Source organism: Anomalospiza imberbis, chromosome 1 (genome assembly GCF_031753505.1).
Source record: "Anomalospiza imberbis isolate Cuckoo-Finch-1a 21T00152 chromosome 1, ASM3175350v1, whole genome shotgun sequence".
Taxonomy (NCBI): domain Eukaryota; kingdom Metazoa; phylum Chordata; class Aves; order Passeriformes; family Viduidae; genus Anomalospiza; species Anomalospiza imberbis.
Genome location: NC_089681.1, coordinates 81,783,701 through 81,927,879, shown reverse-complemented (window position 1 = coordinate 81,927,879; position 144,179 = coordinate 81,783,701). Strand labels below are relative to the sequence as shown.

At 38.2% G+C, this 144,179-nt stretch overlaps 2 protein-coding genes across 6 annotated transcripts; one reads left to right on the top strand and one right to left on the bottom strand.

The window, feature by feature from the left end:
- Positions 1-44,435: 44,435 nt before the first annotated feature.
- On the bottom strand, positions 44,436-57,415 carry C1H5orf22 (chromosome 1 C5orf22 homolog). 2 transcript variants are annotated; one of them, XM_068197473.1, is made up of 9 exons: positions 57,260-57,415; positions 54,666-54,811; positions 52,820-52,969; positions 50,364-50,832; positions 49,704-49,766; positions 48,578-48,699; positions 47,595-47,661; positions 46,909-47,048; positions 44,436-45,714 (listed from the first exon to the last, which is right to left on the bottom strand). In XM_068197473.1, the coding sequence occupies exons 1-9, from the start codon at positions 57,362-57,364 to the stop codon at positions 45,585-45,587; spliced, it is 1,392 nt and encodes a 463-aa protein (XP_068053574.1). In that variant the 5' UTR covers positions 57,365-57,415; the 3' UTR covers positions 44,436-45,584. The 2 variants fall into 2 exon arrangements, with proteins under 2 accessions (XP_068053574.1, XP_068053584.1); XM_068197483.1 differs by lacking the exon at positions 57,260-57,415 and adding an exon at positions 56,946-57,040.
- Positions 57,396-130,745, top strand: DROSHA (drosha ribonuclease III). 4 transcript variants are annotated; one of them, XM_068197438.1, is made up of 33 exons: positions 57,396-57,480; positions 59,039-59,158; positions 60,288-61,145; positions 63,549-63,641; positions 64,551-64,782; positions 65,324-65,465; positions 67,870-68,024; positions 71,022-71,102; positions 72,810-72,896; positions 73,004-73,090; positions 75,986-76,057; positions 77,601-77,682; positions 78,863-78,937; positions 82,210-82,379; positions 86,948-87,072; positions 90,418-90,517; positions 93,439-93,546; positions 97,925-98,032; positions 100,407-100,545; positions 101,221-101,281; positions 103,143-103,202; positions 105,147-105,246; positions 107,553-107,655; positions 110,657-110,727; positions 111,799-111,843; positions 114,616-114,773; positions 116,354-116,459; positions 120,135-120,276; positions 121,245-121,327; positions 121,441-121,544; positions 123,557-123,649; positions 124,438-124,484; positions 127,445-130,745. In XM_068197438.1, the coding sequence occupies exons 3-33, from the start codon at positions 60,295-60,297 to the stop codon at positions 127,573-127,575; spliced, it is 4,011 nt and encodes a 1,336-aa protein (XP_068053539.1). In that variant the 5' UTR covers positions 57,396-57,480; positions 59,039-59,158; positions 60,288-60,294; the 3' UTR covers positions 127,576-130,745. The 4 variants fall into 4 exon arrangements, with proteins under 4 accessions (XP_068053539.1, XP_068053561.1, XP_068053546.1 ...); XM_068197445.1 differs by having other exon boundaries at positions 57,433-57,480; positions 59,092-59,158; XM_068197460.1 differs by lacking the exon at positions 59,039-59,158 and having other exon boundaries at positions 57,424-57,480.
- The last annotated feature ends 13,434 nt before the right edge of the window (positions 130,746-144,179 follow it).

Genomic DNA, 144,179 nt, shown 5'->3' with positions numbered 1-144,179 from the left:
TATGTTTATAGCATTGTTAATTCTAGTTTTTCACCTCTTCCAGTGCATTGAAGAAGATTCACCTAACACAAGCAAATTTACATTAAATTCATATGAGAAACCATTCAACACACATCAGAAACAACACAGTAAGAATAACATTTAGTAGTTTTCCAACAGGACCTGAATAAAGTACATTTTATTTTTAAGCTGGAAATTTGGATATGTTTAGGGTTTTCAATGATCTTAACATTTTCAGGTTTTAGCTCTTCTACTCAGCTCATGAAGCACACAGTATTGCAGCATTGGGCAGTAAACACAACCATTCAAAGTCACAGACTACTGCAGTGAAAAAGAAATTAACTGTTTCTTAGAAAATAGATTTGCTACAAAATTCAGAGAAATTAATTTATAGTTTCAGAAAAAGGTATGAATTTTCATAAGCATACTAGGATCTTACAAAAATCCATGCAATCAATCTGAGGTAGCTACTGACCCTCATTTCTACTCCTTTTAAATCTTTCCTAGTTTCTTCACTGGAAATGGTTATGCTATTATTTGTCATTTCATGTTGTAGCCTATGTCCAAGCATACCTTATTTTTTTATGTCCAAGCATAACCAAATTTTGTTGCTCCTGTCTTACTGAAAAAAAAATGTTGGTGAGCTATGGCTATTTCCACTAGTTTATAAGTAGGGATGCCAGACTATATTACATCAGGCAAGATGAGAAAGAAGAGCACTGAGCACAAGAGTGGGTGTGCTGAATTAATAACAAGCTGGTAACTCCAGAATTCAGAAGTGAAACGCACACATGAAAAGACACAAAAAACTAACAAGAAAGTGAAAGGTCAGAAGATGGCGATTCAGGAAGTTCAAGGGATTGGTTTGCTCACAGGAACAAAGGCTGGCACACCTTCATCTACTTGGGCATAGCTTGGAGAGCAGATATGAGGGAAGGCAAGCATACAGATGTCTGGCCTTGAGGCATGCTGCTCTCAACACACTAGAGAGTCAGCCAAGAAAGTTGTTGGATACTAATAAGTCATGGGTATAATTCTGTTTTGAAGTCTGCACACACAGTAAACAGACGCCCAAGCAAAAGTGACTCAGAAATCTGAAGATTTATAATACTATTTGTAAACAATAATAATTTGCCTCTTGTCTACATACAAAATCCCAAACCTGGAGTGATGTACAGCAATCCAAATAGAAAGTCATGCCAAAGGAAAAAAAAAAAAACCCAAGGCCAAAATAAGCACCTGCACCAATGCCTTAAGCACAATTAGAGCACAATCAAATATAGCAGAACATTTCCAATGAATTCATAGGCCCTAATACTTTTCAAGGCTTTACTAAAGTCAAGGAAGAAAATTTATTTTCCCTTATCCATTAAGCCATTCATACACATCTGCCATACCATTCCAAATTAAATGAGAGCTTTGAAGAGAATCCTTGCTGACATCTTGTGTAGATATCCTCCTTCCTAGCTCTTAACACTTTTACCTCAGCTGTGGAGTGCCATGGAGGCTTAGTGGGATGACATTTCAGAAGAAAACTGAGGGCAAAGAAAGTTCTCATAGCACTTCAGAACTACAAGGGAAATATTAGAAATGGAAGAAAAAGATGGAACTTATTGAGGCTTGATGCAGATAATTTATGAGGAGTGAGAGAACAGTTAGATGAGACATTCCTCTATCATTGGAATTCAAAATGGAGACTTTTTTGCAAAGTAATAAGAAGGGATTTAATTATAGTACTTAGGATAAGAAGTAATAAAGGTGTGAATAAGGGATAGGCATAATTCACGTGCAAACTGATTCTTGTGTGCACTGCTATAAAAACACGAACAGCGAGTGATACAGAAAATGTGTAGTGGAAGAAGCTTGTAGCTGAATCCTAATGCTTGTCTTAGTGATAACCATGGACATGGTTATCTTTTTCTTCTAAGACTGCACAAAGAAACTTTTCATCTTCATTTCCGTTTGTAATGAAAAGAGGCAGTTCTTTGCCATTGTTAGGCATCTATACACTTAAAAGGGAAATGTAGCTGAATCAGTTAAGTTTTTTAATATTACCTGGACCACCTAGGAGACTCAAGTCACTGATTCGGTGATTCCTGTCTTTGGGGGTTACAAATAGATACAGGGATCTTTTAAGAAACAACATCAAACATGATAAATAACAGCTTAGAAAAGTACAAAAGAATATGCAACAATGCCAGAAAAAAAATAGCATTTAAAAAATTCAGTTATGTGAACTGAAACTTGCACCTGTTTCGAGCTGCTCTTGAGGTTTCATTGTAAATAGCTGGCCTGGTACTATTTTGTAAAGTACCTTGTATTTGTTATGAACCTAGGCATTAATCTATCCATCTCTTGAGGACCTAATCTGCATGATTGTTCTTTAATTTGAGTGCAGCTGTGACTAGATTAGGAATGATTATTCTTTTTTTTACCTCCGCTGTTTAGTTCACTGCTTCTAGTTTACAAATACAGGTAGAAATTGTTTCATTATAAAGTAGGAAATGAAGGTGGGGGTGGGAAAACTGGAATAGATACTAGTTTTTTTACTCCTTACAGAGCTAGACTGCACCTAGCTGGTTTACTGAAGACTCAGGTAGTGTCCTTGCATTCATTTCACTAAATATAGTAGCTAATCAGAAGCACATTATGCCACTGACATAATTTTCCCCTAGAGAGGCATCCTTTACATGGTAGCTTGCAGTAATTTCATGAGGGAACAACTGAGAAAAATCTTTAATTTAAAGTCTGATTTGATTTAAATATGGATTTCTTAGTATTTGTTTTCTCTCCTTAACTAGAGCTAGTACACTGCTTTTTCTTGATGCCAGACAATAAGCAGTATTCCAGCTCTGGTGAACATGGTACCGAATAGGGACATGAGACAGGCATAGGAGATTTTGCCGTGTCAGAAATTGTGTTCAGCTGAGGGAAGAAGACTCAATGTCCCAACTGCAGTTCCTGAAAAGATTTTAGTCACTAAACTAGAAGGACTGTGGTGAGCTGAGAAGAAGGATCTTCTTGATCTGTGGATTTCTCCATTGCTTGGTAGGCAGTTTGTTGGAGTCTGGGAAACATGCTGGTTTCCATCATAGACCATTATCTGTTGCTCTTCTCCTTATTTCTTGTTCAGAATTCATAGATTTGTAGTTCCTGAAAAGTTTTGGAGGGTTTGTGTTTTGTTTTTTTTGGGGTTTTTTTTGTTTGTTTTTTTAGTGGGAAATATGGGTGGGATTTTTTTCTGTTTTTTTTTTTTTTTTTTTTTTTTTTCCCAGTTAATATTTCTGATGCAATAATTGCTTTTCTTGGCTCTTTCTGTGCTAGCTGCTAGTGGTCTATGCATGGCTGATTAAATGCTTTTTGTTTCTGCTTTTTCTTTCCAGTTCCAGAAAAAGTATATTTCTGATATATTTCAGTTTGTCTTAAAGTGGACTAGGTGAACTAGCATGTTTACCACTGTGGTTTATGAATATCTAAAGAACTCCAGGACCCTTTGTGCTAGGTTCTGCCAGACACTGAATATGATTGCAAAGAGAAAGGAGGGAATCTGCCTGGAGAACAAAATGTGAAGTATCTGTAGGGCCATATGTGGATTCACCTAGCAACCCACACAAAAGCTAAGGCACTTTAACACACGTCTATATAGATGTATATCTAAACATTTTCAGTTAGAGTCTTCTCTTCACATGGCTTAAATATGGGCTCTAGGCAATGGTATTTGACCAAGGTATGATCACTGGCAACATATCTTTTGTAACAAGAAGATACATCGTCTTTTGGAAAGGCAAATAATAGCTCTTTGAATGAGAAGAAATCAATTCCTTATTGTAAGGAGCTGACTTTTAATGGCCCAAACATGCCCACAAGACAATGGAGTTGATTGCTCTTCACAACTTCGAATTCTGTGCCACTCACGAAGTCTAAGAGCATTTTCAGTCACTATTCTACCTGAAATGTTGTGTTTAAAAATAATTTTCCCTCTTTTCCATCTCCTTCCTCCAACTACTGCAGTACTTTTTTTATTAGTTTTTCTTTGGCTAGAAGGCAGCCTTTTGGACGGGTAACTGAAATTGTGTACTTGCTACAATTTAGTTGTATTAATGCTAAACCATAAAATTTTGCAGCCTCAAAATAAAAAAAAACCCACAAAATAAAAAAACACAAAAACAAAAACAAACAAAAAACAAACAAACAAAAAACCCACAAAAAAAAAACAACCCTGCTGCCTTTCATCTCAGAGGAGACACCTCAATAGTGTAACTGCTAATGGATTGGATAGGTTCCTGCCAAATCATAATTTAAGTAGCTATACTTTAATCAGTCACTCATCTAATGTTATTTACCCAATACCACAGATTTAACACCACATATTTGGGATTTTTATTACTTCCAGTATCTGTATCTTAGAACTCTGAAATGATTCCCCTCAAATTAGACTGTATTGCAAGAGTTTCAGTTTCAATGATTCACATGAAAATAGTTTTAATTTGAATTTATGAAACACCCCAAACACAATAAGCCACAAATAAAACCAATTCAAAACACCCTTTCCCACAAGATTATGCAAGACAAGATGTTGACTCTTCTAGATCAGTGATTTCACTGGCTCATGATTCAGCCTTGCTGGTTTGCTGGTGCTGCTGCACAAAGTCTAAAGAAAACTCCTAAGTACATGCTCTGCCAGAGCATACAAACAGGCTTTAACTGTAGTGTATAGGATTCTGGTTAATAAGATGACTGTGGCTTAACTCCAGCCAGCTGGTAAGTACCACACAGCCACTCATTCACTTCCCCACCAGTGGGATGGGGGACAAAATTGGAAAAGAGAGAAAATTCATGGGTTGAGATTAAGACAGCTTAATGGGGAAAGCAAAAGCAAACACAAAACATAAAAAGGAATTCATTCATCATTCTCCATGGGCAGGCAGGTGTTCATCTCCGGGAAAACAGGGATCCATCATGTATAACGGTGACTTGGGAAGACAAATGCCATTACGCAGAACTCCCTTCTTAGAACTCTCTTCCTCCTTCTTCCCCCATCTTTATCTGTTGAGCATGACACCATATGGAATGAAATATCCCTTTCATCAGCTGTGGTCAGGTATCCCAGTCATGTCGCCTCTCAAACACTTGTGCATCCCCAGTCTCCTCGCTGTAGGAGCAGGGAGAAGCAGAAAGGGCCTTAAATCTGCCCAGCAGTAACAAAACCATCTCTGTGTTATTGATACTGTGTTCAGCACAGATCCAAACCACAGCCCTGTACCAACACTGCGAACAAAATGAACTCTACCCCAGTCAAAACCAGCTCAAGAGACCAGTGAATAGGACACAAATCTGGGAGCAGATTGTCACAGCTGGATTATCTTCAATTTGTTTTCCTTGTGTAGTAAATTTCTTTATCTTTCAATAAAAACTTACATTACAGAATCAGGATGGCAATTGTATTTTCTTTTTTTTTTTTTTTGAGAAAGAGGAAGAACTCTGTCCTATACCTCAAGAGCAATGAATGCATTCAGCCCTATAATTCTTTTTATTCCTTTGTACAATATTTCCAAGTGTTATTGGTGAGAAATCAAAAAGAAATGCAATTTCAGGGGAAATTTCTTTCCATTTGATGCAAAGGTATAATCATACAATAGGAAACAAATATCAAAAGCATAGGTTTCCTTCTTTCTCCTACCCCATTTAATTTTGACCTGAAAATATAATTAAATATTTATTGACTGGTCTAAATCACCGATTGTAAAATGCAGACAATTATCTCACAGTTCACTGATTTCTGTAACTGCAGTTTATCTTGCTGTCAGATTTTCCTCAGTCATTCTCTCTAAGTAGGTGGAGAAAGAGACATGTTTAAGCAAAGCACATAAAACATATAAATCCCCTCCAAATGCTACAATATTAATCAGTCTGGTCAAAGAGCCTTTGGTGGAAGAAAATCTGTGAAGGGGAAGACACCAAGGAGTGGGAGGTACAGAAGGCATATTCAGCATTCATGTTTTTCTGTGGCTCATCTTTAGTGAGTCAGAGGTTAAAAGTGCTGAATCAAATGGCCAATTCTAATTGGGCAAGTAACTACAACCAATGAAATTGGTGATTGTGAAGTTGTTTTTCTTCCCTGTTACAGTTTGGAGATTTTTGAACCAGACCTTTTGGGTAGGGGTCTGTGTCACAGAAATTAAGGGGGAACAGAGGAAAATAAAACACTTGGTCTTGAAAACAGAATTCATTATATCAGACATTGAGAGAATGCCTGGGCTCCTGACAGGACTGGGGCATGTACCAGATTTGCTATTTTCTCTCCATAAAATCAATTTTGCACATTTTAATAGGTATTCTCAGCCTTTTGTTTAAATTGGTTATATTTGAAGTTTTGTAGCATGTAGAGTTTTTCCTTAGGTTTTGGCACAGACCTTTAATTCATATCACCACAGACCCCTCATATGTGTCAAAGAGTAATTACTTTGTTATCAATACAGAGCTAGCCCAGATCACAATTACTGACCTAAAGTTCAAAGGCCTAGTAACTCATCTACAACTTCTTGAATTCCATCTTTAGCCGCCCTTCAGTTGTTTAGTCCTCTTTCTCCACTAGCATTTTCTTATTTTCCATAATAGTGAATATATTTCTTAACAGAAGACTTGTCTCCCAAGCTCAGATACTGAGTAAAATCTGATGCCTTTTCCTCCATATCAGTTTCTTTGAATAAATGCCATGAAATATGCTTTGAGCGTAAAATTACTATTTCAGAATATTAAATATTAGTATTGCATCTCTCTCTCTTCCTTCATTTGACGATATACAATGAGTTGGAGTCCTTTTTTGCCTCTCCAAGGTTGTAGTATTTGCTTTTTTTCTTTGGAAAAGTTTGGTTTTTGAAAGTCTACCATGTGCAATAGTTATATCCAAATTTGGTCATTGTGTAATAAACATATACTGGTAACCAGGGTGACCACCAAACCACAGCTGAAATGGAAACAGTAGATTTGTTTGATTATCTTGCTAACAATGATGGGCAACCCAGAGATTTTCCATCTCACAGAGTGTCATGCCCAATATTTAAATGGAGAGAAGTTGTACAGGAGTGGCTATCACAGCATGGGGAGGGCTGGCCATCAGTCAGTGTGTGACAATTGTATTGACCATCACTTGTTTTTCCTGGGTTTCAATACTTTCTCTCTCTTTATCTCCCTTTAAATAGAAGTAGTAGTAGTAGTAGTAGTAGTAGTAGTAGTAGTAAAAATACCAAAAATATTTTACTTTATTTCAGTTTTTAAACTGCTCTTATCTTAACCCATGAATTTTACACTTTTCTGATTCTCCTACCCATCCCACAGCAGGGGAGCGTAGCAGTCAGCTGCATGGTACTTACCTGCTGGCTGGGGATAAACAGTATATCGTTTCTTCCTTACACCCTACTGCAGATCCAAAAAACAGTCACACTGACAATATATAGATTATCTCAACCTGTGTGTTAATCTAATAAAACTCACTCTTTGGAAGCTGTAAATTAAAAATAGAATTTCTCCCTCCTCTCTACAAAAAGTGCTTGTCTAGGCTACGAGGAAAGTGTATAGCATTTATATTACAAAGAGTTACTGAAAGAAATAAAATACTGAAGTCCAGCTTTTTTTTTCTCCTCAACAAGAGCTTCATTACAGTTCTTTTGAACCTAGAATAAAACTGCAGTGTTTCAGTGAAAAAGAGGAGAATTAAATAAATGCCAAGGGGATAACATGAGTTAAGGACATTAGACAAAGTAGTAAACATGTCCTTATGTCAATCATTCCAGAAGCAGAGGTGTTCATTTTCAGATCTTTTTTCTAACATGGATTAAAGACTGAACAAGCAAGGCAACTCTTTTCAGTACCGTGAGTTGGCTGGTGATAACAACAGGAAGCCTCCTTATTCCCACGTGTGTTCAAAACCCTTCTTAATACATAAACTTAGCCCTTAATACATAAACTGCTAATTAATCCTAAGGAGATGTTTCTAATTTTGCTTTAAACTAACATTGACTGGAGCTTCAGTGAAAGGATAAAGTATTTGTTATCAGATATACCTGATGAAGAACATGCTGGAAAGTGGGAAATATAATTCTAGTGTATTCATGTCATGGAAATGAGGGAAAGCATTATGGATAGAAAATAACCCTTATTTCCTGACTATCTGTTTCAGTTTTTTTTTTTCATTTATATCTTTAATAGATTTATTTGGAGATATTTTATCATGCATTAAAAGTCATTTGACTTGCTGCTTATACTGCAAGGCTTTCCAGAGGCATCTAACTTTCCACATGCTTTGCTCCAAGTGATGAGTGTAGGCATCAAGTAACACAGGGATTTAGAGACTGAGCTTTTAAACTGAATTCAGTAGGAACCTACTGTCTGGACTGCAGAATAGGTATGAAGAATACTCTGCCAATAAACTCTTCAAAATGAGGTGCCCTCATTCAGTTTTTCTCCAGAATTGTATGTTTTAGAGATTTTGAACTGCTAAAATAAAACACTTATTTTTCCCATTCTCCAAAAAAGGTACCTCTAACGAAGCACTTTCTGATCTCTTCCTTTATCACAGCATCACTGAACATGCTGATAATATTTCTTATCTCTCTGCTGGTGGAAGAACCCTGACACAGGTTAAAGCACCAATTTCTCCACCAGTGTGAGAACTACTATTATTTCAGAAGAATGTAAGAGAAACCACAGAAAGCTCAGATCTAACACACTGCTCATTTGGTCTAAACATTAGGCAACTAACAGAACAGGAAATAGATTCTGGGCCTGATGTCCCCTGAAGTACAGAGCCTCTTATTTTGAAATTGAATATCTCACTCCTACTGTCAGTCTCCTTGCAAATCAACTGCAGACACTACAACATGCTTGCAACTGTTCATTTAACTCTTAGCAGTCTTGTACTTCACAGTTTCCTACTCTCCAAGGATTAGTCAAACATGGATTTCTGTTCTCCTTGCCACTGTCATGCTTTTGGAGTCAGTGCTTTTATACTCAATTGAAACTGGAATATATGTCTTTAAAAACCTGATGTACAGGTTTAAATCCAATTCATCCAGTACTTTTAAAGAAGCTCTTGCATGGAGTTCTAAATTATCTTTTCTTCAATGAGGATGGAAAGAGAGGAAATTTCTGGTCCAACTGTTGCAGCATTTTTGATTTATATTTCACCTTGAAGTTGTGGATAGTAGAAGAGGATAACTTCAGCTAGCAAAGGCATCTGCAAAGTCAAGATTTGTTCAAGAACCTGGCATCTGTGTTCCTGACAAAGAGCAGAGATATGACACAAATCAATCAGAAGTATTGATTTTTAAATATTAATTCTGAGCTTAGCAGTGTCATTTCTTTCCAGGTTATCAATCTTGTCCCCTCTCTTTTCCTTTCTAAACTAGGTGCCTTCTTGCCACTATCTTGCTCATGGGTATTTTAAAAAGAAGTGAGGAAGAAGATATGACTGATTAATCAGCAGATGCTTGTGTTTTCCAATTGCTTCTCATTTTGATGGAGATCTCCAAATATCACAATAAGGGTATATGCTAGACTGAGAAAATTGTCTGGAGGAGTCTAGTCAAACCACCTCAAGTATTTAATTTTCCTGGTGAACCAAGCAGATGAGCTTGCTAGAGAGGAGAGGACAACACAGCACAGCAGAACATTTCATCACAAAGGCTTCTGGGGCATGCTCATAAGCAAGAGGGAGAACTGTGCTAGGCCAGGGGAAAAGGTGTATTTGCAACAATACTGTTGCATAAATAACTCTATGACCCAGAGCTGCCCCATCATCCTGGGCAGTGCCAATGTGAAAGCTACATCCTTTCCTTCAGGGCTGCAAATTTTCATCTATTCATGCATTTACCAAATACAGACTTTAACAAACCTTGGATTTCTCTTGGGTTAGGCATTGGTCCAGCAGTCTCAGGGCTCTTGATTGCTTTTCAGGTGTCTTAGTTTGAAGCCTGGTAGCACTAATATGCACAAGCCTGTGTTGGATCATATCAAAGGGGCTAATAACCTGCTGCTGAGCAAAACCAATAAAATCCATCTCCTTCCTGTCCAAAACACTGAGTAATTTAAGAGATGCCAGTGGGAGGAACTAATGAATTCTTAATTTCGAGTTGTTGCTATAGCAATACACTCAACATTTACACCAATGAGCTGAAAGAGAACTAGTTTTTTTATTCCCTGTACATTGGCCAGTTATTACACAGCAATAGCTCATCCACTGGAGTGTAAACAAAATAATCTTGTTGGCTACCTGAAGAGTTAAGGTCACTTTATAAAAAGCTGAAGAAGGCTAATATGTTTGTAGGTGTTCTTTTGTACAAAACAGCAGGAAACAGTGCATTATGAATATTGACAACAAATAATTTGTTTGCACTTCAGTTATGTAAATTGTATGCCAAAGAATGGAGGACAGTGGGTGCTAATAATGTGGAAACTTCCAAGTATGTATGCACAAAGGTTCCACAAATGTGACTGACTTTGGTTCAGTAGATCTTTGTTGTGTTTTATCTTCACTGACATAGCTCTATTGATACTTCCTTTGTTACTGGTGTGACAGCTGAAAAAACTGCTTATAATTCTGTGCAGTTGGAAATTATCATTAATGGAAATGACATTATTCCCTTTAAACTTCTTATCTTACTGAACAACATCTAAACACAGTAGTTATACATATGACAGAATACAGTACTGGTGCAATAGAGCAGACTTGCTTTCAATTCCTATTTATCTGGAGAAATATTTCATTGTGACTTGAAGTTTATTATGAAACTTGGCCAAAACGTCAGTGGCAGAATTCAAAACAGTAAAAATTATTTGACAGATATTAAAATGGAATAAGGTGGGAAATGACCGTTTTTATTAGATATTCAAAATAAAGTAGCATATGAGTCTCACCCCTGAATAAAATAAAATTTCCCAGCATGTTTCTTTCAGATCACACACTGGAGCACTCTTACATCTCTATTGTGAAAAGAAGCCTATTGTTTGTGATGAGTTTGTGATGTATCATCTACTGGGGTAAATAGTTATTTTTGCTGTATCCCAGTAGATGATACATCACAAACTCTGTTTCAAGATGTTTGTAGAGAAGTTCACTTCCCACACATTCCTTTGGGGATAGAGACCCAATTCTCACACTTCACAGCATTTTTGCATCACCAAGAATAAGCACTCTGCCCATTCCTGTTTGAGACACCAGGAAAGAGAGCCTACTTTCAGATTTGCCAGAACAAATCTTATTTGGTGTAGTAAGATGGTAGAAAAGGAAAAAAACACCATTGTTTTTATACTGAAAGGCAATTAATAGAAAGTGACACAGTTGCATACCCTTTGAATACCACTTTTTGGACAGTCAGGAATAAAACATTCTCACTGGAGGGAATATAGGCAAGTTTCAACCTCATGACCTAATGCTGTAGTGTTATGCTTAAAGAAGGTGCCTGTGGTTTGAAAAAGTCACAGCTCCCTTTGATGAGCTGTGTGTTATAGTTGATATCTCAGACATAGTAAAAATAATATCCAGACAAGGACCCAGAGGGGAGATAACTGAGGAACACCTAGGACCTATACTAGGACCTTTAGCTCTAGGTCTAAACACTGTGAGAGCATCACCATGCTAGGTCTAAATACAAGATCATCCAGTGGCTCTCAGTAGAGCAGCTCTGGACATGCTTACAGGGACTTTGGTACTTGGAGAACACATCCACCCACCCAGCTGACTTTGAGTGCCCTGGGTTAGGGAGCAGTTGAGAAACCACCTTCTGCCAGGAAAGAAGGGCATGAATACATCTTCTTGGCATGGATGTGCCAGTGAAGATATCTTCATCTCAAATGTACCACCAGCTGCTCACCAACTTTCCTCATCCAAGGGAACATTGCTCTCCATAGGATGAGCTCACTGTTCCCCTAAACTAGACCAGTCAGGAAGAACCATATCACCAGGGACTTCCCATTTGAAACAATTCCTCTGTTTTTTGCTTAGGTTGGTTAAGACAGGCTCACACAAATATCTCTGCTAGCAGGTGGGTGTCAGAGTTAAGTGCAAGCCATGGGGCGCAGGCCAGCTGTGACAGCAGATGCCAACAATAGCAGGACCATACCTTCCTCTCACCTCTCCCATGAGGCACAGCCCCATCATGCCCCAGTAAGCCAAGGTTAAGGAGGTCTGGTACTATGGCTGGGGCCCAGAGCTGGTTGCAGTCCAGCAATTGCCAGGTTAAGCTGCAGCCATGAGTTCTAAAGACAAAAAACAAAGAGTGAAAAACAAAGTCGGGGTCAGCAATGCAAAGGCAGGGCACAGGCATTCCTGCAAGAAAGCATGGGTAAGGGAGGCTGACAGGCAGCAGAGAGAGTAACAAAACTGTCTATGGTCAAATCTCAGGTCTTGAACTAATCTGACCTTCCTTCCCAAACAGATACAGCCTGAGGGAGACACATCTTTTTTTTGTTAGAGCAGTGTGATAAATAAGCAGAAGGCCAAAGGACCCTGCTGTGCAGTAGGATCCCATACAGAGTGGATTTGATTTACTCAACTATGCTCCTTCCCTGTAAATTTTCTCCCAGCTTGCAGTTTCAAGAAGCAAGGTGAGAAACTGTTGTGGTTTAACTCCAGTCGGCAATAAGCACCACAGCCTCTCACTCATTCAAACACCCCCCACCACACTCATGGTGGGGAGTAGAATAGGAAAGAAAAGGGAAAATTTTGTGTGTTAAGATAAGAATGCTTTAAAATAAAGTACTATTATTGCTACTGCTACAAATTATACCAATAATTTTAATGAAAAGGAGAGAAAAATAAAGCTCAAGAAAAACAAGTGATGCACAACACAATTGTTTGCCACCTGCTGACCAATACCCAGCCTGCTCCTGAGCATCAATCAGACCCCTGTCTGGATAATTCCCTCAGTTTATACACAATACATGGCATTCTGTGGTATGGAATATTCCTTTGGCCAGTTGGGATCAGCAGCTCTGGCGATGCTCCTTCCTAGCTTCTTGTGCAGCTCCTCACTGGCAGATCATGGGAAACTGAAAAAACTTTGACTTAGGGTAAGCTTTACTAAGCAACAGCCAAAGCATCAGTATGTTATCAAAGCTACTGTCATCCTCTGCCCAAACTACAGCACTATACCAGCTACTAAGAGGAAAATTAGCTCTATCCCAGTTGAAACCAGGACAGAAACTTGCAGTGTTCCTTATCATAGTGAAGAATGAAGGGTTTAACTTCCACCTTGATGAACCATGTAGAGAAGCATTTTCACATATGGAAAACTGTTCTCAAAGTGAGAAGAGTTTCAAAGATTAATAGTCAAATTTTGTTGATCACCTGTTCCACTAGACAGACTCCTGATCTCCCATTTAAGAACACATTATGTTCTGCTTTATCAGATTTCTTCTCACGCAATGAATTCTCATCAGCTCATAGAAGCAATATGTTCCTCATCAAGTCTGTTCATTTTAATGATTTTTAATAGGCTTTGCTTCTTTGCTCAAGTCTCATCCCTAGTGCCTCTTCAGCAAGCTGTATCAAGGTAAAAAGGTGTTTCCCTTTCAAATTAATTCAGCTAGCACAATCTCCTGAAATCTGGAAGTACCAAATCAATTTGGACTCTTTACAACATTTGCAGTATTAGATACGGTGTGTGGTTTGTGAGCCGTACTCAGACAAGTTCTTCCATGACTCTGCATGCAGAATGTAATATTTGTGAAAGTACAGATGAGCTTTTGCCCTGGTACACTGCCATCCATATAAGCAACGGGAAAAGAAGACAATACGAGACTGTAAAGGACTGTGCTGTTTCAGTTGCAGAATGTTTCTGCTGAACTACAACTCATTACAACATGCTCTCAGACTGTGCCATTTACATGAAACCCACATCCTGCTTCTCTTTTAGGTATTCATTGTTAGTCTTACTCTTTCTTCATTTACTGTAATGATACATTTCTACCCACTTGTGTTTTTCTTCTTTTGAAAGAGAACTATTGAACTTTATATGATCGGATTCATATATACTTCATATAACAGTGCAGAGAAACAGGCTAACTTAAGTGGATAAGATGTTATACAGAGAAATATTGAAAATCACACAGTCTTCTGTACTACCAGGAAGGTTATTATTAGCAAATTTTATTCATTTTCAATCTTCTGTCTCTGCACTGGCACCATGGAGTGGAAGGAGCCCTCTAAGGCTCTAGTTCCATTTCACTGGCCTCACTCAAATCCTGCCTCATAGTTCTCCTTGGAATCAATGGCCCTTCCATACACAAGTGGAAATGGAGCTGTTGTCTTGTCTCACTTCTCCTGAGTAATCTCTTTCAAAGTGTTTATTTGTTGTCTTGTCTTAGTCTCTACACATGAACTTTCAACTACCTTTTCTTTATTCAGATGGTATTTTGCATCAAGAGGCAAGAAGACTTAGATAGTAGCAAAAGATAAAAGTCTTGACAAAAATAAGCAAAATAATAGCATCTCTACCTGACTGGCTTCAGCTGTTGTCAGTATCAAACAACAAACAACTCTTAGCTCCAAAGCATGAGATTCGGTAGAAAAATCAAGCTTTTTGATTCACATTTTGTAAACATGAATTAATAATCTCAGTGCTACAGTCACCATTAGCTGCAACTCTTGACTAAATGTGAATGAAGATTAATCATGCTCTGTCTACCCAGCTCAATTAGCTCAACACTGAATTTGTCAAGCAAAAGCATTTGATTAATATTCAAGAGGCATCATGTGGGTGAAAAAAACTAGTACAACAACAACAACAACAAAGCAAAAATACAAATGTTTTGTGTTAACAAGTCCCTCTCTGGTTCCACATTCAGTGGGATCAGGCTACTTATGGTGTCATTGACTACTTATTTGAATATTTTTACTCCTGTGGGGTAACTAGTTATGTAAATATGTCTCTGTTAAGAGAGTAGAGATGCATGGTGAACTATGACCCAGAAAACACCTTCTACACTTTTCTGGTAGAGGAACCCTCAACCCTTCAGTGGAGTTAAACAGAAAACATGAAACTTACCAATACCTCTGTTATCCATGGTCTTGAGTGGATTTCTGCTCAAGACAAACCTTAGGCATAACACTAAACAGGAGCTATTGATAAAAAAAATCATCCCACATTCACACTTCAAGGGTTCAAACTTTTCTCCCTTTCCTTTTCCAGACTTTTATTTAATCTGCACATTGCTCATTTTGTCTTTGGGTCGGTAGAAATGGAAAAGAGAGTGGGAGCAGATATTTTAATACACTTCGTTAATTTTACATTGCAATGGGATGCATGGCATGCATGGTTTTGATAGTGAGGGGATGCTGAGACTACAGGGCTGGATTCTGTAAGGAGCTGCCAGAAGCTTTCCCTATTTCTGATAGAGTCAATGCCTGCTGGCTCCAAGGAAGAGCCACTTGGCCAAGGCCAAGGTCAAGCCCTGACCATGGCTGGGCATCAGGATAATGTATTCAAGGAGAAAACTAACACACAGTAGCTGCAGCCAGAGAAAAGAGTGAGAATATGTGACAGAAACAGCTCTGCAGACACCCCGGTGAATGTAGAAGGAGGGGGAGGAAGGGGTACTGCTGGTGCCAGAGCTGAGATTCCCCTGCCGTCCCTGGTACAGACCGTGGTGAGGCAGCTGTGCCCCTGCAGCCCATGGAAGTCCATGGTGGGTCAGATATCCACACTAGCCCAATGAGGACCCCACCCTGGAACAGGGAAATACTGTGAGGAAACCTCCCCCTAAGGAGGAAAGAGCAGTAGAGACAACATGTGATGAACTAATCAGAGCCCCCATTCCCTGTGCTCCTCTCCCACTGAGGAGGAGGAGGAGACAGAAAATTCTGAATGCCATTGAGTTCAGGAAGAAAGGGAAAGTTGGTAGAGAAGTTGTTTTAAGATTTAATTTCTCACTATCCTACACTGAATTGATTTGTAATAAATTAAATTAATTTCCCTGAAGTTGAGTCTGTTTTGCTGCTGATGGTAATTGGTGAGTTTTCTCTTTGTCCTTATTCCAACCACTTCACAAGAGGATGCAGGAATAGAAGGCATCAAAATGGAGCCCAACCTAAAATCAACATAATCATGTAGTTAGTGACCTTACAGAAGGGCAAAGTATTAAAGACATTTATTTCAATGGTCTGTCTCCAGGTTTAAATAAAGCTGAACCTCCTGTACTGATAATGCTTTGACTAATCTAGTTTGTTTTGTTTACACTTTCATGATTTGAACAGGAGTCACTCAAATTAAACAGCTGCCTCTTGTAAATTTTTATCAAAAGAGCTCTAATAAAATATCTGTGTATTCCTCAGTCTCTTCACTTCTGTTTCATACCTTCCCTGCCACTTTCCAGCACAGATGCCACTGTTACTCCATCTAGCTGAAACTCCTGCCAAACTCATCTCTTGTCCTTGAACTGCTATCCCAGTTATTTTTCACACAGCTGCTTACAGTTCTTTTCATAATATCCACACTGAATTTCTTCTGAATCTATTCAGCTTATTATGTATTAGATTAAGCTCAGTGCAAATTATATAAACCAAACTCTGGGCTCTATTAGGAGAAAGACCACCAGGATTAGGAAAGCTTTTATCCCCTGCTCAGCGCTGGTGAGGCTGCCCAGGCAGACTGCAAACCAGTCATGTACCTGCCTCCTCAAAAGGGATATGGAGAAATAGGGAAAAGTCCTGCAGGGAACAGGAATGATGGACTGTGGGCAGGTGTCCAGTAGGGACAGGTGGAGAGACCTGAATTGGTTAAACTTGTTGAGAGGGAGCTAAGGGACATGTTGTTCTATTTATAGAGCCGGACCAGGATTATTGGGCCAAATGCTTCCTGGCAGCACCAAATGATCCACCAGGAAGCAGCAGTCACAAACTGTTACTTCACAGGCTCAGATTTGAAAAATCTTTTCAGTGACAGAGTAGTGCAACACAAAAAGAAGTTATGCAGAGACTGTAGCATCTCCTGTGTCCAAGCTTTGGAACACCTGGTTAGACATAGCCACAGCTGGTCCAGACTCAGCTGCAGTCCTGGCTTTGAGCAGGAGGTTGATCTAGATGACCCCCAGTACTCAGTTTGTGACCTGAGATTTGATTAAGCTATGCCAGCATCAGCCACTAGCTAGAAAGTTCATTTTCAATTCCTAGGGAGCAGATAATGCTGTGAGCCACAAGGACCCCTAACTCAGCTTCAGTGATAGACTCAGAATTAATGGAATGAAACCTCAGAACAGAGACAATAAGTAAGGTAGAAAGATATTTTGAGTTATCAGACACCTCAAAACTTCATCACCTATTCACTCTTATGTTTATTATAGGTAGGGAGAGAAATGTGTAATTTTCTTTTCATTATTTTTTATTTCAGTTCTTTTAAGTTTTGGCTTGTTATTTGTTTGTCTTTGCTAATGGGCTGCCTATGTTGTTTCCTCTTGATGAAGCTATAAAGGTGATTAAGTAATTCTTCGTAGTCATTTAGGTTCTGTCTTGTTTTCAGACCAGACAAACAAACACGTTGTAATAAAAGATATAGACAGGAGAAAATTTTTTTTTTTTAATTAGGATGAGTGATTAGATTTACTGAGGAACATAGATCAGTGTCTGCTAGTGCAGGCTGATACTACATATATGCTGGATTAATTGATGGAAATTAAGCATTACACTTCTGTCCTTTCCCAGAAATTCTTCAGCTTTTAGTTAGATTTCAGCCCTGACATACTGTTGTCACTTTCATCTCACTGATAACATACACAGTGAATTAAAAATGGACTTATTTTGCAACTTCCAAACAACAGGATTATATTGGAAAAGACTTTTTAAGAGTAAATAGTTTCCAATAAGATAGGGTCATTTTCAAACCCCTTGACTAAATGCTCAGATAATGGATTATATGATGAAAGATTACCAGTGGTAAGGTTTACAAGATAAAATAGCCATGCTGAAGAAAATATACTCAGCACCTCCCAAGGATAAGTGAGTATTTAGTATATATTGTAAATGACACATGAAAAATGCAATACACCAGCAAAAATCAAAACTGAAACTTTCAGCAACATTTTTATGGAGCAATAATTCAAGTGTTTTTTAACTTTTTTCAATAAGTTAAACCATTGGACTGGCAGTGGAGTCATTTCAAAGCACGTAGAAGCCTAAGTGTTACTGTATTTTTGAAGAAAATATGCAAAGTGTATTTCTGCACATTTAGCTATATAATACCCTCTTAATTGTCAGGTTAAATTTAATTTATCTCAAGTATGAGGTATGAGGTCCCCAGAACATTAAGCCACTACTTATATATATATATATATATATATATATATATATATCTGTCTCTGTGTGTGTATGTGTCTATATATATATGTGTATGTGCCTATATATATATATATATATATATATATATATATAAACTTTCATATATATGAAATTTTCCAAGATCAAAGCTAACTGAAACTATGAGGAGACAGAATCAAATGATAAAAGCACCTTTTGCTCCTTTCTTGTACAGATGTTGTCCACCCACCTCTGCCCAGAATACCTCACCAATTAAATGGTCATTTCATGTTGTTTTCTCGCTGTGATTTGGCATTGCACTTTTCTGCTAGAGTGGTTTTTCCTATTTGGCCCAAATGTGAGCCCTTTGTCTGAGATCCATTTTATAGAATGATCTCAATTCTACAGACAGCTGGCTGATTATTGCCCTCATGAGGGGGGCTAATCATGATGTGCTTATTGGTCTGGATTTATTGTCTTGCAAAGAGATTTATAGAGGAAGGAGATAAGCATTGTAACAGTTATTTTCAGCTGTGTTGAGAGAGCTAGTTCCCTCTCCCCAGCTGCCTTTTCCCTCCCAAATATGCTTCCATGGTAACATACACAGAGCTGCTGCAACAGTGAAATTAATCTCAGAAGTTTGGCTTTCTCAGTTGCTAATATTCTGAACTGAACCTTGCTTTAAATCCTAGTAGCACATAGAAAAAATAATATTTGGCAATCTTCGTGTTACTTTTGCTTACTGATCTATTTCCAATTATCTTCTATTTCAGGTACTATTTTAAAAAGGACTGATGTACAAAAGAGACTAGTATTAAAAAAATGTTATAATTAATATAAACTTAAAGGTAATACTCTAAGTGAAATTAGGATAATTCATACTTTACAGCTGATGCACCATAGAAATGTAATAAGTATTTTGGGGGAGGGGTGGCAGTTGAGTCGGTGAATTGTATATTGTACAGAGAAGCTCTTGGTATCCTTGGTGCTGGGCACAATCAGATTTTAAAGCACCTTCTGATAACACTTGTGGACAATGTCAGCCAACATATGCTGTTCATATCAGGGTTGTTCCTTTTTACTGGGAGGATAGCCACAAGTTCTTTGTTGAATAGATTTGATAAGTGAGCTATATGATTTTGCTATTGAGAATAGAATTTTCTGTGTAATATGTCCTCAATCACCCATCAGTATTGATGCAGAACATCCAGAAATAACTGACTAGAGTAATAAGTATTAAAAGTATTGTACATCTTTTATCCCTGTCAGTGCAAAATCTAATTTGTTACACTATTTACACATTTTATTTACTTAACAAGACTTGAAGGTGAAGTCTATGAACAATTGCAACTCTCTTCCAACTAAGGAAATATACTTCTGGTACTGTTATAAGCACTTTGTGTTATGCAAAATATGTTTTGGGTTTGCTCAGTCTTCTTAATTCTAGAGAATCTCAGGTTAGCATCAATGTATCTGGATCAGTTTAATAGTATAGAATACAGGGAATATGCTATTAGTGAATATGCACAAAAATACTTATACTTGAAGAAATTTCCCAACACCTTATAGAAACTCTGCTGCAAAATGAGGATCTTCAGAGGGGCATTTAGTAGCCTCTTTAACAAAAATCTTTTTCCTTATTGTCTTACTGTGGATGGATTCCAAAACAAGCATCAAATAGGAACTGGATCCAACAGATTTTTTCACTGTAACTCCCTTTTTAAGCCAGTGGCCCTGCTGAAGGTAGGATATGATCAGTTTGTGTAAGAATTATAAATAAAGATTAAGGAATTGCATAAGCAATCTGATTTTTGTTACTCTCAATTTAAAATTGCCTCATGTTATATAAATCTTGTCCCTTCCTAATATGCATGTATGAGAGAGAAAACTGCTTGTCTGTTTTGGTTGCGAAGACTACCTTTCCAAACATGAACAGTTGCTAGTTTTTCCTGGCCTGAGCTTTGGGCTGCATGAACTTTTTCCATTACATCAGCACGACGTTAACCTGCAAGAAAAGTTATAGCTAAGGGTCACATCTGCAAACAGATTAGGCACACACATAAATGGCCATTTCTGTTTGCAGCCAAACTGAATGTCAATTAGGCAGTTGCATGTGTAGCAAGGAAAGTGAGCAAATGATAGAAATTTTCCAGCACATTTTCCCTCCCCAGAGAGAAACTCTGAATGAAACACTAGATATACTAACAGATGAAAATTGCTAATGCTTTATCATGTCCATCTTTCCATTGGCAGTGAATGGAATCAGCTGGGAATTAAGTTATTGCCATTCATACTGCTGCTCATGTGCTTTGTTCTCTGCCAATACCTTAAGGGAGTCAGACTCTCTGCTTCTGTGGTTAGCAAAGTGGAATTTTGGAGCATGTTGAGTTTTGCTTGTAGCAAAATACTGACATATTCAGCCTAAAGTCATTCTTCACCACTATGTTTGCTACTAAGGTGCTCTGTAAACAGTTTAAACTGGTGTGACAGCCTTCTGTACTATACAGAAATGTATTAAAAAACATTTTATTGAGTGAAAATAATAGAAGGAATCATAATGAAGACTAAGACTTATAGTAACATGTAGGGTCAGTTTAGTTTTAGGCAGTAAAAGAATGGCATAAAAAGAAAATATTATTCCTGACCTAGCATATAAGAACAAATGAGGGTTTTTACTGAGCTATCTTCAGTTTAAAACTGTTAGAAATGGATATATGCAATCCTTTAAAATTTATATGGTAGCTTATTCCTTTCTTTTTAAAATGCAGCTGAAGAAGGACAGAAGGTAGGGAAGATTATGAAAGACTTCAGGATGGTTGACAGAAGCACCTGCATTTTTTAAAAATCTGTTATATCTGATGCAGTACAGATCAAATGATGGTAATAAAGGATATGGGACATTGCTTTCCCAACGTTTCAGTAAATCGGACCTATATTTTTATCAGCAAGTGATCTTTCTCTTGATTTCCATCTTTCGGCAACACTGAAAAAAGGCTGTAGAATAACTACACATTAGCTGTACACAAAACAGTAACTTTCTGTGAATAGTAGTAACTATATAATCTTAACTGAGGCTATACAGTCAATGGTTTCTCTACATGTAGCCTTATAAAGTACTTGTAAAGGCTGAAGTTCAATTATTCAAAGAATCAATCTCCTCACCATATATTCCTTCAATTCACCATATATTGCCTTCTTGATAGCCTGAGATCAAGCTTTACAATTATAAAGGCAACTAATTTCAAACATATTTAAGGGCTGAGCAGAAAATAAATTTTTTGTCTCTTGGTACATGATACTATTAGCTGATTTTAATGTTCTTTGGTAGAAGAAATTGAATTTCCCAGTACAATGTAGAATTATAATAACTATATCAAACAATAACTGTCTAAAAATGAACAAATATGCATCACACAAATGCTCATTTCATTTTGACAGCTTTGATTAATTCTTGTCCCTGTTATTCCACTTATTTGTCACATAAAATTGTATGCTTATGATAAAAAAGGATATATCCATTTACTTGGTAAAACTGTGTCAACTATATAAAACTGCATAATAAATAAAAGCAAAATTATCGTTGTAAAGTCATTATGAATTACAGTAAGGACAAAAGTATATTTTAAATATATATAATTCATTTAATTTCTCCCCTTTCGCTTCCTTCTTTCCTCCTTTTCAACCTTTGCTCTAGCAGCAGAACTAAAAAATACATTTCAGGCCCAAGAGCGGACATTGTCGCTTCCAGAACTATTTGATGTAATACACCAATATGGATGAAATAAAAAGAGAAACATGCAATTTAACACATTTCTGCCCAGCAAGGTGCAACAGAAGAAGCTTGGAGGCTTATCAGCAATGGGAGTTGGATTTTCTGTAATTGTCTCATAGACAATATCATTTTGCTAGTACAATGATCCATGTACAATCATGTCCAAAGTTTTAAAAGCAAAAGGAATGTATCAACAAAATTGTACTTTGAGTCCATAAATGACAAAAAAATCCCCCAAACTTTTGTGAACTCTTGTAATCATTTTGCAATGGTTCACTTTGTTCAGCCAGACTGAAGTATTACAAGCATACATTAATGCTATTTATAAAGACAATTTTTAATATACAATACTCCTTTAAGGAGCAGCTCTAACAGATCTCTCCAAGTGGCTTTTTTACCAAAAATTTCAGGAGAATTGGGAAAAAGTCCATGAAGTTTACTCACTGGAAGAATACTTAGTGGAAAATGAAAGATGGCAATTAATCAGTTTTCTACTTTTTTCCTATGAGAAGTGATGCTTGACTTTCTGATCACTAGACTTGAAAAATCAGTCCTATTAAGAGAGCCTAAAACCTTTTTGGAGGAACACAACAAGGAAGATGGTCAATCAGGCATATTTTTCTCATAGTGGAACAAAAAATTGATAGAATCTCACCTCAGAGTATTTCTTAATATCTCTCTGCAAAATAGTGGCTGTTTAACACCCGTCCTCTGGTTTTTTTTCTTAGTTGAGCTACCTGATGGTCCTAAATACTAGAAGAAAACAGAAGTTTTAGTAGAGTGGTTTTGAGACAGTTCAAAAGCAAAGTATTTCTTTTTCAGCAGTTCGGGCACTCTGGAATGCAGGCTCAGAATATCAAAGAGTCAATCATATCTGGAAATTTGAGCCTGAGGATTTTGGAAGAGCTGCAAAGCTGTAACTTGGGCTGACAGCACTTCCTCTAGGAAGTGTAATTACTGGCCTTTTTCCTTCACTGCAGTAAAACTGTCTGTTTTGTTCAGCTTGCATCAGCATGCACCAAGCACAGTATTTGATCTCAGAATAATCGAGGATTATTGTCTAATATAATAATCCTTCGGCCAGTAGTTGATTTTTTTTTTTTAAGATGTATAGTTGTGTGTGTGTGTTTTCAGGGACTGCAATTCATTTGAAAAGGCAACCCATGTGGAAGGCAACAAACAGTCATTGAAACAATTGATAAGGAAATACAACAGCAGCCAGTTTCCTCATTCTGATTTTAAAATCATAGGCATAACTTTGTGCATCAAACTTCTCTTGTGGATCAAACAACTCATGAGTTTCCCACACGAGGATTTAGAGCAGCAGACCAGATGTGTTAAAGCCAAGATCCTCCCACTCCCCAGGCTGGCATGGAAAGGTGTTAGGATGGCATTTTCCCCCTGATTCTGGCTGTTTTCCCTCTGAATTATAAGGAGAAAGCATGTTCATTCCCACTGAGAAAGCAGGGGAACAAAGCAGCCAACCACAGCCATGTGAGTGTATTTTCCAATGGAATGATGAGTTGCATATTACGGTCCATGTGAGTATTATCCAGGCAGGAAAAAGGAAAAGATGGTGAGCTAGGATAGCTGACTTGTTTAGGAAGATTTAACAAAACTGATTTATCTGCTGAGAGTGGAAGGTGTCAGAAAAAAAGGATGTGTTCTTTCTCCTGAAAATTCTTTTCAGTGGGATTTTCAGCACCTTTTCCCCTATAGCTATCACATTGGCCTTTCCTATATGCAGGCTCCCAATGTCCTGGTGAGATGATGGCGTGGTGGGTGCCAGGCCAGGCTTGGCAGTCAGGGAGGCCAGTGGCTGGGACAGGAGCAGGGCTTGAGCCTCTAAGGCAGCTCCCGAGCATGAAGTGCCTTCCCTGCCTCAGGAAGTCCAGCCAATGGTGCAGTCACCTCTGTCTTGCTGCTGGTTCCTACAGGATAAGTGCCTGCAGGAGTTCCCAGTGTGCAGCTCAGTGAGGGAAAAGAAATGTGATTATACTGCGTACAGTTCTGTGTACTTCATAAAACCATGCCTTGTGTCTAGCTAGAGCTAGAGCATTAAACAACAACTGCTCCAAGGGACTGAGACAAAGGAAGAACAGTTTTCTACTAAGAAAACTGTTTCTACTTAGTTTTTAACTAAGAACCTGAAGAAAGCAGACTTGGAAAAGCTGTTTTGCAGGGTTTTGCAGTGTGTCGGCCAGACCCGCACTCACCACTCGGGCACAAGGCAAGGGTGCACATCCAGAATGATGCCAGGTGGAAGCAAATGGGTCCTCTCCTGCTGTGGATGTCTTGCCATCTCCTGGGATGTGCTGTAGCAGTGAGGAGAAATGCCAGCTGGAAATACTGGGGTGCATCAGCTATGAACTCACAACTCACAGGTAGGGCTGTGGCCAGCAGTGCATCTCAACATAAAACACAAAGCTTGTATTCTTTTCAAAACAAGGTTTGTTAACTTTAGTTGCCACAAAAACAAACAAACAAACAAACAAACAAACAAACGCCACGAAGCCACAACAAAAAGGCACAAGAGCCCCAAAAAACATAAGAAACCAAAACAAGTAAAAACAAAACCAATCAAAAATACCCCAAAAAAAAAAAAAAAAAAACCAAAAAAACAGAACCCCCACACCAAAACAAAACAAAAAATCAAACAACCAACCAAACAAAAAAGCCCACAAAAAGCACACCACAAAATCTCCATATAAAACACAGCCATCCACCCCACAATATCTCTATATCTTTCTGTTTGCTTAGATAACTGATAATTTTAAGGTAGACAGTTTAGGAAATGTGTGCACTTCAGCTTCTAACCTTGTTTACCAGCTTGGTGCCACAAAATCCACTGGAGATTTTGTGTAGCCTTCACTAAGCCTCAGCAACCACTCAGCAAGAGACTTGTGTGACGATCTCAAAACTCCAGTGGTGCCTTTGGGATAGGAAGAACATGCAAAGTCTCACAACAAGATTAATATTTCATAGATTTAGTTGCAGCTTCTGGGTAACACTTCAGAAGAACTTGTCAATTCAGTTGCTAATGTATTCATTTTAATCCCTCCTCCTGCTCTTCAGCCTATGTGATAAGGAGTAAATCACCCATAGCCCTGCATGACTATTGACATCTCACTGAACCTGCAATAATTAGCTTTTGTGAACTGACCTATGTTGCCATGTGAACAGGTATATAGATTCTAAGTAAAATGCAGGCAAGAGAATTTAGCTTGTAGAACTTTGACTGCCAGAAATAAAAGAAGTAGTTGGAATCGCCCATGCTGCAGTGCAATGAAGATGCACAGTAACAAAGCTTTTGTAACAAAGGCAGCTTTTGTTCCTAGATCTTCATGTTTACTGAAAGGTCATTGTGATGCACACAAGAAATAACTCATTTTGGAGAGACTGAAAAGTGAGCTATTGGTGGCGTCTCCATTTCTCTGTTTAATCTATAATGTGAATTTCTAAGGTTCACTTGGAACATCTATTCCAGGTAAATATGTAGAACTAGCTTGGAGAACCAACACAATTTTTTACCTTTGAACTTACCAGACTTTAAAGTTAAGTCCATCTTACTTGCATATCATTTCTTTCCCCTGCAACGCAGCCTTTCTGGTTTTATACTTTCCTAGACACAGCTTCACTTCCATGACTGCTCTGTGACAATTGATTTTCATTTTTGTTCATTGTGAGAGAAGCTTTGTGCTTGCCTGATATGTCAAAATCTTCTTCAGAGGCTTGAAGAATTACCAAGTACTCCTTATCTATTCTGAGAGTAATGGTTTACATGGTATCTGAGTTGAGCATGTTTAAGCCACAGATAGGCAATTCTTTTGAATCTATTAGATAAATGGCTAACCCAAATTCTGTAGATATTTGAATAAAATTCTCATAGTTTTGCATTCAGAGTGGTGCTTGAAGTTTGAATATAAAGTACTTTCCTCACCCCTGTGTTTCTTTTCATCAAGCTCTACAAGTAACAAGAGACAGGAAAGAATAATAATGAAAATTCAGTTTCCTATAGATTTGATATAAAGCTTTTCTTGAACAATGTCAGGTCTTTTGAAATGAAGATAAAATTTAAAAAACCGAACTAACCACAAATGACAAAAAAAAAAAAAACCAACTACCTGGTGTTTCTAGCTGTGTCAGACAGACATAAGGTACATTTACTTACATATATAGAAGTTTTAGATCAACAAAGCAACAGTGGCCAGAGGCAGTGATGTATAGGCTAGCCAGAGTAAATTCACATCTTTCTGAAGTTACAAAGCAACTAAAATGTTACCTGTTGGCTATGATTATGTGATTCAGAGGGTCAAAGGACTATGACTGGAAGACTTCAAGTTATTTTAACTCAAGTGATTTTCAGCTATCAAACTGTCGCTTTGCTACAGCATATTTTTGTGATGTGCCTTTGGATGTGCCATGTGTCTGTGCCTTTGGAAGCTGAGCAGACAGAGAGAAGCTAATAATGACAAAGAACACAGTTTTCTGTTTATTAATATCTGTGTGTTTGTAATACAAGTTGCCTGGATTAATCTGAGACATGTTCATTTGGTGAAATAACTCAGAGTAAGCATATACACAGTGGGTGTTTATGCTGGGTTTGGCTGTGATGGAGTTAATTTTGCCCACAGTAGACGGTATGAAGCTATGTTTTGGATTGGTGCTAAAAACAGTGTTGCTAATCTAGATGTGTTTTTGTTCTTGCTGAGCAGGGCTTACACAGAGCCAAGGCCTTTTCTGCTTTTCATCCCACCCTACCAGTGAAGAGGCTGAGGGTAGAAAAGGGTTGGAAAGGGACACAGCTGGGACAGCTCACTCTAATGATCAAAGGGATATTCTAGACCATATGTCTTCATGCTTAAAATATAAAGCTGGGGAAAAAGAGGGAAGGAGGGAGTATTTGAAGTTATGGTGTTTTTTTCCGAAGTCACTGCTTACCAGTGATGAACCCCTGCTTTCCTGGAGATGGCTGAACACCTGCCTGTCCAAGGGAACAGTTGAATGAACTCATTGTTTTGCTTTGTTTGCATATGTGGCTTTTGCTTTGCCTATTAAACTGTCTTTATCTCAACCTGCACGTTTTCTCACTTTTATCCCACCAGTTCTCTCCGCCATTCCACTGGTGGGACTGTGAGAAAGTAACTGTATGGTGCTGAGTTGCTGGTTGGGTTTGAGCCATAACACTGTTGACACAAACACAGCCCATGGCAGAGTCCTGAAAGTCACTGGCTCCGTTGTTACCATGTGACTGAGCGCTTTTATCCTTGAGAAATTGTATTTAATGGAAACCATAAATCTCCAGTACAGCTGAATCTAGTTTGCACCGTACACCATTGCTCACAATCTTTTCCCAGGTCTTGTCTTCTGTGTTATTACCCTCACCTGAGCATTTAAACAGAGTGGTAGTTAGTATTAAACTAGAGGGTTTGACACTTTTCATATCCCTCAGCATTAAAACTCATGTTTGCACTACAATTAACACCTGTTATTAGGTTTGCTAGGTCACTAATATAATAGTTTTACATAGTCTTTTCAATGTGGATTATTTTGGTGTATTAAAACAAACTCTTTTTGAACTGAAGACATAAGAATCCACATTTGTAGGACATTAACTGTCTAGCATTTACTGATTTTTTAGATCATTATAAACTCATTCATTACAGTAAAGTAATTTTGGTAGAGGTTTTTAAATCTACCTATCACACACATATAAAGATAACACTGTACAGAAAAGTTAAACATGACAACCTGATTTTAATGCTACTAAAACCAAGAAAACAGATTCTTACAGCTGTACAGGAAGTGTATTCAAATGTATGAGCACACAAGTTTAGCTGAATTTGAAGCCATTGTGATAATTTGTGGTTAAGAAATATTGTACACTGTAATTGAGATGGGTCTTAACAGTAAAGAGAAATCTTAACAGAAGTTATTTCTTGTGGTAAACTGACAGCTCTATATCCAGCTCCACTAGACTTCTAACTTACTGTACAGAGGTATGACATTTAAACAATTCTTAAGAGCTTGTTACATTTCACTGAGGCACTCTGAACTGTCAAGAAAGTCCTACAAAGATATCTAGATTTTCAGACTAGAGCTGCCAAAAACCTCTTGGCTAGTAGAATTTGCAGTAGCACAATGCATCTCTGTTAAGCCCAATCAACTGATTCTTAAGCAACCATTATTGGGAAGTAGAGAGTCTGTTCATTAGTGGAACCGAGTGAGGTGCTAACAGAGAGCACTTTACCGCCAATTTTCAGACCTGCAAGAGGAATATGCAGAAGGAAATTGAGCCTTCAGAATCTCAGTTCCTCATCATTACAGCTACACCCTCAGAAATGCAAAGAAAACAGAGGACCAGTTTTGATGACTTGCCAAATGTTGCCTTTTGCAGCCATTCATGCCTCAGATGGTTTAATCATATCATGTGCTTTTCTTCAGATGTCAGTTTGGCAAAAGTCTAGTCACTAGGCTCTTATACCTCTATTTAGCTTTGATTTATCAGTAGTTTCTGCTGGGAAAAATCCCAGACTTTTCAAAAATGCAGAACTATGAACACACTCACAGCACTGCTCTCTTCTGGTGGTGAGAGGTACATGTCCTTTCACAGCCCTACACAGAAATGGACTCAACACCACTTGTGAAGGGCTGTCAGGGTATATGAGAAGCAACTATATTCTGCTTTCATCTCTTCAAAGGTTATGTCTTCTGATGCAGTTATAAAACCTCCTTCCTGACTTCAAAGTCCCATTGCAATCAGATTTTGACCCTGAACCTTCAGAAGTATGGTACAGACAACTAGAGTTTAAGAGAAGAACTCTTTACCAAAGACAGTAACAGTAAAATTCAATTTTAAAATGTCAATATTAGTTCTTAAAGACTTTATTTTGAAGTTGTTGATATTGCTTCTTTTCTACCACCTCTGCTCAGAAACCTGAGAATACAAAGGGCAGGATGATGGAACTTTCCATGTTTAACGAATAATAGGGTCAATTGTCAGTCATGATCTTCTCCAGCCTTGGCAAGGAGCTTCAGCTCAGGCAAAAGAATATCTAGATCTAAGCTGTTTGGCAAGGAGACATCAACACAGGATTTTTCTCATTTCCATAAAGCTCTAGAAATTCCTAGTGCTTTTGAATGTTACAATGACATGAACCAAGCTGCAGCATTAGTTTGCTCTTTTGAGAGAGTGACACATACATCAAGAGTTCAGACAGGAAGTTAGAAACAAAAATTACGATACACTGTCTCAGTACATTTAAGATATTTCATGAACAGACTTTTGGATGAGCCTTTTTCCCTTGCTTGCCACAACATGCCATGTGAATACATTTAGAAAAGGTTGCAACAACATTTTTATGTTGAAAATTTTAGTACTGACCTGTTCTCAGTCCAAACATACTTCAACTTTTCAAAGTCAGATCACCTTGCACTTATGGATGATAAATTTTAAGCTCCTTTGTGACATTTTTACAATCATGATAATTGCTTGAGGTTACATCTTCCAGTCAATATATCATGATATTTGCAGAATTTACACTACTGCCACATGACATGTAGCACACATTTCATTAATATTTCAGATTTTCAGAGACCAGCAAGAGATACTATTAAGTCCAAAGGCCACAGGATGTGGAAAAGAAGCTCTAATATATCCATTATCTCTGTCAATCTGCATTTTAGATATAATTTATTATTTCTGCTATATTTTGACTCTGGTCATAGTTTTGGTTTGTATTTGTTTCATGCTGCAGTTTTCTATGCTTTTATGCCAAGTAGTATTATGTTTAAATTGATCTACAGTTTATTATTTAAGCAATCTTGGAAAGACGAGTATTTTTTTTTAAGTTCAGCAACATATCACACACTCTCCTTGTGTCCCTGAAAAAGACTGAAATGTGAGAACTTGGTGAGAACTGAATACTTTCTTCCCTTTTCTTTTAATAATACTTTTCAGTACATACCCAGAGGTAGCTGTAAAATTAGATTACAAGGGGATGCAAGTGTGTTTAGAGTAATTTGTTTTCCCAGAAATTGGACATGCTCAATGCATTGTAATATCACAATTTCCTTTTCAATGCAGATTGCATGCAATGGTGAAATACATACATTATATCTGATAATCTCAAAAGTGTTAAGCAATTGTCATGGCACTGACAAATCACCACATAGCAGAACATCAAATACAACTGCTAGGGGCCTGTATTTTCCTGTAGAAATAATAAATAGGTTTCAGACTCATCTATTCAACAAGCCTCAGGTTCTCATTCCTGAGTAGTTTATTTCAGTAAGAAGTCAGCTCATCCATTGCTGAAGTAGATTGACCTAAATTTATTTCTTCTCCATTAGAAAAGCAAATCAATGGAATGACCTGTCTCAGTCTGTTCACATCGAAGTACTGTAATGTAGAGTCTTACTCCTGAATAAATAAATTGTACTAAGTAGATTAGAACCTCTTGCTTCAGGCTTCTGACATCTGACCCAGTAAAGACAACACAACTCTTTCTGTCAAGGATGATGGGTGAAAAATTATGTTCCATTATGCATAAATACCAAAATCAATTTATTATGTTCTAGAAATAGGCTCTTGAACCCATGACATCATCTTCTCACAAAAAAAAAATTACAAGTTCATACTCAGCTGCCTTTGAGGATTACTGCTAATTTTGTTTCTCATGAGTGTCTCTGCTATAAAGCAAATGACAGCACAGTTGAGAATTGAAGGATGACCTGTACATTTCAAGGGAATGTGCTGGTTATAAAATGATGCCACTACTTCTGCCAAGGTTTGAAGTGACACTTGATTAAATTAGCTTCAGGTAGGAGTTCTAGTCCCTCCAAAGCAACTAATGATGCTAAATCCACAACTGAATAGCTACAAGCAAAGCATTACAAAGCACAGTAATTTTAAAGGGAATGCATATCTTGCAAAACAAATGGCTTGTAACTTCATGATCTTGTTTACTGAAGTTAGATATCTAACCTTCTGCATTTTAATGTAAGCTGAAGAATCCATACTCCAGCCCATCAAAATCATATCCATGTTTGCTGCTCAAAGACCTCCCTCCACATTAGGACAGATAATGCAGTGAAAAGAAGGGGATTAAGCAGTCTCTTCACTGCATGTATCAACTGATTTAGGAAGGTTATAAATGTTATCAGGGCCATGAATGGACACACGGTGTTACTGTGTTGATGACAGAAACAGCAAAGGCATGGGGTATGCTTTTACTCAATGTGTTCTTATGATTTTCTTTGGAAAGTCCATAGTATTTCTGGACTTATTTGGCTTGGGGGTTCTACTCAAGAGAGTAACACAGCCACTCCTCCTTAATGTACACTGTGAATAACACTTTTCTTTAAAAGAACATGTAGGCATAAAGCAAGATACAGAAACTTAAAGATTCAGCTATTTCTGCTGTAAGCACACATGTTGAATCACAATGTGAATATTTAAACAAAGCCACACATTTATTCTGTGATTAAATAAATGCCTTGATGATACTGAGAAAGTCTGCCCTAAAGTTTCTAGTTATGAAGCACAATTCCCAAATTTAGATGAATTAGAGTTCTGACAACTTTGATTATTTCGTTAGTTATGCCACCACTTTTTATCAAGAGCCAAAAATGTGAAATAAGTTTCAATTACAGGTGTCTGTCCTAGCCAAGAAGAATTTTGAGGTGTGTTTGTAAATAATGGTTTTTGTAATAAATAATGATGTATGAAAAGAACTGGATGACAGCTGGCAAAAATCAATTCTTCTCAACAGCACTTCACATATATTTTAGCTACCTTCAGATTTAAACCCTGATAGAACATTTGCAAAGTTAAGACAATGAAAAAAGAAACTTTGCAGACATTTTTATTTTACAAGACAAACAGAAGCAAAGACATATTTTAGAATTATAACTGAAATACACTTAAATACAACCAAAATACAATTTCCCCCTTGCCCTTCCAACCTAATAACAACTGCAGCATCCCAGAGATATGTTTTCTGTTGCAAGAAGACCCCTATTCAGATGGATTCGTTAGAGAATAAATAACCTTTTTCAAACTGGGGTGTTTGTCTCTCACATAAGACCATAAGACCTGTCCCTGCCCATAGGCAATAATCTGCCCTTAGTGTCTGCTTTATAGTTGTGTCAGGGCTTGCAGCTTGGTTTTGTTCAGTCTTTGAAGAATCTTCTGCAAGAGGTGATTTATTTCCCCCCGATTCAGATGTCACTATTTAAAATGCATTCTGGTGAACTTTAAATGAGAGCACAACAAATTAAACAAGAGTAGGCCCTAGGCATTTATAATATTAACAGCTGGAGAACTAACTAATATTTTTCTAATTAAAACAACTCTAGCTCATTAAGTGTGAGGGAAAATTCATTTCAGATCTTCAAATACAACAGGCTACTAAACAGTCAATTAACTTTTGAGTCATGTCTTGTCCTCCAAACTCAATGTTAATACCACTCTATAACTTGAACATTATACCTAAGAAAGAACAATCCATTTCATACCTAGTAATTTTTTAATGAAACCACTTACAGGCCACATATATTACATTACTATGTTCAGTGCACCTACTGCCTGCACCATTGACTTTGACATTTAAATTCTGTGCAACCACCAAAAAAATGATTATGCTGCAATAATGAGAGTGATGGTTACAGATGGCAAAAGTTTCATTCCCTTTCACTCTCATATAAGCAAATTTACCATTTTACCACTTTTATCCATCACTTACTGCTTTCAGTCCTGCATACTGCAGTTGGTAGGCTTCTTAACATGCACAGAGTACACATCTTAAAAAAATGCACTTAGGGATAAGAAATGCAAATTGAGATGCAGCTTGAAGTGCAGAATGGTTTTTATTCAGCTTAACCATATGATTTACTGCAAGGAGTAGAATTAGAAATAGCTGAAAATTTTTCTAAAATTTACTCAGAAAAAAAAAATCCCAGAAGTAGCAGTAAGGAGATGATAATCTGCAAAGAAGCTTTTAAACAGAAAGGTGCCATGGGTAGAGTTTCAGCTCAGATAAACTACTATGAAGTAGAGAGTAGGTCCTTGTGGACAGAGAATAAAATTAGATGAAGAAATGTGACGCTGTATCTGTGACTGTAGACTAGAGACCTGCACAGCCAAACCCAGAGTTTGTGGAGACAGTTTTCTGAACTCCATAATTTCTTCTTACTTATGAAAGAATCATAGAACATCCTGAATTGGAATGGACCCAAAAGGATTTAAAAAAAGGATGAAAAAGGAATATTAACTAAAGAGGGAAACTTCATATATTTGAGAGAGGGAGATATTTACAGTAATGAAAGGGCATGCACAGAAATGTTGAGATACCAAATATATATACCATGTTATCTTCAAGAGCAACAGATACTGCTTAACTGTTAAAGTAAGATAACGTTTATCACACATGTTTCATGGATATGCAACAGCAGACAGATATATTTTGAAGAACAACTTTTTAAGCAGAAAGTAATGAAGAAAACTCTGTTCACCAAAGATAACTGCAGCCAGTTATCATAGCCCTCCTGACAGGTTGGATACTGGGAGATCTGAGCCTGAACAGGGATTTTTTTGAACAACTTTTCTGCAGGCATAGTAAGACAAAAACAACTTCAAAAGATTTTGGTTTAACCCTCCTTCATTTCATTTTTTGTTTCATGAAATAAGAATTGCCAGGTCAGAAATCGTTAATCTCAATCAAGGTTGCAAGGATAGAGATCAGGACCATCCTGAGGGTTTAACACTGTAGCATGGCACTTGGGAACTGCCTCTAGCCTGGGAAATAGCCTTCGGCTCCAGGATTTCTGAATGTTTTTCCTTTGGAGCTAGAGTTAACTTCTATTCACATGGCAGTGAATTCTGATTTAGACAACATGGCTCCTACTTGCTGCTCTGCTCCAAAACTCAGAAAGCATATCACATTTTGAGACAGCATGTACAACCATACAAAGAACAAAATCCATAAAGTTGTTTTGTCCAGGGCAAGAACTATGATAATTTATACCTTGGAGAAATCAAAGTTCGCTGTTGAATTTAATGCCAATTAAATAGACAATTCACATGCAGCAGCAGCTTTTACAAAAAGAAGAGTGAAAGTAGCCCATTTTTAGTTTTTTTTCTGCAGTACACTATTCTTTCTCTATTTCTACAGCCCAAAAGCACATCTTTAAAATGTTATTCCCTTCCATATATTTCTGGAAAGAAAACCCACCTCTATTATTATTCTTATATTTGGTTGCTATAGCCGTTTGCTGGATGTTATACCTCTTCAAACAAGCAACACAGATCTGAATTTCTCTTTCTCTTGTGAAAATCTAATCCTACTCTTATCAAATGTATAGGTTCCAGTAACATTTTCATACTTGTTCTGTACCAAAATATAACGGTAGTTTTGAATTGCTTTAACTTGAAATTGAGCAACAATTAGTAAGCATTAAAGGCACTTTTCATCTTGAAGACTAATTTATCTTGGAGAAGAGAGTAAGTTCGTACAGTAACTGTAGAATTGAGAAATGCCAGCTTCATTCAACCTGTCTCCACAGGAGAGATTCAGTACAGATGGATTTGAAAATAACAATGAAAATTAAATGAATGTTACAGAGCAATTCACTTTTTGCATGCAATCTCAAGCTACTCTACACTCTTAATTTTCCTATTTGAATGTAATTTGCTGCAGTAATTCTAGTATAATTTTATTCTTATATGATTCAGATTATAAGCTCTTGAGTAGTGAACAAAGCGAACAAGAACTGTTTAACCTGGAATATTAAAATTGTGTCTGAAGACATTACTTCCTGTGGGGACAACTGCCTCAATAAGTGGGTACCAGGAGAAATATTTCCTAGCAAAATGTTTTTACATCATGACCGTTTTTCCCAATTCTTGAGCCATTTCAGCTAAACACAGTCTGAACAAGTACTTACACATATTTTAAAAAATAAGAAAGCTACCATATTTCCTGGTGAGTTTCCTTGTCTGTTTTGGTTGGTTCAAAACTCTCAGTTTCACCATTTTACACAGATGCACCAGGATGGATTAATACAATACAAAATTTCTTGGGACAGTGAGGCAACTCCTGGGATCTTTCAAAAAATTGTGGTATACTTAATAAGAGGTAATGGTTTCTAAAAACATCCTGAAATTTCACTCAGAATAATCTCCCTTGAATGTATTTCACTGACATTTACATCCAGAGGGAAACGAGCAATGAGAGGAAACAGGATGAATATACATTTTCTCAAGGTAAGCATCCTAATTTTCAAGAAATTAAAGAAATTCCATGTCCCCTAGAAAAGTCTGTAACACCTAGTAAGTAAAGATTTCAGAGTGCCATATATTTTTGCAAATCTGTGGAGGTTTCTGTCTGATCTGAAATAGATGTTCTTACCCTCACCCTTATTACTTCACTGGCATTTCAATTCATAGCTTAGGACCACCTCCTGGACAGCTGTCAGCAGAGGGAAGTAAGATGTGAGACTTATATGGGATATTCCCTTGAACTTCAAGTCCACAAACACCCTGTATTCCTTTCCCTCATGGCTGCTCTCAATCCGTTCTCCACCCAGCCTACATCTTTTCTTGGCATTGCCCCAACCACGTGTAGGACCTTGCACTTGGTCCTGTTGAACCAACTCTTGTTACTAGTTACCCAAGAAACTTTGGGTTAGAGGACCTAACAGTTCTTCCTCAACTCTTTTGGGGGTCAGTGAAAAAACTTGATTCTCTCTGCTCAGTGTTTGGGACCTCTTTGTTCCTGAAAGCTCCTGCAGGGAGAGTCTGGAGTCAGACTGGGCTTCCAGGCTGTGTTACCCTGCTATAAACTGTACTCTAAAGTGCTTCTGCCTGAGAAGACAGACATTAAGTACCATTTTACGTCATCAAGAATCAGAATATTTCATATACAAAGTCTCTGCATGATTGAAGTTCTCTTACTTCAGAAATAGTGGCTAATCCTCCTAACTAGTGAGCAGTAGAAGTGAAGAATATATGTCATTGTTCAAGGACATGAAAAGCAGGCAGAGCAATTTATGACCAACAGTAATGAAGTACAGGAAATAAAACCTCACTTAGATATAATTAATACGAGAAAGATCTCAGTGACAAGGGCACAATGCACACATTTTCCAAACAATAGCTCATTTTTCCCTTCTACAAGGAATTTAGTGGTACATGACATCAAGTATCTTAACTATCAAATACAGTAAAAAACTTTTCTGAAAAGTCTCATGTTAATTTCCCTCATGGAATAGAATGATAAAATACTTTGAGCTAGGAAGAGCCTTTAAAAGCCTTCTAGTTCAACATCCCTGGGAAGACCAGGACACCTTCAACTTGTTCAGGTTGCTCAGAGCCACATCCAGTCTGACCTTGAATTTTTCATGGTAGGGGACACCTAAGCAGTACTTACACAGTGTCAGGGTCTTTTCTGCCCCTCACTGCACTCAACCAGAGAGGAGGCCGACTTTCAAACAGTTCCTGAAACCCACACCACAGCTTCTTCACCCTCTTCTGCTTTTCCCTTCTAACTGTGTCACACATCCTCTTCATCATCTACCGCTTGCTACAGTCACTAAAAACCACTTCTGCCTCATGTAACTCCCAATTCACCCGCTGAACTCCCTGGGCCCTCAATTATATGATTTACCCAGCAGAAGCAGAGCTTGGAGCATCTACTTTGAAAGGTCTGTCACCATTCTTAATATGCTATTTCCTTTTTATCAGAGAAATGTTAAAGTATATACACATTTAATGAAGTGTAAAAAAACTCAAAAGAGAGCTATAGCTAGTTACACTGAACTGGGGAAACAGAAAGAAAAGAATTTATACTCCCTGGGTGAAGCAGCTGTTGCCCTTACAGCAGGTGCTTTAATGATTGCAATTACTTAGTACCTAGATATTGCTAAATGGCACACTGAGCACTGCAAGTAAAAGTAAATTAAGCATTAAGCTAGCCATTGAAGAGCCTTTCATTTTCTCAAGTCAGCAAATAGGTATAAGATTGCATAAGACCAAAGAATGTAATTTTATTTACAGATCTAGAAACTTACAGATGACTGAAAAAGGAAAGCCTAACATAAACTAGTGCAACAATTCAATACTCCAGGAGAATAAAAAAAAATATTTTTTTTGTGATCTCTTCCCAAGTTTTGTGTCTCAGTGTGCAATTAAAAACTAGTGGAAATGAAATTTGCTGTACATACATATTACTGATTACTTAATTTTGTAGGAGGTAATGTCCAGCCCTTTTAAATTTCTTGAAGTCCCAGGTTTCACTTTGCAAGGTAAATTGGTGAGATAACCTTTAGCAACTGTTTTATTTTCCAGTAAAATAGTCTTCTAAAGTAAAAAAATGGCTCAATTTGCAAAGCGGTCATGCTGGTCATGACCTTCATTTAACCCACAGAAAATAACTCATCTTCAGTAAAGGGCTGATTCAGATGGTTTTGCCTTTGCTGCTGCTAAGATGCCCAAGATTTTTCTCAGACTGTCAGACAATTTATTCTCAATCTCCAGAAATGTGAAACTCATCAATTTTATATTATATGGAAAACACTGTGTAAGAACCCACATTTTTTTCTATCATCTCTCTATCCAATTGCTAGGAAAATCTCCAAACCTAGTAAAAGTATATTCACAGATAAGCGTCATCAAACACAGGCTCAGTGTTGCAGGGAAATGTCTCATCTTGGGCAACCTGTGTTTCAGAGAACAGCTGTGTCCATTGCATGTGTTGGTGATCTTGCCCTTAACTGTGTTTTCCTGCTGCAGATGTTCTGGACTTGTCTTTGGTTCCAAAAACCTCTGGTTTGCTGATCCAAGAATTTCCCTCTCACCTCTGCTAATCCACCCCAGAATTTACTGGAAGAAGATCAATAGAGCCAGCCAGCACTCATGTGGGGAAAGGGAATATGGAGAACAATAGTCACACTCAGTCCCACAATATGGTGGTGACAGATATCTCATTTCTTTAGAAGGCTGCACATTTTTGAGAACTTCTCTAGCTTTGCTCCAGACCAAATTGTTTCTCCTGGTCTTCCATCTATGGATGAACAGGGTTTAAAGTGTAAATTCACATCCTTTCACATGATGGTTTATTACACATGGCAGGTAAGTAGGTCTGTCATTGTCTTTTCCTTCCAGGACTGGAGAATCATCACTAATATCCTTTGTTGTCCTGAAATCTTCCTCAGTTTATGATGTAGTTAAAGCTTCCAGACTAAAGCTGGGATTATTTTTCTGCTCTATCAAATACCAATGTGACTTGTGTGTGTGACTATACAGAATTCTTGCTCCTGGGAAAATATAGAAAATTGTTTTGTCCTGAAATTTCTTCTCAGGCTTATGCTTTGCAAATGGAAAATCAGTTTTCCCAATGTGCCAAATGCAAACAACACATTGTTTTCCTTTCGTGTTTCATTGTACATTATTATCATCTAAAGAAAACAAATATGTTTTCCCTCTCTATAGCTATCATTGTTTAAAAACAAATATATATACAACTTGACCTTTACCAGCAGACTGATTGCATCTAATCTTATTCCAGCCTCAGGAAATACATAACTCTGAAAATCAGAATTGTACCATCAAAGCATAGACACATTGGTCCTACTGGCCATGGGGAGAGCTCTAAGAGCACAAACAATTTTGAGATAATGTCAAAGGTACTTAGTCATCATCTTTCATAAACAACTTACTAGATCCTGTGTTTTCACTGCTAAATCACAAATACACAAAGAATCACAGACACAAAAATTTTGCAGTAACAAACATGACAAATAAATGAATTACATTTCCCTCTTCCTCTTCTCCTTTACTCAGTGGAACACTCACTCTGATTGTGAAGGTTCAATGAAGTATAGGTTGATGAAGTTTGATGTATGTCTAAAATTAGTCCTAATAAAAGATGCACTGCTGTGCACTGTATCATTACAGATTGTGAGTACAGTCGCAGGTGCACACTGATGTACTCATCAAGGGATTGCATTGTACAGATTCCAGCTATGGAATTTATCTACAGGTTCTTCTAGGACTAGAGACCAATAAGTTGTTGATAACTCTTTAAAATGCTTTCTATGAGCAAATATATAAAGATATTGATGACACACTTGTCGTATCTACCCTATATTTACAAGTTAAATTGCATATTTACTTATCGTAATTGATTAGGAATATGTCATACGATGCAATGATAATTTTCTCTATATACCTAGGTATAAAAAGTGCTGCCACTTGCCCATGACAGGATAGGAAGGGGAATCTGGAAAAAAAAAATTAAAATCCTGTGTTGAGATAAAACCAGTTTAATAATTATAACAAAGGAAAATATAATGACGATAATAATAATAGTAATAATAATAATGAAAACAACAATAATACAAAAGGAGAGGAGGAGAGAGAGCTAAAACCCAATTGAAACAAATTATATACAATCCAATTGCTCAGCACCTGCTTGCTGATACCCAGCCTGTCTCTGAACATCAATCAAACTCTTTTCTGTGTAACTCCTCCAGTTTATGTCCTAGGCATGACATTCAGTGTCATGGAATAGCCATTATGGCCAATGGCCAGTTCAGGTCAGCTGTCCCAGGCATACTCTTGTTCTTAGCTACTGTTAGGAATTTTTTTTTTTTAATATATTTTTCTTCTGAAGTCTGCAAGTTGCCTGTGAAAGAAGAGGTGAATTTTTCTAGTTACCTAAACAATAATTACCAATTATTAATTATAAAATTAGGCACCAAAAATAATACAGTGAACTACAAAGGGGAGAAATGGAAATTTGTGGAAGTATCTTTGGCAGGTTGGGAAAAGATGTAAGACACAAAAGAAAGGGGTTATAGATAATATTTATATTTGGAATTTTCTCCTAAAAATCTTTAAGTAAGCAGACTCTCTTCTGTTGCCAGTCACTTTTCAAACATTTATTGACCTGTGCCAGGCATTTATTAGGATTTCCTCAGAAACCTGGTGAATCACAGGCAGCAGCAAAAATAAACATACTAGTGGGAATTTATCCCCAAATAGCATTCAGTGCTTCAAAAGTGTTTCTTCTCCATGAGGCCAGTCCCAGGTATTTTGTTCACTGCATGGTCCTTCGCTTCAGCTGTTGGACCTAATTATGAGGATATTTTGGCAACAGGCTTAAGCAACATGACTGTATAAATAGTTTCTTAGTAAGAATTCTTGTTTGATAATTTTAGTGTCACATGCTCTACATTGTGCACAAGGTCGATTTAAAAATGGTATGTAACACTGGCACTAGAGGTGGCTAAAGTAGAATGTTGAATACTATGGAATTCAGGGCGTAGAGGTGTTTTGTGCCTTATGAGTTTTTAAAGTTTAGTATTGATCTACTGTACAGAGTGAGAAAATATCAAAAGAAGTAAAGGCTTAGAAGAAAAAAGGAGACAACCAAGACAAGGAAGTAGATTTTAAAAATCTAAGAATGAGTAGCTGGGAGGGGAGGGAACAGAGTTTTGTTACTAGAATTGCTAGCCTCCTTGAAATCTGAGAAACAGGGAGAAAAGGGAACTACTACTATATTCCTGCACTGTTCAATGATACATGGAGAGACTTGTTAGAAAAGAAGCAGCATTCATAACCTCATCAAAGGCAGAACTTTTAATCTGCAGATTTCATTCTGTCAAATTTTCTATAAAAACCAGACTACCATAAGTACTTTACAAATGTATTTCACAAATGTATTTCTATTACTGCAACTTATAAACAAGGAAACTAAAAGTCTTATCAGTGAAGTATTTCTGTCTGACATGATATTGTTATGTTCACTGACACTTTTGGACTATCTGGGAAATGGAAGTCACAAATGCATCAGCTTTTGACTTGTACTTCTAAGGAACTTTTATGAGCTAGCTTTGAGCAGTGCCATATTAATTGAAATAAAATAGCACCTAGAGGTATGGACACAAAATGTATCCATATTCTGATTTCAGTTACAGACATTTCTAAAATGCCACTTTAAAAAAATCAGGATTTACTGAGGAAGACCAGCCAGGTGTCATTTTAATGACTGGCCTAGAGCTAAGGTAGGGAGTAACTCAGAGAAGCTAGTGGTCTTACTGGAACAAGGGACATCTGAGTCTGGGCAAATGGAATTACACAAATGATATCAGACATTCAGTGTTAGTAGGAATTTGGTAGCTGGTGACTTGTACTTAGACTGAGAAAATAAATAAAGTTGAAGTAAAGAGAAGAAAGTCCCAAGGCAGGCTTTGATACATTAAAGTCAGGAATTTGAGTCAGCTTGGCCATTATTATTCAGAGCTAAGCAAAATCAAGTAAAGGGGAAGGACCACCTGGTGCAGGGCACAGTGTTCCAGAAGGCTTTTGTACACCTTAGAGTCTTATTAAATTTGTGTTGTCCAAAACTTGTTTAGAAGCAATTACAAGAAAGAATGGAAGAGATGTTGGGTAGCAAGCAGAGTACAAAGGACACAAACACTAGAAAATAATGTAGTACAATGATATTCAGTATAATATTCAGCTCCATACTAGTAACTCTGCTGGGAGATATTTCTTGACTGTACATTGTGATACCATATATTAAATAAATTTAAGATTTAGTATTGCCTACGGCAGGCAACAGATGGACATATTTCAGACTTGTTTTGGGGCACCTAGCCCTAAGTTTGCAATGGACCTACTTCTGTAAAGCAGTGAAAGACGAACACAAAGTAGTAGTTATTTGTTTTGTCAAGGACTTTGAGAAAAATGGTATTCTAACAATTCTGCTAAAGGCATGAAATCCCTAAGAATGCAGACCAGCAGACAGTGCAATCCCCTGTGGCAGAAGATATGCAAAACCATCAGGACATTCATGGAAGCTGCTGAAAATACGTAACTAGCATTTAGCAAGGGAAGGCTGGAATGATTTTTCTCTCTCCAGTGAGATGGCTCCCTCCTTGAGCGGTTGAGTATCCCTGTTTGAAATTATTTAGGCTCAAAGGAAACTGCAATAAAACTGTAAAAATAATACCCAACCACTACACAAAACCAGTCAAAAATTCAGACCTGAGCCACTTGAATGCTTCGGACTTTGGTGAGTAAAGCTTTCCTTTGGAGATGAGAGCTCCCTTATCTGAGAGAGGGGGGAATTGGGAGTCCCTTTAAGTCTGCAGGGACGTGAGCACCAGTGAAGAGACCCAGCACCTTCCAGAGCTGTGCTTTTGACAGAGAAGCAGGACATACAGTAGTCCACATCCTCAAAGGCAAGTAAGGAATAAAAATAACTTTGGGGGGCTGATAGGATTATCCCTTGGAGTCATTGTAGACCTAAGCCAGACTGCCTCTGTCCCAGGACTGGTCTATGGCTGAACCTGATGACAGTGAGGGAATTTGTGCCAAAGCAGGAGCTGGGACTGGGTTTGCTAGGTCCCTGACTATCTACATTGTGGGGTGGGAGCTGCACCTCTGCTGTGATGACAGTGAATTTCCTCTTGCAAGAGACATTGAAAGCTGAAGTCAGAAAATTAATGTCTTTCATCCTTCCTCCTGAGAGTGGTTGGGACTTACAAAGGGTTTGTGGCACTGATGGGGACAACAGGGGCCATCAGAAAGGACAGGAGGGGACCTTCCAGTGCTGTTCCTTAGATGTTCCTTGGATAAGAAGAAAGGACCCATATTCTGGGTTTCCTAGAAATACTTATAGAACTGTTTAGATTGGAAAATATCTCTAAGATCATTGAATCAAATCATTAACCCTGCACTGCCAAGTTCACCACTAAACTATAGCCCTAAATGGCACATATGCAAATCTTTTAGATACTTCCAGGAAAGAGTCTCTTCCCCCTAGACTGATCTTGCTGGAGAATTTTCTTCTTCTTCCTCAGTAGCAGCAGAAAGAACATATTTATGGAGTTGACTCTTCAGCCCTCACAGTCCAGCTCTGACCAAGTCTAAGATGACTGACTCACAGCATCATTACCAACGGACAGGAAGAGACAGAGCTGCCACAGACACTGAGACAGAAGCCTCAAGGAGGGGAAGAAATGGTAACAGAGAACACAGTAACCTCCACCATCTGACTCATGTTCATTCTTCTTGGAAAAGCTCATTTTTTTCCACAGTGACAAGCTGGGAATCCACAGTGCGGCTCGGGTGCAGAGCTGATGATGCACAGGGAAGGCAGAGGCAGCTCAGCATATCTGGTTTAAGGACCTATTTCATTCTGCACACAAATGTGTGGTTGCTCAGGTTGATGGTCCATCTTGGAAGCTGAGCCACAATTACAACAGAACTATCTCTACCACTGAGGAATATCTGCAAATGCCCTCCAAAGTGGGCATCCTTACTCCCCTGTGCTGCCAAAAGGAGTAGCAGAGCAGGCAGAGGCATCTAGACACAGGAGACAATATGAAGCCGCTGACTTAGACAGTGCTGCTATGCTAATATCCTCAGGTGGGTTATTTCTAATGGGCCTTCATGTCCCATCCTTGCAGTGCTGATTAGAGGAGTTATGCATTGCAATTTCACTGTCTTGTTCTGCATAATACATACTGAAATAAGCTGAGAGGAAAATGAAGCAGACACAGGGAATTGAGGATTTGTGCATCTGGTTAATAAATAAGCCATATAGGGCAAAAGTGAGAAATAAGACACCTGTTTCTGGCTTGGCTTGATTACTTTTCACCAAAGTAAAAAACAACCTTGCAAATGTCCTTAATGTAGAAATTAATGTATTTTTTATTATGCGAGACTGGCATTTTCTGGCATATACACAGACTGTGCTAGTCAGAGATTTCAGATTATAACAATTAGACATTCATAAACAAAAACTATGCCTGAAAGGAAGATTTGTTAATTAACTTGGATAACAATAGACAATTCAGGATGTTACTTTGATTCAGCAAAGCCGTGGTGAACACGTGTGCATGAACCAGCATAGGCAGGCACAGGAACAACCACAAAACCACAGAGAAAATGCAAAGAAGTTTAATTTTGTTACCTCACCAAACAAGGCATCCCAGAGCAGCATCCAGGCAGAGATGCAGGCACTGTTGGGGTTCTCCCACTTAGATCCCTCAGCCCTGGCTGTCAGGCAGCGTTTTGCCCTCCCTTGCCCAGGCTTTCCCCAAGGAAAATGGGCTCTCACCTGCCCACCCAGGAGGGGCTCAGCCATGCCCCACCATGGGTTTCTTGTTTTCTACAATCTTATGAAAAGTCCAGCATGAAGGATCTTTAACTTAAAAAAACCCCAATCTTTACATAAGCAGCACATAATCTGACTGCACTTCATTGCTGTATGCAATGTATGGCTGTTTATAATTTATGAGGTATTAATGATATTGTCTCCAAGGCTCCTTGTGACAGACATGTCACAAAGCCACAAATAAAATGGATCCATGGTCATGGATTTTATTCTACTACAACAAATATTTTAAAGCAATGATATATTTACATTCTGTACTATAGTCATTTATACCAACAGCAGAAGTAGTAAAAAACTCTAAAAGTACACAAAGTCTCTGTAAAGCAAAGATAAAGTTAGCAAACAAACTCCGTTATTTCCGAAGAAATTACAAACAAAATTGATTTGTAATAAAAGACAATATTCTAGGTAGCATTTTCTTTCTTGTTTTGTTCTCATTCCAAATAAATCCTGTGGGATTTTTTCCTCTGTAAAGTGCCAGTTTTCTGATTTTATATTGATTTCTAAAATAAGTGGTTGTAAAGCTGTTATTTCCTAAATAGCAACACCAAAATGAGTGAAAACCTGGTACAGAATGTTTTGCTGCTGACTTCAGTAAAGAAAAATCTTTGTTTATGAAGAAGCTATCAATTCCTTACAGAATTTAAAACATAAAAGCATGCACATGCACACATACTTTTTATCCTCAAAATAATGTAAAAGTGAAAATACCAAGCCCAATGTCTGTACATTAGGGATATTATCTAAGCCACCAATAAAATACTCTAAGGAAAATAAGACCTTAGTGAAACAGAAAATAAACATAAATTATATTCTGTGGATGGGGTAGAAGCCATGAGCTGCTCAAGAGAAATGAGAGAGTCATCTCAGCACAAGAGATAGGAAAGATCACTACACAGACCAACAGTTTTAAGGGCATTTTGAAGACCAGTTTTTAAAAGACATAATACAACTCAGGAGCAAATCTGTTACCAAAATACAAAAAACATACATAATAGAAAACCATTTTAAGAATTTATTTTTTTTTTACAGACACAAATGGGACAAAACCCCTCAATTTATAGACAAAAAGACGTTTCTCTTGGACCAATTTTAAGAAACAAGACAGTAAAAATAAGAATTACTAATCTGAATCATTAATCTGAACAAAGCCAAACAGGTAACAGTCAGCTGAGATGCAGCTGATGTGGAGAAAGCAATGCAACTCAAACCCTAGCCGGGTCAGCTTGGCTTCTAGTGCCACCTGCTGAAATAACAGCAGTCTTCCCCTTGCAATCACAGCTAATGAACAATTTAAACTAATCCTCAGCATTAGACAGCAACACACAAAGGAAGGTCACTAAGAAGATGAAGTGCTTGAGTAATCTAAGTGCACATCCAGTGAGCCATACACTGAACATAGTAAATCAAGAACCTTCTCTTGAATGATGTCAACCTGCTCTGAAGGGCAGTAGTCATCCAAACTTGATCTGTTAAAAAAAAAAATAAAGGAAGCATGAGAATACAGATATCACAACCATAACCATACTGTGTATACCTGCAATGCTCGGTGGCTAGGCTGAAGCTTCTTTCAAACTGTGGCAAGTTTTGCCCCCCAGTATCTTTTTCAAGCATAGTGCTGTGCTTCTTATCACTACATTTTAAGTTTAATAGAAAGTCTGCAGCAGATCAGGAACACGATCTAATCTTTCCTGTTCTACTCCCTTCCTGAATCTGGCACAGAACACACTGGCAGTCAAAGTTCAAGCAAAGGATCTAATTAAAGGACACATGGAAAATTTAGATTGAAAAATTGAAATGCTACTGGTAAAGCAAGCAGGAAAACTTGAAAAACATCTTCACAATACCTGGCATATAACATTTTTTACAGTATCTATTAATGAACCTCAAACAGTGAAAACTGACTTCCTGAATTTTTTATCTGTTAAGATCTACAGAGATGATTCTGGTTTCTCCATAGCAGTGGATAATAACCCTGCAATTGGCTGAGGGAATAGAGTTTTCTTTTATTGCAGGCATTAGCCATACTAGTTCTTGTTGCCAAAACCAGTTTCATATCAGCTTCTGCTATTGTTGCTGGCGCTTTAAGAGCACAATTAGTATTTCTGACTGATTAAATTGCAATAATTTGTCAAGAGGCACACTGTGATCTTCACATTAAATTTTTTCTGGCCAGTTCTTTGGTTCCTACAGTTCCCTGGCCTCAAACTCCATTCTGTTATTCTAAATAAAACCCTTACAGTCCTGGAAGCCTAATTTTTACCCCATAATAATGTTTTACTAGAACTTTGAAGAATATAAATGCCTTTCAGTCTACTAGATGAAAACGTGTTCCAGCAAAAGTTTCACTGAAAAAAAGAAATCCTATCTGTAGTACAGTAAACCCTAGAGCAAGAGAGTAAGGAAGGTGGGATTTCAGCCCAAGGTAGCTTTGCTCTAATTAGCTCAAGTAACACAAGTAGAGATGTATGAACTCCAGTGACAGCTATCAATTCCAACATACACAAGGTCTCATCACAGCCTTTATAAAACCTGTGCTGAAGCACTGTAAGGCTTCCACTTCAACAGAGTTTAAGACAGAACTAGTGCTATACTGGCAGGATCATTTAGCTTCATAAGCATAGTCTGGACATTTTAAAGTGAAAGGATCTGCAGAGTCTTACCGAGCAACTGTCACCAGCGTGGGCTTCGGCAGATCTGTCAGTAGAACTCTAATGGATTGTATGAGGCCTTCGATTTCGTCTTCAGTACTAACATGGTGAGGAAGCTCCACATAATCACAAGTCAGACCAGCCTGATGGACCTGTGGGTAAATTAAAGAGAGATTTCATTTCTGTTGATGAATTATAGATACAGCTTATGCATGTAGAAAGTCTTTAGGATGCCATCCCTAGTCCATCAGGTAACTTGCACCTCTTCAGACAAGGGGTTTTTTCCCCCAGCTTGTTCTTTAAACAAGTAAAATTCTGGAGGTTATATGCATTATTTTGTAATCTCCAGTACCCTGTACCTCTTCTTATGAATTCAGAGTATGCTGCAGTCCTTGAAGATGATATAGCTCTGATATGTTATAAATAGGTACGTTATTTTAAGTTCTAAAAGGAGATCAACAAACTGGTGAAATTTAGCCTCCATTCACAGGATGCAGCCCAAGACATTATAGTCCTAGAAGATCACACTAAAGTTGCCTAAATATAGACAGACAAGTAGACTAGAATTTTAGCAGCTTTGAAAGGAAAAGCTGGTCTAAGTAATAAGACATAAAACCTGAGGAAAATTACCAAAACCACACAAAGTCCTGAATCAATGCCTCTGACATCTGTCTGCTTTCCTCCTCTTTGTCACCTACCATTTCGTAGTCTGGGCTTTCCATCCTGGTTTTCAAACTGTGAACTAGTTGAACAAGTGGCTTCATTCTGGAGTTAAAACAAAACCAAAATTTGTTACAAACAGTTAGAAACATTTATATACCTTAAATAGTGAGGAAAAAAAATGGTGAGGAAAAAGGAGGGAAGTAGAAATTACGGCCTAGGATTTGAAAAGGAAATTTGCTCTTCTGTGTCATCTTTCATCTGCAGAAATGGAAATTATCAGTATTATTGTACTGTTTCACCAGATCTTTCTTATAAAGTCCCTATATTCATACCTGCCTCTGGCAAGTCCTCCTTGTGCTAATTTTACGGTAGATTTGCAGAGAAGATGTTATAGCTCAAAAGTCATATGAACTTTACAGGAAATTCTTCTTGTCACTGCTAACTGCTAACACAGTAACTGCTGCATTTGATGTGGAAAATGAATGATTTTCCTATCAAGGAAAAGTTCAGACTTTCCCTGTCTCTTTTAATCTGAAAACTCTTCATGTGAAAACATCTAGTTTAAAACAGAGTGACACAGTTCAGATGTTTAGTGGAGACTGTTGCTCAGATACAGTTCCATTAACTTCCATTTTTCCAAAGAAAGCAGAACCTTTGGGAGCACCAAAGAACTGCTTCTCCATGTCCTCCTTGGATTGTTGCCTTTTCTGAGAGCTGTGCTATGCACTGATGACCAAGGTTTTAGTCACCAAATATGCCTCCATCCACAGACAACAAAACTTGCATGAAGCTGTACAAGACTGCTTTTCCAAAGCTTACAGTAGTGCTGAAGACATTAGACTGTCTTTCCTTCTGTTTTGTCTCTTTTTCCTCTAGAACTAAAGAAAAAAGTGCGTACTTGCACAGATCCTATCCTCTTCTGTTATCAAAATGCTGGACTAATCAGTCTCAGACTTCTATCTCTAATTTAGGCAATCTAGTACAAATCAGTAAATTTGTAATTTTAGGTATCTCCTACCCAGGATACGAAGCCCATTTCTGTAGGGTTTCTTCATCATCACTGTCACACAAATCCGCAAATGCTGCTTCCAGATCTTCCAGCTGATGAACACGGTTTTCAACACAATCCAACAAGTCTTCCTTTGAATAAGCATATACAAAAATATGTTAAGAAAAAAAGGTAAGAACATCATGACTTATCCTATGATTTAAATTTCATAATGATTGATCTACTGGAAGTGGGGAATCAGAAACAACCGATTTATTCCTACAGCACATCTTTTCAAGAGGGTCTTAATAAATGCCTGCAGAAACTGTTATACCTTCAGAATAAATTACCCCACTTTGTTCTGATTTTCCCACTACCAATTTAAAAAGCCACCTTTTAAATATGTACCTGTTTTCATTCCTGATTAACTAAGAAATATAAAAATCAATCTGCCAATAGTCAACATATCTTTATTTCTTTATTCACATATATTAATTAGGTTTCATTTATTTGTGATAATTGTGTTGAATCTCTCTGTATTAGTGTTCAGATGAAATTATGAAAGCCTGTATTTCCATGTTTCAGAAGCACACAGCACATAAAATGAGAAGTACATTATAGTACTTCTTTGCAGTAGTTAAAGTATGGCATATCATATTAAAATACCATCCTTTCCACATCTGAACAAAAAGGTAAAATACCAATTACAAATTCATCACAGCTCTGACTATCAAAAAAGAGCAATAAGGGAAGGAACAGGAGAGCCTGGAGGGAAGAATAAAAAAAATAAAAAAGAATCAGCCACTAAAAAACCAAAAAAGAAACACCCCACCAAACCTAAGCCCTGTTAAGCCAAAAAAGAACAAGTTTGCTGGTGACTTACTAGGTTTTCATTCCTTCCATGCCAATTACTACTTTGTTTACAGAAACAAATTTTCACACTCATACTAAATATTTATGCAACTCACGTTTAATCAAAACATTTAATAGAAAAAAAGATTCTAAGATGCTGCTGATTAGCATTTGGCTGCATAGCTTAATGTGAGACCACTTCATTAAGCACCTTTGATAGGTTCCTTCCTGTTGTCGTAACTCATTTTCATTGGGTAAATAAAAAGAATCATTCCTTCATACGTTCCACAAGGAAGCATCATACCTCTGTTGCATTTTTATGTGGCTTCTTGAAATTGTACAACTCTTGCAAAAGCTCATATTCTGTCTTTGAGAAAGAAAAAAAAAAGAGGAAGAAAATAACTCTTCAAATGAGAAACCCAATCCTCAAAGCCTTCAAAAAAAGATCATTTCCCTATGCTAGTATGGCAGACAATAATGAGCATAACAGCCTCTCATCAGGACAAGCTACCACTCTGGTTAATCAACACTACTGTGCCTTTTGATAGGAAGTCTCCTGATACCATCATGGCTTTCTAGGCAGAGGTTATAGAGGGTAAAAAATGATAAAGGCTCTCATATCTTCCTGTAGATATTTGGAAGGTAACCTCTTGAAACCCAAGCACAGCTTTTATGTCCCAAACAACAAGCAGAAGTTGAGTATACCCCTGAGTTTGAATGTACACTCAATATTGATACCAAGTGTAAGAAACTCCCCGTTTGGTGGTTGTAATTCTTTACCACATACACTCCCTTAGAAATATTTCTTTAAAATGGAAATATCTCTTTAAAATATTACCATTAATCATTAACCATGGTCAGCTAATCTGCTAATTTAACTTAGATGAGAGTTTCTCCGTAGACATAAATACTAAGGCTGGACTCTCTTGTTAGTGGTATGAGGCTACTCAATTTCCATACTTACCTGTGTGTAGATTTCTTTAAATGGATTTTTAACTGAAAAAAAATCTAAGTCGATGTCCAAAACATATGCATCCCCTTTCTGCAGTACTTGGCAGACATCTTTAGCAATGTCCCTTATTAGGCATTCACTGTTTTTGAGACAGCTTGAAGCTGAGCCCTCTGCCAACGTTTCTGCCCCATTTAGGGCACCTGCATTTTGTATTTCCTTTTCCTTCACACTCGGGATGTTGTCACCAAAGTGATCAAAGTCACCAGGAGCCACTGAAGAGGCAGAAGTGGCACTTGCTGTGTCATCTGTATTTAGCTTCAGTCTTTTAGCAGATCTTACTTCGCCATTTCCTTCACGGCTGTTTGATGACTGAGTAGGATTGATGAGAATGACATGCAAATTTAAAGGCTTCTGGTTTTCTAGCTGATCAGCAGGAACATAAAGACCATCACTTAAGAAGTAATTATCTGTGCCTGTAACCCTACAATTGACAATAACTCCCAGTTAGTACACATCTTGGCAAAGAGCTTAGGAAAAGGCATTTTATACTTTAGAGATCCAGAGAAGAATGAATAAATGTTTGATGGTTAATGAAAGCAATAAAATTGTGTAGAAAAAATTATTTCTTTTAATTCTCAGGTTTAAATTATATTAAAGTTTTTTCTACTTCTTTATTGGGGAATATATTACAATTCACTCTATATTCTTTATGATAACCCTACAATGATAACCCTACAAGGTTTTAATGGATAAGAAAAAGTTAATGCATTATGTCCAATAAGATTAATTTGAAACTGAATTGCATTTTAAAGACAACATCCAGAATTGACAAGCTATTATCAATACTATGGCACATAAGATTGCAAATCTATGAATATTTTGCCTTGGCTTTATAATTTTCTAGGAAAATTATTATAGATGGGTTTGCAAAGCACCCTGAAATGCATAAATATTGACTTAGTGAAAGTACAATATTATGAATTCATAAGTAAAATTTAACTTTTTTTTACTCCCAACAGACTCCCTAAGTGATAAACATGGTAACAAGAGGATAAATAGCTAACTATCAATTGAAGCCACTTAAAAAAACCCACAAAACAACTAACCAACCAAAAGCAACACAAACTTCTGCTTACAGTGAAAATTTAAAGAACAGAATTTTCAACCTGTATTGCAGTACTTTAAGCCTTAAGAATCATAAACTCAAATAACAAGTAAGATTAAGAAATGTGAACTTCTGCTCACTTGGGGTAAGGCCTCATTTGAATACAGGGTATCACCATCAATCAACCACAAAGACAAATCATCTCCTAAGCAGAAGCAATTTGAAGTTCAGTTCCCCAGTGTCTTGTGGCTGGATTAGCCTCAGTTTGTCGAGGGGAGAGGCTGGATTACAACCCCATCTTGTTCACAAGGCAATCACAGCACATCTTCCAGGAAATTCTGCAGGGATCACCATGAGCTCATAGTACCTCAGTGTCCACTAATGAAGAGGCTTTATCTATTGCCAATCAATGTCTTGTCATCAAAACTTTTAGGATATTTGTATTTATGAGGACTCTTTCCCTTTCTCCCTTCATGGTTTTGGTAAGGCTAGAACCTGAAGAAAATATATCCAACTGTCTTCAAAAGGAAGTCTGAAATGCTGTTTTCATGCCTGCTAAGGCCACCAGTGAGAGAGCTATTCAACCATCGTGAATTATTCCTATATATTGGCTAAATGATTAAATGTAACAGAAAGCACTAGCTTTTAAAAAAAAATCATTTAGGTTCCCTTTAGGCTTCAGATTCAGAATTGTAGAGCTTTAAATATTTTATTTAAGGTGGTAAAACAAAGCATTTCTCTGCTGTTTTCTGTTGAAACTTGCTTCAAAAGATTTATTTTGCTATGCTTACAAGAGACATAATTTGCAACTATCCCCTAAAGCTGCACAAAATCACAACACTGTGAATATGGTGAATGCAAAATTATTACGGACTGCATCCTGCAGAATGATGAGGGGTTCTGATTCGAACTTGAATCACAGAATAATTAAGATTCAAAGAGACAACTGGAAGTCTCTAGTCAATCGTCTGATCAAAGCAGAACTGACTTCAAAGCTAGATGAGGCTGCTCAGGTGAATTGTCCTTTATCAAATGATGGAGAAGTCACTACCTGAGTGCCTGTTTCAGTACTTAACTAAAATAACTTCAAAAAACAAACAAACAAACAAACAAACAACAAAAAAAACTCCAAACAAACAAAAATACCCACCCCACACTAGAAAAACAGTCATGGCTGATACCAAATAACAATTTTACTAGTTAGAACAAAGACTAAATTGATACAAGTGTAACTGCATTAGGTTCTAAGGATATTATAAATACAAATTAAATGTTCATCTTTATCCAAGAAAACAAAAAAAATCCAATGAAAAGCTATAGAGATGGCTTTTATATTACTATTTAATGTCAGCAGACAATTTACCTGATCGTTGTGGTTGATACATCTTTCCCAATTAGAAAACTGTGTTTCCCTTCCGAGATCTGCTGAGCCCAGTGTGGGTGAAGCCACACTACTTGAGAAATATGGCCAGCATAAACAGCAGGCATAATCCAGTTTTCAATACTTAATTCACTGTAATCAGTAGAGAAAGACACAAGATAGCAATGTTACTTTCCCTATAAATAAAAATGGTCAAGAACACCACAAACACCTTCCACAACTTGAAGGTCCCCATGCCAATAATCTAAAACTAGTACTTCATGTAAGGGGAACATCAACAAAGAAAGAAAAAGAGGGAAATCTTTATTCATAAGAAAACCAATAAGGTCTGTAGTAGGTATAAAAAAGTTTGGATATAGAGTGGAATTGGCTTCACTCTTAGCGTGGCACTTTAATTATAAACTCCTTAGGGGTGGACTTGGCAGTGTTAGGTTAACGGTTGGACTCAATAATCTCAGAGGCCTTTTCAACCTTATTGACTCTATGATTCTATGCCCCTTATCTCTTGATACATCAGATAGAGTAAAGTGAGAGGAACACCATCAACATTGTTGTAAATAAATTCAAACTGACCTCATGAGAGTGTTTTATTGTAAACTGCTCCAAGTGTATTTTAAATGTCATCCCAGTAATTAAAGTGAGTCAATCCACATGCACAGGATTAGGATCTTTCCTCATTATCAAGACCCTATTTTTTTTAGGTGTATGATGCCAACTGCATCCTGGGGTGCAGCAAAAGAAGCGTGATGAGCAGGTCACAGGAGGGGATTCTGCCTCCCTGCTCTGCTCCTGTGAAACCACACACCTGGAATGTGAAACCACACACCTGGAGAGCATCCAGCTCTGGGCCCCCCACATAACAATTACATGGGCCTTTTCAAGCAGGTCCAGAGAAGGCCACAAAGATGATCAGAGGGCTGGAATACCTTTCCTATGAGGACAGGTTGAGAGAGCTGGGGTTGCTCAGCCTGGAGGCTGCACAGAGACCTTGTAGTACCTTCCAATACCTCAAAAGGGACTACAAGAAAGCTGGAATAGGGACTTTTTACAAGGGTATGCAGTGATAGGACAAGGGTTTAAACTGAAAGAATGTGTGTTTAGATTAGATATTAGGAAGAAATTCTTCACTGTGAGTGTGGTGGGACACACCACATGGGCTGTTCAAGCAGTTGTAGGTGACCCATGGCCAGAAGTGTTCAAGGCCAGGGGGGATGGGGACCTGAGCAACCTTGTCTAGTGGAAAGTGTCCTGCCCATGAAGGGGAGTTGGAACTAGATGATCTTTAAAGCTCCTTCCTAAAACATGAAGAGCAAGACAATAGCAGAGATCATAGTGGCTTTTTACCTACCTACCTTAGATGGTGGGGAAAATAGTGGTCTTTATGATTGTAATTGGATCATCTTGTTCTACTTTACATATTCAGCATGCTAACAAAGGATGTGCTATTTCAACCTCATAGTCAGTTTTTCAGTGTGAAGAGAGAAAGACTGTTCTATAACTACAGCTTTTCAGACAAAGCATCCATGCAGAGTGCTTTCCTGTTACCCAGAGGAATCCCACTTGGGAAAATACCATGATACACTGCTGAGCCAATACACAAAGCAAACTCATACAAAGCATACTCATCTTAAATTGCTTGATATGCAATATAACTTTCGCCATTAAAAAATAAAGTTTCAGCAAAAGTGAAAAGACAGAAGACGCAACTTGAATCTGACTTATATCTCTTTTGTTCATCCTTCTTAGGCAGTCGTAGCAATATTCACTGTGACTCAAAGGTAGCAAGAATTAGACTTAAATGTACTTTGATGCAGTTCCCAGGATTTACCTAAAAAGAGCTTCTTTGTCATATACAGTGTCCGCAGGCATATTCACAGGAATGAGAAGGTCTGGATGGGAATCAAGATGAACAAAACTGATTTTACTGGCAGGAAGATGCTTTGAACCAATGGCACGATAGATGAAAGGCAGCACCTAAAGCAACATGAATAAAAACATTTTAATGATAGCCAGTGGGCTGAAAAATGCAACAGCTTTAGCAGCAAAACCACCAGTAACACTTTTATTCCTTTAGAATTTGGATTAGAGGGAGGATGAGACAGAAAACAATACAAAGGGGAAATAACTCCAGTGGCAAAACAACTCACGAACAGTAATCATTATAAGCCCAAGCATTCCAGATGAGAAACTGCTGAAGAGTCACAGCCTTACACTGTTTTCCTTCTTTATAGGAAGTCTTGTTGAGCAGTAGCTCTTCTCACTAGCCATTCAACTCAATTCCTAGATGTTTGAGGTTTTTTTCCATTTACAACTAAGACTCAGGAATGCCTTTCCTCTTCTGCAGATCATTGTCCTTGTACTTTATTCCCCATTTTATAAAGCTTTCTCACCATGCACTGGTGCTATGGAGATAAAAACAGTTTACTCTTTATGTTTTATAAGTTAACTGATATAGATTGAAAACTGACCCCACCATGATTTAAACTTTAGCTGACCATTAAACCTATTCCTCTTGAAGAATTAATTCCTAATCCCTCCATGACTGTTTGCAATAGAGACTACCTTTCTTAACTGCCCAACTTTATTCTCTGCTAAAGTTCTTCACTCAGAAGTGTGAAAAACAGGAGACGAGGCAACTCCCCAATTTACAAGATAGCAAACCACTGAACTGCAATAATATGGGGTGGTAAAAATGAGAAAAGTGATGGCTGATTCCTCTTGGAGCTGCAGTACACAGAGTCTCTTCCACAGTTAGAGGGCATCAACTGCCTTGGCTACCAGAGCAAATCCAACAAGGATTGTGAATCACAGCCCTCTTATACAGGGAATGTGAAGACTGTAAGAAGCAACAAAAATTATGTGTGACCTCTGCATTACAACAGCAACTGAGCTATTTTTTTGGCATAAAACTGATTAAGATGACAAACCCTGCATACTACATAGGCATAACCGTAAAACATATGTATATTATTGCAATAATAGATAAAACAAGATTAAAAACAACATGGGTTTCCTGATCCATGGCTTTCACTTCTTTGTAAAAAAGAAGCAAGCTGGCCTACTAAACAACCTACAGTATTTTCAAGTAAAATTGAAGCTTCACCTCAGGTAAGTGCAACTACCAGTTGCAAGAGACAAGAGAGACTAAGCTCTCTAACCTTGCAAGTTCTCCTGATTTGGGTTAAGAACAAAATTTCCTTCATGACAGCTGTTATTACTAATCAGTGCATGATGCAGCTACTGACAACTTGTTCTGGAGGAACATCACTATCAGCAAGGCTAATATCAAAATTTCTGTGACGTTCTTATGCTTTAGGACAAAAAACCATTTATGTTTTATGCAAGATAGACCATTCATCCACACTCCTATACTGAAAACATTTTAAATTAAATATCTAGTATTAATAGAACTTTAAGCTGATTGAAAACAGAAATATAGAGACTAAACCAAAGAAGGCTCATTAAGAGGCATTATCTCAGAACTCCTACCACACTGACACTCTTAAGTCCTTGGCTACCACAAAAAATCAGCTGTCACAGCATCACATATTCAGTGAGTCTTAGCAAAAATGAACATCATTAAACTACTTACAGATTTGTAACATTATTGTCTTTAGTAAACTTTACTACATTAATATTTTTTCTTTGCAAATAACCAAGTAAAGAATATGTTATTTTAGGATTAAAGCCTCAGTTTATGCTATTATAAAAAACCCCATGAGAAACCAGAAACAGCAGTTCTAAAGCAATTCCTTCTTCACTCCGTTTTTCAATGATTCCACAAAAAAAGGGCAAAGCTCCAGATTTTTAACATTCCTCATCAAGTGGGAGTCAATATACCAGTTGGGATGGGATTATATTTACTTATACTCTGCTGACATTTCATACACGGGTAGGGTTGAGTTTCCAAGCACCCCACTAATAGCCAGCAAATTACAACAGCAGTGTAATGCAGGTATTATCTCCTTTAAACCACAGCAACTGGTGTGGTTCAATCACAAAAGAAAAAGAAAAAAACAGTCAGCAATGATTGCTTAAAAAAAAAGCCAAAATGCGATCATGGCAATGAGTAGCTCGGTCGCTGAACCGGGAACGAAAATCAGGTCACCTGGGCGCTGAAGTTCGTTGATGTTTCAGAGCGGAAGGGAAGGCAGCTTTAGGGTTTGTGTGTGGCTGAGGAGGGGAGGGCCGTTCCCAAGGAAGGCCCGGAGAACCCGCACACATGACGGGAAAGCGCATCTCCCGGGGAGGCCGCCGCTGACCGCACCGGGCACCTCTCTTCGCTTCCACCTGCCCCACTGAGCGTCCGCGCCGCGGAGAAACACGCCAAGAAACTCACAACAACAGCAACAAACGAAACCCCTCCCAATGCCCCACCCGCGGGAGTCCCCACGCCCCGGCAGCCCAGCGCGGAGCACTCACGTCCTGGTGGTCCTCCACCACCCACACGGGCAGGGCCGGGTAATGCCGCCGGGAGGCCCCGCGGGGCCGGGAGGCATCGCCGGGCCCGGGCTCCGCTCCGCTCATGCCGTCGCTCCCCTCCGGCGGGCGGTGCTTCCGCCCGCAGCGCCTCCCACCGCTTTCCTGTTCCGGAGCCGGGGCGCTGCGGGCGGCGCTGGCCTCGGCGGCGGCGAGGGCGCCAGGTGGGCTCGGCGTGCCAGGCCGCCCGCGGAGGGGCGGCGGGGCCGCCTTTGGGCCGCTCCGCGCTGCCCGTGGTGCTCGGCAGGGGTTGCGGCCGGGCCGGGGCGCGGCGGGGGCGCAGGTCCCGGGGTCGGGAGCTCGGCGGCTCCGCGGGGCTTGCGGGGCCGGGCTGCCGGGGCCGTGCGGCCGAGCAGAGCGAGAGCGGGAGCGGGAGCGGGGGGGCCCGGCCGGGGCGGCTCAGCGGCTCCGTGCCCCCGTCCCCCGGGCCGTCGGGGGGCGGCGGTGGAGTGAGGCCGGGTGGCACTGGACGGGTCAGATCAGAAGGGAACACAGTGGGTCCTCTGGTCCAGTGTCCCTGCTCCCGCAGGGTCATCCCAGAGCACATGGCACAAGATTGTGTCCGGACAGTTCTTGAATATCTCCGGTAAGGGAGACTCTGCAGCCTCTCAGTGGAATCCGTTCAGTGCGCAGGCATCCGCACAGTTGAAGTTCTTCCTCATGTTCAGGTGGAACTTCCTGTGCATCAGTTTCTGCCCATTCACTCTTGTGCCTGCTGCACGGCACTGCCGGGAAGAGCCTGCATCCATCCTCTTTGATACCCTCTCTTAGACACTTACAGACAGTGCTGGTATCCCCTCTCCGTGCTCTCTTCTCGATGTGTCAGTGCCCTGTTACTCTCAGCAGTGCATCTGCAGGGAGAGATGAGTTTATTCAGTGTTTTGTAGGGGACCAGTGCTGCTTTAGAATGCAATGGCTCCCATCAGTGCAATATAAGTCCTCATTAGGTGACAGGGGAAGGGGAGTTCGCCCTTTTCTGTGTTTTTGAAGTTTAATTTGACTTGGGTTTGCAGCAGAGGGAGCTTTAAAATAATTCAGGCATGTAAAATAGTTTCCTGTCTTTTTGAATCTTTTTTTCAGTTGTGATTCTGTGCATCCTGAAGGACTGCAATTAAAGTAGTAGATCAAGAGCAGTTCTCTGGCATCAGTGAGATCTGAGAGCTGATAAACAAGACTGTTTGTTTGAATGCTGTGACATGTTAGAAAGAAACATACCTAAAGACAAGGCACTGTGATACTGTTTAAATAAAATGTGTATGTGAACGTTAGCAAAGTCTAAAACAGTCGTCTATTGCAAGCCTGAGTTGTGTAAGAGCACAGCAGGAGAACCAAAACAAAATTAATTCAGCATCTGATGGATTATAATTAGTAATATCAAAAGGGCATCCTATTGCCAGACAAAATGGATGTTGAATTTCTTTTTTTCTCCCCTGGTTGTGACTTTTTTTTTTTTTTTTTTTTGAGAGCGCTTACAGTATTGGTGAGTACTGAGCAGGTACAGGCTGACTGGAAGGAACACATGGCTTTATACCATCATGGCTGCTATCTCCTCAAAGTATGGGATTCTCACTCACATTGGCCCTTGGTTGTTCTGGAGAGGGAATGACTACCACCAATTCCAGTGGCTTCCACTAAGCCTTGCATGTGTAACGAGGGTTCTCTTGATTCCTCATCTTGATATCAGTCCTTTGCCCGTGTGTTTCTTTTCCTTTCTCCCTCCAGTTCACCAGAGTCTGTCTACTTTCTCTCAGCAAGTGCTACATCTTTGACTGCAGTGTCACCAGAATTTGGCTGAGAGTAGTGCTCTGAGCAGTCCAGGTTGGCCATGTTGCACTATAGCAGGTGGGAGAATATTCTGTGCATGTGTATTCAGCGTCAGCAAAGCCACAGTGAAAGGGAGGCTTTGTTTCTTTTTTCTGGTGATCTTTCCAATTGTGTGTGTGTGTGTCTCCCCTTTCTTTCTCACTTCCCCTTACAGAAAACAGGATTTGACTTCTGGAGGTGCTTAGATCATTTTTTTTTCACCTCTCCTTCCATTCTAGCCATAAATTTTCTTAAGTTTTTTCCCCTTTTTTCAGGTTTTGAAACTTAACATTGTAATTAAAAAATCAGTTTAAACTTAATTGAAGCACAGTGCTTTCATTTATAAACGTTAATTCCTTAAATACGTGCCTAGTTTTGAGCAACACTTCAGCCTACTTTAAGCAGTGGTAGTTTCTCAAGGGTAACAGTGCCAAGAAGGCAGTTGAGCGATTTCTTGGGAATCATTTATTTCAATGAAAATTAAGGAATAGCACAGTCTGCATGATTTTTTTTTTCATAACCTGTAAGATGTGTAACCTGTTTTTCCACAAAAATATACCTACCTCACTTAAAACAGTTTGAAGGGTCTGTTGAATTCAGTCTTTAGTACACTGTGGACTCAATAGTGAGCTAGTATTTAATTTAAAATTTACATGATTTGTTGGGCCAGCTGACATCCAATGAGGTGTTAGTCAAGTCATTCTGCCCAAAGTTTAGAATTGTGTTCTAGAGAGAACTCCTTGTTATACAACTTTGGATGACCACTGCAGTTATTAATAATGAGTGATTTATTTGGTGTGGGGTATCCAAAGGTTTTATATCAAAGTGTCGAAGTACTAGTGGAGGTGCTTGTATCCTTGACCTGTCATCATAACAATAATTTGTTGAAATTACATTGCCCTAACTTGTAAAGCATGATCCAGCTTGCATTCTGGCTTAAAGGCAGTAAGTGCTTTCATGGATTAGAGGCTTGAAGGAATCAAAAGGGGCATAAATGGCCTGCACTAAAGGTCTGAGGAGCACAAAGCTCCCAGTGAAAGTGGATATCATTTACTGCTTCTGTTAAAGGAAACTGCAGTTTCAAGCACTTCAGGAGTAGCTCCTGCGGATGCATTGAAGACATATTAAAAAACTGTGTGACACTGGATTTTTATTTTCCTCAATAAAGGTGAGCCATGTCTTTCCATTCTGGGCGAGGATGTCCCCGTGGACAGGGGGGACCAGGAGCAAGAACTTCAACACAGACCTACCGCCCTCAGAACCTCCGGCAGCTTCACCCACAGCAGCCCTCTGTGCAGTACCAGTATGAGCAGCAGACTGCCCCTCCAACAACCTACTCCAGCCCTCCAACCACGGGTTACATGCCTCCCAGGCCAGACTTTGTGCCCTATCCTCCTCCAGTGCCCCCTTCCACACAAAATCCCATCAGCCAGTGTCCCATGAGGCCACCATTTCCAAACCACCAGATGAGGCAGAGCTTCCCAGTGCCTCCTTGTTTCCCTCCCACTCCTCCACCAGTGCCAAACCCTAGCAACACTCCCGTTCCAGGAACACCTGCTGGACAAAGCACCTTTCCTTACATGATGCCTCCCCCCACAGTACCACACCCTCCCCCCCCGCCAGTCATGCCACAGCAAGTCAGCTACCAGCCCGTGTACTCGGCAGGCTACTCGCAGCAGTCGTTCCCGCCGCCCAGCTTCAACAGCTACCAGCACAGCTCCGGCTCCTTCCCGAGCAGCACTGCCAGCAGCAGCGCCAGCAGCAGCCACTTCCGGCACACGGGGCAGTACCAGGGAGAGAAGTCCCAAAGCGACCGGCGCTCCCCAGACAGGAGCAAGCACTACGACGAGCACCGGCACCGCGAGCACGGTCACATTCACGGCGACAGGCATCGCTCCGTTAACCACGGGGATCGTCGGGATCGGGTCCGCAGTCCGGACAGGAGGAGGCAGGAAAGCAGTCGGCACCGGACGGATTATGACAGAGGAAGGATATCGCCTCATCACAGAAGTTATGAGCGAAACAGGTAACAGTTATCTGCCTGCACGGGGAGAGATGTCATCATCGGCCCGTAGTGTGTGTTTGTATCAGTGTACTTCCCGTACCCTTGTTTGTCCCTCTAGCTCGGGAAGTAGCCACTAGTCAGGTCTCATGGAAAAAGTTACTATTTAGACACCTTTCAGGTACACTGCTTTGCCTCACGGTTTTAAACTGGCTGACTTGTTGCTCTTGCCCACAGAGATTGTTTTTCAAGCAACAGTTTCTTTGCATCCCACTGAGTGGATTGTTGAGTAGTGCTCAACATAGTTGCCTTAGAAATTTACGCACATGTGGCAGGAAAATAGAGTTGGCACTCTAACACTGTAGAAAGTTGAGTCTTACAAACAAGCCCCAGCACTTCAAGATTTAGGTACCAGAGTTAGGGTACCAGGTGTTACTTTCTTTCAGTAAGCCTTGTATTTGCAGAAAATACTGACTTGATGAGGTTTACAGTCTGATAGGAGCCCATAGCTAATACTTGCAGTAAGGTGTTTTAGTGAAGAGCACGTTGTGTTCAGGGTGAAGACCTCAGAAAGCCAACCTCCAGAGAGGACTGAGGTGAAAATGAGTGTGGGTCAGTTGTAGGCTTCACTGATGTCATTCAGATGTCATTCAGAGTGTGCACTACTTCTTTTGGAATTTGCCATGAAACGTCTGTCCCGCTTCTTCATGGACACAAATAGCTTGGAAATTATGGGCCGGCCTGATGTAATTTGCTGTGGCATGTTTTAGAGCAAGCCATCATCAGTTAAATCTTTCTCACGTCTTAGATTTGTTCTGTTTGTGTATGTGTCTAATGAACTTTGCCAAAATATTCAAAGAGCTACTGGAAAGTTAAGTATTTATCAGAGTTCCTGGATCACATGCTCTTAATTTTAAAAGCTCTGAATTTTTTCATACCATATGTGGAACATGAATTTACACATAAAGCCTGTGCAAATGAAGCCCCTTTGATTTAGATATGCAGAGACTTAATTAAAGAATCTTAGACACCTTCATTCAAAAAAACAACCTGAACCTCACACTAAGAAGGTTTACTTTGATTTTCAAAAAAGGATTTTCTTAAAACTGAATGCAAATGGCATTAAGGCAGTGGCCTTTGCTGTTTAACGTGCTTGTGGAGTTTTCTTCTTTTTTCTGCATAATTTCAAGCTTCAGTTTTAAGTTTTGAAAATGCATGTTTTCAGTAGCTTCTTTCTCAAACACTTTTGGATTGCTGCTTTAGGCCAACAGCTTCCAGATCTACTTGATAATGTATCTACTTATTTTGATTTAGAACTGTTTGCCAGACTTGGGGTTGATTTTTTTTTTTTTGTGCAGCATCTGTCTCCCAAGCATATCAGATGTCATGAAGTATGCTCTCTCTGAAGACTGAAATCCATGAACAAGGCATCAACAAACAAGGATAAATTGGGCTGGGAAAAAATAGATAATTTATCCGAACATTTTGCTTTGTAAATTTGCATTATTTTGTATTATAAGTATGGAAACAAACATATATATATGTTCATAAATAATTTTGACTCATTCTGTTATCCCACCAAGCCACTTGAGGTAGCTGTTTATAATTTCTCATGTATCAGCAGACGAGAAGTTTTAACAGATGCAGAATGACTTACCAGCTGTTAGCAGAGTATGAAAGCTGTCTGTGTGATCTCTCCTGCCTAATAAATACAGTAATTTCATAGAATCATTTAGGTTGGAAAACATCCTTAAGATCATCAAGTCCAACCTGTAACCTAATGCTGCTAACTCCTCCACTTAATTGTGTCCCTAAGTGCCACATCTACATCTCTTTAAAGTGCCTTCAGGGATGATGATACCACCACTTTCCTGGGCAGCCTATTCCATTGCTCGATAACCCTTTGGGTGGAGAAATTTTTCCTGCTGTCCAAATAAAATCTCCCCTAGTGCAACTTGAGGCTGTTTCCTTTCATTCTGTCGCTTGTTACCTGGCAGAAGAGGCTGATCCCCACCTGGCTACACACCCCTTTCAGGCAGTTGTAGAGAGCAACAAGATCTTCCCTGAGCCTTCTTTTCTCCAGAGGATACAACCCCAGCTCCCTCAGCTGCTTTGCCATTCATAACAGAAGGAGAGGAAAAATGGTAATAAGTCCTGTGGGGAATTCATAGATGTTACCTCTGCATGGTGTGAATTACCCCTAGTGTTGAGATAGATGGCTTTGTGACAAAGGTGGAGGACATGGACACTTGACTGCCTTTTACAATATTCTTGAAGGTCAGTGTTAAGAACATCTGGGTTTTTAGCAGTCAGCATGTGGATGTCATTTTGCATAACATGATCTTAGGCTGCTTTTGTGTTCCTTTCAGTTGTAGAATGTATGAAATGCCAGATTTCTCATTTAACTTATTTTTTGAACTTTTCAAGAGAACGGGAGAGGGAGAGGCATCGGCACCGTGACAGCAGAAGATCACCATCACCAGACAGATCCTACAAAAAGGATTACAAGAGAGCAGGAAGGTGAGGAAGGCTGCGTATGATCTCATGAGCATTTGAGGCTCTGCATCCACTCACATGAGGTTTTGTGTATGCATGTGAAACCCAGAAAAAATTAGTGTCTTAAATTTATAATCATTTACTGATACATGCAAATACCAGTTATCTCAAGACCTTGTAGAGTTAGAAACAGGAATAATCTCTGGAGAGAGAGTTTCACTGCTGTGTCCTAAAGACTTTCTCTTAAGTCTTCTAGTCTGTAAAGTACCAAAATTATTTAAAGTCACTCTATCTTTAGATTATCTTTTAGAGACTTTTCTTACATTGCTGTTCCTTTCTGAACACTGGATAGTTGAAAATATTGCAACATTATTGGTTTTGGAGGCAGAGATGAAAAAAAAGTAAGTAGTTTCCTTACTCCTCTTTCAAAAGCATTACTCTTGTGATGCACCTTGTGTTGTTCAAAGGTGTGTTAGGGTAACAGAAGTGTTGGTTCTGTATAATCCTTTTAATAAAACTCAAGTTCTTTTGTCATACCAATAGTTTGTGGGCTGTGCTCTGAAACTTCTTATTGTAACTTGTAGTTTTGACTGATGTGACTTAGTTTTTACCAATGAGTTCCTAACTTAAAAGAAATTCACTTAGAATGCAAGTAAGAATTTTAATTTAAAATGGCATGTATTTTAAATTTTAATTATTGAATATGGCTTAAAATAAAAAGCACATAGAATTTTAAGTGATTTTTATAGTAGTTCTAAACTACAAATTACTCTTGTACTCTTTATGGTGCAAGAGTAAAAAATTTTAAAAGCTGGAAAGGCAACTGGATTTTACTGCAATTTATATGATAGAATGACTTACTGATCTGAAGAAAACTGTTTTTCATTTTAAAATAATAAAGACAATTGCTTTTGTTTACTTTCTCCCACTAAGCCGGTCTCCAAGCAGAGAGAGAAAGAGAACCCGGTGGGAGGAGGACAGAGAAAGATGGTCTGAAAACCAGAGCTCCAGTAAAGAGAAAAATTATACAGCTGTCAAAGACAAAGAATCAGAAGAGAATGCATCTGAAAAAAATGAAGAGGAAGATGAGGAATTGCTTAAGCCAGTCTGGGTTCGCTGTACCCATTCTGAAAGCTATTATTCCAATGACCCTATGGATCAAGTGGTATGTCAGTGAGAACTCTAAAATGACTGCAGATAGTCCTTTATAATATGAACCCTTCAGCAGGATCATAATTTTGTGTCATTTAATTCTTCTCTCTTTCCAGTCATCTCAGTCTTTTAACCCTGTTAGGGGCTTCATTTGTTGTTATTCTCTGTTTTCATCAGTTCCTTCTGTCTGTTAGCATTCAGATAAGTGGTACATGGAAGAGGCGTACTTTCTTTCTCCAGGAGGAAAAGATCTATTTTTTCTCTGTTATACACTGTGTTTAACCTGTGAGCAAAGATGCCTCAAGCACCGTATATTCCTGCAAACTTGGAGACGTGCTATACCAGCAAATGAAATAATTTCTCTGCTAGTTCACCTGGTGAAGGAATGTAATAATATGCTAAAGCTTTATTAGGTATTCCCATGTTTCACTGAAAGATCTGTCTTTCCCACCTTTTTGGTTTTTTTCATGAAATGCTGGTAGATACTGACTTCTTTGCTATTTTAACACTGTCCTTTTTTTGTTCTGTTGTTGTTTTAATTTGTTTATTAACAGGGGGACTCTACTGTGGTAGGAACAAGCAAGCTCCGGGATCTGTATGAAAAGTTTGATGAGGAGTTAGGAAAGCGACAGGCAAAGGCCAAAGCAGCCAGGCCACCATGGGAGCCACCAAAAACCAAGCTGGATGAAGATTTAGGTAGGCTGAAATGATGACAAAGCTCTGAAATGGAATAATCTGTAGTTAACCTGTTTTGGCAGTTGTTTGTATTTAATAATGTTGGTAAGTCTTTTTTTAAATCCCTCCTTTGTATTTCATATCCATGGGAGTTTTTACTGTAGCTTTTGATTGAAGTAGGGCTAGATTCTTTACCCAGAAAGCCTGGGGGGAAATAAAGAGCATCAAGCGCTACCAAATACTAGTTTCTCCCATGGGATAAAACACCCTGAGCATGATCAAATAGTCCAGAGAATGGCACATGAGAGGCTTTGAGGAGCTCCTGGTCTTATATTTCTAAAGAGCAAGCAAGAGTAGTGGTCATAGACTCAGTGCAGTAAAAACAAACATCTGAGTTTTTCTTCAGTATTGTATTTTTCTTGTGCAGCTCTGCTTAGTATGATCAGACGTCTGCAAAAGTATCAGTTTTCATAACATAGATTATCTGCATTATCTTGTCCCACCTATATGGATCTTCTGACAGTTAAATATATCCAGCAGCATCAAGTACTGAGGAAATACTGGTTGAATTAACAGGGCAGAGGTTTTTATAGGAATTTGTCTACTCAGAAGTCAGTGAAGACTGTTTTTCTTTGTTTTGTGAAAACTGTTGTTCTTTCCATACTTCCAGGATTTCAGTGTTTTATAGTGTGTTTTTTAGTCAGTTGCTTTAGTTCCAGAAATTTGTAGGCATATCACAGTAATTTAGATACTCTAAATTGGGCTGGCTTTTTAACTATTGCTTCATGTTGGCCAGGTAAGCAGCTTCAAACTCTCAGGTCTCATCTTAGTAACTCATGAAGAAGTCGCATATCAAAAATTCCAAAGCTGAAATACAGGCATAATTACATGGTTACACGCTGATGGTATAAAAGGATGCAATGAAGAGGAAAGAAAAAAACTAAATACTGATGAAATAAAATGTGAACTCACTTTTATAAAGGAGTTCTTCACATTTTTTTCAACAGTAAATTTGCATATATTTAAATTCCTTCAAGAATCTAGCAAATTTAACCATAGGGTTTTTTAGGCAGTGTTTTTTCATGTGGCTGAATCAAGGACATCACTGCTGCACTCAACATACCTGTGTAAAGCCCTCATTCCTTAGATCTCTGAGGAAGAAAGCCTGCTGCTCCAGGCTAAAACATGATAGAGCCAAGGGCAACTTCTCCATTTTCTTTTTCCACTCTTTCTGGGGAACCCTTAGGCTCCATGTCTTCACTGTTCCCCTGGGCTGACTCAGTGTCTGTGCCAGCTTCTCCTACAGCCATGTAGTGTCTAGTAGTTTTTCTTATTTTGTACTTCAGTAAAGGCTGTCTCTGTTCTGGCTTGTGTTAGCAGCAATTGTGTGTTGCAGTGGGATAGCAGTGCACTCCAGGAGCACTTTTAGATCATGAAAGGCTGATGATGGAAGAAATTCTTTACTGTGAGGGTGGTGAGGCACTGGAACAGGTTGCCCAGAGAAGTTATGGATGTCCTATCCCTGGCAATGTTCAAAGCCAGCCTGGATGGGGCACTGAACAGCCTGGTCTAGTGGGGGGTATCCCTCTCCATGGCAAAGGGACTGGAGTTAGACAGTCTTTAATGCTCCTCCCAACCCAACCCATTCTATGATTCTATGATTTCAGTACATTACATCAAAAATTTCTGTGTTAGTCTTTTGAAACTCCAGCTTACTCTCACAAGTTCCATGCGTATTTTGCACCTGAAAATAGACTTCGGTATTAATCAGATATATATCAGAGAACTTTTGAAACCTAAGTTATTTGTAGGAATACACATGCACACTTTGTGAGGAAACTACTTCAGCTGAACATAGATGACCTGTGTAAACCATGCGTTCCAAGGATTTATTTTAATAACACCTTATGCCAAATTATGAACTGTGTAAAAATACATCTTGATTAAAAAAAAAAAGGGAAACATTTTCCTAGTGGTGTTCTCTCATTTTCTCTCTCTCCTTTTTCTTTCAACTAAGGAGAGTCTTGTATTCAGTAAAAATGTGTACTTTGAAACCATAGTTTCACAGTATTTGAATATATTTGCTCTTATGTTAAAACTTTAAAAATTGAAGAAACATTACATTTTATTCCAAGAATAAAATAAGCTTTACTTTCATACTGGTAAGTGTCTTGGCTATGAAGGCATTTATTTAAATTGGAGCTGAGGATATCTGTGGAAATGAGTGACTAGAATACATGCATAAGAAAGGGAGTCACTCCACAGTACCACAGGAGATTAGATATATTGAGATCAAGGTTTTTGTGTGTGTTTTTTTTTTTTAATATTAACTCCAGATATTAATTCATGATAGAGAGTGCATTACTATGGAAGAGAGCATGTGGAAGTGTTTTTCAGCCATCTTTATTTCTTCTGTGTGAATCAGAGAGCTCCAGTGAGTCAGAGTGTGACTCGGAAGATGACAGCAGCTGCTCCAGCAGTTCAGATTCGGATGTTATTGACGTCATTGCAGAAATTAAGCGTAAAAAAGCACACCCTGATCGTCTCCATGAGGAATTGTGGTACAATGATCCAGGACAGGTAGCGTATGAGGGAAAAGTACTGGGTATCCAAAGGTCATTCTCTAAATAAATTAAAAATTTTGCCTTGTTGTCAAACATGCAGAGTGACTTCTATTTCAAAATGCTTTCTTTACCCCTGTATTCCCTTTTCTCTCTCATCATCTTCAAAGCACTTCACTTTTGATTTCAAGAGTGTGGTTCCAGCTAATTAATCCTGGGTATTATTCAGTTGGAATCATGTCTGACAGTGTTAATAAAAGCTGAATGCTAACAATGTGCTAATGCTGTCCTTTTAGTCTTGAGATAAAGGTACCCAACTGGAGAAAAGGCAATATGTTTACATCCTTTAAAAAATTTTCACCTTAAGCTCTCAGCTCATAATGATAAATAATGTTTTAAATATGCAGTTAATGCTTCTAATTTGTTGTCAAATGGTTCTTTTGTAATTGCATGGAGATTGTAGTTCTCATTAAATGTAATTGCTGAGCTCATGAAGTGCTATTTTGAATATACACATTGTACAGAAGACTCATTTTTGTTTGCAAATCCACTATCTTCATCTTTCTTACTTAAATATTTTATAATCTATTCTCTCATTTCATGTGGCACCTCAGTAAATTTCTTTTTCTGTCACTTTGTGTGATGTATGAATGTAGCATGCAACAAATCATAATGTGAAGAGATACTGGAATGCATATTGCCACTGTGGTAATTCAAAAGTCTGTTGAATATTCTATTACAGATTCATATTTATGCTTCTAGTTAAAAAAAATGAGCATAGCTAGCTGTTTTTATTTGTATGGAAAACAAAATTAGCAAACTGTTTAGATATTTAGCAGAAAACAATGTGTAGCTCTTGGGCACACTTCAAAGTAATGTTCTATGAAGAATATTAACAGGAAAAAAAGTGAAATAACTGTAGAATGAATAGATCCAGGAATGTTTGGTATATGAGTTTCCTGCTGAAAAACGTTCTTTACCAAAAACTTTATTGAGACTGACTCTTCATCTTTCTTGAAAAGGCTAAAATCAATCATTTTGAGCCCATCAGTACTGTACTACTTCTGTGTAGATATTATTTGAAAACATTTGAAGTTTTCATAGGTATTTATCTGATGTGTCAAAGTGCTTTCTGTCAATAAACAAACCAGGAATGATTGCCATGCACTCTTGACATGTACCGGTACACCATCTGACATGGAACTAGATTTGTGGGATGGATCTTCTCAACCCTTCAATCTGAGAAGCTTGTTTGTTAATTTGGATAATCTCCAGCAGTGCTGACTGGTGCCAAAAAATAAATTGTTAAATTCAATGCCACCACAGTGGCTTTTGCCTTACAAATGTGATCTGCTTGCTTATGCTGCTCTGTTGGTCAGAGAAGGCATTGCCTGTGTAAATTTGTGATCTCTCACCATCATTTTACCATCAATTCATGATTGCTCCCTGCAATCTCTGCATTTTTTTTTCTATGAACAGTGTTGTTAGGGACAAGATAGATATGTATCTGATTGCTTCTCAAGTCTTGGGCTTCACATCTCTCAGTTTTGGCCTGTGTGTTTAAAATAACAGAGGCCGTATTCATGCTGAACAGTGCTAAGAATTAAGGATGAGATTTTCAGAAATATATGATGATTATTTAAATAGCCTCAGTAGACTCTTAGTTTTGGAGCACTGATGAGCAATTAGCTGTTGACTGCTTCTTAAACTCTCTTCTGTCTTGTTGCTGTACAAGCTAATGAGAAAGTATGTTTCTGTCTATGAGCATGATTCTATTTCTTTGAACCTGTTCTTTCCTCGAGGGTCTCAGAGTATGGGGAAAACTGTGTGAACACAAGCTGTCACATCACTTCATTGTTAAGATTGTGTGACTGAGTTTCCAAAGGAGTAGGGAAGTGTCCTGTTTCTTGTGTTCCTTTGCACATATGCGTTATGCCAATCTGAAGAAACTGAGGTTAACATCAAAACTTAAAGGTTGCATCCCTATCCCAGCTGCCTAAAGCTAACAGTAACAGTGGTTTAGTGATTCTTGCTTCCCGTGGTGTCTTCACATTATATCTAACATGTGATGATGCCATTTATCCCCACCGTGGATGCTGTTTATGTTTTCAGACTGCTTGTAATAGCATGGAAAATTCTGCTGTTTTTTCTATTGCATTGCGAGTTTATTGTTTGTTTGGTTGTGTTTTTTTTCCAAAGGCTAAAAGAAGTTTAACTTCTTGGATTCAAATTTTGATTAGAAACTGGGGTTGGGAACTTAATTTATTTTTCTGGTTTGTTTCTGGGCTTCTTGTGTTGGATTTCTGCAATGAGCATAATGTAAGACCAGAAAGCTTAAGGCTATTGCAGTAGGTGATAGTCTGCATTGATCTTGGTTGTAAAAGTGAAAAGAAAGACACCAGCTTTATGATAGATTGCATTGGCCCTTTTTGGTATAGGCATTCGATGCACCCATACAGAATACTCAAGCCAGTATTTTTTCCTCTTTTATCTTTTTACTGATCTATTCACAGTATGCATTTGAAGTTCCCATCGGTTCTTTAAAGTACCAAATCTTTGAATGGCCTGCATTTTAGAGGATAGCCTTGTTCCATGGCAGAGGGCTTATTTGAGGATGGGTTTTCAGTCAGAGAACTCAGTGGAACTGTTTGAATATGGAGAATTCAGCATGTAAATGTTGACATATGCATGTTTAGGACCTGAATTTTGTTTTAGGCAGTCAGCATGCTGTTTGTATGTATAAGCAGTGGAAAAGAGGTATATTATAGTAGGGTGGTAGAACTCTGCTGAGAATGTTTTTCCATCTTGTGCTTCTGAAACAGTGATGAAGTTCTAATGCTGGTGTGCAGTTTTCTTACATTAGTCTACAGTGTTTTCGGTTTTATTGGCTTAAGAACATCCAATTAATCTAAGTATGACAGGCTTTTAGAAGCATCAGCACTCAGGGCATTAAAACCAACATACTTTTCCAAAACCACTTTTCAATAAAACCAGAATCCTATTTTGTTTTTGACAGATGAATGATGGACCTTTGTGCAAATGCAGTGCTAAAGCCCGGCGAACAGGAATAAGACATGGCATTTATCCTGGCGAAGAGGTATTAGTAATTCTAAGGATTACAATTATGAATATAAACTTGCAGCTGTAAACTCTTACTTGGGTTGATTAGAGGGGGTTTTCCCATGATTTATGGGCTGAGTGAAAAAAACCTCTTGTGCAACTTTAAATCACTTAGTTACCTAACCTCATACTTAAAATGCAATACTGGTAATGAAATCCACCTGAAAACTGTAGAAAACTTTTGCCTGTGTTTGTTTAGTTTTAGGTTTGTTTGGGTTTGTTTTTTTTTTTAAGTTTCGGAAACATGATTGTGTTAATAGAAAAGAACTTATGATCAAAGATCTGCTATCTTGAATGTGTTGTGAAGCAATCACTTAGTGAAGTGATTGCTTTAAAAGAAAAGTAAATAGTAATTCTGCTGCTGAAAGAAGCAGAAGGCTTGTCAGGAGGCATTCTTGCCTTAGCTTGTAGGCTTTACCAGTTATCTTCATACTTTTTCTTGAAAAAATTTATTTTTCAGTTGTCCTTCTTACATATATTTACAGAAACAATTATTTATTTCTGTGAAGTTAAGGAGTGATGAACATTTCTGTGAATTATTTGAATTCAGAAAATTCGCTTTGGTCTGAAGCTTACTATAAATTTCTCCGGTTCAGGATCTATTCCTCCCCATGTTGCATCTAGGGTTCTTCTTGCAGAAAAGGAAGAAAATTTAGGAGGAGAAAACTACTATATATAAAACTTGCTGCATGAAGGCAGCTGCTCCCTGGAACAGTGCCATCTGGGAATCCCAGGTTCCACAAAACATCCTTGGATATAATACTTTTCACAGTGTCCTGTAGGTGAAACTGTCTAGTTTTGAGCTAGCTTGTTTGCAGCTGTGTTGTTGCAGCTGTGAGAAGCTTATTTTGGGGCGGAAGAGCCAATGAAATCACCTTCCTTACTGCCAGAGCAGCGTAGTGGTGTAGCTCTTGCCATTGCCACAGGCCAGCTTTTGTTCTGCAGTTCAGAATAGTGCCCTGCTCACTGCAGTGGTTTTATTCTTTGCCCAGTGTATTCCAAACAGGCTGGTGGCAGCCTCCGAACTGCAGCAAGTTGTATGTAGGGCATATGAAAAACTGGTTTTGTCTGACTGTTGCAAGGTTTAGGTCTTTACACAGGACTGCTTCAGTACAAGCTGGAAGGAAACCTGAAATTGCAGGTGTCTGGCTGCCTTTGGACCTCAGACTCAAGCATTATAACCTGGGAGATAGAATGGTGTTACCAGACCCACCTCTGCAGTGACAGACTAATCCCTTCTCTTCAAGCCTCAGATTTCCCCCAAGCAAATGAGCTGATACCTGTCTGTCCTGATGATGTACCTTGAGATCTTCTCATGTGATGTCCAGGCTCCTCTTTGAAAGCTTTTAAAAAGTGTTTCCTGAAACAGATTTATATAGGAGAGGAAATCAGTCTGGAATGTAAACAGCTAACTGTTGTGTGTAAGAGAGATGCAGAGTTAAATGCAAAATGAAAAAAACAAAAGCACCTTTTTTGGTTTTGAATAGCTTTAAAAATATTTCTTAAAGTGAAAATGTAGATAAGGCCACACTTTCCTCCATCCCAGTATGCTTAATTATGACTACCTGCTTTTATTTAATTTTTCCTAATGCATATTTCATGGCTATTAGAAATGCTTTATTCTCTCTTTTAAACTAAATTTGCCTTGACTCTACACATAATTCTACTTATCTCTTTCTTTAAGCCCATTAAACCATGTCGTCCCATGACCAACAATGCTGGAAGACTATACCACTACCGAATTACTGTGTCACCTCCCACAAATTTCTTAGTAAGTATTTTATAAATAGTTGGAACTAGGACACTGATTTTGTTTTCGGTGACAAAAGTCGTACTGCTTCTTGCTTACTCCCTGGTGGTTTTGTTTGCTTTTTTAAGACAGACAGACCTACTGTTATTGAGTATGATGACCATGAATATATCTTTGAAGGGTTCTCCATGTTTGCACATGCCCCACTGACAAACGTAAGTATGGTCATTGCTATGTACTTTAGGTTTCATACAGGGGATTTCTTTAGAAGGTTTTCATTCTGCCCTGAAGCAAAACATCTCTAAAACAACAATACATATATGCTGCAAACATCTTACCAGCACTGGGAACAGGGGAAAGACATTTGTGCTAATGAATCTCAGGTTTTGTCTTGACTGATTGTGGTAGGCAGCGTCTTTGAACTGTGACTGAAGCTGTGATGTGCATCGAAGTAACGTTTTTATGTGTTTCACAGTTTTGAAGTGAATTAAACCATGGAACAACTTTTTGAGACTGCTAATTGGATTTAAATTGGCTGAGTGGGTTTATTTAGTTGGCAAAATTTAAAAAAATAGCAGTATCAACCAAAAAAAAGTTTTCCTTTTAAATGAGAAATGAATTTTTTCAGAGATCCACTTTAAAGGGTTTTCTCTTTTCTTAAAACTTACCTCAATGTATTCAATATTTTGTAACAGCTGTTCAGCTTCTTCAGGATCTAGCAAGTTACAATTTTTACTAAAAACTGTAGATATGTACTGGTGTTTAATTTTGTGTTTTGAAAGCAAATGTAACAAGAAAAGGACATGATTGGTTCCTGACTGCCTTGCTTTTCCAATGTAAGCTGAGTTAGCCAAACATTAATGGAAAATATGCAGATTATTAATTTTTGTACACTTGAAAATTTTTTATTATCTTGGTTATTTCAAGGTTTTCTCAAAAAATTCAGTGTGTATTAGTTTCTATGGTTTTTATACCTATTACTAGCTACATCACCAATGCCACAAGTCAGTGTAACAATGGTTATGAACACAGGACTTGGATGTAAGGATACTGGAACTGAGAGGCACTGAAAAGAAATTACTTTGGCCCTGATAGTTTGCTTATATAATGGATATGATAACACTTCACTTCTGGTGGTCAGAGGAAGGGAGTCTTGTTGAGAAGTCAGTGAGGGAATGGAGTTCAGCCTCTGGCATGGCAAGGGAAGCACTGCTGCCCAGTAGCATTAACTCAGCCTTGGGGTTCAAGGCAAATTTATCTCAAGGCTTTATGTTTTCACTTTGCAAATGAGCAAAAAGAACAGTTTTGTTTTATTTACATTAAATAATAAAGAGACCCCCTTATCTTTACAATTTTTGTGTCTACTGTATGACAGGAAGGCAGAGAGTTAGGGAAATCTTCAATATACAGACAACAAGGAAAGCTCTTCTTTGATATGAGTAGTTGGCAAAGCTATAAAGCTTACTGTAAAATGCATGTTTACATGCACTTCCAGATAGGGGAAGTGATCAGCTACAAATGATTCTTTTTGACAGAGTTGAATACAAAGCCACACTGTGGTGCCAGTTCCTGTTAATAACAGATATAAAGCCCTTTGGAAGGAGTCTCTTGATGTCATGAGATGATTTTGGCATACAACATAGAACCTGCTCTTAGAGGGACACTTCGGAACATACTTGGTAAAATGGAGGTAGCAAAAGGTAGTAAAAATAAAGATCTGAACAACAACATCTTTGCATTAATCAAGTTTCTGTAGTATGAAGTCTTAAGTTTGCACAGTTAGGGTTATTATTGAGTTACTACTGTTATTACTGAGTAATAACTGAGCAGCTCAAGTATTAAGGAAAATGGTTAGTAGAGTTACAGAAAAATTTGTTTTCATATTATAAATACCAAACCAATTTTACAGTACCAACTATGTGCTCCTTTAATGCGTATTTGCTTGTGTACATGGAACTCCGGTTCAAGGAGATCTTGGTTGTGGTCACTTCTCTAAAGTATTCAACTTCTAGTTTAAATTATGTGTTAGGAAGTAAGTAAACAATTCCTGTGCTTTTAAAAAAGTCTCACTGATTTAAGTGTGACAGGTTTTCATCTGCTCAGATTCTAAATGGTATATTTAGCTTCCAAGGTTTTGGGAGGGTTTTGTATTCACATTTAATACTGTATCAAATTGTAAGAAATGCAGTTTTGTTTGGTGCAGCTTTGTAATTTATCATGCAGGTATCAATAGATTTTTATAGTCAAAATAGTCAAATGTTTGACAGTGGGCTGTAAGAAGATGCAATCAGAATATTGCACTTAAGCTATGTACATTGATTTCATTGCAACCCCAGCACCGTTCAGATATTTATTGGTGTGCTTATAAATGTAAAATAACCTTGGGTTGCTTCACTTTCACAGATCATGGAATTGTTCTAACATATTTTCATACCTTTGAGGCCAGTGAGTAGTAACATTTGGTAAGAGCTGTAGATGTGTAATGGAAATTAGGCATTTTTGTAGTCTTTTAGGAATTTAGGTTTTTTTCTCAGAAAATCCCATTAAAAAAATGAAACACCTTCAGCAAATTATAGATTGTAAAAATGTGAAAAAAAGGAATTAAATGTTTTTCTTGCTAGCTAATCAGACGAAATTGAGAACATTTATGGCATGAAATTAGTATAAAACTGCAATTTATCCCTAAGCTATACAATTTGACTTAAAGCTGCATTTTAAGACTGTACAGCTGTCTTAAATCGGCAGTGTGCTAAAAACACCATGCTTTCAGATCACTCTATCAATCTGATATGCTGTGTCACAAACAAATGGACTTGCAAATATCCAAGTGAGAGAGGATAGAGGTTTATTGAGGTTTACAGGTGTAAAGAAAATTTCATCTCCAGTAGATGGCATTATTTAACCTTCCTTCACCATCCCTCCTGTCAGCACAGTGTTTTATTAGTGAGGGGAAGGCTGGAGCTGGTATTCCCTTTGCACATGCTTGTGTTCTTGTCTTTGCATGATCCCAGCTGTTTTAGTAAGGGCCCTTTTCAGCATACAAAATTGTATTAACTATACATTTGATGCTGTATAGTTTTTAATGCTGAAAAATTTCTCTTTTCTTCCAGATTCCTCTATGCAAAGTTATCAGGTTTAACATTGACTATACAATTCATTTCATTGAGGAGATGATGCCTGAGGTAAGATGGAAAATTAGTCTAAAAGTCAGAGTGGGTCACAAGTTGTTGGTATGTTTAATGGATTAAACTCTTTAGTGTCTCACCTTGTGAGGTCTTAAGAGACTGGCTTTGTTCTGAACAAGTGGCTGAAACAGAACTTGAACTTATAGGTACTGACATAAATCTATCTACCTAGGCTATCATATATTAAAATCAAACAATAAGAAGTGCTTATATCATAGGTTCCTTTAATTTTAAATTATATTCAATATCTGTAAATTGAAGTAAGCATTACCCTTCTCTTACATCTGACAAAAATAAGGCATGTGGAGGTACTCCTTTGCCAGGACCGCGTAAGTTAATGGCAGAGCTGAAACTTAATCAGAAGTTTGAAGCTCTGAAGATTGCTTATCAGTACTTAATGTAAGCTGTTGCCAAAACAAATTTCCTGTGGATACAAACAAAGCACATTCAGTTCATAATCTGTTTGTGGTGGGGTTTTTTATTAGTAATTAATGCCTGGTGGAGCAAGTTTGCGAAGTAAATTGCTGCAGTGGAACAGTGTGTATAGGTACAGAAGCACCCCTGCATATTAACTACGAAGATTGGATCAGTATTTAATTTAGTCATATATATTTACATTTTTCTTTCTAGTTATCTCCTTTTTTTGTTGCTCAGCAGCATCTACATTTATGCAACAGCCCTGAAATGCCTCAGAAAGAATAATGTGATCGAAACAATTAATTTCTTGTTAGTGAATGTACTATGTTGTCTGTACATCTTGAACTGAAACAACAAATGGCCACCAAGTAAAACAGGGAAGTCAGCATTTGGGAGGGCTTCTGGGTAAATGGCAACAGCTTTATTAGTAGACCGTCTTTTCTAATGATTTTTGAAAGAGATTTTGGTGTTGAGTTTGGAATTTATGGCTGATATCATACATGGACAATTTATATTAATCTGGCCTGAGTTTGTTCAGGAAAGTTTATATGTTCGTTCACTGAAGGACCCACTTCCTCACTTGATGAAAAGAATGTGTTTGCTTTGTTTTTTTCCATTTCATCTTTTTTCTTTTTCTTCTGTTGGCTATTTAGGTTATAATCCTCAAAATGTGTTGTAATCATATTTGCTGTTGAAGTGATTGTGATACTACAGATCGTGATTTATAAACATTTATTATGAGCATGTGGGGAAAAGTGAACTATGATAAAGATATTTCTCAGAAATGCGTCATCTGCTTAGCTTGCTCAGGTGGAAGGGGTTTTATTGCTTAGCAGATTATTGCAGATTTATAATTTTTGCCTATACTGTTGATTTGGACACTGAGTGAAGAGAGTTCAATACCATTCTTTCTTGACAAATCTTTCTGAAGAGACCACTGTGCTATGTTAGAGTAGATGATCACAAATATGTCAATACTGTTTCCAGAAACCAGTATCTAGTGGTTAGCAGATATGAAGACACAAGTTTTATAATTGTGTTTTATTTAACTATATATGAATGGCATTATTTGTATTGCAGTATTATATATTTATAATTTAGGTCTATTTTTTTGTTTCCCCAGAATTTTTGTGTGAGAGGCCTTGAACTGTTCTCTTCATATCTATTCAAAGATATTTTGGAGTTGTATGACTGGAATCTTAAAGGTAGTGTTCTCTTTGAGACGGTCCTCAAAATAGCAATATAACTGCTGTTTTCCATGAGAGGGACAAACTTCATATATTCTTCAGTAAGATGAAATTAGAGTTCAATAGTGTGTGCTGTAGCAATTAAAATGCACAAACCTGGCACTGTATTCTCACAAATAAACTGAATTTCTGTCTTAATCCAGAACTTATATTAAGTCAAACAGTAAATATTACTGTGTGTTTAATATTACAGAGAATCATGTGCATGGTATTTTGAAAGTCAATGTGTCAGGTAGAGTATTCTCTTGTTTTACAAGCTAACAACAAGTTGCTCATACAGTATGTCTCTGCAGTCAACTCAGAAAGCAGTGTCATAGAGACAGTTGTGGAGAGTTAATGTTATCATTATAGATGAAAGTTTTTGTCTTTTGACAAGATGAAAATGCTTGTTTCTGTGAAGACAAAGGAGAATGCTTCCTATAGTCTAGAAGAGAAATGAGAGTATCTGCAGGGTGTCTTGACTGTCTGGAGTTGCACTCTGCACTTAATGCAGTTAAACAGAGGAGCACACAGGTTTCATACATTTTGTGTACCCTTTGGTTTGATACTAAATATATTCTAATATCAGTGTTGTCTCTCCTGTCACTGCTTCTGATTGTTCTTTCTTTTTTTTAACACCAGGTACTTAGTGGTTTAGTTTTTATTTTCTTGCAAAGCTTTATAGGATGAATAGAAAAAAAAAAACCACAAAACAGTACTGTGGAAATTTCCATGTTCTCTTTGTTATGCTGAACAAAATCACCCCACTAACTGGGAGGAGATAAACTTGTGCTTGTATCTGTAAGGCTTAAGTGTAATAATTAATTGATTATATAAACTAATCTCTTTCTATTACTGTTTCATTTAAAAGTATGGGGGTTTTGTTAGGTTCTTAATATTTTTAAATTATTTTAGATTTCTTTTAAATTGTCTGTGTGAAAGCTTGCATTACAAGTTGTTTCTCTGTTCTGGTTGTTTTTTTTTTGTTTTTTTTTTTTTTTTTTTTTTTGTTTGTTGCTCTTGTTCTTTTTGGATTGAAACTTAAGCCCTATCAAATGTAATCACATTCATTGATTTTATCTGCAGCAAAGTTGCCTCTCTTCGCCTTTTGCAAATATGTTGCTGTTCATAAATTTTCTGTATATTTTTTGTATCTAAGGTCCTTCACTTGAAAATGATTCTATTTCCTGTCCCAGATACCACTTCATGCCACGGTTTGTGAGATTTCTTCCAGGTAATGTTTGTATTATATAGCTTTATACAAATTAGATCTAAAAATCTTTAAAAAAAAACCAAAAACAAAACAGAAAACGACCCTATCCCCCAGAATAAAAACCTCCACAAAAAAACCTTTACTGCAAGTCAAATAGCTCAGTCAGTGCAGAGATCAGGTACTTTTACCTGAAGTCTTTAGTGCTTGCTGGCAGTGTGGATGGTTTACTCAGAACTGGAATTCAGATGGGCAGACTAGGTCTTGCTGCTAGCTTTTGTTTATTATAGCGTAGTCATTTCAGGCAGTGCTGGGTCCTCCTTGGTGTGCTCTGTGATGGAGGTGTGGCATTTGAGGAGTGCTGTTATCTAATCTTGCACATTTCATGTGCTCTCTGCTCTTCAGGGTACCATGTGGTTAGATCACAATTGTTGATTTGCAAGGGTCAGCAGCACATGTTTTTCTGATAGTTTCTTTATCCTAATGCAAGCTTAGACTTTGTAGCAAATATTGCAAGACAAAAGCCATCATTCCAATGCAGTTCAACCCTGGCCTGCCAGCCAAGGACAAGATTCCACATGGAGCATTGCGCTCATTTTGAGCGAACAGCTTACGTAGGCATTTAACGCATCCTAAGACACCAGGACAGACTTTCAGTTGATGTAATTGTCATGGCTCCATTGAAAATGTGTCCTGCTGAGATCCTGCCAGTGATTGCTCCAGGAGGGTTGTGTGGACAGAAGGATGTGTTTCAGCTGTGGAATTTAGGGTACAGATGAAACATAGAACAACCTTCATCAAGAGGGCTGTGACCTGGATGTGCTTTCTGATCTGGGCTTTGAAATTTTATTGGGATATTAATTGTAGCTGGTGCAAAATGAGTTTTGGCTTGTTACTGTGGACAGTACTGATGGCAAGATGACTGTATTTCTGATTGTTGTTCCTTCCTGGATACACAGTACTCAATTAGAAGCAGAGCTCTGAGGCTTGCTAGCAAACATTTATTTGGTTTTGCTGAAGCAATTGCAAAATAAGCCATCAAGCCACATGTGGCTGATTAACTTGACCTCATCACAAAATGAGAACAAGTTTGTCCTGCCTAGTTTGTGTAGCTTGAGGGTACTTTCCTGCTCAGGGTTTTTATATTCTGATTTTTTTTTTTAATTTTAGATTAGAAGTCAGCTCTTTCTGTGCTGTTGGGTTGTTTACTGATAGGGAGAGATAAGTCTCTATAATATGTATTCCTGTGTGCTGTTTCTTCTTTAAGGTCCCCAGCCTTCTAACTCTTTTGTAAAAATGTCTTTTTCCTGATATTTCTGCATATGTAGTTGCCTTTTAGCATCTTTTTGACAGTTTTTTTTTAATCAAGCTTTCATTTTTTATTGATTATTTCTTGAAATATCCTTAAAGATTTTTAATTTTCAGAGAGTGGAAATCTATTTCCTTCAGGTATGTTTGCAGAACACTTTCAAGTCTAATCAAAGAAGATGTTGGTGCATCAGATCTTCACACATCTGTCAGCTCTCTCTTTAAAGATAGGAATCAATTGCTGATTTCCCATCCCTTCTACTTTTTCTTTCTTTCTTTCCTAACATTGTCTAAAGGTAATGAGGTTTGGGATGTCAGGTTTTCTATGTGGATTTACTTAGAGACAGGCCTTGGGAGTAGCTCTGACCTAGTCATATCTGGTTTACTGAGATGCATAGCATGCAGAACAGTTCCTGTATTGTATTAATTTTCATAGGTTTTTATGATGATAAATATATTCAGAGAGTAAAAGCCTAGAAAAGGCACATTTGAGGTCCCAAGTACTGCATATTCTGATTTAGAAAGGGTCTCTGACCTTCATTTAGCTCAGCTCTCTATAGCAACCTGTACATAACCTTCTGTGGGTACCGATACACTTATATTTTAGTGTTTGGTGGGTGGGGGCTACCTCTTGCATAAGAGTATAATCCAGTTGTTGACAGGAAGACTTTGCACATTTAAAAATGTGTCCCTGTAGCTATTTAGAAGTATTTTCTGTTTCCAGTGTGGTTTGGGGTGTATTTTCCCCACTTAAGATTCCCTCTTGGAGTCTGAGTGAGTTAGCTGTCCTGAGAGGCCAAGTTACACCATTGCCTGTCATAATTTCTGTGCAGTAGTGCTGTAAGCCCAGCAGGAGTAAGAGAAGGGCTTGGTTCCTCACATCCCTTGTATAGGACATCATCTTACACAGTGCTGCTGTTGTGCAGCAGCTCTGCAAGGCTTTTCCATCGTGCCTGGGATCACACTCCTTGTGCTGTGGTGTCATCCCCCATATTGCTCTAAGGTTTTACTTCTGGTTTGTCACCGTTTCTCTTTTGTGGGTGTGGTGATAGAGAGAACATGCTCAGGAGATTGTTTCTGCTCCCTGAGGGAGGGAAATCAGTGTGTGTGATCTGTGGAGCTGAAACTTGAAGATGCCTCCATACCTGCAAATTAGCACTATTATTAAAGGAGGGAATTAGAGAGATTTGTGTCAAAATTAAAGCATTGTGGGAACATGCAGTGACTTTTTACTGACATGAGCAGACTTCCTGGATTTGAATAGTCAGTGATCTGAGTGATCACTGAGTGGTGATCTGTCAGGACCATCACTTACCTTCCCTGTTTGCATATTCACATCTGTACCTCGCTACCTGAAGCCAGTCAGATTATAGTGTTTTCTTTTGTTACAAGCAGCCTTTGCTGTGCATTTTTCCTGGGGTCTCGGAGGTGTTTAGTAATTTTCACATGCCCTTGATTGATTTAGTGACGGAAGACAGCATGAGGCTCTTTAGTCTTCATTACTGCAGTTATGGCATGTAAGCACTACAGATGAGTTTAAAGTGCAGGGATAGCTTACTACATTCATTCAGAAGTATCCTGTCAAATTTTGAATGTACTTTAAAAAAGCTGCATAACACCTAAAGGCTTTTTAACTGGTGTTGTGAAAATAATGATAACATTTTGAAAAGGAACATTTAACTGGACAACATAACTGATTGTTTTGCTTACTCATTTTAAAGTTTATTCAGGCAAGTTAGAAACTTCAAGCTTACAGTACAATGGAACTGTTACCCTTGCCACCATTACTATTACTGCCATAGTTAGCAAAGTGTTTATGCCTGAGCAGTATTCATCAGTAAAACATTTGCCTTCATATTTGTCAAATCATATAAGCATTTTGCATTTTATTTTGCTCATACAAATGCTTTGTGTTCTGCATATTTTCTCTTATGCTCATGCTTTAGGAATGAATCTTGAAATGTGTTTTTTTTATTTATGGTTTTAAGATGGAGGAAAAGAAGTACTCTCAATGCATCAGATTCTTCTGTACTTGTTACGATGCAGTAAAGCTCTTGTGCCTGAAGAGGAGATTGCCAACATGCTTCAGTGGGAAGAACTGGAATGGCAGAAATATGCAGAAGAATGCAAAGGGATGATCGTTACCAGCCCTGGCATGGTAGAACAAATAAATTTTTTTTTTGTTTTTTGAATAATCCAGTTACACGTACATGTCTTCTTTCAGAGAGTTTGTTACAGGCTAAATTAGAACAGGAAAAGGTGACCAGTGGAAGTTGCAGATTCCCATAGGAACGGTTTATTGACTGGTTCCAACCCTGAATTGTACCCTCTGCTGCTGTACTAAAGGGTGTATTTTTAAATAGGCTCTGTTTCAATGTGCATGTTAAAAGGAAGAGCTATATTTTATGTATATAAAACTTTCCTACTTTCTTGGACAGTCTTTATGTGCATGATCTCATTCTCTTTTCCCAGACACAGCACCAGAGAAATAATAACTATTTGGTATTTACTTTCCTCTTCCTCATTTGACCCCCTATTGACAGCTGTATTTAATGTGTGCTGTCTTAACACTGGCTTGAATATGGAAAAGGTGTTTTCTGCCTATGTAGTTTTTTCCACGTTTTTTCTGTTTTGCTCTTACACTGAGGAATTTTGTGTACATTAATTAATGCATGTAATAATTTTCAGTGCCTTGTTTGAAACCTCTGTGGCCTTATTATTTTTGGAACAATTGGTATTTTAAAGCACATATTCTCTGAACACATCTCCTTTCAACTCTGGTGTGTATGTGAATAAGGCCATTATTCTGACTTTCTCCTTTAAGAAATGTGGGTCACAAGAATAGATGAATGCCCACTAAAAACTGCAGGAGTGTATTTGTATAGTTTGGCCAGTATCGCAAAGGGCTATCTAAGAGTCATATTTTGGACCTAATATTTGAGACTGATATGCACCTTTCTCAGTAGTAATACCTTCCTTTTTCTGACTTCATTTTCCTCCTTTGCTTATAGCTCAAATTCTTAGTTTCTGAAGAAAAAGTGTAACTTGGTGCCATGCCTAAGAAGGAATCTAGTTTTTCAACTGAAAAACCTGTCCCCAAACTGCAGCCATGGTGACATGCTAAATACATTTTTCCAGTTTATATTTTTAAGTATGGCAACATTTCATTAGTAAACTACTTAATAAGCTAATAATAACTTGGGTCAGATAATTTTCCCCTTGATTTCATTCTGAGTGAAGTAAAACTTTTGAAACAACAAGAAAATTAGGCTGTTTCTGGAAACGTGAAATACAGAAATACATGTGAACTCTCACTGTGGAAAATTCTACCTCAGCTGCTTTAAATGATGGCTAAACCAGAATCCTATAATAGAAATTGTTAGAAAACCTGAACAGCCTTAACTTGCCTTTGGTTTCCGTGATACAAGGTACATGCCTGTCCACAAGTTGTCAGCGTCTGAATGCTATGCACTGATGTAACTTCAGTTATTTTGCTGAAGATATGCTGATTTCAGCTAGCTGAAAATTCGCTTTTTTGTTTAGCGTGGAGGAATGCATATGTGTTCCTTCCTTGTGTCACGGAACTATAAATGTCTGTATGTACAAAGCAGTGTGATTTGTGAGCCTTAGCATTAATTCTGAGATCTTGTGTGTTTTTTTACTGGCAAACTTTGCATTGTACAAGGCAGCGTTTTTAGAGACGTGTGGACATCAAAATATATAAGCATAAAAGAAATCTGTAGCGCTTTGAAATGTCATGTTATAATGGCATCATTCAAACGTGTTTTTTCTCTCGAGATTTCAATGACATTCTTCTTAGTTTGTGGATTTTTCTTGTACATTGCAGCATACTGGACTGATTATGAATGTAAGTGCAAAACAGAGTATAAAACTATTACCTATGCATTTTACAACATTAGAAGATAAAACAGTTCTGTTGGAGAGACAATATGAAACTGCTTTAGAAAATGACAGTTCTTCAATTCAGTTATATCCACTTGAGACAACAAAGTAAAAACACTGAATTTTGTTTTGTTGCACAGCATCTCTTCAGAAACAATAATTCCTCTTGTGATCAAATCTGGGTTTTGTGTGTGTGTTTTATTTTTTTTTTCATTGTGAGTTATATATAAGTGCAATATGGAGAAGGGAAAAAACTTATAATAAGATATAAATCCCACGTAAACAACTAACAGTATTTCAGCATTATTTAAAATTATTTTGCTTATTCATAGTGTTTCATTAGTTCAATGAAACTTTGTGTTGGAATAAATTTAGAAGTTCACACATTTTAGTCATCTTTCATAATTCACTCTTTCTAAAATATTGATGGTTTTCTCACTACTACATAGATATATGTATATATTAATACACTTCTCTACTGCGTCTGCATGCTATTTCATATTGTGTTCTAATGTCAGCAGAGCCTTGATTGATGAGATTTGGAGTAGGAAACAAAAATAACAAGCCTCTATTCTGTTAGAAATTCTTTGATTTTGACATGACTTTAAAGGCAAGGTTGTGATTATTGGATAGTCTATCAAAGCACTTTTAAAAGAGCACAGGGATAAAGCTCTGGAAGAATAACATCTAATTTGCTTGCATCCTGTCTGCAGGTGTGCAATTTTTTACGTGATGCTTCTGTATGTTGCTGTTTGTTCATTTAACCTTCAGAAAGGGCACCGGAGAGGAGGCTGGTGTTCACAATGAAATAAAAAATCATAACCCAGCTACACCCCTCTCATGACTGTCAGTGAGGGAACAGTTGTGATTACATCTTGGAGAAGTTCTTTTGTCCTGGTTGCTGTCTGTGAAGAGCTGTGTAACTGATTGACAACTGCAAGGCAGTGTCATGGAAATGGAATCTGGTTTTGACTAGTCCTGAGGTCACACATTTAGCACAGACCCTGCTATATGCATAGTGAAAGATGTCCTTTTTGCACTTAGGAGTATTTCATTGCCTCTGTTGACGTATCTAAATTGTGTCTGTAGTTTTTTAATAGTATTGATTATTATTGGTATATTGAGAGCAATTATTGTTTAATATTCTGTTTATTATAGTTTGCTGACCTGGTTCTCAGAGGAGTGGTATATCAAGGCTGCTAGGGGTACACAGATGGGAGAAGTTCCTCAATTTAATATTAAGAGTGGGGAGAACCAACAAACAACTTATGAGAAAACAAATATTTCTCAAGCTGGTTTTGTGCAATCTCCCAAAAAACGAAAACCAACCCTCTAGAAAATAAACTTAACTTAATCCTTAAAAATCAGGACTTTTAAGCTCTTGTTTAGGCAACAACTTTCTGTCTGGTAAAATCTTGCCCATTATTTTCTTTAGGGCTTTTTTTGTTCTAATCCTTTTTTATAAGAAGTGCTGTGGGGTGACCTTTTTTCTCTTTTTGTTGTGTGAAACCATCAGCTTTAACTAACTAATTTTAAAAATTCAACTAATTTAAGTAGGTTAACTATTAACTAACATAAATATTTTTTTCATCTTTTTTTTGGCTGAGGAGATATAACTTTATGTTCAGGCATCTTGTCTAAAGGGAAGCTGATAAGCATTTTTCCCTTGGAAAATATTTCTGTATCTGAAAGTCAAGCATTTAACTAAGTTTTCTTTTTAGAATAGATCGAAACTGTGGCCATATATAGAATTGGCTTTGCTTTTCTGTGCAGAAAATTATTCCTGTGAACAGTTCTACCAAGGTGGTTTGGAGGGTAAAAGCTTTGCTCTTGACACAGTTTTTATTGTTTTGTGAGGAGAATGGTGGGAGCTGTTTCTGTAACACTGAAATTCATCTTTGAGTGCATCTTTACAGTGCTAAATGAGAAGTTCTGAGATGCAGGTAACTAGAAGTAATGCCCTTTTTCTGAAACCTAATACAAGCAAAATGTATTGGCCTCATCCAGCTGATTGCAAAGGGGGGAGAAAGCAGGCACGTTACAAAGCAGCTTGACAGGTAATGGAGAAGTTGTTTACTTGGAGACAAACTGTGCACCTTCAGCTGAGTTTTTAAATATGCTGGGTAAGTGATCAAAAGCTCTGTGAGCAGCATGTCTGCCGCAGTGATGTGCAATTACTTACTCTCTGCATTCATGGAGCTGAAGCAAAAGTTGCCTTCTTTTGCGCTGTCCTTTTTAACAATGAAAAGAACTTCTGTTTTGAACTGTTAAAAGGGCAAAAGTCTCCTCATTATACAAGACTGTCTTCCTCCTTGTACACATCAGCCTAGCAGCCTTTTCTGAGAGTAGCGTGACAGATATTTTTTTTAATGCTGTTTAGTCAGTGTGATTGAATGGCTCTAATAATGCCTTCATTTGCTTTGGGAAATCATGAACTAAAATTAGAGAGGTAACCTGATCTTAGCAAACTGCTCAGGCATGTGGGTTCTTGGATGCCAGAATGCTAATCCTAATTTTTTTTTCTGGTGTGGTATTTGACCAGAGAAAGTTGTTTTAAGTTCTTGGTAATAGTAAAAGTAAATTTCCAGATGTTTAAAATTAAAAGGCCTTTTTGTTTTTTTCTTTGAGTCTTAGGTCAATTAACTTTGTTCCAGTTATTGTTGTTGCCAAATATTTTTAATAGTATTAATGATTAGTTTAATGTGCATCTTACTAAGTTTGGAATGTTGTTGCTTCATGTTTCCTGGATAGTGTGGGTTTGAGGCAGTAAATTTTCCATGAAGCTGATGTCAATTTAGTTGTATTTTTTTTTTCTTCTCCTAGAAGCCCAGCTCAGTTCGTATTGATCAACTAGACCGCGAACAATTCAATCCTGATGTAATTACTTTCCCTATTATTGTGCACTTTGGGATACGACCTGCTCAACTCAGTTACGCTGGAGATCCTCAGTAAGATGCTTTTTTCTCTTTTTGTTCAGGAACTTATTGCTGTTGTCATTTGTGCCTTAAGTAGGGCTTGGTTATGTGCTTAGTTGAGTCCAGTATAAAGCTTAGTGCTTATGATATCGGACACAAGCTCCTGCAAGTTAGAAAATACGAGGAGTAACTTTTTCTCTGGAATAATTCAGGATCTGCTGATGTAAACATGCATGCATGTGTGGTATGAAACTTCTTAACCTGACAACAGCTATTCTGGGTCCAGCAAAAGGTGGTTCCTCAAGCTCCATGTTACTTCTCTGAGAGGCCGGTGATGGGTTTTCTGGGAGAGAATAGCATAACAGGAAGGCAGAGAAGGAGAAGTAGTTTCCCAAGCTTCCTAATGTCTGTAGCATACAGACTTCTGAGCTACAGGATGTATTTAGGTCATTTTGTTAAACAGCTCCAAATGGATGTTTTTAAATTTCTCAAATCACTGTTTGAGTCTTCTTATGCTACTGACATGGAGAATATTTCAGGTAATCACTTCACCAGTACTACTGTGCATCATATGCAAAAGTAATGATTTTTATTTCAGAGCTGGTGCTTTATTGTTTAATTAGATGTTCTCAAGTCTAGGAAGGAATAATATAGCCATTTTCTATTTGATTACTTTATGATGCTTGTTTCTTGCATACTTCTATATCCTACTTAATCATCTCTTTCTGTGCTTTGAAGGATCATGTCTACATAGTGTTTCCTAGCTTGGAAGCTCTTGGAAGCTCTTTTCTGTGCTTTTTATATCCTGATAGAGTTTGGGAGGAATGTAGAGGAGTGGAGAGGGAATCAGGACTTCAGGCAGACCAAGAAATACTGTTTCACTGTGGTTTGATGAAGGGACGCAAACGTGATGATTGGATTTTGTTCCCAGTTCTTTTCTTATCTCTGATTATTTCAGGGAATTCTTTCGGTGATTTGGACATCTGCTTTCTGCATGATGACAGTATAAAGCCTGTCTCTGGTGCATGTGTGGTTAAGGTTCTCTTTTTCCTCAATGCAGTGGTTTAGGAGTGATATTCCCCAATTTAGTACTCCCACTAATAAGAGAACCACAAGCCACTCCCTTCTCCTTCCACTGAGAGACACAAAAAGGCAGAGATCACAGGTTGAGAGAAAAATTATTTACTGGAAACAGCAATGAGACAAGAAAACAAACAGTAACAGCAACAATACTAAAACCAAAAGTGTATAAAGAGAGGATGATTTATGTGCAAAATGCTCAACAGATCTGCTGTTTTGAGGCCCAAACACCCATGTGCATGTAGGACAGTTGGATTCTTTTGCAACTGCTTGCTGAGATTTTTAAATCCAGCATGGCAGGAAGTAGGAATATTGAGTGCTAATCCAGATAATAAAATGGGGTTTTTTGGCTTTGATCATGAGTTTTATCTTTAAAACCTATCTCTTTATATTTTAATTTTCTTGTCTGTAAAAAAGAAATGGACCCAAAAATATAAGAATTATTTCTACATTGATGCTGAATTTATTAGTATTTGTGAAGTTCTAGTATTTTCATTGAAAATAGTATAAAGAGACAAAAATTATTCTTCCCACACATTTTTTTTCTTTAAAATTTACTTGTGGCTTTGTTTTTTGTTTTGGGTTTTAACCTCGGAGCTGCTTACAGAACATAGGTATGTTTTATTTTATCAAAGTAACAAAGCATTTTTTGTGAAAGGCCTCTGTGGTGCTGTCATAAATGTCAGGCTTAACTCTGATGTATGTGCACCCAGAAGAGATTTTCCTCTAATGTGTCCTTTCTTTGTGATGTTCTAATACAGAATTTTTTTTAATGGTAATATGTTTATTAATTCTCAAACTTAATTGCAATAACAAAGCTTGTTTCACCCTTATCAATACTTGTAGAAAAATGTGTATTGTAGCTCACAGTTTCAGGTTCATGTTTTTGGGTTGAAACTTCCTCGAGGCATTTGTTCTTTTTGTTTTGGTTGATTTGTTCATTAACTCATGTTTCTTATTCGGATGGTGATTTGTCGAATATAGATGTGCTATTCTGCAGGTTGAAAAAGTGCAGTGAATGGAGCATGAGAAAAATCTATGGATTGACCATTTCAGATGTGTTTGTAGACTGAAAAAATATCAGTATCTCCAGAGGCAGAGAATATACATTCAAGAATACTGCAGAGAAATAACGAGGGAAACGATGCCAATAAGCAAATACTTGTTTATGTGTCTGTGAATGTGGGATGCTGGGAAGATTTTGAAATAGTAAAAGAGCTGCCACTTAATTGACTGTTAAGCCACTAATGTGAAAACTTTCTAATAAAACCACTGCTCTAAGTTGTTGCTGGGGGGCATCTTCTTTTATAATGTAAATATGAGTAAAAAAAACTTGAGTCAACTTCTTTCCTCTGGCCTGTAATTCCCTGCTTCTTATTCAAAATCTGATTTATGATTGTCCTGAATACAGAGGTTACATTTTGAATGTAGGTAGCATTGTTTCCTAAGGACAGAGGGTCCCTGTCACGATTCTCTTTGTTGCTCCTCCCATTGTAACTTTTGAACCTGTTGGTCAATTGCAGCTGAATATAATTTTGGGATGTCATCAAATTGAGTAAGTTCTTACAAATTTGGTGAATATTTGTGCTAGATCATTGAGGGACTCCCACCAAGGAAAATGTAATTGTGGTTCATGTGTAATTAGACACTGCCAAAATAAGAAAAGGCTAGATGGTTGGAGAAAACCAGAAAACTTAAATATGTGCCAATCACAGAAATAACTTGACTTGCTCTTTCCTTTCAGCACAAACCCATAGGGAACAAAACTTTCATTTCACTTTTCACAGAGTAACTTCATTTTGCATGTGACTTATATAGCTCTTCCTCATGTGCTTCACTGAAATGTTTGAGCTGGTGTAAGGACAGACACTTCCTGGGGAAGGGTGCCACTCCTTTGCAGTGAGTGATAGGTAAACCGTGTGGAGAAGAAGGACTTTTCACCTGCCTGAATTAAGGGGCCGGCATGTCTTTTCAGCATGCAGAGGTGGCCCTTTGGAGAGGATGGGTGGGTATCTGGGACACCTGGGGTCTGCCTGGATCTTTGCTGTTCTTTACCTCACTCTGCACACTAATGCCTCCTCTCTGCTACCTGGCCCACCCTGCTGGAGCAGCTACCCAGGCACTGTCACGTCTCAGAAAATGCTTTGAGGTTATTGTATTTCCGTAGCAAAGAGGTGCTTGTAGACATTCTTTATGTACGTCGTGTGTATTATTAGCAGCTGGTGTGTTCCTAATGACAAACAGGGAGAGACTTCTGTTCACTGACCAAAATACTTGTTTTCTGGTTTTGTTCTTCAGATACCAAAAGCTGTGGAAGAGTTATGTGAAGCTGCGTCACCTACTGGCTAATAGTCCCAAAGTCAAACAGGCTGATAAACAGAAATTATCACAAAGAGAGGTATTCTGGACCTTCCTATGACTGATAATTGAGCACTGTAATTCAGGATGGAATACAGCCAACATGACTGCCCAGTTTATGGAAACAATAGAAATCCTTTGCAAAACATTTTCTTTCCAGACTCTTAACAAAGATTTTATTTTTATCTATGTTTGCTATAGAAGGGAGGTTTTTTCCTTTCTTCATCTGTCAAACTGCTGCAAATTTTTTACCCAATTATAGGAATTATTGTTATGGAACCATAACTTCTTTATAGCTGTTGCCATTAATGGTTTCAAGAATTAGCATAGAGAAGGACTTTTTATTTCCTAATGTACTTTTAACTGGCTCGTAATTTTAAACATTTCTCTTCTGAAATAAAAACTGCCACACTTGTGTGCATAAACCATAATTTATTAGGTGATATAGTGGCATTGCTTAGGATCTTTGACTTGAAATCATCTGGTTGTTGTATGATAGACAAGATATTTTTCTCATTTTGTTTTTTTTCCCTGCAAAGTGATGAGCGATAAGTTCCTAAGTGCATTTCCTAAGTTCAAATGCTCAACCAATTGGGAATTAAAAGCAGAAAAACAAAGACTCCTAAATATAGCCTAAACCAACCTGTTTCTGTAAACCCATGGACTGAAGCTTTGAATTTGTCTGGTGCCTGTCTATCAGGCACTCTTAATTTGACAACCTGTTTAAAGAATACACAGAGGAGAAATTAACTTCTCGAGTACAGGATGGTATTTAATTAAGTGGTATTGTATTTTTATTTATTCATTAGAAACACTAATTATTCTTAAAATCATAGACTACTCTGAATTGGGAAGGACGCTTGAGAATCATGGAGTGTGATTCCTGAGACTTCCCCAGTTTTTTGGGGAAGTCTCAGAAATTGCGCTTCTGGAATTAGTTTTGGTTGCAGAAAGCGTTTGATACATATGACATTGCACCTGGTGTTTTTCGTTGTTGCAAAGCATAGTGCGCTGTTATGTGAGCAAGAGTGTTAGTAAACATTTCATTTAATGCTGATATTAAATAAGCTCTTGGCTTCCTTACTTATAAAGGGAAAAAAAAACCCACAACATTATGACTGAACTGTGCCACAGTTGTAAAGGAAAAAAAATATTTGTCCTTACAGAGGTGATTTTGTTTGCCACAGCTGCACACTGAGCAAGCAGAAGATCATTGTTTTATGGGCATATTTTCATTAAGGGTAATGGATAGCTCATTCGTAAAATTGTAGTGGATTGTTTGTAAGGGAGTGATCATATTTTGCTCCAGAAGTTAAAACGTTCCTTTGTTATTTAGCACTTGCTGTGGACTGCTGATTTTTGTTTCTAGACTGTATTATCTAGGATAACAAGTTTTGCAAGTAGTTTGCCAAGAGAGAGGCATACAGGGCTGAAGCAGAAACTTTGTGTGAGGATAATCCATATATTTGCCAGTAGAGGTGTCAGTAACTCAGAAGAAACTGTAGGACTGTACCTGACTGGTACATGGGCTTTTAAAGATTATGAGTCATATATTATGGAGTGCTTCTGAGCCAGTCAGACTGAAATACAGCCAGGTCTGGCAAACACTGTAGCACCTTTCTCAGAAAAACTCAATGACACACCTTTGACAATGCACAAGGGGTGCAGTGCTGGCAGCATCTCTGTTCCCTCTACCATCAGTCATCCACCACTGTAAGGCTGTAGAGTGATATTATTTGTGACAAGGTCATGCCTGGGGCTTTGTTCCTCTAACCTAACTTTAAGCATTTACAGCAGGTGCATAAATTAGGACCTGAAGGCTCACTTTGAAGTCAGTGGAGGGAGAAATGCATTTTTGAAGCCATTTATTCCCTTCACTGAATATAAAAGGAGCCAGGGCTATCTAGCGTCCTACCCTAGACACCGCTTTATGGAGGTGTCTGAGGTTTGATAAATCTGTGTCTGGACAGATGCACCTGTTGGAACTACTCTGTGAGTCTCTGCAAATCAGAAAACAGAGCCTGTTCTTGCCCAGGTATGCTCACAGGCTTCGAACTGGGAGCTGGAAAGAGACAGCTTTGAGCAAGTGCCCTGTAATGAAAAGGAGAGGGAAAGGCAGGATGTGTTGCAGCTTTGAAGAGCTCTGTGTTCTGAAGAAGGCAGAGCACTGAGGGGTTAGTTCATGCTGCGTGGGCAGCTTGCACACCCCAGGGCTTTATAGTATTGGAACCAAGAGATTCTAATCCAGGGCTGATTTATTTTATCTGTTTTTCTTTCATTTCATTTTTACAGAAAATATTTTCTTTCAATGATACTGTCAAAATCTTTTAATGATTCTGACCCTTTCATGGTTTCTAGAGACAAACTATTTGCACACCACCAAAATAGCCAGTGGTCAAAGTAAAACATTTTTTTAATAATTTTTATTGAAATAAAATTAGTGGATTTTAATCAGCATAGTCTCCAGAACTGGTGAGTGCTGACCCCTTTCCCAGGCTGGGCAGAGTGGCATAGCTGAACAGGAACTGTTGCAAAGTAGCCAAGATGACAAAGCAAAGCCTGTTTTGCTCCTGAATGTTCAGACCAGGAGTACTCACAGTGATGGACATGAATGAAGAGGTTGTTTTGTACATCTAGTAAATAAAGTACTTTCATTGTAAGGACTTTACCTTACTCATGTGTCATCTTGGATGTATGAGTTGGGCTGGTTTGTTTTGTTATTTGCAGTAAAAAAATAAGTAGTCACCTCTGTTCTCTCCTTGGTCTACCAAAATCCCCTGCCTGCACTGTATTCCAACACATCTGACAGTCTGTAGCTGGGACTTATCACATCTGTGCTAGCCTTAGAAAGTGCTCACCAAAACTGAACCTTACATGGGTATTGTGAATGCACTGGTGTGTGCATTGCTGTGCTTTGTTGTAGCGAGCTCTTCACAGGAGCTCTGTTCTCTCCCTGCTTAGGAAGCACTGCAGAAAATTCGCCAGAAGAACACAATGAGACGTGAAGTGACCGTGGAGTTGAGCAGCCAAGGATTCTGGAAAACAGGGATACGCTCTGACGTCTGCCAGGTGACTGAACCCAAGAGATGTATTTTCTTTCTTGGTAGCTGCCATTTACCTTTGCAAGGGTTTCCTCTAGGCTGAAGAACCAAATTGGAAATAATATCTCTTGATCTAGGGAGCTATTCTGGTGTTCTGCTCACCCCTTCTATACACACAAAAAAGGTAATTTAAAATTTTCTGCCAGGGATTGATGAGTGCCAGGGAGAGAGGTTAGGAATGGCCAGTTTGAGGCTGGAGGTTTGCCAAATGTTGAGTCCACTGTGGAGCTGTTAATCCATCAACTGGCTTGGTTTTAGATATTTTAATTTTATTTTTCTATTTAAAAACACCCCAAATTTTACAGTAAAGCATGAAGAAATATCTTTTTATTTGAAAGAAAGTAAAAAACCGCTAAAACCCCATCACAATTACCTTTTGAGGTGAGCCTCAGTAGAAAGGTATCTTTCAGATACTCTGTTTCATATGCATGACATCTCCAAGGAACATCTCTCTGTCAGATCCTATTCTGAAGCAGTTGACAGCAACCAGCTTTGTGATATGATAAGAATAAATGCAATTTTTATTTAATTTTGTATTAGTAAAATTTGAGTAGTAGTAACAGCCAAATAATTATGCTAGAGATATACTTGCATTATTTTGTAGACGTTGTTTTGGTGGTGTTATTTAAGAGTTAAATACATGAAACTTAATATTAGCTTACCAATGTGAAGTATAAGGTAGGGAGGTTGCTAGGAAAGGGTATAGGTAGAAATTCCATTGTAATCTTAGAAGTCTGGTCAGGCCAAAGGGGGAAATTCTAGAGTGAGAGAAATGCTAGTAACTAAAATTGATTTTCTTCCATCTGAAACATTTCTTGTGATTCTACTGTTGCTTCTGAAGTAGAAGAAGAATAGTGACACAATATCTCCTCACATAGCTCAGGAGCATCACAGCCCTTTCCTAATTTTTTTGTTGTGAACTGTATATATTTCTACAGCTTAAGTAAACAGTGTAAATTTCCAATTTAGGCACTTTGAAACTGTTCTGTGTTATTCATAATAGCTTTTGTGATTCATCTCCTAATGTCTTGAATATTCCTGTTTCATTTTGTTGAAGGCCAGCAAAACACCAAAGAATGATAAAAGTAAAGCTGTTTCACGGTTTTTGTGCCCATCTGCAGCTGTAACATCTAAATCAGCCAGTTCTGGTATGAAGGTCCTTTGATTTGATTTCTTTGAGTGGCCAAGAATAGGCAACTGTATGTAAAATGAAAGATTGCTGCTGTTGCTACATGTTTTTTCCCAGATTAAAGAAGACTAAAACTAAATATGCATAAATCAGCTCTGGGGGCAGAGCCCAAGTGCAGTGATTTAAAATTACTGCTTTTAAAAGCATTGCAGTTTAGAAGACTCAAACTCTTTTAAGCCACTTGTGTTTGCTTACACTTGTTCTGAGTTCCATGTAGCCTTAATGACACTGGTCTTTGCTGTCTGAGAAATGAACTGCTTGAAAGGGGAGGAAAAATGGTGAGTGGAATGTTCAAAAAAAGTGTAAAATGTGTAAGTTCTGACAGGCTCACTTGAAGTTATCAGTATATCCAGTGCAGTACTTGACCACTGAGCTGGGCAACACTTAATACACTGTGTTACAGGATCTGGCCATGCTGAGAAGACACCACCTCTGTTCCCCCTTTCCACCCACACCATTGTTGCTAGTGAACCCTCAACAGCAGTGTAGAGTGTTCAGCAACTCATGCATTCCAAACTATTTTAGCTCACCTGCTTCCACTTAGTAGCTACAGGTCAGGAGCACTTGCTGTCCTCGGGGATGAGTCACTTGAGAGAGTGTCTGCCTTGCCGTGCTAGCTGCAGCAAGAAAAGGACATGCAAAATATTCGAAATCATACATATTTTAAAAACATCTATTCTACAGAGATAAATACATAAAACATCAGAAACATTGAATAGCCATAGTCCAAGATGATGGATGTTGATTGAATCTATCAGTCGATCAAATAGTTAGTGCATGGAAAGCAGCATTTTGTCATTATAACTTCAAGAGTCAAATTAAAGTCTTTCTGTGTGCTCCCAGGCGTCTGGTCAATTCTTTTTTCACTGCACCACAGCTGATAAAAGTCTGAAACTTGGTATCTCAGTCCTCAAATGCAGGGACACATGTATTGGTGTAAAGAATGTTAAGCGTTGCTTGAGGAGACTCTTTCTGTCTAGTACGGTGGAATGTAGAGGCAGGTAAGCACAGTTGTCCTGTGAAACAGTTTCAGGTTTGGTTGTTTTGGTGTGTTTCATTTAATTCCTTCCATGAAGGAACACATAGGAAGCGCACCTGTACAGTTTATATGGAGGTAAAAGGGATGTTCTTATAAATACTCCCAAAAAATTGTAAATGAGTGGCATGATAACAAAATAAAACTTCCTAATAACACTTCCTAATTCTACTTAGAGTGGTTTTATATTTCTCTACCATTTGGAGAACCAGGGAGTCTTTTTCTTGCATATTAGCTGTTTTTTTCATCTGAGAGAAAAGGACCAGGGAAGAGTTTCTAGACAATAGCTGGCTGTACATGAGCCAGCTTGTACCCATGTGGCCAAAAAGTCCAAGGGCATCCTGGTCTGTATCAGCAATAGTGTGGTGGCCAGCAAGAGCAAGGCAGGGATTGTCGTCCCCTGTACCCAGCACTGGTGAGGCTGCACCTTGAATCCCGTGTCCAGTTTTGGGCTCCTCAATACAAGAAGGACTTTGAGGGGCCTGGAGTGTGTCCAGAGAAGGGCACTGGGGCTGGTGAAGGGTCTGGAGCACAAGTCTGATGTGAAGTGACTGAGGGAGCTGGGGGTGTTTAGCCTGAATAAAAGGAGGTTCAAAGGAGACCAAATCACTCTCTGCAACTGCCTGAAAGGAGGCTGTAGCCAGGGGGAGATGGTGTATTCTCTTAGGCAGCAAGTGACAGGACAAAAGGAAATGGTCTCAAGTTGTACCAAGGAGGTTTAAGATTGGATATTAGGAATAATTTCTTTGCAGATAAGGTGATCAAGCATTGTAACAGGTTGCCCAGGAAAGTGGTGAAGTCACCATCCCAGAAGGTATTTTTAAAGGTCTGGGGGACATAGTTGGTGTTACTTTAGTTTAGTGTTACTTTAGCAGTTGTACTCAATCATCTTAAGGATCTTTTCCAATCTAAATGATTCTGTGATTACCTTCCAGCCCTGTGTTCAGTTGTCAGGAATTTCATGGTCTTTTACTTAAACAGAAAGTCTTGCCATTAGTTAGTGTTAATTTTTGATCTTGTAACATTCACCAGTTTGTATTTTCTGCTGTTCTGTCGTTAGTAACCTGCAGAAATCTGTAACAGCCTTTATTCTGTAAATTATACATCATCTACTTTGTGTGCTTGTTTTTCTTGCTTCTCCTCATCCTATACGCTCATTTCCTCTAATCATACACAATCCTTTTTCTGAATTAATTGTGACAGCCCTCAGGTTTTAATGCCCTTAAAACACACCTTTATTTTGAATACATTCATGTCATGTCAATAAAAGGAACAATTAGAAAAAACTAGTTCACAAATGCTCACATGCATAAAAGTCTTCAAATACTGCATTTCTCCTGTTTCTCTCTTCATTCTTATGCAAGAATTGTAATGTAGATATCATACTTGCTATACTACTCTACAGATAAACTATAATAATTGCTTATTTCAACCCAGATGCATCTGAAGTCAGTATTAGTGGAGAATTCCTTTGAAACACTGAGAGAGGGGGACTGCCATTGTTACAAAATAGTTGTTGTTTTTTCAATTTTATTGACATTTTCCCCAACAGAAAAACATTGTGTCTTAAACAAACAGCAACCTTTCTGATATTTTTAGCACATTAAATGTGCCAGACTACAGCATTTCAAAAATCCCATAATTCTTCCTCAAAAGGAAGTGAAGCAAGGTACAACTGTGCTTGAAAATTGAGTAACTACTGCTATTTGTTGAAAGCTGGCTAAAGTGGTGTAAAGTGTTTCTTCCTTAATGTATTGAGGCAGAGGAGAAGTGCTATTTCTTCATTTTTGATGCAGGGTGTTAAATGAAAAGGTACAAACATAAAGCATTGTATTCAGTCATAGCTTCTTGAAATTTGCTGTTACTTAAGTTGCTTAAGTTGAAGACTGGGTTTATGTATTTATTCCTTTAGTCTGGGCAGGGCTGTGGAGATAAAAACATATGATTAATTAAGTGCTTTGATAAGTGAAGGATGGGAAACTGATTTTTTTTCCTCATTTAAACCAAAACAGTAAACTAGATGTTGTAACAATTGGGAAGTGTTTGTATTTTTAGCTCAGTCAACTGAATTCTCAATACACTAAAGTTGAATGATTTTGCTTATCACATTTATTTTTTCAGCACGCAATGATGCTTCCTGTCCTCACCCACCATGTCCGTTACCATCAGTGTCTGATGCACTTGGACAAATTGATAGGCTACACTTTTAGAGATAGGTGCTTGCTGCAGGTAAGATATGAAAACCCCAACATCTTGGTAGTTTCTCTCCATGATATTACTGAGTTCATCCATAGTGCTGAAATGCACAGCATTGCCACAGTTTGGATGGACCAGATTACTTGTACTGCAGATCTTTCGAAAGTTTCAGTTTTCCCAAGAGACTTCTAAATAGAGATATCTATTGTTCACATAGATATTACACCTACCTTTGCTCCCATGGTAGATCTGGATTTGCTTGTAATGTGTAGCAAGACAAAAATGCAGTTACTGAAAAGACTGTCAAGTACTCATTTCTGGGTAAGTTCCTTTTTTCAGGTATTTATAGAGAATACAGTGTTGTTCTGCATATGAGTGTATGTAAGTGCCCTGCTTCTTGTTTTTATAGCCAGTTGTTCCAAAAGAGAATAGTTAAAACATTTCCCTTTTTTTGCATTTGTAGCTAGTGAATAGAAATTTGCAAACTTCTGTTCAGCTCTTGATTTCTGCAAGCACATGATGATTTTTTTTTTTAATTAACAAGCAAGAGCAGGAACTGGAGAGGAGAAGTTCTTGTTTTAGATGCATCCATGTCACATGGATCATCATAAAAGGTTATGTTAGTGCATGTTTGGAACTGATTACCTCTGAGGCTGATTCTTTGCATGGTGGCCCCTTTCCTCTTAGACTTTTTCTAAATTTACTGAAGCAAAATGGGGACTTCAGTTCAGATTTTCCTTCTGAAGTAAGTGTCATCTCTCTCCAATGACTGAACTAAATTCAAAACATGGCAGTTTTTGTATTTCTTTACAGATTTTACTCCCAAATTATTTTAAGGAAATGTCTTTTCTCACAGCTTTTCTGGTTTCTAGAATTTGTTTTCCAGGCTTTTTCCTACTGCAAGTTACATTAAACATTGAACATTTTCTAGGATTTGGTTGTTGGCAGGTTGTCTTTGTTTTAATGTCAAAGATAAAAATGCAGTGATGGAAACTTTCAAAGTGTTGAGGCCAAGCACACAAACCAACAAGTAAATTCTAATCAAAAAGAAATGAGAGCATAAAAATCAAGCCATGTTTGGTTATAACAAATGTGCTTTTTAGTGCTTTGTCCCTACACTCACTTATTTAAAACCTAAAAGCAATTTTCAATAACAGGAAGATCTTTTAAAAAATGTATATATAGTATCAGTAGTCTGCTTGAGCATAGGCAATGTTAGATGTATAATTCTGCATTGATTGTTATCTATTTTATCATGGTATATTTTTTAAAGTACAAGCAGGTTAAAAAAAGATTACACTGAATTATCTATTCAGAAAAGCTGTAATGTGTCATGTAGTCCAGATGGAGCAGAATTTGAGAATGTGCAATTACAACAAACTTAGTAATTCTATCAAGGAATTAAAAAGGACTTGGAGAAGTTCTTATTGTTGATTAAATATAATTTTACTCCTTAAGTTTTATGCTTAGAAAGCAATAGACAGTGTTTGGGTGAATTACTGAATGTCTTTGCTCATAGTCTGCAGCACCAGTCCTGCATGTGGGTCAGAAGTAACTTTCTGCAACTTGCATTTTCCAGTGTTCCCTCTTGTTTATACGCAAGTTTTGTGTGCAGATACTTTTATACAAGCGCAATATTTTGATCTGTGTATGTGTAAAGAAGGAGAAATGCTATGAGTTTGCAGGATGGATTTCTGAAAATCAAGCTGTAGTTCTATTTACTGCTGCCATTTCTGCAGTGGTGGTGTCAGCAGCAGAGTAAGCTTTTGGTAATCCTTGGTGGTACAAAGGTAAAACAGAGGACCAGTCCTGTCATTCCTCTTCCATTTCAAGAATGAGTCCTCTATAGTCATGAGGGAAAGAGTTCTTCTGTGATTAAGTCTGCCAAGAATAATGTACTTCTTGTTGTTTCATTTTTTGAGCTATGAGAGTTTTATAGATACTTAAGTAATGTAAATATGGATGGTTGAGAAGCTCTTTTAATTGCATATTTTTTTAATATGAATATTCATACTTCAGTGTTAGACTGAATATATTTTTAAACAAGCAAATGTATTGAAATCAGGTCAGCAAAGCTGGTAAGCAAAAGTCTTAAGGCAAATTGACAGTTCATGCTTTTTCTCTTCTAATTTTTCTCTTTCTAATTTTTTCTTTAAAGAAATAAAAATGATGAAAGTTAATTAGTTAAATTGATGATTGAGCATAAATGTTGCTTCTTTCTGACATCTGAAATAGCTCACCCTACATTTAAATTGCTGGAACCAAGTTTCTGATTGACTGCATCACTTTGTAACCTTTCTTCAAATTGAAAAATAACTATTACTAGCTACCAGTCTAAGATAATGTTTTTCTTTCATTTGCAAAAAGACATTTAACCCTTTTTTTTCCTCTATGTGTTACACTGTAGCTTGCCATGACTCACCCAAGCCATCATTTAAATTTTGGGATGAATCCAGATCATGCCAGAAATTCCTTATCCAACTGTGGAATTCGACAGCCCAAGTATGGAGATAGAAAAGTTCACCATATACACATGAGAAAAAAAGGTATGCTGTTTACACCACTAACATTCTTCTCTCACGACACACTTAATCAATAAGAACACCCTTTGTTCCATTTCATTTCCTTGGCCATTGTTCTTTTGAGAGATGCCTTCAGTAGAGAATTTCAATTATTATATGCAGACATCGGTGAGGTCTTTCTAAAAGACTGGATTTTGCAAATTAGTCAATGAGTAAAGAGCTGAGAACAAGGAAGGGCAATAAATGGGAGGATGTATTTGCTTAGATTTTTGGCAAGTACTGTTTTCTTAATTTGCTCCTCAACATAGTGAATGATCTGGAATATATTTTGTAAATGTGTCTTACGAATGTGAACATGTAGTCTGTCTGCTGCAAAATATTCCTCACCCCTTTAAAGTAAATTCAGTGATAATTAAGTAAATTGTTTGTTGCTTATGTAATGTCTAGAATGTCCTTTTCATGCAAAGGTCGTATTTTTTGGCTCCCTGAATGCAAAAATTCAATACTGTTTTAATGGGACTGTGGGCAGTTAGGCAGAGAGCATTGGTAAGGATTATATTTTATGTAATGAGCCCTGTAAATAACAGGATAATATTGTGTACAGCAATTACAAAGTAACATTTTGAGTAATTGTTTTCTACATTTATTCAAAGTGAATTAGTGGCTGTTTACTTAATAGTGCATTGTTTATGTTTTTAGGGATAAACACCCTGATAAATATTATGTCCCGTTTGGGACAGGATGATCCAGCTCCTTCCAGGTAATAAAAATAGTTGTTTGCAAGTAGGGAAGCTGCTGCAGAGGGAGATATTTAATAGAAACAACCCAACTTACTGTCAGCAGCAGCTTTGGCAAATAGTTGAAGTGAAAAGTCATTTTGAATTGACTTTTATATTATGAAGTTGTGCTGAACCTCCATTAGCAGTGACATAGTAAATGTTTGGTCATGCCTGCAGAAAACATCTGAGGAAGGTTTTAACAGATAACTCTATCATTTTTGTTGATCCTTGAAATGAAGAGGACTAAAAGGGTACATTTTTGTTTTCTGTAGAATAAAAAATAAGATTTGTTTTTGTTGTTATCAGTGCTATAGATTGGATTCTTCATCCAATTTTACTGTTTTCTCACAGTAGCACCTTCCTGTCATGGCACCTTGTTAACAGAAGTGTGGTGCTGAACATGGGCTTTGCTGATTTACCGTTCCAATTTAAAGACAGATGCAAAACCCATTAATGTTTTAATGCAATAATCCGTAAATGACCACTAAAAATTCTGTATGTATAAATATAGTTTAAGACAGTTTTAGATGTAGTTTACAGCCACAGGCACCATATTGAGCTGAAGTTGAATACACAAAGCTCACAAAGCTAATGCAAGAAACAGTTGCATGTGAAATCTCTTAAATGCATGAACTAGATGGCAGTGTGTATTTTAGCTAGTGCTGTAGCTGGACCATTCAAGAGCCATCATTTTGAAAGAAGCTTGGGAATAGGAGAAATTTAATTCTGCATAAATTATTGTTGCACTGTTCCCTCAATGCTATTTCAGCTAGACCATGCCCTTTTCTCTTCAAGCTTGAGTCCTCTAAAGATAACATAAAGCTAAATTACATTAATTCTTATGAAATAACACAAAAATGTAAAGTCCCATTTCTGAGAGAGGTGTGTATTCAGTTATGTTGCTACTCAGAGTTGCTCACACATTACTGTTTTGTACAGCAGAGGTACTTGAATTCTTTCAGCCCATAACAAAGGCCTGCTATTGCAGAAATTTCACTAATTCTGTAATTGTTGGGGGAGTGAAAATTACAATAAAAGCTGCCAAACACTTGACAAGGATCTTCTGGATAAAAAAAAAGTCCTGTGGCAATGGCCTTGATTCTGTTACTATCATGTGTGAAATCAAAAATGGTGCTGCTTACTTGCTTTGTCCAGAGCAGAAATTTGTATGTATTGAATATAAGCAGACAGCTTGAAGGAAATGAAACTTCTTGCAAAACAAAGGTAAATCAGGAGCAGTGATGAAAGAAAACAGAGGAAATAAAAGATTCTAATGACTTAATGGCATCTTTGGATGCATCTCCTGGTACAGCCATTTATTCTTTTGAGCTCAGAGGAAGTTACAGAAAACAAGGCCTTTAAAGGTGCTATGAAAAATCCAAGTTCCTATTCCCTCTGCCATAGCAACGATCTGCTGCAGGGTCATCCTGCCGTGCAGTTGTTGATTTTAATTAGGTAGGGCTCCCTAGTGTCATGCCCAAGGCATGGAACAGGCTGTTTGTTTCAATCATCTGGTGCCCTCTGATGGACAGAGAAACCTGACATCAGTGCCAGGGAGCAGTCCTGTTTCTTTTTCCTATTTTGTGAAACTCTGACAATAGCTCAGAACAGAATATACGGAAATTTTGAAGGTGGTGGTGTCAGTCCCGAGTTTCTTGATTCGCATGGTTATTACTCTGTTTTGGAAAGGATTATAATCCAGAGAGGGTGTGGGAGGCTGTAAAAATTAGTATTGTGACTGATGAGCAATCTACTCTTGAGTTTTTTCTGGTTTAATTGTGTTGTGTAAATAACCAGTATGTGTTACTTAGGTTATGGTGAACTTTAAAATGCCTTTTTCAGGATTAACCACAATGAGCGTTTAGAATTTCTGGGAGATGCTGTGGTGGAGTTCTTAACAAGGTAAATGGGGAATTCTTCAACAGTTCTCACCTTTGTATGTTATTATTATAGTGTTGTGTTTATTGAACTTTCCAGTGTCTACTTTCACTGTGGATATTTGCAGTCCTGCCTGATATTTAGACCTGCACACCTGAAGACAACTCTCTTGATAATTCTTCCAGTGGTCATGAAAAAACAAGAAAGATTACAAAATAAAAAGTTAGAGTTTCTGTTTCATGGCATGTGATTTTAGATTGATTTGGCTTAGAGATTATTCAGCTATAGACAAGTTGAACTTTATACCCTTTTTTTAAAGAAAAAATCTTTTTCCTAGCATGCTATTTTGTTTCCATGGGTTCTTTTTGTCTAGTTGCGAGGGAGAAGCATTTATGTTGAATGTGTTGCAGTTCTTGTATTTCCCGTAATTAGGGCTGTAGCTTCCATAACAACTTAAATAGTTAAGCACAAATGCAATCTATTTAAAAGTAATGAAAAAAAACCCATGGTTCATCAGAAATTGCTCCAGTTCTGGCCTGAGTCTTCTGAAATCAGTGAACAATACTGACATATTATTAGTTACTTCCATTGTTCTACCTTACCTTACTAGAGGCAAACAGGTTGCACAATATAAAGATTATAATTTGTTTTCACCTGCTTTGTTCTACTGTTTTTAATAGAGGGGTGGTCTTGTTTACTGCTAAATTGCTCTTTAAGCCAGTTTGTTATATGAACAACAAAACTGCCTTTATATCTGTGTTCTCTACTAGCCATTAGCTACGTGATATTAAAAACTATTAGCCTGTAAAGGTCTCCACTGCCCTTAAAACTCATGGCCTTTTCTCTCATACAGCAGTACAGGCTGGAAGATGGAAGACTTGCTGATTAAAATGTCTTGCATTTTTCATTGTCATTGTTCATCAACCATCAGTTCACTTTCTGAGCTAACTTTTTTCTCAATTCAGAAAAAAATGAGCTCCATTTTTGTTCAATAGAGCATTTAAGCACCTATTTAAGTCTGATTTTCTACCTCTCTCAACTTCAGGTGTCTGCTGTTGTGAAGTACGATGCTTGATTGGATTGCCTCTAAGTTTTATAGCAGTTTTTGTCCTTAAATAATCTTGCATCTTGCATTTTTATCCTTGTGTACTGGCTTAATAAAATATTTTAATAATTAGTGCCATACAGTGCCTTAATTGGGGAATGTTGAAAACTCTCTATGTGTTAACTTTTTTCAACATGCATTAGATAGTCATAGATGAAAGTATCCACAATCAGTTATTCATTACTCAGATCTTGATGGGATCAGTGAATTACTTGTTTTGTTTTTTTTCTGTTTTATGAAGTACCTTGCTAGCATGATGACAAATACTATTAAAGGTTTTTAAAAGCCTGTGAAAGCCTGTGACTTTTACTTTTTTTTTTTTTTTTTTTTTTTTTTTTTTTTTGTGGAATAATGACTTCACACATTTGATAAATCCAGGCTGTTGAGTTCTGTTCTTTGTTTCCATTAGCATCTGTTAAAGTACTTTAAGAAACATGTATAAACAGATAGATTCCCTGTTGGCAGCAGCATCACCTGAAAGCACTGTGTATCCACAGCACAGCATTTTTCAAGGCTGAAGCTTCCCTTGTGCTTTATTCCTCAGCATCCTCTAGGTGTCAGATGTGCTAGACAGAAACCTGAGATGAGGGAACGGGAACTGGAGGCTGGGGCAGGGATTTAGACATTATGTGCTGCCCAGCAGAGAAGCAGCACTCTTCCTGCTCTGCTGCCATTGCTATCCAGTCAGATTGGGCATTGTTCGAATGTTTGTATCTTTACCTTACTTCAAGCTGAGTTCCACTTTGGGAAGGGACCCATATTACCCACTAGGGTCTGAGGGAAGGGCACAGTTCTCTACAGGTGTATGTGGTTCATCTTTAATCAAATGCTAACAGAATCTGGTTTGCTTTTTGTTTTGCCAGTGTCCACTTATACTACCTGTTTCCCACTCTGGAGGAAGGAGGATTAGCTACGTACCGCACTGCCATCGTACAGAACCAGCACCTGGCCATGCTGGCTAAGGTACAGCTCTCTGTGTCTCTGTGTTTGATATCCATGGGTAGAATACTATGAGAGCCTGGACTGCTTCTTGAGGGAGCTGCCTGCTTTGAACATCACTTTCTTAGCTGTGTTTTGTGTACAAGATTGGGGATGCAAGAGCCCTTTTCAGTTTGAAAGTAGGTGTTAAAGAAAAAGGAGAACTTCATGTTTTCTCCAAAGCATGCTTTTGGGAAAAGTGATTTTTGCAGGCATAAAGGTAAGTTTTTAGCCTTTGTTGATGGTGTGCCTATACTTGCCTTTAATTTGCACAAGTAATGAAGTTGACAGAACTTCAGTGAAGAAAAAGAATCAAACTTATAAGCATGTTGCTTATAAGAGAACTTTCTAATAGAATATGTAGGGAGAACATGGCAACAAGAGGTAGAAAACATGGGGGGGGAAATGTCATAACCTATGTCATAACCTGCTCCATAACCTATGCAGTCATTTTCAGGTCCACTGTAGACAGTAGTCAGCAGTATATTAAACAGGGTTTTGGAGAAGAGTTGTGTTATCTCCTGGGAAAAATTAAGATGCCTTAGAATTTTATTTAATTTAGTTCTGTGAATGATGGAGCTTTTTATTTATATATATATGATATTGGTGCATGGTATTATGATACAGAAAGTTGATTTAATCTATTCATAAATAGGTAGGTATTCTCTTATTCATTCTTGATTTTGCTAGCTTTTTTTTTAAGAAACAGTCTGAGACTTACTGTTGTAATTGATTATGCCACACATGTGCACACACTGTCTGCTGTGTACTGCTGTTAGTTTTCAAGTTGCACTTTTAAGCTTTCCTCTCTTTAATCACACAGTGCCCCAGACAAGCTTATCCGATCTTGGGATTTTGGCAAAAACTGCAGGATTTTTAACATATCATCTTTTTGCTCAGCTGTCAGGAGAGGCATAGGGTAGGCAGTGAACACAATAATTTTCTTCCACATCTTTCTTTATTAATTTAGATAAGCATGAATTGATTGAAACATTTCATATCAGGGCCTTGTTTACAAATGTGGTATTGCCTGACATTTGAATTAATGATACTATTTTTAAACCTGCATCAAGTAAGCTTATATATTCTTCAAGTCTGTTCACAGCCTTTATCATTGTACAAGGACATTTTTTGAAAACTTTTACTGCAGTATTTTAAAATCTGTAGATGCAGCTGTAAATATTAGATATATGTATATTCCCAATTTTCCTTTCATGTGTCTTACGTGATGTTCCTGGTTTCATCCCCTGCAGTGTCATGTTGCATTCAGTTCACTTAATATAATTCTTAGCCTCTCAATGTCTCTTGAACTTGTGGAATGCTGTTCATAACTAAGAAGCAAAGGATGAGTATAAGAAGTTGAAATTTTATATAAAACAATTAATATTCTACTCTTATGTTGACTCTAGCAAGTGCTCAACTGTGCATTATAAAGTGTGATGGAACACTATCACTTGTAATTCACAGTGCTCTGGAGCAGTGAACAGGCTGCCATTCATTGAAAATGGAAAACTCTTTTTGGCAACTGAAACATGTCTAAACCATGCATCTCAAACAACTTAGTCTCCAGCTTTACCTCTTAAATATACTCCAGGAGGAAGAAGTTAAAAGTTAACAGGAAATTAATCAGTAGGAACTTACACCCAGCTGGGAAAAGCCTGTTCTCATACAAACCTCACAAAATGCATAAATCTCTTTTTTTAAAATCCCAATAATGGTTTTGTGTCAAAAAGATGAACATATAAAGAGAATCTAGGAGCTCTGGCCTGCATTTCTATAGCAGAATTATCATAAATTACAGAAAATATCTGGCTTACTATCTGAGATTTTGACTGGTAAGCAGAACTATAGTTCAGGCAACAGATGAGTGTTAATGATGCACTTTTGAAAGGAACGAGGAAGCTAGGTGGCACTGCAGATTAAAATATGAACCTTCTCTTGCAGTGCCCAGAGGCTACCACCTGTTGATGGTCTTAGAGGAAAAAGCCAGATGTTTAATGGATTGTGTCTACCGGAGTTCCTGTTCCTCACTGTTCTGCTTTAGCTTCTTTTGGTTTGATAATTCTAGTTTTTCCATGGTATTGCACTCCAATTGTTTGCCTCTGATAAACAAAGGAAATTTTTTAATTCTAGACTGTGTCTAAACTGAAACTATAGAGAAAAGCTTCATAGTTCCTTCAAACCTAGTAGCTACATGATGGCAGTGTAATTGAACTTCAGTGACTAAACTGGTACTCTTGTACTTCTAAAGCCATGTTTTTAAGTTTTAACTCTTTCTACATATTTTGCAGAAGCTGGAACTGGAACGATTCATGCTCTATGCTCATGGTCCTGACCTTTGCAGGGAGTCAGATCTCCGCCATGCCATGGCCAACTGCTTTGAAGCCCTAATAGGTAACATGTTTGCATTTGTGTGTGCAGGCAGGTACATTTTATACGTGTCTGTGTGCTGTGTTGTCTGTGATGGAGGAGATGTGGGCCAGTTGAGTAGTGCTAGTAGGAGTAGGCAATAGTAAAGCTTATTGCATCATCTTTGTCACTTCCCCTCTCCTGCACATATGCCACATGTGTAAACACAATGAGTGTGTAGTACAACCATGAGAATCTCGTCTTCTGTATCCTGGCTCCCACACACTGAAGGTGGAGCCGTTTCTGCAGAACTCCACCTCTCCTGTGCCAGTATGGCCTGACACCTGCCCCCTGTCTGAGGGGAGCAGTTCAGTCACCACGGCCTGGCAGAAGATAAGCAGGTTCACTGCTTCCAGTAGTGCTTGAACAGACCTGCAACCTCAGCCCTGAATTTTCAACTGCAGCTTGCCTTCTGAATGCATCAGGCACTCACTCTCAGCTCAGTCACCAGACTACTTCCTCTGTGCCCTGCTAGCCTTCTGTGAATTTGCAAAGTAAATACCTTTTAGTCTTTGCATTTTTCTTACAGGTAAAAAGCATGGCAGTATGCCATGGCTGGTGTAATAAAGCTACCCTCTAACTGAGGGTGAAGGAGAGTTGTATCAAATTTGTTGTTGGGCACCAAGATGCTGATTATGACAGGCTGCACTGGTCTATAGGTTTATATTGCAGAGGAAATCAGGGCCTGACCACAGTTACCAAGCCAGGAGGGTGAAAATTTCGTTGGTTATATCTGCACAAGCTCTATTTTAAATAGCATATTGTTATGAACCTTTACTTGTTTGAGTACACAAAGCAAGTTAGTCTCACTGTTTTGACTTCTTATTCATCGAGATGTACTGTACAAGTTAGTAGCTATGGGAATGGTTTAGCCCTCATGCAGGTCTTTATGTACTACATGGGCTCCTAAAGCATTTTGTCCTGGTTTGAAAAATAGATCATAGTTGGCTTAGATGTCAGTAGTTCTGTGCATTCTGCCTTGGGCTAGATTGCATTTCCTCTTATCAAGAAATAAGAGTTTTCTTTTAAACTCTGTTTTGCTTTCCATTAACGCTTTGATCTTTAATTTAAAAATAAAAAACAAACAGAAGAGGAAGGCTAGATATGTATCTGTGTCTTTGTTCATAGGCTTCAGCTTGTCTAGGATGTATTGATGAGAACTATTTGGCAAGCATTGAGTTTTGCTGAGAGAGCAGGCTTGCTGTTTAACCTCCAATGCAAAGCTGTTCAGCAAGTTAATTGAGCAATAAGATTTTGTCAGTTTTGTAGCTAAAATCTGGGAGCTTGCTATGGGACTATAAAAGTATATGTAGGGTCTGGAGCTCCTACTTGAAGCTCTTCTACAAAGTCTGGTACTTTATCACAAAGTCCTTGTGATGAACATAAAAAACAGAAGTATGAGCAGGCTGCCTAGGAATTGTTTAAAAATTTGTGCTCTCATAATACTGCTCTTCAAGATTAGTCTTATAAAAACACAAACTTTTCTTTGAAGAGTCCAAAAAAAGTAGTTGACCTAGAGTGAGGAATCAAAGGGGAAGGGAAAGGCAAGGCAAATCATGTTCTTCCTGAATGTGGGAGCATGTACTCCCTTTCTCTGTGTTCTTGATGCAGCTGTGTATTCCATTTGGTTTTATGCTTACAATAACAAGTTTGAGATTTTCAGAAGTTCTCATGTAAAACGTATTAGAGGACAAAATGGTGATACTAAATATAAGAAGTGCCTGTGCAGATACAGAGCATATAGGATACAATATAATATGTGAACACAAGTTTTGCAGAGCTTGTTAATGGTAGACATGTGGAGAGAGCTAGTGAGGGCTGTGTGTGAAGTTTAAAAAAAAACAAAACATAATCTTCAAAAACTGAGACAAGCAGAGATGCTCTTTCCAGTTCAGACAATAAATTATTGTGATACCAATAAGGAAGGAAGCTAAAGGAAGATCTTGAGCTTTGCAATAGTCCTGGCACATTGTTTATATGAGTGTAATCTCATTGGAAGTATAATAAAATAAATGGTAATTGTTTGCTAGTTACTGAAATGTATTTCATAGATTTCCCTATCTGCAAATGTTGTTGTGGTTTATCCCCAGCCAACAGCCAAGCCTCACACAGCTACTCGCTCACTCCTCCACCAGTGAGATTGAGGAGAGAATTGGAAGGGTAAAAGCTGGAAAAGTCATGGGTTGAGATCAAAACAGTTTCATAGGGAAAGCTGTGCACAGAAGCAAAGCAAAACAAGAAATAATTTCACAGCTTCCCATGGGCAGGCAGCTGTTCAGCTATCTCCAGGAAAGAAGGGCCCTGTCACAAGTAATGGTGTCTTGGGAAGACAAACACCATCACTCCCAGCACACCCCTTTCCTCCTTCTTCCCTGCAATTTATATACTGAGCATGATGTCATACAGTCTGGATGTCCCTTTGGTCAGTTTGGGTCACCTGTCCTGACTGTGTCTCCTCCCAGTGTCCCAAGCACCCCTTAGTCTCCTCTCCAGTATGGCAGTACCAGAAGAAAAGGCCTTGACTCTGTGTGAGCCCTACTCAGCAATAACAAAAACATATCTGTTTTATCGACCCTGTGTTCAGCAAAAATGGAAAACATATCCCTGTACTAGTCACTGCAAAGAAAATGAACTCTATGCCAGCTGAAACCAGCACAATTGTAAAGATAGCTGTTTACTGGAAAGTACTTCTGGAAATATACTGCATCTTGGTTAATTTGTATAAACTTTGCTCTTTGGATGTATAATTTCCTATCACTGATATAATTATTTCAGGTTTTTCTTTGCACTTTATGACTGCTGATTTATGCTGGTGTTTTAACATGCTTTAAATTTCTCTAAAAAATAGGTGTTGCTACAGAAAACATGCTTTTAAAAATTAATACTGGAGATGAAGAAGTCCAAGATCTTTGACTTTCTCATGCTTAGTAATTTTCTGTGTACTAATTGCATTATTGACCTTTGATATATTGGTCCCCTCATGTAGGAGCTGTTTATCTGGAGGGAAGCCTAGAAGAAGCAAAACAATTATTTGGACGTTTGCTCTTCAATGAAAAGGTATTTATGTACTCACATGATTGGATTTCCATCTCAAAAATAACTTGATGTGCTTTCCTGTCCATTGTTTTACTTAAGGATCAGAAATGGACAGAAATACCGTTTTATGCAGTTCCTAGAAATTGAATTAGGACAGCAAATTGTACTGATCCAGGCAAAAAAATTATGGTGTTTTCTCAGGTGTGCTTTAGGTTGCTTGGCTTAGGTAGGGAAGGATGGCTGGTGTGGGAAATCTGACAGCTTCCATTCAAAGTGGAATGCTCTGAAACCATAAACGGATGCTGCAGATCCAGGTGTCAGGCTCTGAGGGAATGATGCACATGTTGAGCAACTATTCTATTTCATCAATTAAATCATCCTACCCGAGGTTGATTTAAACGCTTTAAACATATAGTTGTGGGAAAAAAAATGAGAGTGTTTCATTTAGCATTTACCCAATTGCACAGTTACAATGTGCAAGAGTAGATCTGGCTGTATCTTACATGGTTGTTAGTTAGAGCATGTGCTGTATAAAGGTGAAGGAAAGTACCCGCTGCTGGGACAGCACACGTGGCAGTGGTGAGAGGATGATTTGCATATTATTTTCCTTCCTTTAAGTCTGTGAAATGACAAAGCTTATTAGAAATAAAAGTATTTGGATGCCTATCGTATTTCACTGTTTTATTTTCTGCTCGGTGGCTGTAGTGAAGGAAGCCTTTATGAAATAGAAGAATTTAAGTGGGTTTTTTTTACTTTTTCAGTCCTTTGGAGAAGTCAAACTTGCTACTGAGGAGTGCTTGCAAATAAAGTTAGTCCTGAGGCTTAAACAAATCTTTTTCTTCCTTTAACCACTTTTTATGTGGTTCAAGGATTTTTCCACCTCTTTGACACAAGCTAATTGGGAGAACTACAGGCAGTTTGAACAGCAAATACATGATTTTAAAAATTAGTTTGCCAGCACTATTGAATTTGCAATAAGCAGAGTCAGCATCTGAAATAGTTCAGTATTTCAAGTAATGACATTTTATTTAGTACTGTGGAATTTGTTAAATGACTCCCTTGAGCATTAAAGGCATCTCTCAATGTTTGCAGGACCTGCGGGATGTATGGCTTAATTATCCACTACACCCACTCCAAGTAAGTGTATCCCTTTCTGTAATAAATTTCACAGTACTGTTTTATTTTCAGGGATGCTTTTCCATAGGTTTCCATTGTGATGACATCTCAGAAATTGTGCTAAAGAGTAGCCAAAGGAATATATATATGTTTTCCTTTGTGTTTGGTTTGTGATTTGTTTGGTTGTTTTTTTTAAGTAAATAGTGAGATTTTGCCTCTCTGAGAATTAATCATTCACCTTTCCTCTGCTCGTTTGTTGTATAACTGTGCCTATATAGTAAATCCAACGAGAGACAGAGTTTTGACAGCTTCTTGTTTTTCTTCTCGAAGTTGGAGGGAAAGGGTGCAAAAACAATCAATGAACATATTTTCTTAACCTGAAATTAGGACTGAAACCTTAATAGTAGGAAGGCACATTAATTGAATGCCATGAAAGTTTAGATTTGATTCGATTTTGATTTTGTGTGTGCATGCCCATGCAATGATAGTGTGGTTGTTTCAGTTATTCCAGTAACTTTAATACCATGTAAACATTAAAATTATGAAGGTGTCTGAAGGCTAACTTGTCCTCCATGTATTGAAGGATGCAAGTTCACAAGCTGTTGGTTTATGAGGCTGGAAGTTGGGAGATTGATATCTGAGTCCATTCTCCCTTACTGAATTCTTGGGCAGACATAGAGCAAGTCTCAGAGCCTCTCTGCACTGTAGCTTCTTGTCTTCAGTGCAAGCAGGAGTGTGCAAGAGTGCTGCAAGAAGAGCAGTGAATGTACAGACAAAATCTTCAGCAACAAATCAGTGCATGTGAAGAATTTTTACAACCACATCCCTCTGAGTATAAGTACAAAATACTCTTAATGAAAGATAACATTTTGAGATTCAGCACTAGCTGTCCTGTGTGGTGGCACACGCAGCTCCAAAGAAAATTGTTCTTACTCTGAATTTCTTTCTTTGCTCTTACTTTATTTTAACCTTTTCATCCCCACTTTCACAAAGAATACTTGCATTCTGCTTAGAAATTAGCAACAGTCAGTGTAGTAAGCTTACAATTTCTTACTGCTGCCTTGACTTGTATGATGAAGATTTTTTCTTCCACTTTCCAAAACTATCCTAGGGCCTTTTGCCAGTAGGTGAATCACAGGCAGCTCAGGCTGGCCTTTTGGCACAGGTAGCCTGAAAAATGGCATTTTAAAAAATTACTAAAAATCACTGTAACAGTATGCCAAATAAGATCCCAATCAATAAAAAAAAGCTCTGGGTAAGATAACAGTTATAGAGCCTCATTTTGGTGTATTTGGCAGTAGCCAAGTCTATAGAAATGGTTCTAAAAAATAATTAGTGGTCATCTGGATACATATGGACTCTAGAAAGAATCAGCATGTAAAGACAAGTCCTGCCTCACTGATGTATGGGAAGTTTTAGGAGACAAAACAGCATGTGATAATGCAGATGATACTGTCTGCTGGGTTTCCTGAGAGGGTGTTGGAAAGACAGTCAGGAAAGACTTTCAAAATGTTTATCTTTTTTTTAAGAAGTAATAAAAAAAAGCAACTCCAATGAAAAATGTCAGTCCCTACCAGATTAAAAGGAATGGCTGAAACATAAGAAATGGAGAACAGGAGTGAAATGACCACATCTTGCAAGGAATGGTGATCACTGGCAGATTTCCCTTGGGATCTTTGCTAACATATAGGCTGTTCTCATTGACAGCCTAGGGAAGAGGATGAGCAGTTTGTTGACAGTACCAAATTATTTCAGGTAGCATGGACAACAGCAGACTGAAGAATTGCACTTTGGTTGTGAGAATGTGAGGGTGACTCACTGTGGAGTTTAAAAAAGCAGAAGAAATTCTGTGTAGGTGAATAGAAAGGGCTGTGCATGACTAAGCAAAAAGCAGTCTCAGCTCCACATGCAGCTGAGCTCCAAAATGAAAATTATCACCCAGGTTTGGAATTTTGGTGCAAGGGTATGTAGCTCTATGAAAGTGTGAACTGAACGCTCTGTACAGAAAACAGAAAAATTGAAGGTAATCAATTAATAGAAAAGGGGCAGACAACAAACCAAAAATTATCTCAATGCCAGTTTAAAAAGCTGTGGTTATTCTTACTTTTCTTTTAGGCATCCTCTTCTGGATAATTCTTCCTCTAAGGCATTACTGTACCAAAGAGATGCTCAGAATAGGTGGAGGAGGAAATGCTTAAGCCAGTTCCCAGCTCCACAAAGGCACTTAACAGTGTCATCACAGTAAAGACATCAGACAAGAAACTGATAAGAAAAGATATTGACCCAAAGCAATAATTTTAATTTTCTTGTGTTAGTGTGCCCTTTTGAATTTCATATTTAAAGTATTTATTCTTGATTTTTTGATACTTAAGGAAAGTGGGAGAAATTTATTTGGGTTTTGTCTCCTCTTGACATGCTGTCAGTCTGCCAGCCGTATTCTAATAATTTTTGAATCTGTTGCTCAGTTGCAAACAATGTGATAATGTTAGAAAATGCAGAAATATACAATTGTACATGTTTTGTGAAAGTTTGTATTATGCTACAATGCATCCACATGTAGAAACATGCAAGTGATGTGTTTAAATGCCTTAGCTGTTAAAAAGGCATACATCAGAGCTCATATCTTCCTAAAGTGGTAATTAAAAAGGCAGAGCAAATGGTTTTCTTAGTTCATCTGTCCACAAAACTTGTTCATTGTATTCTTTGCCCTTGATTTAGAGAAGGCTTGCTTTTCTCTGAAAATTTCTGCAGCAGTCTGAGTTTGTTATTACTTACACTTCATTTTTCTTGCAGCTGCAGGAGTCCAATACTGACAGGCAGCTCATTGAGACCTCTCCAGTTCTTCAAAAGCTTACGGAGTTTGAGGAAGCAATTGGAGTCATCTTTACTCATGTTCGCCTTCTAGCACGTGCATTCACTTTGAGGACAGTAGGCTTTAACCATCTGACTCTGTGAGTACATAGCAAGAGTCCTCACGTAGCTCTGTTGGCCCTTCTGTTAGAGTGTTCCAGATTGCCTAGTTTGTAACCAAACTGCATTACATTTATTTCCTGGAATGGAGCAGCTATGTTCACAAGCCCTCCTGGCTCAGTGTGCCACCTCTCACAGAAGTCAGTAGCAAATACCTTGGGAAAGACTGTAGAAGGTGTTAGAGACCTATCTTGGTGTTTATTTTGAGCTTTTTGCATGACTGATACTTGTACATCACTCCTGAGACCATAGCAAAACATACCTGGAGGTACATTTGGGCAAAGAAAAGAAGTAAAATTATGCTGTTTGGTCCAAGCACAGCCCTTGTGTTCTGTTGCTTGTAAAGCTGCCAGGCCCTGTTTTCAAGCAAATAGTATTAGAGAATATTCTGGGTTGGAAGGAACCCATCGGGATCTTCAAATCCAACTCCTGGCCCTGCATAGAACACCCCAGGAATTACACCGTGTGCCTGAGAGTGTTGTCCATACACTTCTGAACTCAGACAGGCTTGGTACTATGACCACTTCCCGGGGGAGCCTTTCCAGTGTTAAACCACCCTCTGGGTGAAAAACCTCTTCCTGATATCCAACCTAAATCTCTCCTGACTCAGCTCCATGCTGTTTCCTTGAGCCCTGTCTCTGGTCATGAAAGTGAAGAGATTGGTATCTGCCCCTCCATTCCCCTCTGCAATGAAATCTCCCCTCAGTCCCCTCCAGGCAGAATGAAGTGACCTCAGCTGCTCCTCATATGGCTTCCCCTCAAGACCTTTCACCATCACAGTTGCTTGCCTTTGGACACTCTGTAACAGCTTAATGTTGTCTTTATATTGTGGCACCCAACACTGCCCCCAGCACTCAAGGTGAGGCCACCCCAGCTCAGAGCAGAGCGGGACAATCCCCTCCCTTGCCTGGCTGGCCATGCTGTGCCTGGTGCCCCCAAGACACACTTGGCCCTCCTGGCTGCCAGGGCACTGCTGACTCATGATCAACTTGCCCTCGACCAAGACCCCCAGGTCCCTTTCCACAGTGCTGCTCTCCAATGTCTCATTCCCCACTTTATACACACAACTGGGGCTGTCCCAGACAGAGAATCTGGCGCTTGGCCTTGTTAAACTTCATATCAATGCTTACCCTCTCCAGGATCTTGTATGACTTTAAACCCTGATCCATTTCTTTCTTGTGAATGGACATTTTTCTCTATTGAAGTATTGCATTCATTAGTTCATTTTGTTAAAACAAGGTTGAGATAGAGATCTTATCCCAGTACAGATTTGATGTTAACTACTCTTCTCCTTCATTTAGTCTGTGATCTGTAATCTAATGATTGCATTTATTTGTAGCTATCCTGATTTGCTATTTGCCTGTAAGTTGGTGTTACTACAGTAATGAGCTGTGTTTTCATCTCACCTGATTAACACTGAAAAATTGTCTTAAATGTGTTTGGAAATGAGCAAGGCTCACTTTCAGATCACTCTTCATTTTAATTTGTGTGTGCATGCTGGTTTTGCTTTTTTCCTTATGAGTGCTTATTGATTTTGCTGCATTGATGTCTCATTTTTCAGAGGCCACAACCAGAGGATGGAATTCCTGGGTGACTCCATAATGCAGTTGGTAGCCACAGAGTATTTATTCATACATTTCCCCGATCATCATGAAGGGCACTTAACGGTGAGGCTGCCATCAATCATATTCCCCATAAAGGCAAGAGTGGGATGGAGACCGAAATTATCGGAACAACTAGTGAATTGTTCTGACTTTGATTAATAAAAGAAGCCTCAGCAACCACTGGTCTTAATAAGGCTTTGTTAATTTTAAGTAATGAGCACTGCAATGAATAGAAAATGGTGATTTATGAGCCCACTGCAATAACTTCTGTTCAGTCTGTGAAATGGATCAAAAATTTTAAAGATGTCAGCGATGAAATTGAGGGCTAAGACTAGTTCTTGTTTAAAGATGGGTGTCTTAAACCATTTATTTAAATAGATGTATCACGTGACTTTTTTATTCCTGACTTCTAGTCTGTTGAACATGCATACAGGCAGGATTATACATCCTGATAAAAAGCTTTTACAATTTATTTTGGTCTGGTTTTCCTCTTGTCTTCAATCTGGACTTCCTGAGGTAGCTTTTGAATTTAATTTTATTATAGTTATAGTCATCTTTTGATTGCTATAGCCTTTTAGCCTCTCTTATCTGGGCATTGAGCAACTAAGTTTGGGGACCTTTCAACAATTTAGAGTACTTAAAATACAGAGTGATTGTATGAGTAGTTTTTTCCTGATTGATGCATTTAGCTCTGCAGCTAGAGAGTTGTGTCTTTGTTTGAAAGTAACAAATTTTCTTGGGCTTACTAAATTTTCTTAGTTTACTTGATCAGCAAAGCAATACATGTATCAGGAATGTGAGTCAAGTTTTCTAGTTAAAGTTAGGAAGTAGCCTAATTTTAGAGTGGTTTCCTCAGATCAATAAAGGATGACAATGCTAAGTCTCTAACAGGCAACGTGTTATCAAGAATATGATTCTTGAATCTTTTGGGCTAAAGCTATTTACAAGAGAGAAAAAAAGTACACGCTGTGACTAAAAGTTACTTGAGGTTTTTTTCACCATTTCTTAAGTTTCAGTTTTATTTGTATAGATTCTTCTGCACCATTGAGGAGACAGGATATAAAGCCTGGTGGGTTTTTTTGCTTTCTACATGATTTTTAAGAATGTAGGCATCCGTGGTCTTACAACTCTTGCAAGAAATGTTTGGCCAGAAGGATATGGGATGTTGCTGTTAATGGGTGTAAATGCTCAGAACAACGATGAGAATGTCTTTTTGTTGCTTAATGTAATGATTAATGAGTTGGAAAGTGCAAGTTGCACACTTCAGTTTTTAGGCAAAACTGCGAAGTTAAAAGTGGAGTGGATGCTGAAAACTCATAAAAAGATGAAGAAGTGGGCAATGCCTAAAATAAAATTTGAACTGTGGAAATGTGTTCACGTGTAGAGAAAAAGAAAATTATCTTAAAATGTTTTCAAATTTAATGACAAATGAAATGAGACATCTGAGAAAGGAGACTGATAAAGTGGAATCTGAAGAGAAACAGCAAACACTAATAAGCTCTTTCTCCTGTCATCTGGGAACATACTTAAATTTGAAGTAGTAATAAAACATCAACTAAATGGTGTCTGGTGTGTTGAGGGCAATTTTGGTCAAGGATTCTACTTGACTGGCAATGCAGTGGCTTCCCAGTGTGGAGTGATTGCTTGTGGAGAGATGTCTGTAAAATAACTATACTTAAGAGAAAGAAAGGAGAACATAGACTCATCTGCATACTTGGAGATAGCCAAATAATGTACCAGAAAAGAAGTTGACATTTTGTTGGGTGCTGGAAGATACAACTTCTCCAGTACTGGGTTATGGATACATTCTTCTGGTACAGTCATGAGTAGTTGTGTGAAGATGTTGGGTGAAGATGGAAGAATTAGGTAAAAACAGCTTTGTAATTGAAGTCAAGCTCCAGTTGAGCATATCATGTGTCACAGCATTTGCAGTGTTGCAGGCTGTTGCCACTGTTACCAGTGTAGAGACTAATTCTAAAAAAAACTGCTGCACAGAGACTGTGTCTTCTCTGTATCATTAAGAGGAATTGAGTTTCTTGCCCAATCACACTTGTAGAGGAGGCAGATTCTAATACAGAGCAAATTGATAACCACAGTGCTAAGAGGATAACTGAGCTTTTTTTTTCTATCTCTAATTCACTGGGTAGTTAGTGTATATGTTGCTTTTTTGTTTTATGATACTACTAATCATGATTATGGATCCCATCAAAATAGATAGTCTGCAAAGAAAACAAAATAAATCCTTCTTCTCCCCTTATAAGAAACAGATTTTTTGTCTTGGGACACTGCACTTTTGTCTCATAGGTTACATATTAGGATACTGTACTTAGGATATTGTTGGGGAAAGTATAGTTTATTTATCTTAAGGACATAAAAGGGGAAAGAATTTTGAAAAGGAACAAGTAGTAAATGAGTTTAAAGAAAGGTTAGGGAGATAGGTAATAATACTATCTGCAGTTTGCCTAGTTTATGAAGAACAGGTTATGAGTATCTGCTTCATGCATCATTGACAAACAAATTATGAACATACTGTTGTTTGTTTATCTGTTGTGAGAGATGAAGTATCAAGTGCAGCAAATAAATCTTGATTTTTCATAAGCTCGGTTGACGTGCTGGAGCCAGGTAGCATATAACTTGTATCTAATAAGCTGAGCAAATGTGATATGGAAGACAAAAAAAAAGGAAAAAATGTGCGTGCAGCATCTCAACTCTAGCTTTCACATAAACTGTGGAAAAGAGAGACATTCGTTACTTATCACTCCTACCTCCTATAGTAGCTGTAACTTCTTCAATGCTGTTCCATTTAAAGCAAAAAAGCAAACAAGCAAGAAAAACTCTTGACTTCTCCAAAGGTTCAGAAATTCTCCCTAAAATTCCAAAATACTCCTTTAAGCTGTGTGGGAGCTCTGTGTCTTTGCTAGAGCTCTATGTTTAAGTAATCTGTCTGGAGCCAAGGTTAAGCATTTTCATGACACATCCTTGACATTGTCATATATGGAACACGTTAGGGCAGATCTGTGTCCAGGATGCATTGGCTCAGCTGTGCTGCCTTCTAGCAGAGCAAATAGTGCTTACAGACTGTCCATCTGTGTAATTTTTTTCTCTGGCCAAAGGAATGGAGCAACTTCCTTATCTGCTCATTGTGAAACACTGAACTATCTTGCTTTAATGTGTATTTCTTTCAGTCATCACATATTTATTTATTATTTGGTGGACACTGGGGGCTGTTCTGTGGACCCCGGAATATTGATTACTTACACTTTATGTGGGAAAATGTATACAACTGTGTATTACTTAAACTAGAAAACTGCAGATTAGCCAAGAAAGTACAAGACTCATGAAGAGATGGTACATAATTGCAAGGAAGCTTACAAACAAGCATTTTAAATGCATGACATATATACAGAAGTAAGGTGTCCTATAGTAACTCTTAACTTCTTTAATGCTGTTCCATTTAAAGCAAAAAAGCAAGGAAGCAGGAAAAATAGAATAAGATTGTGTCCATAGAAAAGTAAAGATTGGTGAGAAGAATTGAAACAGTAAGAAAAATCACCACTAGAAAGAGTGACAGAGTGTGTGTCTGTATAAATTACTTGAGATGTCCTGAATCAAAATGTCAGTAAACAGAGAAGTGAGGAACCTCAAGGATAAAAGTAACTTTTTCTTTCCAGCTCTCCTAGGTTTTGTAGTTTGTTATTGATAATTGTTACTATGGAATGGAACTTCTTTGTTTTGCAGCTGTTGAGAAGTTCTTTGGTGAACAACAGGACACAGGCCAAGGTGGCAGAAGAGCTGGGCATGCAAGAGTTTGCCATCACTAATGACAAGACAAAAAGACCTGTTACTCTTCGAACTAAGACTTTGGCTGATCTCTTAGAATGTGAGTTAATTTGGTTATAATAACTTAGTACTTAATGGCCTCCTTTTCCTTGGGGCTTGTTTAAGAAAGCCATTAGAAATCCCCTAAATCGCTATTAAAAATGTATGTTCAGGTTTCCAAATGAATTATGCCTATACCTCTGAAAGCCAGATTTCTGAAGACTAGCCTAGATTTTTGAAGTCTGTATAAAAGCATGAAGGAGGCATAATTGCAGATAGAAAGTTGAAAGCTTAGAAATTGAGGAGTTGGGATGACCAGGTCAAAAACCATGTCTTCAGAGTTAAAGCTTATACTCTGAGTTGAGCTATTTAACAGCAGTTTCAGTGTTTAATTAGTATGTTCTTGACACTGTTGGAAGACCATTACTTCCTTCAGTAGGTGGATATTTCTGTGGTTCATTTATCTGCATTTGAGAAGGTTTTAAAATGGTCACTCCATAAGAGGAAAGGCTACATGGAAATGAAATTACTTTTAGTTGATTTTTGGATGTTTGTGCTACCTTCTTTCCTATGAATTGGTAACAGTGATAAATGTTCTGCAAAGAAAGTTAATCCCTATCTTGTATATTTTGATGTATTTTAGAAGGCATTCAGACCACTTGGCTTTTGCAAAATCCTGTAAGCAAAAGAAAATAGCACACAAACAGGAATGATTTATATCAAATTATTTTATGGTACCCAGTAGTGATTTATTTGTAAGTATTCATGGTCTCCTGTTTAAAATGTGAGATTAGGAGCAGAATGTTGTTTCTAGAACTTTAAATGACTGGGTGGATTTGGGTAAATCACTTGATCTCTTGGTCAACTTGACTTTTTTTTTCCCAAGTATGCAGTATAATACCCTCATCAGATTACTGCTCTGAAACGTAATTGAATATGGCTTTAAAGTACTCAGAGATACTTGTTTCTAAAAGTGCAAGCCAGTAATGCTCTCCTTGAAGGAGTGACAGTACCTTTTTTTCCCCCCAGCTTTTATTGCTGCCCTTTACATTGATAAAGATTTGGAATACGTTCACACTTTCATGAATGTTTGCTTTTTTCCACGGCTAAAGGTAAGATCAGTCAGTTTCCTACTTTCCTGCCACTGTGTTTTAACACATTGTAGCATTTGAAACTCTTACTACAATCTCTCAATCATAAAAGCATCTTTGTGGACTTCCTACAGGAGTTTATTTTAAATCAAGATTGGAATGATCCTAAATCTCAGCTTCAGCAGTGCTGCTTGACTCTCAGGACAGAAGGAAAAGAACCGGACATTCCTCTTTACAAGTAAGAACAGGCTTCTTATGGATACCAGCTAATTATAAATCTTCCTTGTATATGGAGCAAGATGTAATCAGTCACCCTACATTTTCCCCATAGTTTGCTTTTATTGTTGTTATCCAAGCCCTTTAGTCTTTCATTGTCTGAAGATGGAAAATACTGTTTTCTAAGGCTTAGGTGTTTTAAGCCATTGCAAGGAAGAATTACTAAGCACTTTACCTTTACAGTTGTAAGGGTAAAATAGAGTTTTTATTTTGGAGTGTATTTAATTGGCATAATTCTATATTTGTTTTTCTTTTATTGTAAGGAATAGCAGTATTAAATGCAAAGAGTTAAACAAATGGCTGTTTTGTTATGAGGTCAAGATATCTTCATTCTATTCTCAGTAACAGATGGCATTTCTTGATATTATTAAGCAAACATAATGTGTTATGTTGCATCTCCCCATTATAGGCACTGTTTCTCATCCACAGTCAGGCACTGAAGGGTAGCACGAGTTTTGGATATTTTTGCTGTGCGGTTCAGCTGACAAATGTTCCCGTGTTCAATGACAAAGAGCTCAGGGCAGTGAACCTTTTAACTTGTACACCTCAGTTAGATACCTCAAGCTGGATGGGATAGATCTCCTTTTGCACTTCCAGTTGCTAAATCGTGTAATAGCTGCTTCAAAAAGATGATAAATAATAAACCTTAGGCTGTATATTGCATCCATATCCATTCAATTAGTGTAGGAAAGGGTGCAATGTTAGCCCCAAAAGAAGAGATAAAGGCTATGAAAATTTAAGGCTTGTGTTGTTGGGATTATTAGATCATAAAATAGGAAGAATGAAAGTGAATGAAAAGAAGAATGAAAAAGCATTTTTCACAGGTACGGAAGTAAGGTTTCCAATGCAGTGCAGCAGTTCAGTGACAGTGACACACACTGCACTTCAGAAGTGCCATCCCCTTAACACTGCAGCCAGTGCTCTGCAGGTCTGACTCCTCCATCTGTCTGTGTAAGAGTTCAGGGCTTTGTCTTGGGTGAGTGGGACGAATTCAATAAAAAACAATTTCCCATTTTTGTAAAAACCACTTAATATCAAGTACCAAATGTTTGTTTTGTTTTGTTGTGATGATAAATTGATTTTTATAGTACAGCTCAGACCTAGTAATCCGCTGTTATCTTCCTATTATCTTGTTAAATTCCTTTTCTTGGGGTTATCTGTTTCACTGCAGTCAGTACTATTGCTTTCAAATTTAGGGTAGGTTTTATTTGCTCATGTCACAGTGCAGGGAGAGATAGAGTACTTTAGTTAGATACTTTAAAAATTGATGTGAAATTTGTGCACCTTCTAAAAAGAAACAAGGTAGCAGACAGAACTTGATCTGAAAGTGGGGAGAGATTTGGGACAGCAGTAAGAAACTGCAAAAGAAGCAATTCATTGCACAGCTAGGGAATTACCTTTTCCCTTTTAGGTGGTTGTTGATGTATGTCCTAGACTTCAGGTCAAATGGAAAGTTTGTTTTGTGACAAACTAACTTTTCAAAGCTGATGGAAAATTTCTTTGTACAGTGATAATTCAGTGTAGAGAACTACCATGTCTAATACAAATTCCTTATAAAACCTTGCTACCTTCAGAACTCCCGGGGATTAAACTTCTAGTGCACACGTAATTGTATGAGTGCATTTACTTGCATTTGCACAGCTATGCATAATTTATTACTTTATTACAAGTGTTTTCACAGTGTTTCAACACTTTATGTTACAGTTTGCATTTTTGCCTTTAGGTTAAATAAAGTTTTAATTTTCAGGTGGTGCTCTTGAGTGACCCTGGAGTAATAAATGTGATCAATATAAATACTGTTCTGGTAATCTCTGGGTTAATGTGATCTATACAGACATCCTTCTACTCTTGCTCAATGTTTTGCATTAATTACACTATATGTATTGACCAGACTGAAAGCTTGGTGAGCTATGTGCCACAAACAGATTCTGTCTTTTAATACTCCCTGCTTGAATAAAATATTTCTTCTTTCAGGACCTTGCAGACAGTGGGACCTTCTCATGCCAGGACGTACACAGTAGCTGTCTACTTCAAAGGGGAAAGAATAGGATGTGGTAAAGGTCCAAGGTATAGTAAAAAATTAATCACGTGGTGTTAGAGTGTGGTGGTGTCCAAAATTACTAGCCATGGAGACAGACCGTTGTATGGTCTGCCTTAGGAAAAGAAAGCTGTAGAGCCTTCTTCAAATTTCTCTGCTTTAAGAATACCTGAAGGGTTCAATGTTGGTAGAAGTTTGGATCTTAAGATTTTAGTGGTGAACTTACCTTCAAGGTGGCTGGCTAACTATTTGTGTCTCTCGGAGTAGTAACTGCAGAACAGCTTCCAGAAAATAGTGTCTTTATCTTGGTATTTGCTGTTGGATTACTATGCAACTTACACTGGCAAGTTAAGAGTACCACACTATTACCCTTTTTTTTTTCCTGAGGTTACTACTTCTAAGCATTTTAGAATTATTCTGAGAGTTCAAAGACTTCAACCATGAACCCCAAAAACCTCATTTTATGCTACCAAATCTGGTGGTTATAAAAATATCATTGCTTTTTTAAACATTCATGCGTCTGTGATTTTGTTGCTTTTTTTATCTTAAGTAAAAGCAAATGCTTAAGTGAAGAATGGACTGGAGTATTTTGTTAATGTTATTGGTCTAACTTAAGAAATATTCTGCTGGAGCTGTAGTACTATTGCTTATGTATTTATGGAATGGCTGATATATCACAGACTCTGGGAATTACAAGCTGCAGGTTATCCAAAAAGTTTCATTACAAAAGAGTAACTAGTGCTTCACTTTTTCAGAAACTTTAATTTATTCTGTACATGTACATCTCATGTAACATGTTTTTGTTTGGCTTTCACAGTATTCAGCAAGCAGAAATGGGAGCTGCAATGGATGCACTTGAAAAATGTAAGATATTTGGGCAACAGAGAATTCATAATTTATTTCCTAGTTCTTTAGTGAGGCAAGGTGCAGATTTTGTGGGGGATAAGTTTTGAACAGAACACATATGCTAAGTGCTGTCACCTTCTAAGCAGCAGGTTTTCCTCTTATTACTTCCATGACAGTTTTGTAGCAGTTGAAGGTAATATGATCCCAGCAGGTATTTGTTAATGGGAGCTGATCAGCTAAAGAGAATGCAACTTCAAGGGAACCCTGTGCGGTAGAATTTCATTGAGGTTTTCCATACTTATGCATGCAGTGGGATAAGACTGCATAGTCTCTGATGCTCAGGTTGTCTCACCCTTTAATTCAGGGGAGAAGCCAAGTGCAACCTTAGAAAATAAAGTTTCATCCCAGATTATCGGTAGACTAGGTTAAAATCTAAGAGGCAGATCCCCAAAAATTTAAATCTGTATTTATCTGTCAAGAAGGGCTAATATATCAGCTGCAGATCCAGGGATCTGTGTATACATCTCTCTAAATCACATGCTGCATAGCCAGCAAGGGAGCAGTCTTTCATTGAAATGTAGTCCTAGATATGAATGAGTGTGAGCAAGCTTCTTATATGAAATAACTTTGGCCGGTTGGGTTAAGGTGCCAGGTCTGGGTGACCTGTAAGCAAATAGATTACAAGCATTTTGTGCAGCAGAAATTCTCTATTGAAAAAAGAACATGGGAAATCCATTTTTTGCATTTCATTCAAAGGAAACACATGCAGTTCCTCAGATGTCAAAGGTTTTTAATCTGTTACCTCTGCATCTGGAAATTCAAGAGCTTAAATATTTCAGAAGGCGATGAATCTGTGTAGTTCAGATATGTTTTTATATCCATCTGCTAAGGATATACTTCTTACCACCAGTAAATTTGACAAGTAGAAAAATGTAACTTCCCTTCTCTGCTGAGTATCTGCAAGATGTTACTGAAGTTTTCTTTGAGTGAATTTTCTTGTGACAGTATCACCACTCAAGAGAGCTGTGAGTTTCATGGCCTATCAATCCAAAGACTTCACAGCTATCTTCTGACATATATATTTGTTTAAATACCATAGAACTCTAGAGGTCTGTGCTCCTGCTGCCCTTCAATTCAAAACAGAGCCAACTTTCAAGTTAGTTTCTCTGTGCCTTGCCAGTCAAGTTTTTATTGTCTTTCGGAATGGATGTTACACAATCCTTAAGTGCCCCTGTTGTATTATGTATATGTATATGGTGGTGCAGTAGATTTGTTTGGTTTGGTTTGGTTTGTTTGTTGGACTTTTTAATGCATAAATAGTTAACTTCAGGTGAAAGTAGTTTTCATATACCTATTTATATGATAGCCATGATGAATTTATTACCTGAGTTTCCTTCTTACCATCCTAAACATATTAGAACAGGTTGCTACCAAGCTGAGTTCTTAAAGAATCATGTTACAGTCAGTGCTGAAAATCTGATTTTCATTTTATGGGGCACATGAGCAACAAAATATCCCAGAACTCCATTAAACAAAGCACTAGTGTTTTTAAACACAATAGCAATTTAAAACCAATTTTGTTTAGATTGCTTTCTGTTTTAAATAAATATAGTCTCCCATGCTCAAGTTGTAAATAACTGATGAATAAACCTTTTATTCCTGCAGTATATATAATAAAGGGCACAAATTTCACTGGCCAATAAAACAAAGCAGTAGAAAGTTATTCTGCTCTACCACAAACTCCTGCAGTTTATGTGGCTTCTGCACCACATTCTCTAGCTGAGAATCTGTGCTGCCTGGGGATCCAGAAAAAGGAGGAAAAAGCTTGGTGCCAAGGTGGAAAAAGCTTGATGCCAGGGTACTCGTCCCTGAGAAGCCACAGCTGAATTCTCTCCAAATAGCCAGTGAGAGAGAGAGAGAGCAGTCCTTTGCTGAGACATCTACCAAATTTATAGTTTTAAAGGTCAGTGTAGTAACCTTTCACATTCATCTCAGACTGATTAGGTAGTCAGTGCTGATCCCAGAGCTCTGTGTGATCCCAGCAGGATTCACCACCAACTGCAGCCTGTCACATACTCTGCCACCCCTTTGCTTTCTGACTGCCTGGAGGGTGCAGGTCTCCACAGCGGACACATGTGGATGTCAGCACCCTGGTCATGCAGAAAACATCACATTCTGTGAGCCATGCACTAAAGTGAGAGCAATTCTGTTCACTTACATAAGCTGTTCTTCCAGTCTCAGTACTAATGTGCACCTACACATCAGCCAATGGACAAATGCCTGAAAGCAGAAGCATCCATCTCCCCAGCTATTTCTCCATCACCTCAGCCTTGTCCAGTCTGTTTCGGGCAGTCTTCACTCATCCATGCTCTTAGACTACGCTAAGGCTGCCTTCTGGTACATAGCCAAGCATTAACTTTTTCAGGAACAGACTTAACTGCATTCCATCTTGCTACACTATTACTTTCCCATTAGGATCCCCGCCATAGTGTGGGGCATATAGTTGCTTCTGCATGGTCTAAAACAATAATAAAAGTAATGGAAACATCTGTGCAATGCTTGAACCTAGCGGCTCATACTTTTTGGAGTGAGAGCAAGACAAAAAACCCTGACAGCATTGGCAGTAGTTTCATATTCATTTTTCAGTATCGACCACCTGTTGCTAAGGGAACAGAATGTAAAATCCAGGTAATACCTGGCCATGTCTCTATACCAGGATTTTATATTTTGTTTTTGTGAGTATATTAGATTTGGCAGCGCTTTGTAGCAGGAGAAATAGATGTAAAGAAATCATGAAGAAACCAAAGTCTTATGAAACAGTCCTGGTTTACTATGTATTATAAGAAATAAATGAGTAAAAATAGGAACAACATTGTTCCCCCCTACCTCTAATAACATCAAAGTTTAAAACAAAATGAGCCGAGGCTTTCTCTGTTACCAGTTTGTTTATTAATGTAAAATATTTCTCCTTGTGTCAGATAACTTTCCCCAGATGGCCCATCAGAAACGGTTCATTGAACGGAAGTACAGACAAGAGTTGAAAGAATTGAGGTGGGAAAGAGAGCATCAAGAGAGAGAGTCAGAGGAGACTGAAGAAGCAAGGAAATAAAAGGGCACAGAAGCAGTGGCATATTTACTTACTTAATAACTCTGTCTGTGGCCTATGGAGACCTAACCTAGTTTCTTGCAGATGAATGAAGAGTGCCTGTTGATATCAAAAAGAAAATTGTAACATCTTCCTTTTAAACTGTGTGCAAATATAGTATTTCTTTAGTTTGCTTTTAAGTTTAGCTTTTTAATAAGATTTGGGTTTAAATCCTTTTAATTTTTATGAAAAGTTGTTGATTATTTTTATTATTTTTACTGTCTTGTATGAAGTAATAAAGTATTAATTTCAAAATCTAATAGGAGGAAAAGCTGTTTAACAGTTGTCTCCTATGTCTAGGTGCTGTGTTTTCAGTGTCCAGTCAAGTTATTGCATGAACTCTGCTGTGTGGGGAAGGAAAGTATTATGAAAAACTGATTCAGCTGAGCACTTAAGCATGTACCTAACTTATATTTTGCAGCTAAATTTACTTCTTGAGTCTGCTAAACCAGAGCTTTAAAGTTCAGGCCCTTTTTACAGAAAATGGTACAGTAATTAAAAGGAGATACTCAGTTTTGCTTTGAACAGTGGATGACACATCTGAAATGTGGCGCAGATGCGTGTGGAAGATTGAGTAGTTTTTCTTTTTAATCACTGTTACAAGACTTGAAGGAGAAGATAATTATAAAGCCAGAGAATGGCAGTTTTTGTACAGAATGTACATGTAGTTTACATTAACAAGTTTAGTTTCTTTCTGAGCTTCTTGTTCTGTCAGGCTGGTGTCTACTTTAATGGATTTCTTTGACAGGAAGATACCAGTGTGGCCATTACTGGGAAATGATGTATTAGAAACACTCTGTATGGGTGCTGTTGCAGAGAGGTTCATTGAAAACAGTTTTTGTCAAAAGAAGGGCAGAATTTATCCCCAAAGTGGTGTGCAGTTTTAAGTCACCCAGTTTCCTTGGGTATTTTTGGGTGTGTGTGGCTTGTATTAGACAGACAGATGTTTCTTCTATAAAAGCTCTGAACAGCACCAGAAATTAAAAATCCACTGTGTCTGTTGGTATTTTTTCCCACTGGTTATCAGTGTTATTTGTTCTTTTAATTTTGCTGCTTCAAGCTATTCATTTCCATTAAGCTGGTTCTCAGTTAATACAGTCCCTTGGTAGGTATTGTGTAGTCATTTTTCATCTTTCCTTTCTGATAAGCGAAACAGATTGAACCCTTAATTTCCTTAGCTGTGCGTTTTCTTCCTGAAAGAAGAAAAGATCCTTTTTGGTCAGTTATTTAAGCATGTCCCACATGTCCCACAGTTGTATGTGTTAAAGTGTGGGGCAGCATGGATGCACAAGTCTGGCCCAAGGAATTCGTGACGACTCATGAAAGAAAACTTCTGCCTGCTGCACTGAGCAGCTTCTTCAGCACTTGTTTGGAGCACCTCTCCGTAGGTGTGGGATGGACATCAGGAGAAGCACTTCATTGCAGGTGCCAAAGTAGACACCAAATGAAGCTGAAAAATTCAGACTACACAAATGTCTTCCCAAAGTTTCGCTTCTGAGGTAATCAATATGTGTATTTTCAGAAGCATACTTTTCTACACTGGCAATGTGAGATGCACTTAAATAAGGGGGGGGGTTGTTACACTTGAGCCCACAACACTACCTCACTTCTTCCAGCTCTATGATTTGCTTTTTCCTAATGGATTGATGCTTAAATTCCATTTCAGAGGATGAGAGAAATGAAAAAAACAAACACATTCTGTAATTTAGAGAGTGATAATAATGAAGGGAATAAAAACAAGGTAAAAGCAGGGAGCTGTTCTCTGCTGAATGCTGCTGCTATTTGACTTGGAAAGTGATTGTAACTTCTTTTAGCTTCAGTTGGTAAATAAAAAGCTGAAATGCTTCTCAAGAGTAGGAAGTTTGAAAAGTTCCAGCAAGTCCCCTGTCCACAAGACTTTTGTATTTCAAATCGTTTGTATAATTGCCCATCTGCTTCTATCAGTAAGATGAAATGGTGCAGTGCTAGAGGGTCAAGTGTAATTGTGTAAACCATTATTTTATTTTTCCCTCTTAACTGTGACCAGTTTCATATGTTAAATGAATAGAAAATGACTTCATTTTCAGGTCTACGATTGCTTAGCAAATTTCAGCGTATTTGACATCACCAAAGAACCCCAATGGAATTATTAGCTCATAGTTTTTACTTTCATTATTCCTATGTACAATTTCACTTATCAGCTGTAAGAAGACTGCAGTCTTATTCATAAATTCAATCTATTTTAATGAAAATATTTATCAGATAGGCTGTATTGGGCGGGGGAGGAACTCAAGACTTTCGTCTTTGACCCGGAAATTGTTTGGGAAAAACAAACTTGAAATAATTTCTGCACTCTGCTTACTGCAGTTAATGAGTTTTAGGCTTTCCTCAATAAGATGTTGGTGATAACTGTGTTTTTACAAGTGGACTATTTTCCCTTTTTTGCTTTGTGTGGGCTAGGAAGATTGCCTGAAGCATTTTTGTTTTCTTTGTCTTCAGAACAAGAAACAAAAGGTAAAAAACCCTGTTTCCTTTATTCAAACCACAGTGTCTTTCTGTGTATGGGCTGTCTAAAAGCAGTGGCTGTGAATGTTCCTGTTGGTTTCAGGATTGTGTAGAATGTGAAATGTGAGCACAGTCCTTTACAACAGCCACCAAGGAGGGGAAGCCTCTTCAAGTTGCCTTGATAAAAATGATCATTGCACTCATGCTAATCAGTGGAACAGCTGTAGCTTATAACTAGGCAGCTTGTGCTGCTCTTTTGTAGGTGTGAGGGGGTGTCTGGTCTACTGATAAAGTCAGTCCTTTTTTGCTTCAGAGCCTTTTTTCTGTTCTCTGAGCTAGAGGTCCTCTTGCAAGATCCATTGAGTTGGGTACAAAGAGATGAATAGAGAGCAAGACTGGGATCTGTGTGAATCCAAGAGATCCTGTGAATATTTTTAATGTGAATATGTACAGAGCATTGAATAGTATTGTAGCTGATTTGTTTGGAGATTTCAACTGAATTTACATAAAATTCATTATGTTATTTGTAGACCCTAAGTTCGCTTTGTAAGATTTCAATTTCTGGAAGATTACTTAGCAGCAGTACTAAGAGAACCTTGGTCTCTAAGATTGTTGTAAACATCATTGCTAATAAAGTTTCCCAGAAAAGACTTCAGGCATAGTTGTTACTTGATAAAACAATTTGGAAAGATCAAAAGGCAAATCCTGATCATCTGTCTCCCTACTTCAAAGACTGATTATACAGGCTACATATTTAAATTAAATAAGTGGTTCACTTGTAAAAAGTTTCTTTTTGGTGGAAGTTTGTAAAGCCCTGTAAGAGCTCAGGCAGTTGTTCATCTGCATCATTTACCACTGTGCATTGTCTTTGATGAGGATTGTGTTGCAACAGAGATTTCTGTGACCCCTACATCCACCCTGCTTCTCCCCCTTCCTACCCACTCCCCACGTCACAGATTCACATTCTTTCTGGGGCCCTAAGATTCAATCAGCTGCATGCTCCACCTGTGTGTATTTCTCTGTCCATCAGGGAGCAGGCTTACCTAGAGGCCCTTTTCTTCACCTGCCTGCTACAGGTGACACAGGGAGCACCAGCTTGCACCCAGTCTTACTAACTAAGTATATTTCCCTTTGCCTCAGTCATCACTGCATTCCTCAAAAGGATTTCAAAACCTTTCCTGAATAAGGGTACAGGTGATTTGCCTGTGACTTACAATACGATCGTGCCTGAAAGTGTCAGTCATGTCATTTTATTGCTCTTCACAGCACCTTTGTGAAGGGACTATTCTGTTACTGAGAGATGAAAAGGATGAAGTTGTCACTGGGGACCAGGGCTCAGGATGTGTGTGGGAGGGCAGTGATGCCTCATTCAGTGGATGCCTTAGTCTATGGCTTTAGTATTGTACTTTCAAGCCTGCTATGGTTCTCTTGCCTGAGAAAGTCTTCAAGGGAGAAAAAAGAACTTGGTTGTGCAGGCTGGGCACTGACACCCTCATTGCCTTTTCCTGTGGAGACTTGGAAAGCAACGATCAAGAAGACTGGGGACTGTGTTATAGGAAACCAGAGTCCAAACAGTGTGTTGCTTGTACACCTCTTTAGAATAAATAAATAAATAAAACCTTCCACTTTGAGCAGACATTTCAAAAGTAATCCATTAGCAAAGGACAGGCTCTTGAGCTGACAAACTGTGAATTTTGGCTGGTGGCAGAAGCATCAGTGGTCCAAAAGTGCTGCAGCAGTGATGGGTGGGTAAGTGTTTGTCACTGGAGGTAGCTTGTTACTTATTTAAAGATGGGGATGGTGGTCAGGGGAACCCATGGGACCCCACTGATGCAAGCTCAGCCAACATTTCTTAAAAAAAAAAAAAAAAAAAAGAGTTACTTCTTTGTATAAAAAAGAAAGTTACTTCCCTGCAGGCTTCCTCCTTCAGTCATTTACTCTGTCAGAATAGTTCTGACATGGTGACCAATTTTTGCTGCCAACTAGAATTACAATTCAAGTATTGCAGCTGTTTCCAGAGGGATACTTGAACTGACAAACAAAAAGCAGCCATTTCTCAATCCAGCAGCATTTGAAAATGCTAATACTATTCTGTATCCAATGATAATTTTTTTTATATTAAAAAAATTAAAATTCTGTAAGGTAAGAATTTTTAATTATCTCATTGATTAAGTCATTCAAAATTGCTGCTCTTACCTTTTGTTCTTGTGATGAAAAACATTGTCAAAATACATAAGTGGCTTTAACTTTACCATTAAGAAAAAATAAAAATACCATCTGAAGGGAAAAAAAGAAATTTTCCTTATCCTAGATGTTTAAAATTTCTGTCATTCAATGCTGCTGTCTGCTTTCTTCTTCCAAAACCCAAACATTTTAAATGTGTGTTCCACCTGTCAGAATGTGCTAGATTTTACAACCAATATCCCATCTCAGTTGATGTCAGTACATTAACAATCAAAATCAATCTGTAAGTTATTGCTCTCTAGGTTTTGAACCAGGGCTTGACCAGACATCCAAAATAGTGTGACACTTCCAACCTTATAAGACCTCCAAACTTTCAGAGAACTCAATGGCTTTAGCCCAAAACAGGAATTTAAGGCTTCCCATTACCTTTGCTCCCATTACTTTTATTTTTATTATTATTATTTTTCAATGTTTTTATTGTTTATTTGTTCTTAATGTGATCTGTAGCACTACTATCTTCTATTTCAAGGTTCCCTGACCCTTACTTCTGCTTAGCAGATAGGGCATCAATTCCTTGCTCACTGAGACTAGAAAATAAATGACCTTGAACTCTTTGCCCTTGCAAGTCACACCTCAACACTTATATCAGAAATCAAGTGCCCACAGCAAGAACAAAAACCTCGCTGCACATCTGTGAAAATAAAGTACTGAACCTTTCCAGTACAATTCCAGGGATTCTGTCAGGCATTTTAAGAGAGGCTGTGAGTTCTTGAGGCATCCAGTGATGCACTTTTTGCAGCTTATGTTGTGAATTTATGCAATTGGATTAAGTCTGGCATCTATTTCAGCTGGAAGCTTATAAATGGACATTTATACGTGTAAGTGAGGAGAGAGAGATAAGAAAAAGTAGAACAGATGCCGAAAACACTAGCAAAAAAGCTTATTTCAGCACTGACTGCTGAGAAGCAGATTCATTTGGATAGAAAAATGTTAACTACTTTCAAATACAGACTGAAAAATATGAGGTTTCATTGTAACATAAATACAATTCTGTGCCGTGTGCTTGGGATAATGATGGCTTTAAAAAATGCATTCAGAGTTGAGTTTTATGCAAAGCTAGAAAATAAATCTTATTGGTAAGATATAGCAAATCTATTAGAAGTGAGATGATAGTATCTTAGAGATACAGGGATGGGAAGTAATCTAGTAAAGTTGTGATAGTTTTCTAGATTTTAGTTAGGAACATAGTTGAATATGTGTGTGTTCGGTGTAAATGCAGTTACGCATGTATATATTTATTTACTTAATGAAACATCTGAAATTTTCACTAATTGAAACATGGTACCTTTTTACCAAGGAAAGAAAAAGGCTTCTCTATGATCCATTTTTAACAGGTATTTAGATATTGGTTTTATTGAAGTAGTGTCCAGAGATCTTCACTGCAGCTGGGGCTTTTCATGCCAGCTGTATGAATACAAAATGACAGGCAGTCCCTGACCCAGAAAGAAATAGAAAGGAAGCAATGACTTACTCAAAGTCACCGAACAGGTCAAGGGTAGAAATGAGAACAAAACCTCAATCTGTCAAGTCCCATCTGAGATTTGTCCTCTCCTCGTACTGCACAGCTACTTATTTACAGCATTTAGCTTTAGATGTTGTAGTTGGCTTATTTCTGCATTAATATGGGTATTTTAAATTTCATGCACAGCAGCCTAGAATGGGGCTTTACCTAATCTCTTTCATCCTGAAACTTATAAAAGCAATTTTAAAAAGTGAAAGAAAACTCAGGTGGCTGGTCCTGCATTGTGGGAGCCTCTCTCCACAGGCAGCATGCTCACATTTGCTGCTGAGCTCCTGCTGTGGCATCTCGAGCTCATAGCTCCAAGGCCACTGCTGAGCACCTTGGGACAGTGTGTGACAGGCATCACTCGGGCAGGAACAAGCAGCGTTGTCACGTTGTGTTGGAGCTGATGTTTGGCCCTGTTATACACACACACAGGAGAAAGCAGGTCTCCCTTCTGGATTCACAGCCTGCTGCTAATGCCTGTAGTTTTTTTAGGTCTATAACCTCACCAAATCCAGTAGAGGTTAGTATGACTCTAGGCACAGGATATATTTCCAGCGTGGTGACAGAAGGAAATAAGCATGCACACAGCTGTGCTCTCGTCTGTGAAAAGTACTTGGCTGCAAAGTACCTAAGTTATTTCCTTGGTTCCTTGAAAATTAATTGTTTGAGATATTTTTGGGCTGTAGATAGGTAGAGGGGGCCATGGGTAAACATCACAAAAAGACAGAAGCATCCCCTCTTCTTAGTCTTGTGCTGCCATGTGTGCTGGTTGCTGCAGGAGGATTGGTGGCTGCTGGCTCCAGGGCAGTAATGGAAGGTGGAGGTGTGGGCTAGAGCATGATCCCGGGCTGGGAGTGTTGTGTGCCAGTACCAGGGCTGATGGGAACACCTCCTGTGCCTTTTCAGCTGGTGAGAAGGCAAGCAGAGGAATGAGAATGGGTTTTAGCCCGGCCTTGACTGGCAGAAACTGGTGAGATGGTAGTGAGAGCTGGAAGTAGAAACAGGTTCTCCACTCTACAAGCTATTGTTAACCCCTGACCAAAACACTATTTCCTGCAAGACAAGGAGGAGTGAGGAGTGGGGCTAGTGGTCCAGAGGACAGTACGTGATCAGAAGGGCTCAGTTCTATCAGCTGCTCTTTCCATACTGTTTGGTAATGGCCTATTTCATGGATTCCCATGTTTTGAGGGGATTTTTTGCCTGGTCCCATGAATGCGCCCATTGTACAGGTATATGTGTGCACACGTGTGTATGGAGTGAAAAACAGAAGAGCAAGTGTGGGTGTGTGCAAAGAAGCTTGGGACTGTGCAAGTGTGGAAATGAAGGAGGCCCAGAAAGACAGCTGAACGACTCCTTCCCCTCCCAGGCAGATCTGTCATTTCTGGCTCTTGGATTGGCTTGTTTATTCTGTTTAATGATGCTGACCTTTGTGTTGGATAAGTTGGCCTGTTGCAAGGCTAGGATATGTAGTCTTTTGGGACTTCAGTTGTTTGGAAGACTGAGGATATTTTTTACTACATCGGGTCCAAAGAGAAGGAATTCTGATGACCCAGCTGCCCTGATAACTCATTTGCCCTTTACCTTTTGACAGACAAAGTGACTTCAGACTTAGTCATATGTTAGAGACTGTCTAAATTTGAAGAACATCCTTGTAATAAATGATGTCCTATGGCAAAGAAAAATTCAAAGTTCCTATTTTTACAACGTATTGCATATGCTTTCTTGAGGAAAGCTTATGTGAGTTTTAGAAAGGACTTACCTGGAAAAGTCGAAAAAAAAAAATTTGCCTCAAAATGTCTTGTCTTCCTCAAGAGATCTTATGCCAATGTTACTTTATTGGTCTCTGTATGAACAACCAGTTTCTTCAGCAATTGTCCCCAAATCTTACTTGATCTTGGACCCCCCAATCTGATTCCAGAATCTATTTTAGCTAAACTAATTCTTCAGGATTAGCACAGAAGTGTTCACACCTGAGATGTTTTACAGCACATCAGCCAACAGCTTCATCTGTTTTCCAGTCCCTAGAATTTTAGTGGTCATTGTCCTGCATCCTTATGCCTAAGATTAATTTTAAACACATGACTGTCTGTCTCTTTTGAGCTGAGCACATCAGCTGGAAGTGGGAAATCACGTTGTTTTCACTTGCTATCAGTGGCAGCAGCTCTGTAAGCTCTGCTGGCAGCTACAACTTCACTGTCGGCAGTGGGAAGGTCATGCTGGTCACAACCCAGAGAACTACAGGCTGCCCAGGTGGCCCTGGAGCTTGGTTGACTGTCACAGAAATACAAGAGCCAAAAATCCTGACCTGTTTGCTTCCCCTTGGCTCCATTGGTCCTTTTGGGTAGAAAGCAAGGAAGGGGCAAAAGAGAGATTTTAGTACTTTTCATGGTAAGTTAAACAGCACTCTTTCTGACTTCTCACAGGAAAGTGATCTGCTGAGTAAGAAAGTGCTAATTTCACATCGTTTTTCGCAGTAGAGCTACTCTGTAAGTACCAAGCCCGAGAGGAACGAGAGCATAGTCAAATTAATGAAAAATAGGTTATGACAATAAATTATTCAGGTGGATAAAATTACTTTGGATTTGGAAGACACTGAGACTTAAGGGCCAGATCCTTTTCTGGTATAAAAAGATTCAGCTTCATCACTTTCAGGGAAACAGAGGGAACTTACATCATTCAGTTCAGGATCTGACTGTGACTGGCAGCATAAGCAGTCATTTAAAACTCAATGGCATATATTTCATCTACTTTAGGTGACAGCCATAAGGTGAATGTTTTAAATTCTGACATGGCATAGCCTTTCTTTTGAGATCAGTGGTGTGATTTTAAAAGGGATGAGATAAAAGCTGTGCCTCTCCAAAGGCACATTTTCTCTGATGTTAAAGGAAACAATGTAGAAATATTCCCACTAAATAAATCATCAGGGACTTTCAGAATAGATCATATCCTTATGTCTTAAAACTTGTAATACAACTGAAGTTGTTCACCATAACTCAGTTTCTTTTGTTCAGCATTTTTTCCGTACAAGGAGGCATGTGTAGAGAAGGCAAGTCTGAAGGAGACACCCCTTCAGAAGAGGTTCCAGTGAACAAAGAAGCTCCTCTTTTGACTTCTGGCATGGCACTATCAGAAGCTTAATCCTTCTTAATCCCAGTCACATTTCTGAGGAGGTGAGATAGTGGAGAACAGATGGAAGGTTGTTATTCTGCTAAAGGTGAATACCATCAAGCTGTGATTGTATCTGGCTCTTCAGAATGGTCTCTGGTTTTTTAACTGCTTTAGCCAGCATAAGGGAGGAGATGTGCTGATTTGGCTTCTGCTGCTCTAGGATGACTTTTCAGTGACATTTTCCTGCAGCTTACATGAATGTATGTGCACAGAGAGGGGGACAGTACAACCAGCTGTTAGAGGCCATGTTTGAAACTAGAACTTGCAGTCAGTTGCACCTGTAGAAAAAAACAGAATACTCCAAAATCAAGAACTTCTAGTAAGTTCGTTTATCATACTAAACTCTAAGACTGAATCACATCCCATCAAGCAGCAGACACTGAAGTCATAGATATGCCCCCCCTAGGCCCTTGCTATGATAAGTGGAGAGAGAAAGCCATGTCTCCAGAGACTAGTTCGTGGCTTAGGCAGGATGAATCACCCCCTCTTGTCTGAGAAGCAAAGGGTGACACCTCTTTTATCTTTCTGAACAGTCTTAACGCCCATAGTTACGTGAGTTGAATCTAGGCTTTAAACATTTGTGGCATATAGCTATAAGACACAAGTGCTCACATTAAGCCAGCATGGCATGGCCTCCTTAACACTTTGCATAGCCATTGCTGTGAGGAGAATGCTTCTTTATCCCCAGATGACTCTTTCAACCATCCCCTCATGTGCAGATGTGAAGAGGACTGACAGTTTCTCCAAAGTGAGAGTATTTTCAAATGTCAAGAAGCTTTATTTTTTAATGTGTTAAACCATGTAAAATCCCCAGCTAATATAACTCATAAATGAAATGAGACTAATTAGTAGAAAAGTAATGAGAGAGCATTTACAGAGGTCACATCCTGAGGTCCAGTCACAGCGACGGAAAATGTAGGAAAGGGGTAAAAACTGCAATCTATTTTGTTCGTGTAGCACTGGCATTCATAGTTGTTAATTAACCCCAGCAAGGGCAACCTTAGAATGGCAAAATGAAGAGAAAAATGTTAAGGGATTATGAACTTTGTCTTTCCTTTCTTTCTCCTTTGTCTCCTGTCAGTGTCCCTGGGCAGGCACAAGCTCCTTACTGCCAGGCCAACCTGCCCTTGCATCCATAGCAGGGCTACGGCTCTGTCCTTCTTTCTCTTTGTTACAGCCACACTAGGAAACTCTAGTTCAAGTGCTTTTTCCAGGAAAAACTCAAGAGCTACTAGGACACCACAAAGTTCTTTTGGCACAGGTCACCAAAGTTATGTAGCTGCGCAACTTCTTTTTAAAATGAGAGTCTATCACCCATGTGGAAAGGCAGAAAGAAGCATTTCCTGACTTTGGGAATTGGAAGGGTAAGTCTGTTATGGGTTTTTGAGCACTTGCATACAAAGGTATGGAGAGTTGTGTGAGGACTTAGAGCGTGGAATTGGAATACCATCTGTGACAGCAGAAGTGGAAACTGTTGTACTGACTGCACAGTAAAGGATCCAAATGGCAAATTTATGCTCAGGGTTACTTAAGATTGAATAGAAGTATAAGGTCTCTTTCTTAACTCATCTGAGTCAGTAGGGTCCTGCCCTTGACTTTAATGAGCATCAATTTTGAGCTGAAAGCTGAACCTTGAAATGAAACCTTGGCATCCAGGTAACTGAGATTTTAAAAGCATGAATTTACAGTTTGTCAAAACATCAAGGAGATACAGCTGATGAAACAGCATCTATGCTACGTACTAAATCATAATGCACTTAGTGAAACACAGCTGTCTCTAGAAGGAAAATGCCTGTTGAAAACCAGACCCATGTTGAACTAAGGTCATCCATTTGCACAGCTTTTAACAGTCACATACACCTGAACAGCTCCAGGCTCTCTCAGAACAAGGCAGAATTCAAAACGTTTGAGGCAAGTGCAACTGAAGGAGCATGCATTCAAATTGGTGATCACTGCAAAAGTAGCATCTGTGTCTACAGAATGATTGAAGGAGCTGGAAGGAAAGGGCACAAAATGATGAGAGGAGATGCTGTGGCTGAATTAAAACTGCTGAAAAGTCAAATAAGGAAAAAAAAAGAATAGGACTGATGTCAGCTGTCACAAAAAAAAAAAAAAAAGAAAATATTAAATAATGAACAAGCAGGCACCATGAGAAAACAGGTATGTTGCAAGCAACACAATTTAATCACTGTGCCAATCTGAAGTTAACCAGGTCATTGTGGAGAAAAATCAACAACAGAGTGCCAGAGAACACTTTCTTCTTTGTTTCCTCTCAAAACTTAAATTGTTTAAGTTTGTTTCCTCTCAACTTTAACAAATGTGTTCTCTTCATCTTTTTATTTTTAGTCCAGTCTTCTTGAATATGTGCATTAATTGCACCTCAGCTACCTTTGAATTTTTCACTAGCCTAATTACTCTTAGAGTTTTGCTCATGTTTAGGCTGAACTTTTTCTTTCTTTGCTTATGGCTATTACTTCTTTTTCTGTTGTCTTCTGAGACTTGGTGCAATTTCCTTCCTTCATTTACATTGTTACCTTGAAGATATTTACAGGGCATGTTCATTTTCTTCTTAAAGTTTCTCTTTTCCCCTGTGTCGATCCCTTAAATTCCTTTCTTCTTCCTTCTCTCTCCCTAATTTGTATGCTCTCCACCTCTTATTACCAGTACAGCTAACATTTTGACTAATTTTTCATGCAACTTTTTTTTCATGTATTTAAGATTAATAGCTAAGTAGCAGAACTGACCTTAAAAATCTGTGGGGGACATTTCCATAAAATATACTGGATAGTGTCTCTTTTTCACACTGCTTCGTGCTTTTAGTGTCCATCAGCAGCAAGCTTGAATTGCTAAGCCACAGTTAGACACACATACACAAACAAATATCTTTAGCCTTCTTTTTTTGCAATTAGGACTTTCTCTTCCCATTTCTTTGATAGCTCACTGGTGCATATCTTATATTCAAACTGCCCAGACCTGTACAGGTTCTCCATAACTCGTGTGAGACCGGTGGGTGCATTTGAACAAGCAGAGTCTGTGCTCAGCTAGGAAAGACAGGAATGGCATTCAGTGGGAATGTCCTCCTTCAGATGCTTCTGGGATGCCAGTCCAGGTTTATAGGTTTACATACTTACAGTATGTAAGCATATATGAGACCTGCATGTAGACATCTAACATGATTTTCAGAAGTGACTAGGCAGGCTGAGCTCCTCATTTCCTGATTTTACTGGTTTACACCTGAATTCCTTCATATGTTTGCTACCTATAATTTGCTGGGGTGGGAACTGCCATTTTCTCTGTGCAGTACTGAGAGCAGCAGAGTCCTGCTGTAATCAGTTCCTCAGCAGCACCGACATGACTGTGTCTAACAGCAGCAAAACAAAACCAGAGCAGTGCCCAGGGTACATGCAGTGGGAATTAGCATGAAGTAGAAGGAGCCAAATAAAAACATACCACAGAACAGGTTCATCTGATGATGAGGGAGTGAAGAAATGAGGATCAGAAATATCTTAACACGTCAAGATGAGGCACTGTCTTTCTGCTCCTTGCAAACAGACTGATTAAAAATACCACAAACAAAGAAAAGTGTTGGATGCATAAAAAGTGTAAGAATGTACTTGTTCCTTGAAATCTGTGGCTTCACATTTGTTTATAAAAATTATCTAATGGAAAGAGAGATGCAACCTGAGAATGTGTCTTTGCAGGTAATAATGGTGCCAAGGAATGGGAATCTCGAGTCTGTCAGAAAAAGAAATGTGTTTAAGAAGGCACAAGCTCAAGAAGACGCAGTTCCTTTGCCCTGAACCCCCTGCTGTCATTGTCTGCTGTCATCTGGAGGGTTTGATTTCAATGTTGTAAGAAACCTTAGGCAATCTCACACAGTGCAAGTGAGAAAATGACAGCCCTGTGATGATGCAGCCAGTTTTCCTGATCAGCGTGATTGTATGAGAGCACTGTACTTAGTTATATCGATTTGTCTCTGAGAGCTCTTTCTGCCACATAAATCTCATCGAAAATCTTTAAAGATCTTGCCCCAGAAGGCCACTATGTTATTTTTCTCTGTAAAAAGAAGCAGAGCCAGGAATTCATTTCTCAAAGTTTTAACTAGAACAGCCCATTTATGAGGAAGGTGTGAATTCATCTGTTTTACATTTTGAAACATCTAAAAACAGCTCTGCTCTTCATGATTAACCTTTACTTCTAAGCAGTACTACAAAGAGCTGTATTTATCTCCTCTCCCTTTCTTTCTTGGATCAAGAGGTTTGAATAAAGAAAATCACCTTTCTTTTAGATGGGGAATTGGAAAGAGATTGTGCTTATTGTAGCTCAAGCCTTAAATACAATAGGCACCACATTAAAAAGATACTATTTGTGCCACTTTAGTTAAAAAGACTGATAGTGCTTCCCTTATGGAAGTTTTCTTTAGAATGACTAAAATTATTTTAAAAATAAATAACCACTTTAAATTAAAGATCAAGTCTTTCAACTCAGCCAGAGCTAAATAAGCTCAAAATACAAATTCACATTAAGTCTCAATAGCATTATCAATATGTCTAAGACATAAAGTGTGTCTTTAGCTTGGCAGACTCATTTCTTCTAATATACACAAGTGAATATGAGAAAACACAAGAAGTTTGACCTTTTTTAAACTTGACTAAATCACTTTTTTTAAAGGAGTCACTCTTGAGTTTGAATTATCTGTAACACAGAAAGAACCTGAACACCTACAGGTATGTGAGTTTTAGGCTGTTCAGGTACAGAATAGATTGCATGAAAGGGATATAAATGTTTCAGTAACACTAAATATTTGGTTAAATCAACATTTTTTCCTCTTTGAGAGCACAGTAAATTATTCCTTGGCTTGCTCTGTCATTCTGCACATCTGTAGAGATCTCTGCACATACTGTAATAGGAGATCGAGGATTTAATTTCCTTCTTCTCTTTTCTTCTAAATAAACTAACTCCAAGAACTTTTACAGCCAGGATGTGCCAAAGTGTCATTTAATAATTTAAACTGTGCAGCCTAGTGCAACTTAAATATAATTACTGTACATCAGAACAAAGCTAACTTCATAAAGGCATGACACGGCAAGCAACATCTGATTAGATAAGCATCCTCCTACAAGTGCAGAACCATTGGCAGCAAAGGAGGGTACTGCATTAATCCAGGACAATAATAGCAATTAATGCCATATTTACAAACTTGCTCCATTGGAGGGGACTGCTACAGGGCTCATTTCATTGAAATTGGCTTAATACAAAAGTACTGGTGTACCCCTCTGCAATAAATGACAAAATTATGTTCTGCTTAATTTCCTATTATGTCCTAAAGCATATTCACGTTTGTGAGTTCTCTCCAAACCTTCTTGCTCTAGGTATTTGTATTCTGACTTTACATTAAATGACTTGAAGTTGCTGCAGCAAACAGATGAGAAGTCTGATGCAGTGAGGCAGCAGGGTTTCTGAGGCCTGAAATCAGCAGTGTCTAACAGTACATTTATTACAAGTCTACATTTAGTTACAAGTACAGCTTTCATACCTGAAGCATATCAGCATATCTTCACCAGTGTGGAAGTGTTTTTAAAGTGACAGACTGATTAGAGTTTGAATCCATGTTCCAGACTTGAAGAAAACAGTACATGAATCTTGCCCAGATTGATGTACGTTTCTCACTTTATGCACCAAGACTAGTGCCTTTAGATTCCCTGAACAGACAGACTAAATAATCATCATATGCAAAGAAATTTGAAGTCAGTTTCTGAGCCTCCAGGAAGCCAACACCATATTTTTTGGAGCAGTCTTTAAATCTCTGAGCTCTCTCTTGATCCCCCCTTCCCCTGATACTAATGGCTCAGATTTATGGGAGAGATGTAAATATGGCCACTAACATTTTATGACAGTCCAAGTCCTATTTCTGTCAGGAACAGTGTTTCTCTAGCTGCCCCTCAACACTCCTTAACACTTCCTTCAGTGGCAACCCCCTTTGTACTTAGGTGAGAAAAACAGAGACTCTCGTCTTCCTCTTCTATGGCTGATAGTAAGGGAATGGAGGGGTAGGAAGAGCACACTAGCTGGCTGCTGTGTGCATAGGAAAAAGCTTTTCCTAAAGTTACTTTTTGGGTCTTCTTTTCAGTGTTGGAGGAATGATATTTGTGTCTTTATTTCCTAAACTCAACACCCCTTACACTAAACAAAAATATGTGCCTTATTTGCCAAGGAGCATAGAAAGTGTTCTGGTGGCCTCTAACTTATTGCTGTCCCAAAGAGATTGGGCAGTAGGAAAGCAGCCTAAATGGGGGTGTTTTCCCTTGAATAACCAAAATATCTTCCGGAGTTCGCATTTTCTCACTTCATCACATCATTAGCTCCAGCAATGACAGGAGCAACTCACGCTGACTGTACTGGACATATAGAAAAGGGCTTCTAGAGTTTACCAGTTATTGAAAGGTACTTAGTGAGTGCCCAGAACTATCTGCATCAATGAAATGTGAATAGTCTATTCACACTTGCAGGGCTAAATCAGAACATGGGCAAAGCAGCTGTCAGGATTTCAAAAGACAGGAGAAAGTAAGATAAGACTGTGCAACCATTAGCATAACAGATATATAGATATAATATATATATATATGGAGTAAATGTTTATGGAAGTATGTAGGTTACCCAAAGGATAAAAGAAAGGAGATGCAAGAACAAGAGCACAGTGAAATAAAAGTTTGAAGTTCAGCTTTGGTCCAGTTGGTCTGGAGGTTGGGTATGCAGGAGGAGTGACCATAGCTGACACAAAGCAAGCACTGCCTGCAGGCAAGACATGACCTTCCAGTGGAGAGGAATTGAGAGGGACAAAGCAGACAGCTGACAGGGTTTGATGATGTTTCAGCTGACATACAATGAGAGTTTTGTTTTGGTTTTGCAAGGTAATGATTAATGGGCAGTAACATAGAATTCTGAATGTTTGGCACAATGTTTTATATGTCATGACCTTCCTGCCAGAGATCTTTGTTCACATGTGTTTCTTTTGTTTCATAGTCCTCGGTCCTCTGCTGCACTTCGTGCTGGTCATCAAACAGTTAATCTGCATTGCCTTTCAGAGGTCTCATCTCCCTTCTGCCAGGATCAATGATAAAATCTTGACTGTGAAAGTAAGAGAGCCCATGGGCCAGATGGATAT

Coding starts and splice junctions, on each gene's coding strand:
- C1H5orf22 (XM_068197473.1), bottom strand. CDS start 57,364: ATGAGCGGAGCGGAGCCCGGGCCCGGCGATGCCTCCCGGCCCCGCGGG. Junction 54,812..57,259: donor TGGTGGAGGACCACCAGGAC/GTGAGTGCTCCG, acceptor ATGTTGCTTTAG/GTGCTGCCTTTCATCTATCG. Junction 47,049..47,594: donor AAAGCCCAGACTACGAAATG/GTAGGTGACAAA, acceptor ATTTACCCACAG/GTCCATCAGGCTGGTCTGAC.
- DROSHA (XM_068197438.1), top strand. CDS start 60,295: ATGTCTTTCCATTCTGGGCGAGGATGTCCCCGTGGACAGGGGGGACCA. Junction 73,091..75,985: donor CACATGCCCCACTGACAAAC/GTAAGTATGGTC, acceptor CTTTTCTTCCAG/ATTCCTCTATGCAAAGTTAT. Junction 76,058..77,600: donor TTGAGGAGATGATGCCTGAG/GTAAGATGGAAA, acceptor TTGTTTCCCCAG/AATTTTTGTGTGAGAGGCCT.